At 49.7% G+C, this 108,834-nt stretch overlaps 3 protein-coding genes and 1 long non-coding RNA gene across 4 annotated transcripts; 2 read left to right on the forward strand and 2 right to left on the reverse strand.

Annotated features, from left to right (window-relative positions):
* Positions 1 to 17,643: 17,643 nt before the first annotated feature.
* RPL32 (ribosomal protein L32) lies at positions 17,644 to 22,084 on the reverse strand. Its single transcript, XM_063941275.1, has 4 exons — positions 21,977 to 22,084; positions 19,959 to 20,059; positions 19,370 to 19,551; positions 17,644 to 17,815 (listed from the first exon to the last, which is right to left on the reverse strand). The coding sequence occupies exons 2-4, from the start codon at positions 20,052 to 20,054 to the stop codon at positions 17,686 to 17,688; spliced, it is 408 nt and encodes a 135-aa protein (XP_063797345.1). The 5' UTR covers positions 20,055 to 20,059; positions 21,977 to 22,084; the 3' UTR covers positions 17,644 to 17,685.
* Positions 22,085 to 29,818: 7,734 nt separating this feature from the next.
* Positions 29,819 to 51,709, reverse strand: EFCAB12 (EF-hand calcium binding domain 12). Its single transcript, XM_063941276.1, has 9 exons — positions 51,638 to 51,709; positions 49,433 to 50,052; positions 48,713 to 48,928; positions 41,469 to 41,628; positions 39,589 to 39,851; positions 38,799 to 39,012; positions 35,816 to 36,086; positions 32,333 to 32,458; positions 29,819 to 31,483 (listed from the first exon to the last, which is right to left on the reverse strand). The coding sequence occupies exons 2-9, from the start codon at positions 49,892 to 49,894 to the stop codon at positions 31,324 to 31,326; spliced, it is 1,872 nt and encodes a 623-aa protein (XP_063797346.1). The 5' UTR covers positions 49,895 to 50,052; positions 51,638 to 51,709; the 3' UTR covers positions 29,819 to 31,323.
* On the forward strand, positions 43,185 to 61,398 carry LOC134958579 (uncharacterized). The gene is made up of 3 exons (XR_010187068.1): positions 43,185 to 43,670; positions 60,186 to 60,274; positions 61,318 to 61,398. It is a non-coding gene; the product is annotated as an uncharacterized LOC134958579 (long non-coding RNA).
* A 203-nt stretch (positions 61,399 to 61,601) lies between these two features.
* Positions 61,602 to 80,498, forward strand: LOC134957143 (protein SSUH2 homolog). The gene is made up of 10 exons (XM_063938859.1): positions 61,602 to 61,707; positions 62,861 to 62,949; positions 64,147 to 64,230; positions 71,239 to 71,314; positions 72,855 to 72,984; positions 75,060 to 75,181; positions 76,388 to 76,450; positions 76,983 to 77,065; positions 77,318 to 77,410; positions 80,401 to 80,498. Exons 2-6 carry the CDS (start codon positions 62,931 to 62,933, stop codon positions 75,078 to 75,080), a joined length of 330 nt encoding a protein of 109 aa, XP_063794929.1. The 5' UTR covers positions 61,602 to 61,707; positions 62,861 to 62,930; the 3' UTR covers positions 75,081 to 75,181; positions 76,388 to 76,450; positions 76,983 to 77,065; positions 77,318 to 77,410; positions 80,401 to 80,498.
* The last annotated feature ends 28,336 nt before the right edge of the window (positions 80,499 to 108,834 follow it).

Consider the following 108,834-nt stretch of genomic DNA (forward strand, 5'->3'; position numbering starts at 1 on the left):
CTCTTTCCTGGCTTTAGTAAGCGTAGGAATGACTTCCTCCGGAATGCCCTTTTCCTTCAGGATCCGGCGTTCAACCGCCATGCCGACAAACGCAGCCGCGGTAAGTCTTGGAACAGACAGGGCCCCTGCTGCCGCAGGTCCTGTCTGAGTGGCAGAGGCCATGGGTCCTCTTATATAAATTCTTGAAGTTCTGGGTACCAAGCTCTTCTTGGCCATCCACGAGTATCGTTCTTACTCCTCGCCTTCTTATTATTCTCAGTACCTTTGGTATGAGAGGCAGAGGGGAGAACACATAAACCGACTGGTACACCCACGGTGTTACCAGAGCGTCCATAGCTATCGCCTGAGGGTCCCTTGACCCGGTGGAATATCTTTTATAGCTTTTTGTTGAGCCGGGACGCCATCATGTCCACCTGTGGCCTTTCCCAATGGTGTACAATCCTATTGGAAGACTTCTGGAGGAAGTCCCCATTCTCCCGGGTGGAGGTCGTGTCTGTTGAGAAGATCTGCTTCCCAGTTGTCCACTCCGGGAATGAACACTGCTGACAGTGCTAACACATGATTTTCCGCCTATCGGAGAATCCTTGTGGCTTCTGCCATCGCCATCCTGCTTCTTGTGCCGCCCTGTTGGTTTACATGGGCGACTGCCGTGATGTTGTCTGATTGGATCAGTACCGGCTGGTTTTGAAGCAGAGGCCTTGCCGGCCTCAGGGCATTGTAAATGGCCCTCAGGTCCAGAATATTTATGTGTAGGGAAATAACCTGACTTGACCAAAGTCCCTGGAAATTTCTTCCCTGTGTGACTGCCTCCCAGCCTCAAAGGCTGGAATCCATGGTCACTAGGACCTAGTCCTGTATGCCGAACCTGCAGCCCTCTTGAAGATGGGCACTCTGCAGCCACCACAGTAGAGATACCCTGGTCCTTGGAGACAGGGTTATCAGCCTATGCATCGGAAGATGCGATCCGGACCACTTGTCCAACAGGTCCCTCTGAAAAGTTCTTGTATGGAACCTGCCTAATGGGATTGCTTCGTAGGAAGCTACCATTTTTCCCAGGACTCGCGTGCAATGATGCACCGCTACCTATTTTGGCTTCAGGAGGTCTCTGACTAGAGATGACAACTCCTTGGCTTTCTCCTCCGGGAGAAACACTATTTCTGGTTTATGTCCAGAACCATCCCCAGGAACAGTAGACGTGTCATAGGAACCAGCTGTGACTTTGGACTGTTTAGAATCCAACCATGCTGTTGTAGCACTTTCCAAAATAGTGCTACCCCGACTACCAACTGCTCCTTGGACCTCGCCCTTATAACGAGATTGTCCAAGTACGGGATAATTACAACTCCCTTTTTTTGAAGGAGTATCAACATTTCGGCCATTACCTTGATAAAACACCCTCGGTGCCATGTACAGTCCAAACGGCAGTGTCTGGACTTGGTAATGGTAATCCTGTACCACAAATCTGAGGTACTCCTGGCGAGGATGGTAAATGGGGACATGCAGGTAAGCATCCTTGATGTCCCAGGATACCATGTAATCCCCCTCGTCCAGGCTTGGAATAACCGCCCTGAGCGATTCCATCTTGAACTTGAATTTTTGTGTTCAAGGATTTTAAATATAAAATGGGTCACACCGAACCATGCGGTTTCGGTACCCCAACCCGTGTGGAATAGTAACCCCGTCCTTGTTGAAGTAGGGGCACCTTGAGTATTACCTGCTGGGAATACCGCTTATTAATTGCCTCTAGCACAGCCTCCCTGCCTGAGGGAGTTGTCAGCAAGGCATATTTTAGGAAACGGCTGGGGGGAGACATCTCGAATTCCAGCTTGTACCCCTGAAATACTACTTGAAAGAAACAGGGATCCACCTGTGAGCGAGCCCACTAATTGCTGAAATTTTTGAGACGGCCCCCCACCGTACCTGGCTACACCTGTGGAGCACCCGCGTCATGGTGTGGCCTCACAGGAGGCGGGGGAAGAATCTTGATTCTGGGAACAGGCTGACTGGTGCAGCTTTTTTCCCTCTACCCTTGTCTCTGTACAGAAAGGAAGCGCCATTTGCTTTGTCTGTGAGGAAACCTGAGGTAAAATTATTTCTTCCCAGCAGTTGCTGTGGATACGAGGTCCCAGAGACCATCCCCAAATAATTCCTCACCCTTATAAGGCTCTCTATGCGCTTTTTAAGTCAGCATCACCTGTCCAGTGACAGGTCTCTAATACCCTCCTGACAGAATGGACATTACATTTATTTTGGATGCCAGCCGGCAAAATATCCCTCTGTGCATCCCCCATATATAAGACGACGTCTTTAATATGTTTTTATGTTTGCCAACTAGTATCCCTGTTTGACAGGGTCACCGACCACGCTGCAGCAGCACTATCTGCAGGTCTCAGTCTAGTACCTGAGTGTGTAAATACAGACTTCAGGATAACCTCCTGTTTTTTATCAACAGGTACCTATTAAAGTGGCCGTATCCTAAGACGGCAGTGCCACCTTTTTTGACAAACGTGTGAGCGCCTTATCCACCCTAGGGGATATCTCCCAGCGTAACTTATCCACCTGGCGGGAAAGGGTACGCCATCAGTAACTTTTTATAAATTACCAGTTTCTTAACGGGGGAACCCACGCTTTCACACACTTCATTTATTCATCTGATGGGGGAACAAAACACTGCCTGTTTTTTCTCCCCAAACCTAAAACCCATTTTTAGAGGTGCTTGGGTTAAAGTCAGAAATGTATAACACATTTTTTATTGCCGGGATCACGTCACGGATGTTCCTAGTGGATTGTGTATATGTCTCCACCTTGTCGACACTGGAGTCAGACTCCGTGTCGACATCTGTGTCTGCCATCTGAGAGAGCGGGCGTTTTTGAGCCCCTGATGGCCTTTGAGACGCCTGGGCAGGCGCGGGCTGCGAAGCCGGCTGTCCCACAGCTGTTACGTCATCCACCCTTTTATGTAAGGAGTTGACACTGTCGGTTAATACCTTTCACCTATCCATCCACTCTGGTGTCGGCCCCACAGGGGGCGACATCACATATATCGGCCTCTGTTCTGTGACCATATAAGCCTCCTCATTCAACATGTCGACACAGCCGTACCGACACACCGCAGACACACAGGGAATGCTCTAAACGAGGACAGGACCCACAAAAGCCCTTTGGGGGGACAGAGTAAGAGTATGCCAGCACACACCAGAGCGCTATATATATACAGGGACTAACTGAGTTATGTCCCTAATAGCTGCTTTTTATATAATATACTGTATACAGTGCCAATTTTAATGCCCCCCCTCTCTTTTCCCTCTTACTGTACTGTAGAATTGCAGGGAAGAGCCAGGGAGCTTCCTTCCAGCCGAGCTGTGAGGGAAAAATGGCGCCAGTGTGCTGAGGAGGTAGGCTCCGCCCCTTTTTCGCGGCCTATTCTCCCGTTTTTTATGGAATTCTGGCAGGGGTATTTACCTCATATATAGCCCCTGGGGCCATATATTGAGGTATTTTAGCCAGCCAAGGTGTTTTTATTGCTGCCTCAGGGCGCCCCCCCCAGCGCCCTGCACCCTCAGTGACCGGAGTGTGAAGTGTGTGAGAGGAGCAATGGCGCACAGCTGCAGTGCTGTGCGCTACCTTGGTGAAGACAGAGTCTTCATGCCGCCGATTTTCCGGACCATCTTCTTGCTTCTGGCTCTGTAAGGGGGACGGCGGCGCGGCTCCGGGACCGAACATCAAGGCTGGGCCTGCGGTCGATCCCTCTGGAGCTAATGGTGTCCAGTAGCCTAAGAAGCCCAATCCAGCTGCAAGCAGGCGAGTTCGCTTCTTCTCCCCTTAGTCCCACGCTGCAGTGAGCCTGTTGCCAGCAGGTCTCACTGAAAATAACAAATTCTAAGACTATAACTTTCTAAGAGCTCAGGAGAGCCCCTAGTGTGCATCCAACCTCGGCCGGGCACGAAATCTAACTGCGGCTTGGAGGAGGGTCATAGTGGGAGGAGCCAGTGCACACCAGGTAGTCTAAGATCTTTCTAGAGTGCCCAGCCTCCTTCGGAGCCCGCTATTCCCCATGGTCCTTACAGAGTTCCCAGCATCCACTAGGACGTTAGAGAAATAATAAGAATTTACTTACCGATAATTCTATTTCTCGTAGTCCGTAGTGGATGCTGGGGACTCCGTCAGGACCAGGGGGAATAGCGGCTCCGCAGGAGACAGGGCACAAAAATAAAGCTTTAGGATTAGGTGGTGTGTACTGGCTCCTCCCCCTATGACCCTCCTCCAAGCCTCAGTTAGGATACTGTGCCCGGACGAGCGTACACAATAAGGAAGGATATTGAATCCCGGGTAAGACTCATACCAGCCACACCAATCACACCGTATAACTTGTGATCTGAACCCAGTTAACAGTATGACAAACGTAGGAGCCTCTGAACAGACGGCTCACAACAATAACAACCCGAATTTGTTTGTAACAATAACTATGTACAAGTATTGCAGACAATCCGCACTTGGGATGGGCGCCCAGCATCCACTACGGACTACGAGAAATAGAATTATCGGTAAGTAAATTCTTATTTTCTCTAACGTCCTAAGTGGATGCTGGGGACTCCGTCAGGACCATGGGGATTATACCAAAGCTCCCAAACGGGCGGGAGAGTGCGGATGACTCTGCAGCACCGAATGAGAGAACTCAAGGTCCTCCTCAGCCAGGGTATCAAATTTGTAGAATTTTGCAAATGTGTTTGCCCCTGACCAAGTAGCAGCTCGGCAGAGTTGTAATGCCGAGACCCCCCGGGCAGCCGCCCAGGATGAGCCCACTTTCCTTGTGGAATGGGCCTTGACAGATTTAGGTTGTGGCAAGCCTGCCACAGAATGTGCAAGTTGAATTGTGCTACAAATCCAACGAGCAATCGTCTGCTTAGAAGCAGGAGCACCCATCTTGTTGGGTGCATACAATATAAACAGTGAGTCAGACTTTCTGACTCCCGCCGTTCTTGAAATATATATTTTCAATGCCCGGACCACGTCCAACAACTTGGAATCCTCCAAATCGTTAGTAGCCGCAGGCACCACAATAGGCTGGTTCAGGTGAAACGCTGACACCACCTTAGGCAGAAAATGAGGACGTGTCCGCAGTTCTGCCCTGTCCGTATGGAAAATCAGATATGGGCTCTTATATGATAAAGCCGCCAATTCTGATACTCTCCTGGCTGAAGCCAGGGCCAGTAGCATGGTTACTTTCCATGTAAGATACTTCAACTCCACCGATTTGAGCGGCTCAAACCAATGGGATTTGAGAAAATCCAAGACTACATTAAGATCCCACGGTGCCACTGGGGGCACAACCGGGGGCTGTATATGTAGTACTCCTTTTACAAAAGTCTGGACTTCAGGAACTGAAGCCAATTCTTTCTGGAAGAAAATCGACAGGGCCGAAATTTGAACCTTAATGGACCCCAATTTGAGGCCCATAGACAATCCTGTTTGCAGGAAATGTAGGAATCGACCCAGTTGAAATTCCTCCATGGGGGCCTTCCTGGCCTCACACCACGCAACATATTTTCTCCAAATGCGGTGATAATGTTGTGCAGTCACCTCCTTCCTGGCTTTTACCAGTGTAGGAATGACCTCTTCCGGAATGCCTTTTTCCCTTAGAATTCGGCGTTCAACCGCCATGCCGTCAAACGCAGCAGCGGTAAGTCTTGGAATAGACACGGTCCCTGCTGAAGCAGGTCCGGTCTTAGAGGTAGAGGCCACGGATCCTCCGTGAGCATCTCTTGAAGTTCCGGGTACCAAGTTCTTCTTGGCCAATCCGGAGCCACTAGTATCGTTCTTACTCCCTTTTGCCGTATAATTCTCAGTACCTTTGGTATGAGAGGCAGAGGAGGGAACACATACACTGACTGGAACACCCACGGTGTTACCAGAGCGTCCACAGCTATTGCCTGAGGGTCTCTTGACCTGGCGCAATACCTGTCCAGTTTTTTGTTGAGGCGGGACGCCATCATATCCACCATTGGTTTTTCCCAACGGTTCACAATCATATGGAAGACTTCTGGATGAAGTCCCCACTCTCCCGGGTGTAGATCGTGTCTGCTGAGGAAGTCTGCTTCCCAGTTGTCCACTCCCGGAATGAATACTGCTGACAGTGCTATCACATGATCTTCCGCCCAGCGAAGAATCCTTGCAGCTTCTGCCATTGCTGTCCTGCTTCTTGTGCCGCCCTGTCTGTTTACGTGGGCGACTGCCGTGATGTTGTCCGACTGGATCAACACCGGCTGACCCTGAAGCAGGGGTTTTGCCAGACTTAGAGCATTGTAAATCGCTCTTAGCTCCAGTATATTTATGTGAAGAGACATCTCCAGGCTTGACCATACTCCCTGGAAGTTTCTTCCCTGTGTGACCGCTCCCCAGCCTCTCAGACTGGCATCCGTGGTCACCAGGACCCAGTCCTGTATGCCGAATCTGCGGCCCTCTAACAGATGAGCACTCTGCAACCACCACAGAAGAGACACCCTTGTCCGTGGCGATAAGGTTATCCGCTGATGCATCTGCAGATGCGATCCGGACCATTTGTCCAGCAGATCCCACTGAAAAGTTCGTGCGTGGAATCTGCCGAATGGAATCGCTTCGTAAGAAGCCACCATCTTTCCCATGACTCTTGTGCATTGATGCACAGACACTTTCCCTGGTTTTAGGAGGTTCCTGACAAGTTCGGATAACTCCCTGGCTTTCTCCTCCGGAAGAAACACCTTTTTCTGAACCGTGTCCAGAATCATTCCCAGGAACAGCAGACGTGTCGTCGGGGTCAACTGAGATTTTGGAAAATTCAGAATCCACCCGTGTTGTTGCAGCACTAGTTGGGTTAGTGCTACTCCGTCCTCCAGCTGTTCTCTGGACCTTGCCCTTATCAGGAGATCGTCCAAGTAAGGGATAATTAATACGCCTCTTCTTCGCAGAAGAATCATCATTTCGGCCATTACCTTGGTAAAGACCCGAGGTGCCGTGGACAATCCAAACGGCAGCGTCTGAAACTGATAATGACAGTTTTGCACCACGAACCTGAGGTACCCTTGATGTGAAGGGCAAATTGGGACATGCAGGTAAGCATCCTTTATGTCCAGGGACACCATAAAGTCCCCTTCTTCCAGATTCGCTATCACTGCTCTGAGTGACTCCATCTTGAACTTGAATTTTTGTATGTACAGGTTCAAAGATTTCAGATTTAGAATAGGTCTTACCGAGCCGTCCGGCTTCGGTACCACAAATAGCGTGGAGTAATACCCCTTTCCCTGTTGTAGGAGGGGTACCTTGACTATCACCTGCTGAGAAAACAGCTTGTGAATGGCTTCCAATACCGTCGCCCTGTCTGAGGGAGACGTTGGCAAAGCAGACTTTAGGAACCGGCGAGGGGGAGACTTCTCGAATTCCAACCTGTAACCCTGAGATACTACCTGCAGAATCCAGGGGTCCACCTGTGAGCAAGCCCACTGTGCGCTGAATTTCTTGAGTCGACCCCCCACCGCTCCTGAGTCCGCTTGTAAGGCCCCAGCGTCATGCTGAGGGCTTTGCAGAACCCTGGGAGGGCTTCTGTTCCTGGGCAGGGGCTGCTTGCTGCCCTCTCTTACCCCTTCCTCTGCCCCGAGGCAGATATGACTGTCCTTTTGTTCTTATAGGACCGAAAGGACTGCGGTTGAAAAGACGGTGTCTTTTTCTGTTGGGAGGGGGTCTGAGGTAAAAAGGTGGATTTTCCGGCAGTTGCCGTGGCCACCAGATCCGATAGACCGACGCCAAATAATTCCTCCCCTTTATACGGCAATACTTCCATATGTCGTTTGGAATCCGCATCACCTGACCACTGTCGCGTCCATAAACTCCTTCTGGCAGATATGGACATCGCATTTACTCTCGATGCCAGAGTGCAAATATCTCTCTGAGCATCTCGCATATAAAGGAAAGCATCCTTTAATTGCTCTATAGTCAATAAAATACTGTCCCTATCCAGGGTATCAATATTTTCAGTCAGGGAATCCAACCAGACGACCCCAGCACTGCACATCCAGGCTGAGGCGATGGCTGGTCGCAGTATAACACCAGTATGTGTGTATATACTTTTTAGGGTAGTTTCCATTCTCCTATCAGCTGGATCCCTGAGGGCGGCCGTATCAGGAGACGGTAACGCCACTTGTTTTGATAAGCGTGTGAGCGCCTTATCCACCCTAGGGGGTGTTTCCCAGCGCGCCCTAACCTCTGGCGGGAAAGGGTATAATGCTAATAACTTTTTTGAAATTAGCATTTTTCTATCTGGGTTAACCCACGCTTCATCACATACATCATTTAATTCCTCTGATTCAGGAAAAAATAAGAATTTACTTACCGATAATTCTATTTCTCGGAGTCCGTAGTGGATGCTGGGGTTCCTGAAAGGACCATGGGGAATAGCGGCTCCGCAGGAGACAGGGCACAAAAAGTAAAGCTTTTCCAGATCAGGTGGTGTACACTGGCTCCTCCCCCTATGACCCTCCTCCAGACTCCAGTTAGGTACTGTGCCCGGACGAGCGTACACAATAAGGGAGGATTTTGAATCCCGGGTAAGACTCATACCAGCCACACCAATCACACCGTACAACTTGTGATCTAAACCCAGTTAACAGTATGATAACAGAGGAGCCTCTGAAAGATGGCTCCCTAAACAATAACCCGAATTAGTTAACAATAACTATGTACAAGTATTGCAGATAATCCGCACTTGGGATGGGCGCCCAGCATCCACTACGGACTCCGAGAAATAGAATTATCGGTAAGTAAATTCTTATTTTCTCTATCGTCCTAGTGGATGCTGGGGTTCCTGAAAGGACCATGGAGATTATACCAAAGCTCCCAAATGGGCGGGAGAGTGCGGATGACTCTGCAGCACCGAATGAGAGAACTCCAGGTCCTCCTTTGCCAGGGTATCAAATTTGTAGAATTTTACAAACGTGTTCTCCCCTGACCACGTAGCTGCTCGGCAGAGTTGTAATGCCGAGACCCCTCGGGCAGCCGCCCAAGATGAGCCCACCTTCCTTGTGGAATGGGCCTTAACAGATTTAGGCTGTGGCAGGCCTGCCACAGAATGTGCAAGTTGAATTGTGTTACAAATCCAACGAGCAATCGACTGCTTAGAAGCAGGCGCACCCAACTTGTTGGGTGCATACAGTATAAACAGCGAGTCAGATTTTCTGACTCCAGCCGTCCTTGAAATGTATATTTTTAAAGCTCTGACAACGTCCAACAACTTGGAGTCCTCCAAGTCGCTTGTAGCCGCAGGCACTACAATAGGCTGGTTCAGGTGAAACGCTAATACCACCTTAGGGAGAAAATGCGGACGCGTCCGCAGCTCTGCCCTATCCGAATGGAAAATTAAATAAGGGCTTTTATAAGATAAAGCCGCCAGTTCAGATACTCTCCTGGCGGACGCCAGGGCCAGTAACATAGTCACTTTCCATGTGAGATATTTCAAATCCACATCTTTTAGTGGTTCAAACCAATGGGATTTGAGGAAATCTAAAATTACATTTAGATCCCACGGTGCCACCGGAGGCACCACAGGAGGCTGTATATGCAGTACTCCCTTTACAAAAGTCTGGACCTCAGGAACTGAGGCCAATTCTTTTTGGAAGAATATTGACAGGGCCGAAATTTGAACCTTAATAGATCCCAATTTGAGACCCATAGACAATCCTGATTGCAGGAAAATGTAGGAAACGACCCAGTTGAAATTCCTCCGTCGGAGCACTCCGATCCTCGCACCACGCAACATATTTCCGCCAAATGCGGTGATAATGCTTCGCGGTGACTTCCTTTCTTGCCTTAATCAAGGTAGGAATGACTTCTTCTGGAATGCCTTTCCCTTTTAGGATCTGGCGTTCAACCGCCATGCCGTCAAACGCAGCCGCGGTAAGTCTTGGAATAGACACGGTCCCTGCTGAAGCAGGTCCTGTCTTAGAGGTAGAGGCCACGGATCGTCCGTGACCATCTCTTGAAGTTCCGGGTACCAAGACCTTCTTGGCCAATCCGGAGCCACTAGTATCGTTCTTACTCCGCTTTGCCTTATGATTCTCAATACCTTTGGTATGAGAGGCAGAGGAGGAAACACATACACCGACTGGTACACCCAAGGTGTTACCAGCGCGTCCACAGCTATTGCCTGCGGATCTCGTGACCTGGCGCAATACCTGTCCAGTTTTTTGTTGAGGCGAGACGCCATCATGTCCACCATTGGTCTTTCCCAACGGTTTATTAGCATGTGGAAAACTTCTGGATGAAGTCCCCACTCTCCCGGGTGAAGATCGTGTCTGCTGAGGAAGTCTGCTTCCCAGTTGTCCACTCCCGGGATGAACACTGCTGACAGTGCTATCACGTGATTCTCCGCCCAGCGAAGGATCCTGGCAGCTTCTGCCATTGCACTCCTGCTTCTTGTGCCGCCCTGTCTGTTTACATGGGCGACTGCCGTGATGTTGTCCGACTGGATCAACACCGGTCTTCCTTGAAGCAGAGGTTCCGCCTGGCTTAGAGCATTGTAGATTGCTCTTAGTTCCAGAATGTTTATGTGAAGAGACTTTTCCAGGCTCGACCACACTCCCTGGAAGTTTCTTCCTTGTGTGACTGCTCCCCAGCCTCTCAGGCTGGCGTCCATGGTCACCAGGATCCAATCCTGTATGCCGAATCTGCGGCCCTCCAATAGATGAGCCCTCTGCAACCACCACAGAAGAGATACCCTTGTCCTTGGAGACAGGGTTATCCGCAGGTGCATCTGAAGATGCGACCCTGACCATTTGTCCAACAGATCCCTTTGGAAAATTCTTGCATGGAATCTGCCGAATGGAATTGCTTCGTAAGAAGCCACCATTTTTCCCAGGACTCTTGTGCATTGATGTACAGACACCTTTCCTGGTTTTAGGAGATTCCTGACCAGGTCGGATAACTCCTTGGCTTTTTCCTCGGGAAGAAAAACCTTTTTCTGAACCGTGTCCAGAATCATCCCTAGGAACAGCAGACGAGTTGTCGGCATTAATTGGGATTTTGGAATATTCAGAATCCATCCGTGCTGCTTTAGCACCTCTTGAGATATTGCTAATCCCATCTCTAGCTGTTCTCTGGACCTTGCCCTTATTAGGAGATCGTCCAAGTATGGGATAATTAATACGCCTTTTCTTCGAAGAAGAATCATCATCTCGGCCATTACCTTTGTAAAGATCCGAGGTGCCGTGGACAAACCAAACGGCAGCGTCTGAAACTGATAGTGACAGTTTTGTACAACGAACCTGAGGTACCCCTGGTGTGAGGGGTAAATTGGAACGTGGAGATACGCATCCTTGATGTCCAAGGATACCATAAAGTCCCCTTCTTCCAGGTTCGCTATCACTGCTCTGAGTGACTCCATCTTGAACTTGAACTTCTTTATGTACAGGTTCAAGGACTTCAGATTTAGAATAGGCCTTACCGAGCCATCCGGCTTCGGTACCACAAATAGAGTGGAATAATACCCCTTCCCTTGTTGTAGAAGAGGTACCTTGACTATCACCTGCTGAGAGTACAGCTTGTGAATGGCTTCCAAAACCGTCTCCCTTTCGGAAGGGGACGTTGGTAAAGCAGACTTCAGGAAACGGCGAGGTGGATCTGTCTCTAATTCCAACCTGTACCCCTGAGATATTATCTGCAGGATCCAGGGATCTACCTGCGAGTGAGCCCACTGCGCGCTGTAATTTTTGAGACGACCTCCCACCGTCCCCGAGTCCGCTTGAGAAGCCCCAGCGTCATGCTGAGGCTTTTGTAGAAGCCGGGGAGGGCTTCTGTTCCTGGGAAGGAGCTGCCTGTTGCTGTTTCTTCCCTCGACCTCTGCCTCGTGGCAGATATGAATAGCCCTTTGCTCTCTTATTTTTAAAGGAACGAAAGGGCTGCGGTTGAAAAGTCGGTGCCTTTTTCTGTTGGGGAGTGACTTGAGGTAGAAAGGTGGATTTCCCGGCTGTAGCCGTGGCCACCAAATCTGATAGACCGACTCCAAATAACTCCTCCCCTTTATACGGCAAAACTTCCATATGCCGTTTTGAATCCGCATCGCCTGTCCACTGTCGCGTCCATAAAGCTCTTCTGGCCGAAATGGACATAGCACTTACCCGTGATGCCAGTGTGCAGATATCCCTCTGTGCATCACGCATATAAAGAAATGCATCCTTTATTTGTTCTAACGACAGTAAAATATTGTCCCTGTCCAGGGTATCAATATTTTCAATCAGGGACTCTGACCAAACTACCCCAGCACTGCACATCCAGGCAGACGCTATAGCTGGTCGTAGTATAACACCTGCATGTGTGTATATACTTTTTTGGATATTTTCCATCCTCCTATCTGATGGATCTTTAAGTGCGGCCGTCTCAGGAGAAGGTAACGCCACTTGTTTTGATAAGCGTGTTAGCGCCTTGTCCACCCTAGGAGGTGTTTCCCAGCGCTCCCTAACCTCTGGCGGGAAAGGGTATAATGCCAATAATTTCTTTGAAATTATCAGCTTTTTATCAGGGGCAACCCACGCTTCATCACACACGTCATTTAATTCTTCTGATTCAGGAAAAACTATAGGTAGTTTTTTCACACCCCACATAATACCCTGTTTAGTGGTACCTGTAGTATCAGCTAAATGTAACGCCTCCTTCATTGCCAAAATCATATAACGTGTGGCCCTACTGGAAAATACGGTTGATTGGTCACCGTCACCACTGGAATCAGTGCCCGTGTCTGGGTCTGTGTCGACCGACTGAGGCAAAGGGCGTTTTACAGCCCCTGACGGTGTTTGAGGCGCATGGACAGGCACTAATTGATTGTCCGGCCGCCTCATGTCGTCAAACGACTGCTTAAGCGAGTTGACGCTATCCCGTAATTCCACAAATAAAGGCATCCATTCTGGTGTCGACCCCCTAGGAGGTGACATCCCCATATTTGGCAATTGCTCCGCCTCCACACCAATATCGTCCTCATACATGTCGACACACACGTACCGACACACAGCAGACACACAGGGAATGCTCTAAACGAAGACAGGACCCACTAGCCCTTTGGGGAGACAGAGGGAGAGTCTGCCAGCACACACCAAAAAGCGCTATATATGACAGGGATAGCCTTATAATAAGTGCTCCCTTATAGCTGCTTTATATATATCAAGATATTGCCATTAAATTTGCCCCCCCTCTCTGTTTTACCCTGTTTCTGTAGTGCAGTGCAGGGGAGAGACCTGGGAGCCGTCCTGACCAGCGGAACTGTGAGAGGAAATGGCGCCGTGTGCTGAGGAGATAGGCCCCGCCCCTTTTTCGGCGGGCTCGTCTCCCGCTATTTTGTGAATACAGGCAGGGGTTAAATATCTCCATATAGCCTCTGGGGGCTATATGTGAGGTATTTTTAGCCTTTTAATAGGTTTTCATTTGCCTCCCAGGGCGCCCCCCCCCCAGCGCCCTGCACCCTCAGTGACTGCGTGTGAAGTGTGCTGAGAGGAAAATGGCGCACAGCTGCAGTGCTGTGCGCTACCTTTAGAAGACTGCAGGAGTCTTCAGCCGCCGATTCTGGACCTCTTCTAACTTCAGCATCTGCAAGGGGGCCGGCGGCGCGGCTCCGGTGACCATCCAGGCTGTACCTGTGATCGTCCCTCTGGAGCTGATGTCCAGTAGCCAAGAAGCCAATCCATCCTGCACGCAGGTGAGTTCACTTCTTCTCCCCTCTGTCCCTCGTTGCAGTGATCCTGTTGCCAGCAGGAATCACTGTAAAATAAAAAACCTAAGCTAAACTTTCTCTAAGCAGCTCTTTATGAGAGCCACCTAGAATTGCACCCTTCTCGGCCGGGCACAAAAATCTAACTGGAGTCTGGAGGAGGGTCATAGGGGGAGGAGCCAGTGCACACCACCTGATCTGGAAAAGCTTTACTTTTTGTGCCCTGTCTCCTGCGGAGCCGCTATTCCCCATGGTCCTTTCAGGAACCCCAGCATCCACTAGGACGATAGAGAAACTACAGGTAGTTTTTTCACCCCCCACATAATACCCCTTTTTGTGGTACTTGCAGTATCAGAGATATGCAAAGCCTCCTTCATTGCCGTGATCATATAACGTGTGGCCCTACTTGAAAATACGTTTGTTTCATCACCGTCGACACTAGATTCAGTGTCTGTGTCTGGGTCTGTGTCGACCGACTGAGGTAAAGGGCGCTTTACAGCCCCTGACGGTGTCTGAGACGCCTGGGCAGGTACTAACTGGTTTGCCGGCCGTCTCATGTCGTCAACTGATTTTTGTAATGTGCTGACATTATCACGTAATTCCATAAACAAAGCCATCCATTCCGGTGTCGACTCCCTGGGGGGTGACATCACCATTATCGGCAATTGCTCTGCCTCCACACCAACATCGTCCTCATACATGTCGACACACAGCAGACACACAGGGAATGCTCTTATCGAAGACAGGACCCCACTAGCCCTTTGGGGAGACAGAGGGAGAGTTTGCCAGCACACACCCAAGCGCTATAATATATATGGGAACAACCTTATATAAGTGTTGTTCTTTATAGCAGCTTCAATATATCAAAATATCGCCAAAAAAATGCCCCCCCCCTCTCTGTTTTACCCTGTTTCTGTAGTGCAGTGCAGGGGAGAGTCCTGGGAGCCTTCCTCACAGCGGAGCTGAGCAGGAAAATGGCGCTGTGTGCTGAGGAGAATAAGCTCCGCCCCCTATTTCGGCGGGCTTTTCTCCCGTAGTTTTAGATAACTGGCATGGGTTAAATACATACATATAGCCTCAATGGCTATATGTGATGTATTCTTTTGCCATAAAGGTAATAAATATTGCTGCCCAGGGCGCCCCCAGCAGCGCCCTGCACCCTCCGTGACCGCTTGGTGTGAAGTGTGTGACAACAATGGCACACAGCTGCAGTGCTGTGCGCTACCTTCATGAAGACTGAAGAGCCTTCTGCAGCCTGTTTCCGGACCTTCAATCTTCAGCATCTGTAAGGGGGGTCGGCGGCGCGGCTCCGGGACGAACCCCAGGGTGAGACCTGTGTTCCGACTCCCTCTGGAGCTAATGGTGTCCAGTAGCCTAAGAATCCAATCCATCCTGCACGCAGGTGAGTTGAAATTCTCTCCCCTAAGTCCCTCGATGCAGTGAGCCTGTTGCCAGCAGGACTCACTGAAGATAAAAAAAACTAAAAACTTTTTCTAAGCAGCTCTTTAGGAGAGCCACCTAGATTGCACCCTGCTCGGACGGGCACAAAAACCTAACTGAGGCTTGGAGGAGGGTCATAGGGGGAGGAGCCAGTACACACCACCTAATCCTAAAGCTTTATTTTTGTGCCCTGTCTCCTGCGGAGCCGCTATTCCCCCTGGTCCTGACGGAGTCCCCAGCATCCACTTAGGACGTTAGAGAAATTACATTAAGTAGATCGCATTTATATGTCATCCGTAGGGTCAGTTGTGTGGTGAGGGACAAGTTTTGCTTCTGTTTGGCCACATATTTTATGACTAGCAGCCACCAGCACTGGTTTTGCCTATTATATTGACCATGAATATTTTGAATTGATCCTGGACCACCAACCCAGGGCACCCCTGCATGTGTCCCGAGGCACCCCAGGGAGCCACGGCACACAGTTTGGGAATCTCTGGTGTAGGATATATCTTTATAGTCATGTGAAGCCATACTGTGCTTCAATCAAGAGACGTGTATGTTAATCATTACCTCTACTGCACCTATAGATTATACGGCACTTTACACTGAATAGTTATGCCTTCACATCCATTTCTGCCCCCGCTGGAGATATGGGGCAGATGTATTAAGCCTGGAGACGGCCTAAGGAAGTGTTAAACCAGTGATAAGTGCACCAGCCAATCAGCTCCTGTTAATTTACATATAGGAGCTGATTGGCTGGGACATTTATCACCTTGCACTTATCAGTGGTTTATCATTTCCTTATGCCATCTCCAGGTTAATACATCTGCCCCTATGTACCCAACTACACAGTAAGACACGCACTACTGGCAAAGAACCTGCAGATCAAGCTCGGATCGGAACCAAACCCATGAGCTCTGCGAGACTGTAGTGCAGACTGTGGCACTACCAGCATCCCTACACCACATGCTCTGGAGGGGTGGTATTCATGTGGCCGTCTGTCAGCCATACCACACCAGCTCTGGAGGGGTAGGATCAACACTACCGTTAAATCGAGATTCTCTTCACAGATGGCTTAAGGCATTTTCCCAAACTCCATTACAATCCAGGATTTAAGGATATCCATGTTTCAGCACAGGTGACTTAGTCTCAGTCGATTTGATTTAACCATATGTACTCAAACATGGATATTCTTAAAACCTGGACTGTAATTGCAAAGCTTGGGAAACAGTGTCTTGGAGGCAGATTCAATTAAGCTTGGGTTCCGGCGACTGCAGACAGCAACTCCTAGCTGGGGTCTGCTCACAGCCTATGGAAGTGCAGGCAGAAATGCGCTACTGCAAAGCTTCCCAGCATCCGCCATTACAGATAACCATTGGGGGTTCAAGTAAGGATCAGTCACATGGAATGAGGTACTGAAGTCACCTGGGCTGGTGGTGTGCGTTAGTAGATTTACTTTGCTCTTCCTCCAGTAGCCGCACGAAGTCTCCTGTATAGATGTAATCAAATGTATAGATGTAGTAGTAAGAGGGTACGGACACCCGTTAACAAGCAGCACATCCCTAACAGTACAGATTAATCACAACAGTGCGCAGATTACCCCTGATATTATACTTGTAATCAAAGAACAGGCTGCAGCATAAACCACAGCGAGACACCCTGAAGCAGAGAAGATAGGACCTGAGGCCACGCAAGAGCCCCCTTCCCTGACTGAGGAGACATCAGTGTTACATACAGGAGCTTCTAAGGTGGAACGTTCCAGCATGGTCTGGCAGAATGCTTTGAAGATAAACCCCAGTGGACCACTGGCCCCATAAGCCTATTATCATAGAAAACTAGAATCAGATTGACTGGTCAGTGGAGTTTTCTAAGTTGGTGCTTGTAGCAGTCAGATTGCAATAAAATTCTATAAGGAAAGATACAAAGTGTTTATAATGGAATAGTGTTACAGATGTGCCCCATGGGACGTGATATTTAATCCAGTCTTACACCTTTTTTAACCAAGTGTTCACTAATAGAACTGCTTGGGCCGCACGCTGAGCACGAGTCAGATTGGTACACAAACCAATGGTTTACGTACAAATCCAGTGTTTGGGCGCCTGCACATACGCAAGACCTGTTTACACATGTGAAGGGGTCCTGCGATATCACTTGCAGCAGGGTCTGTGTCAGAACGCCAGTGTAAGATTCAGCAGACTGACCAAGCGCTGCACCCATCGCAAGTCACAGACGGTGATCGGATACAGTGTCCTCAGACACATGCAGGGAGGGGTCTGCAATGACATTACACCTGTACGGTATTGCACAGCCACTTCCATGTGACTGTGCAACACCTAACAGATCAGAATCTGGCTCACGCTGCTGCACAGTGACTGCCAGGGACTCACTCCACACATTAGGTAATACTGCGCACTAGTATCACACTCACTCAGCATATTACACGCAGGGACTGCAGGCACTCACACAGAACCACAAGTCTCAGCTTTAGTTTAACTTTTATTTTACACAAGTAGCAGGAAAGATGTTTATTCGTTCTCCTCACTGCGCAGTCTGGCGTTGGGATTTGTGACTTTGATGGCGAGCTGTGCCGCTCTTTCCACAATGGTCTTTCGGTTCTTGGAGGAGACGTTGTGAGCAATTTCCGCACAGAAGGACCTGGGGATAGAGACCAGCATCAGTGATAAGTCACCTATAAGATGGATATGACTGGAAGTCTAGTCTCTGCACACTGAGGAGTCTCCCCTCTGACCGAGATGCCCAGCTAGTTCTATATACTGGCAGTCAATACATAGGTGATTACAGCAGCTGCTGGTCACTGATGGAACAGATTCTCCATTGTACAGAGCGATTACAGCCAAGTATCACTGCATTTGTGCTGTCCACACAAAACTGGAGTCATGTAAGTGCAATAGTCACCTGCATAGTACAGGCAGCCATTGTAATCCACAAAGCAATACCTCCGCCCAGCAGACACCAGGTAACGTTCTTTAATTTAATCTCTGCTATAGTCTATAAACAGGGGACCAGTAGCAGGATTATGTTGGGCCATAGAACACATTGCAGCCTACACTAACCTGTGACAATATGGCATCTATGTACCGTTAGGGGTAGGCAATATGTGGCACTCCGGCTGCTGTTGAACTACACATCTCAGCATGCCCTGCCGCAATGATGCTGTTGGGACTGTGATAAGACATGAACTGTGATAAGGCATGCTGGAATGACTAACTCCACACACTGCAATAACATTGTGTGCTTACCCACTGGTAACATACAACTATACACCTAGTATTAGCCCTTTCACATGCCAACAGCATGTAAGCAAACAAAAAAACCCCAGCGGTGCCTTAAAGCCGTGGAAGTCCCCGGGCAAGCCAGCGAGAGTATGCAGCGCCGGTGCGGGAGGGATGATGGAATCAACCTGACTTAAAGCCCTGCAGGCTCTAATAAAAGTAAATTTCAAGTTAAAAATAAAAAGCTTTTAGGGCTGCATGAGAAGTCCCCCTGTTCAGTGGCCAACTCAAAAACTAAGCTCACAGTGCCTGGAGGCGGGGTTATAGAGGTACCCATCGCAGCCTGGGACAGCTAAAGCTTTACCTGCTGGTGCCTGGATCCAGATCTACACCCCGCTGTTTCCCTGTGGAAACCTGTGTACTCTGCTGCAGACGTCAATTGTTTGTGCATTATCTGCATAAAATTGATAACTACAACTCATTTTAAAAGACAACTCCAAACATATCACCCACCATCAGAGAGTAGCTCCCTCAGAATGCGCTTACTCCCCGGCTGCAATGCTGCAGTGAAGCTCTCATAAGCAGCCAGCGCTGAAGCCGACCCTCCAGCACAGACGTCAGCATTGTCAGGGGACTCTGCTGCGCTTTCACAAGCTTCTATTTACCCTTCACGTGTACTTATTAGGGAGGCAGTTGATATGCTGGCATACCAACAACTATTCTCCCTCTTGGGGTGTCCACAACACCCCTGGAGGGAGAATAAATAGCGCAGTGTGCTAACAAGGGGCTATTTCGCGAATTCCAGCGGTTGGGATCCCGGCGCCGGTACGCTGGGATCCAGATGGTTGGTAGTACGTAGTACACTCCTTACATTATGCATCTTGCAAGTGGTATATCACTACGCACAAGCCCAACAGACAGGAAACCAGACTTTATAAGAGTCGCCCCAATTGCTGACAGTGTCTCCGCTACTCACTTGTTGCTCATCATCAGAACCTCGAGTTCCTTGACGTTGTGCACCAGGAATTTCCGGAAGCCGCTGGGTAGCATGTGTTTGGTTTTCTTGTTGCTACCGTAACCAATGTTGGGCATCAGAATCTGTCCCTTGAACTTCCTGCGAGCTCTGTTGTCAATACCTCTGGGCTTGCGCCAGTTACGCTGCAGGAAACAGAAATAGGGTATTGTTTGGTACAGGAAGGGCCCAGCACCCAAGGGGCGAGAGGAGCGACCCATGGCCCACTAGCATAATTATAAGAACACACTATACCAGACCTGGGCAACCTTTGGCTTCTCCAGCTGTTCTGGAACACTACATCCCAACATGCCCTGCCAGTTTCTGCATTCCCTAATAGCAAGTCTGTGGCAGGGCATGCTGGGAATTGCAGTTTCACAACAGCTAAAGAGCCACAGGTGGGCCAGACCTATACGGTAGTGTCCAATATATAATACTTTGTATCCACTACATGGGCACCTACTCCTCATGTTCTGTGCATCGTGTTTCAGAAGGAATCAAACCATCCGTGCATGACAAGAAGAGTTCTGATAACAATACTCTTCGTACTCACCTTAATCTTAACATAACGGTCTGACTGGTGGCGGATGAACTTCTTTGTCCGCTTCTTGACGATCTTGGGTTTGATGAGAGGTCTAAGGGCCGCCATGATGCCTTAACAGAAACCGCCATAAGTACAGTCTTACAACATGCGAGATATATACTGCAACGGTTATGCCACCAGTTCCTAATTACCTATAGATTCATCCCAGCACATCACTCCCCCCACCGACATCTCTAGGTCCATGTAGAAAAGGGGTGTAACTCCAGCTGCTGAACTACATATACCAGCATGCCCTGCTACAGTTTTGCTATTTGGCCATGCTAAAACTGTTGCAGGGCATTCTGGGATATGTAGTTCAACAGCTGGAGGGCTGCAGGTTCCCCACCCCTGATGTTGAATACAGCACAATGATACAGTACTATTTTATGTGCAGAACATTGCTCCACCCACTGTCATCTCTGAGTCTATATAGGATATGGCATAATGACACCATATTATTTTATGTACAGAACAATGCAACTGATCGGCGCTTGTAGCAGAGTCTCTTCCGTCAACTAGTATGGAGACCAGCCACGGAATGGGTTATTGCTCTGCAATCATCTGCCTCCTATAGACCGAGCTGCAGGAGCACAGAACGCTCTGCAGAATGGGGTCTGGAGGAAAGGTCTTCATACTGTAACCAGGCGGTACTCCCATTACAGCAAGTACACATTACAGCATGGGTTTTCAACCTGCAGCCCTCCAGCTGCTGTGGAACTACACATTCCAGCATGCCCTGCCAGTTTTGCTATTAAGGCATGCTAAAAACAAGGCAGGGCATGCTGGGATGTGTAGTTCCACATCAGCTGGAGGGTCACAGGTTGAAGACCCATGCATAACCACTTTACACAGCACACACAGGAAAGGGCATATAGGCTGGCTATACCACGAGGTCACCGGAGGACAGGGCACGGGCCAGATTTAAGATTCACCTACTCTGAAATAAAACCGGACAGCCTGTGCCTCCATGTGCCCGAGTCACAGCATTTTACTGTATAACAACGTGTTATGAGCAACTCAGAATCTGCTCCCTTTGGCTCCAGCCTCCCCTGTACAATCCCTCCCCGGAGTATCCCCATTGTAACGCGGCGCATACCGCAGGGGAGCGTACAGAGACTCCCACCAATCACGTGCCCAACGCCGGGAACAAGTAGCCCATCCGTGAACACATCAATTCTGCTGACTGGTGTTCTGTATACACACACACGTTATCACGGATCCCCCCCCCATACATGCCAGAGATTCCTCACAATCTGTATATCGCCGCGACAGTCCAGGAACGTTGCGGTTAGAGAGAAAATAAATAAATTATTTATATATATATATATATATATATATATATATATATACATATATATATATATATACACACACACACACACATATATACACACCCATGCAGGGAGTCTAGACAGTATGGTGACTATATACATCTACCACTATATGGTACACATATCCCATGCAGGGAGCCTATAGACAACTCAACGACCATATGCATCTACTGCTATAGGCTACACTGTATAACATGCAGGGAGATATATATATATTTGCTGGGCAACCACGGCAGACCTAGTCCAGTGCTGCAGTTCTCCCGCATACATACAGATGTATAGTAAGGACCTCGGGCAAAGCACATCCAGTTTACAGAGCATTGGCTGGCAGGACATGCTGCCACTTGTAGTCCCCCGGCAGCTGCACAGACAGGGAGCCTAGGCCAGGACACAGATGGGCTATTATACACGGTAACCCCCACCCCACATACACACATACACAGCACGGCCGGCTATAGCAGCAGCTAGAGCGCGGCCCCGGGACCCGTGCAGGCCGCCATGTTCCCCGCAGGCCTGAGAGCCTGGAACCCCCCGAATATCAGCTAACCCCCCGGCAATAGCGGCGTGCAGAGAGCGGGCGAGACTGCTAGAGGCGGATGGCAGCCGCCGGTACCGGTATACGGTGACAGGGAGGAGGATTGCGGCAGATTCACTCACCGGTCCCAAGCGTCCGCCTTCTCCGCAGACAGACCGAGGAAGAGAGAGAGCGAGCGGCGCCGGCCGAGGTATAGAGGAGATCGGCACTTCCGGGAGAGCACAACACCGCCACCCAGCGGCACTTATCGGTACTGCAGCCCTGAGCTCAGCTGTGGCTGTTATCCTATTACCTGCTCCACAGGTGCTGCATGCAAGGTGTGAGTGTGAGGCTTACCTGCAGCACTGATACCTTGGTATGCTCTCCTAGGGGTATAATTACTGAAGTGTGGGTATTACAGAAGTGGAGGTGTTGCCCATAGCAACCAAGCAGTCAGATTCTCTTATCTTCTAGAAGGTGCTAGATAAATGATAAGTAGTATCTGGTTGCTATGGGAGACATCACCACTTCTGTAAGCCCGCACTTTAGTAAATACTGTATGCCCCTGTAAATAACTCTACACTGTCCATACTATAGCAGGGCTGGCCAAACCGGTCCTCGAGATCTACCAACAGTTCATGTTTTCCAGGACTCCTGGAGATCTGTAGATTTGTCAGTTAGGAATGAATGCAGCACATCTTAATTAGTAATGACTACACCTGTGCAGCATCTAGGTGGTCTGGAAAATGTGAACTGTTGGTAGATCTCGAGGACTGGTTTGGCCAGCTCTGCTCTATAGGGTGATTCTCCATTACGTCCCTGAATATAAAGCTCCCCTAGGTCTAAGGAGATGATTAGTAAGACCCGTTCATCTATACCTCATCCAAGGTGGCGTTGGGGAAAAATAAGCCCCTCACATCACTACAGGTGAGAGGTGAACATCAATCCGCTGAACGGGTGAAAGTTCCGGCCTTCAGTAGATCGCACTATAACTCAGGGACGTGCGGTGAGCTAAATAGCTCTATAACTATATAACTAGTGATCAGAACACACATAAAGCCGCGGTACAGCCACATATATAATAACATAGCCTAATAACCAGTACATGCGATTGGATATTATTGGGGCTGTTGCTGTTACACATACTGATGGGCATTTATGGAATATGACGCACAGATAACTAGGTAGAACGTGTCTATAACCTGAAAAAGAACAAAATAAGGAAAGACTCTGCACTATGGGGGTAATTCAGACCTGATCATAGATGTGTTAAATTTATCACACAGACGTGCGGGGGGACGCCCAGCACACAGCTAGTCCGCCCCGCATATCAGACCCTTCCCACCCCCGCACAGGTACAAAAGCATCGCACAGCGGCGATGCTTTTGTACTTTAGGCGTAGCTTCCTACCAGCGCAGCTCCTGCGTGCTGCCAGAGAGCTACTCGTCGCTGTGAGGGTCGCAGCAGCTGCGTGTTACGTCACGCAGCCGCCGCGGCCCCCCCCCCCCACCACACACAGTCCGGGCACGCCTGTGTTGCCCGGACCGCGCCCCCTAAATGGCGGCCAAATGATGCCAGCCCGCCCCCTCCTGCCCAGCGACCACCTCTGCCTGTCAATCAGGCAGAGGCGATCGCAGGGCAGAGACGGCCGTCGGCTGTCTGGCATGCGCAGGTGCAGTGCAGCGCCGGCGCATGCGCAGTTCAGACCTGATCGGCTGCTGTGTGAAAACGCACCGCACCGATCAGGTCTGAATTAGGCCCTATGATCCAATAATAGACCGCACGTTCACTGGCAGCTGTTAAATAATAATAATAATAATAATAATAATAAGAATTTACTTACCGATAATTCTATTTCTCGGAGTCCGTAGTGGATGCTGGGGTTCCTGAAAGGACCATGGGGAATAGCGGCTCCGCAGGAGACAGGGCACAAAAAAGTAAAGCTTTACTAGGTCAGGTGGTGTGCACTGGCTCCTCCCCCTATGACCCTCCTCCAGACTCCAGTTAGGTACTGTGCCCGGACGAGCATACACAATAAGGGAGGCATTTTGAATCCCGGGTAAGACTCATACCAGCCACACCAATCACACCGTACAACTTGTGATCTAAACCCAGTTAACAGTATGACAACAGAAAGGGCCTCTTAAAGATGGCTCCTTAACAATAACCCGAATTAGTTAACAATAACTATGTACAAGTATTGCAGATAATCCGCACTTGGGATGGGCGCCCAGCATCCACTACGGACTCCGAGAAATAGAATTATCGGTAAGTAAATTCTTATTTTCTCTATCGTCCTAAGTGGATGCTGGGGTTCCTGAAAGGACCATGGGGATTATACCAAAGCTCCCAAACGGGCGGGAGAGTGCGGATGACTCTGCAGCACCGAATGAGAGAACTCCAGGTCCTCCTTTGCCAGGGTATCAAATTTGTAAAATTTTACAAACGTGTTCTCCCCCGACCACGTAGCTGCTCGGCAGAGTTGTAATGCCGAGACCCCTCGGGCAGCCGCCCAAGATGAGCCCACCTTCCTTGTGGAGTGGGCTTTTACAGTTTTAGGCTGTGGCAGGCCTGCCACAGAATGTGCAAGTTGAATTGTGTTACAAATCCAACGAGCAATCGACTGCTTAGAAGCAGGTGCGCCCAACTTGTTGGGTGCATACAATATAAACAGCGAGTCAGATTTTCTGACTCCAGCCGTCCTTGCAATGTATATTTTTAAGGCTCTGACAACGTCCAACAACTTGGAGTCCTCCAAGTCGCTAGTGGCCGCAGGCACCACAATAGGTTGGTTCAGATGAAATGCTGATACCACTTTAGGGAGAAAATGCGGACGAGTCCGCAGTTCTGCCCTATCCGAATGGAAGATTAGATAAGGACTTTTATAAGATAAAGCCGCCAATTCAGATACTCTCCTGGCAGAGGCCAGGGCTAGTAACATAGTCACTTTCAATGTGAGATATTTCAAATCCACCTTTTTCAATGGTTCAAACCAATGGGATTTGAGGAAATCTAAAACTACATTTAGATCCCACGGTGCCACCGGAGGCACCACAGGAGGCTGTATATGCAGTACTCCCTTGACAAAAGTCTGGACCTCAGGGACAGAGGCCAATTCTTTTTGGAAGAATATTGACAGGGCCGAAATTTGAACCTTAATGGATCCCAATTTGAGACCCATAGATAATCCTGATTGCAGGAAATGTAGGAAACGACCCAGTTGGAATTCCTCCGTCGGAACCCTCCGATCCTCGCACCACGCTACATATTTTCGCCAAATGCGGTGATAATGTTTCACGGTGACTTCCTTCCGTGCCTTAATCAAGGTAGGAATGACTTCTTCTGGAATGCCTTTCCCTTTTAGGATCTGGCGTTCAACCGCCATGCCGTCAAACGCAGCCGCGGTAAGTCTTGAAAAAGACAGGGACCCTGCTGTAGCAGGTCCCTTCTCAGAGGTAGAGGCCACGGTTCGTCCGTGAGCATCTCTTGAAGTTCCGGATACCAAGTCCTTCTCGGCCAATCCGGAACCACTAGTATTGTTCTTACTCTTCTTTGCCGTATGATCTTCAATACCTTTGGTATGAGCGGCAGAGGAGGAAACACATACACTGACTGGTACACCCAAGGAGTTACCAGTGCGTCCACAGCTATTGCCTGTGGATCTCTTGACCTGGCGCAATATTTGTCCAGTTTCTTGTTGAGGCGAGACGCCATCATGTCTACAATTGGTCTTTCCCAACGGTCTATTAACATGTTGAAGACTTCTGGATGTAGACCCCACTCTCCCGGATGAAGATCGTGTCTGCTGAGAAAGTCTGCTTCCCAGTTGTCCACGCCCGGGATGAACACTGCTGACAGTGCTATCACGTGATTCTCCGCCCAGCGAAGAATCTTGGCAGCTTCTGCCATTGCACTCCTGCTTCTTGTGCCGCCCTGCCTGTTTACATGGGCGACCGCCGTGATGTTGTCCGACTGAATCAACACCGGCTTTCCTTGCAGGAGAAGTTCCGCCTGGCTTAGAGCATTGTAGATTGCTCTTAGTTCCAGAATGTTTATGTGAAGAGACTTTTCCAGACTCGTCCATACTCCCTGGAAGTTTCTTCCTTGTGTGACTGCTCCCCAGCCTCTCAGGCTGGCGTCCGTGGTCACCAGGATCCAATCCTGAATGCCGAATCTGCGGCCTTCTAATAGGTGAGCCTTCTGCAACCACCACAGAAGTGACACCCTTGTCTTTGGTGACAGGGTTATTCGCAGGTGCATCTGCAGATGCGACCCTGACCATTTGTCCAACAGATCCCTTTGGAATATTCTTGCATGGAATCTGCCGAATGGAATTGCTTCGTAAGAAGCCACCATTTTTCCCAGGACTCTTGTGCATTGATGTACTGACACTTTTCCTGGTTTTAGGAGGTTCCTGACCAGATCGGATAACTCCTTGGCTTTTTCCTCTGGAAGGAAAACCTTTTTCTGAACCGTGTCCAGAATCATTCCTAGGAACAGCAGACGAGTTGTCGGGATTAAATGGGATTTTGGAATATTCAGAATCCACCCGTGTTGTCTTAGCACCTCTTGAGATAGTGCTAAAGCTGTCTCCAGCTGTTCTCTGGACCTTGCCCTTATTAGGAGATCGTCCAAGTATGGGATAACTAATACGCCTTTTCTTCGAAGAAGAATCATCATCTCGGCCATTACCTTGGTAAAGACCCGAGGCGCCGTGGACAATCCGAACGGCAGCGTCTGAAACTGATAGTGACAGTTTTGAACAATGAACCTGAGGTACCCCTGGTGTGCGGGGTAAATCGGAACGTGTAGATACGCATCCTTGATGTCCAAGGATACCATAAAGTCCCCTTCTTCCAGGTTCGCTATCACTGCTCTGAGTGACTCCATCTTGAACTTGAACTTTTTTATGTAGAGGTTCAAGGACTTCAGATTTAGAATAGGCCTTACCGAGCCATCCGGCTTCGGTACCACAAATAGAGTGGAATAATACCCCTTTCCTTGTTGTAATAGGGGTACTTTGACTATCACCTGCTGAGCGTACAGCTTGTGAATGGCTTCCAACACCCTCTCCCTTTCGGAAGAGACGGTTGGTAAGGCAGACTTCAGGAAACGATGAGGAGGATCCGTCTCTAATTCCAACCTGTACCCCTGAGATATTATCTGCAGGATCCAGGGGTCTACCTGCGAGTGAGCCCACTGCGCGCTGTAATTTTTGAGACGGCCCCCCACTGTCCCCGAGTCCGCTTGAGAGGCCCCAGCGTCATGCTGAGGTTTTTGCAGGAGCCGGGGAGGGCTTCTGTTCCTGGGAAGGAGCTGCCTGTTGGTGTCTCTTCCCTCTTCCTCTGCCTCGTGGCAGGTACGACAAGCCCTTTGCTCTCTTATTTTTGTAGGAGCGAAAAGGCTGCGGTTGAAAGGTCGGTGCCTTTCTCTGTTGGGGAGTGACTTGAGGTAAAAAAGTGGATTTCCCGGCAGTAGCCGTGGCCACCAAGTCTGATAGACCAACTCCAAATAACTCCTCCCCTTTATACGGCAAAACCTCCATGTGACGTTTTGAATCCGCATCGCCTGTCCACTGTCGTGTCCATAAGGCTCTTCTGGCTGAAATGGACATAGCACTCACCCGAGATGCCAGTGTGCAAATATCCCTCTGTGCATCACGCATATAGATAAATGCATCCTTTATTTGTTCTAACGACAGTAAAACATTGTCCCTATCTAGGGTATCAATATTTTCAATCAGGGATTCTGACCAAACTACTCCAGCACTGCACATCCAGGCAGTTGCTATAGCTGGTCGTAGTATAACACCTGCATGTGTGTATATATTCTTTTGAATAACTTCCATCTTTCTATCTGATGGATCCTTAAGTGCGGCCGTCTCAGGAGAGGGTAACGCCACTTGTTTGGATAAGCGTGTGAGCGCCTTGTCCACCTTAGGGGGTGTTTCCCAGCGCGCCCTAACCTCTGGCGGGAAAGGGTATAATGCCAATAACTTTTTTGAAATTATCAACTTTTTATCAGGAGCAACCCACGCTTCATCACACACGTCATTTAATTCTTCTGATTCAGGAAAAACTGTTTGTAGTTTTTTCACACCATACATAATACCCTGTTTTACGGTATCTGTAGTATCAGCTAAATGTAACGTCTCCTTCATTGCCAAAATCATATAACGTGTGGCCCTACTGGAAAATACGTTTGAATTTCTACCGTCGTCACTGGAATCAGTGCCCGTGTCTGGGTCTGTGTCGACCGACTGAGGCAAAGGGCGTTTTACAGCCCCTGACGGTGTTTGAGGCGCCTGGACAGGCATTAATTGATTGTCCGGCCGCCTCATGTCCTCAACTGACTGTTTAAGGGAAGATAAACCATCACGTAATTCCACAAATAAAGGCATCCATTCTGGTGTCGACCCCCTGGGGGGTGACATCTGCATATTTGGCAATTGCTCCGCCTCCACACCAATATCGTCCTCATACATGTCGACACCACGTACCGACACACACCGCAAACTCACAGGGAATGCTCTAATGAAGACAGGACCCACTAGCCCTTTTGGGGAGACAGAGGGAGAGTCTGCCAGCACACACCACAAAGCGCTATATATACAAGGGATATCCTTATATTAAGTGCTCCCTTATAGCTGCTTTAATATATATATATATATAGCCATTAATGTGCCCCCCCTCTCTGTTTTACCCTGTTTCTGTAGTGCAGTGCAGGGGAGAGACCTGGGAGCCGTTCTGACCAGCGGAGCTGTGACAGAAAATGGCGCCGTGTGCTGAGGAGATAGGCCCCGCCCCTTTTTCGGCGGGTTCTTCTCCCGCTATTTTTCCAGTCAGGCAGGGGTTAAATATCTCCATATAGCCCCTATGGGCTATATGTGAGGTATTTTTAGCCTTGTATAAGGTTTATATTTGCCTCTCAGAGCGCCCCCCCCCAGCGCTCTGCACCCTCAGTGACTGCCCAGTGAAGTGTGCTGAGAGGAAAATGGCGCACAGCTGCAGTGCTGTGCGCTACCTTATGAAGACTGAGGAGTCTTCAGCCGCCGGTTTCCGGACCTCTTCACGCTTCAGCATCTGCAAGGGGGTCGGCGGCGCGGCTCCGGGACCGGACTCCACGGCTGGGCCTGTGTTCGATCCCTCTGGAGCTAATGGTGTCCAGTAGCCAAGCAGCAAATCCACTCTGCATGCAGGTGAGTTTACTACTTTCCCCCTAAGTCCCACGTTGCAGTGATCCTGTTGCCAGCAGGACTCACTGTAAAGAAAAAAAAAACCTAAACTAAACTTTCTCTAAGCAGCTCTTTAGGAGAGCCACCTAGATTGCACCCTTCTCGTTCGGGCACAAAATCTAACTGGAGTCTGGAGGAGGGTCATAGGGGGAGGAGCCAGTGCACACCACCTGACCTAGTAAAGCTTTACTTTTTTGTGCCCTGTCTCCTGCGGAGCCGCTATTCCCCATGGTCCTTTCAGGAACCCCAGCATCCACTTAGGACGATAGAGAAATATATTTTTTTTTTATATAGCGCTCTTTCTCCAATAGGAGTCAATGCACTTAACAGAATTAACATAGTACAGTACAGAACAATGAAGTACAGATGAGCTTTCCATAAAATACAGAGAGCATGGATATATTAAAGGGGCATTAGCAAAACGCGTTAGTAAACAGGAAAGTCTTGAGTCTACTTTTGAAGGATTCTATAGTTGGGGCGTCTCGCACTGTGCGGGGAAGTGAGTTCCATAGAGTCGGAGCCGCATGCCTATAAGCTCGACCCCCAGATGAATTACGGGAGATTCTAGGTACTGCTAATAGTCCTTCATCTACAGATCGCAGTAATCGAGTGGGGCAGTATGGGGTCAGAAGCTGCTTCAGGTACCTTGGGCCCTGGTCATGTAGTGCTTTGAAAGTCAGTAATCCAATCTATAATGGTGTACTCAGCCCATACAACTGAATCCAAAATAATATACACAAAAAGACAGCGCTGGTGAATATGTGGTATTTAATTATACAAGTAAAAATGAAAAAACTACAATAATAGTATACAGACCAATAATATTATAAATAACACCGGCTGGTAATATTACACATACAAATTTATTCACATATAAAAAAACATTACAATATTATTATTAACACTCCTGCAAGGAACTGAATTTTCAGACGTATGTGTGCACACTATCAAAGCTAATTACCCCAATCCCGCAGACAGGGGCACGAGTCCAGATGTCACTGGGCCTAATTCTGAGTTGATCGCAGCATCAAATTTGTTAGCAGTTGGGCAAAACCATGTGCACTGCAGGAGGGGCAGATATAACATGTGCAGAGAGAGTAAGATTTGGGTGGGGCGTGTTCAAACTGAAATCTAAATTGCAGTGTAAAAATAAAGCAGCCAGTATTTACTCTGCACAGAAACAAAATCACCCACCCAAATCTAACTCTCTCTGCAAATGTGGTTTTGCCCAATTGCTAACAAACTTGCTGCTGCGATCAACTCAGAATTACCCCCAATGTTTGTTAGTAGTCACGCAGAAAGTATTTGTTTTATTCTGAAGCCAAGCGGCCAAGTTTTAACGCTAAGATAGCAGCAATCCAGTGACGCAATATGGATAGTAGAAAAAAAAGCTTCCTTCTATAAAGTAGCATCATTCACAGGTGTTAAACCACATTGCCATTATTAGGTGCAAAAGACCAGCATATGTTACCTGCTTCAGTTGTTTATCTTGACCAGGAAAATGATTTTTTTTGTGGGCCAAAATGCCTTTTTGAGTATACTTGCATACCCTCCCGGAGCGGCCTAGAGGCTCCCGAAAATCGGGTGGCGCTTCCGCCCCCCGGATAGGTGGGCAAGTATCCCGCTTTCCCTGTCAACCCCCCAAACCCCTACTCGGCAGTCCAAGGGGGACCCGAAGACGCAATTCTCGCTGATGTGCATCATCGTTGACCCCCTGCTTTTTTGGAACTGTATAGCAGGAGGTGAAGTCACGATGACAGAATCATGATGCCACGCCTCCCGGACAAGCCACCAGCCACACACCCCGGAAGAGAGGGTAGCAAAGTAGGAAAGTATGCTTTTAGAGGCAGGTATATTGCCCTATATGCTCCTAGAGACACTCACATATAAAGCAGCAGTCTTCTCTCCTGGCTGTTAGTACATTCCAACAGTTACAGCCTTATTGGGAGTGTCAGTGCTGTAGGCCTTAGTCAGAATTCCAAACGTAAAGTGGCAAACACCAGCTGGAGCAATGTATAATGAAGTGCTTACGCGTTTCTCCACCTGTATACCGATCGGCGGCTTCCTCACAGGTGACCTCATCACATCTGTTATTTAATAACTAATACCCAACCTGCACTATAAACAATTGTGCAATTTGCATTTCGTTGTCAAAATTGTTTGATGTTGACAATAAACTCGTATCGTATGATGCAGGTAACAAATGTAACTTCAGATTTGATTACATTTAGACAACACCAACGTTTCAGAGAGGTCTTAGCCTCTGCGATTGGTTTGGCTCCTTGTCAGTAACGGGTTTGTGTCTTTCTCAGCAGCTTTCGGCAGATAGATGCGAAGCTTCTCCGCAAGGTGTCCTGGCCAGAACGCGTTGTCATCCGATGTAAAGAAACTGTGAGGGAACCGCCGCTTCAGGTTTCTAAAAATGATAAAGAAAAATAGGGGGATAATATCATTATATACTTCACGTATTCAGCTGTTTTGAGAACAGTGTTTAGTAAATAAACCGCAGTGGAATGTGGAACGAGGCCTAGCTGGTAACGGACGGGGCCTCTTTCTTTAGTACATAAAGGCTCAGGGTGATAGGGAGGCTTGCATAGGGAGGCTCACTTGATGCTAATTATAGTCTATAAATTATTTACAAATTTACATCCAGTTGCTTTTTGGAATCCAAGTAATTGTTCCCTTCCACGAATGACACAGTAACTGTGTCCACTGACATATTTATTGGAAAGACCACCCCACGTCTCTAGTCGCTGACCAAATGCCTCAGTGATGTCACCAGTTCCCAGAGAAGCTATAGGGCGACTGACTGACATGGGTTCCCGTCAGCAACAGGACAAATGAACATTCCGCACTTGTTATGTCAGAGCTCTATAAACCCTTCACTCCCGTTTCATGATCTGCTGCGTGTTATCGATCTCGTGTATGGTGTCCATGCAATGCAAAACATCTGGTGTCTATATGAAAAGTAAATTCATTCTGTCCCTATTTGAGGGTAAGGTCCCCCTCTGTTCCACGGGTGGACCCGTTTTGCCTTAGCTTACAGGAAGTTGGGAGGTATGACATCACCATGGTGACTCAGTTACCAGGAGCAACAGAAGGGACCCAGAAGGGTGTTTGCTTCAGTCTACTATTTACGAAGTACTGGACGCGCTCCCTTTTTTAATGGCGCAAAGCTGGTATATCTTGGCTAGTGGCTTTGCTGAATGACAGTAACGGATCAGACTTTGTACAAAGATTCCGGACTCCTTTGTCTTCAACTCACCCAATCATTCCCTGAAACTGCTCATACGTGGTCCAGCATCTCAGAGTTTCTCTCTTGACTCTTTTCTTGCCCCTCACTTTGGTCCTGACCCATCTGACGTAGGTTTCTGGGGGATACGGGCCGTCGCTAAGAAATAAAAAAACAATATGGAGGAAGTATTGATTGACAAGGAGATGCGTAACATAAAACCTTTAAGCAAAACTTCCATGCAAGGACGTCTGACATGCTGCTGCCATTTGGGGGCAGAAAAGGGGCGGGCACGGCCAGCGTTCCAGAACACGGGGGAGTGCCGAGGCCCTCGGCTGTGTGAAGACACCGGACATCTTGAGTGACCCGAGGGTTACTGAGATGACTGATGTTCACGCACAGTGATCTGATGCTGCATCACACAAGACTCCTCCTGCTGCATTAGCATATTTTAGCGCAGCTGCTGCGTACAAAGACTCAGCAGCTAGGTGTACTGCATCCATCTCTGAACCTGACCCATATATCACTCAGGGTACCTGTCCCTCCCAGAGCCTATGGGCTTACGGTTACCTGAGCTGGGAGCATGCCCGGAGCCCCGAAAGGGCTTCATTGCGCTCGCCCCTCTGCCGGCATTCTAGCGTCCGGGATCCTGGCGTCGGTATGCTGACCGCCGGGATCCCTGCCGCTGGCATCACATACCCAACGCGCTCTACCGATAACTTTCAAATTGCAAATACATTGGGGAATTCCTGGGGACACTTTGTATGAAACCAGGATATAATTGGAGGATCATCTGGTTGTCATCAAAGAGAACACGCATGCCGACATTAGAAAATGAATCTAATGTCTGCCCTTCTGTTCGCCTTTAGGTCGCTATACTCCGACCATTTCCATATTGACCTTTTGAATCTGTCGACCTTAATCACTATCGACCATTCATCTGTCGACCTTCTGGCCCTGTCTATCTTCTGCGTATTGACCATGCCGTGTTGACCTATTTGTTGTCGACCTAAACATCTATTAATCCACCCCCTGTATAGTTTGTTCACGCTTGGGTTGCACACGGGGCCCTTACAGAATGTTGCTATGGGGACCACAAATGTCTAGTTACACCCCTGATAACTAGTGATGTGCACCGGACATTTTTCGGGTTTTGTGTTTTGGTTTTAGGTTCGGTTCCGTGGCCGTGTTTTGGATTCGGACGCGTTTTGGCAAAACCTCACCGAAATTGTTTTTGTCGGATTCGGGTGTGTTTTGGATTCGGGTGTTTTTTTCAAAAAACCCTAAAAAACAGCTTAAATCATAGAATTTGGGGGTCATTTTGATCCCATAGTATTATCAACTAGCCATGAACATAGGCCAGGGCCTCAGCCGTTCCTTGCCACTCCGTGTCGTAAATGGCATATTGGCAAGTTTACGCTTCTCATCAGACGCTTTCAATTTTGATTTTTGGGTCATTTTACTGAACTTTTGTTTTTTGGATTTTACATGCTCTCTACTATGACATTGGGCATCGGCCTTGGCAGACGACGTTGATGGCATTTCATCGTCTCGGCCATGACTAGTGGCAGCAGCTTCAGCACGAGGTGGAAGTGGATCTTGATCTTTCCCTATTTTAACCTCCACATTTTTGTTCTCCATTTTTTAATGTGTGGAATTATATGCCAGTATCAATAGCAATGGCCTACTACTATATATACTGCGCACAACTAAAATGCACCACAGGTATAGAATGTAGATGGATAGTATACTTAATGACGACACAGAGGTAGGTACAGCAGTGGCCTTCCGTACCGTACTGCTATATATACTGGTGGTCACTGTGTCAGCAAACTGCAAAACTAAAATGCACCACAGGTATAGAATGTAGATTTATAGTATACTTAATGACGACACAGAGGTAGGTACAGCAGTGGCCTTCCGTACCGTACTGCTATATATACTGGTGGTCACTGTGTCAGCAAACTGCAAAACTAAAATGCACCACAGGTATAGAATGTAGATGGATAGTATACTTAATGACGACACAGAGGTAGGTACAGGAGTGGCCTTCCGTAACGTACTGCTATATATACTGGTGGTCACTGTGTCAGCAAACTGCAAAACTAAAATGCACCACAGGTATAGAATTATAATGTAGATGGATAGTATACTTAATGGCGACACAGAGGTAGGTACAGCAGTGGCCTTCCGTACCGTACTGCTATATGTACTGGTGGTCACTGTGTCAGCAAACTGCAAAACTAAAATGCACCACAGGTATAGAATGTAGATGGATAGTATACTTAATGACGACACAGAGGTAGGTACAGCAGTGGCCTTCCGTACCGTACTGCTATATATACTGGTGGTCACTGTGTCAGCAAACTGCACAACTGAAATGCACCACAGGTATAGAATGTAGATGGATAGTATACTTAATGACGAGACAGAGGTAGGTACAGCAGTGGCCTTCCGTACCGTACTGATATATATACTGGTGGTCACTGTGTCAGCAAACTGCAAAACTAAAATGCACCACAGGTATAGAATGTAGATGGATAGTATACTTAATGACGACACAGAGGTAGGTAGAGCAGTGGCCTTCCGTACCGTACTGCTATATATACTGGTGGTCACTGTCAGCAAACTGCAAAACTAAAATGCACCACAGGTATAGAATCTAGATGGATAGTATACTTGACGACACAGAGGTAGGTAGAGCAGTGGCCTTCCGTACCGTACTGCTATATATACTGGTGGTCACTGGTCAGCAAAACTCTGCACTGTACTCCCCCTATATAATATACTGGTGGTCCCCAGTCCCCACAATAAAGCAGTGTGAGCACAGATATATACAGCACACTGAGCACAGATATGGAGCGTTTTTCAGGCAGAGAACGGATAAAACTGGTGGTCACTGGTCAGCAAAACTCTGCACTGTACTCCTCCTATATAATACAGCTGGTCCCCAGTCCCCACAATTAAGCAGTGTGAGCACAGATATATGCAGCACACTGAGCACAGATATGGAGCGTTTTTTTTCAGGCAGAGAACGGATAAAACTGGTGGTCACTGATCAGCAAAACTCTGCACTGTACTCCTCCTATATTAATATAAAGCTGCTCCCCAGTCCCCACAATGATATAAGCAAGCACAAATATTTGCATCAACTCAACAATGAATAAACGGAGAGGACGCCAGCCACGTCCTCTCCCTAACATTTCCAATGCACGAGTGAAAATGGCGGCGACGCGCGGCTGCTTATATAGAATCCGAATCTCGCGAGAATCCGACAGCGGGATGATGACGTTCGGGCTCGGACCCGTGTAAAAAGGGTGAAGTTCGGGGGGGTTCGGTTTCCGAGAAACCGAACCCGCTCATCACTACTGATAACACATAAGATCCCGTAGTGGGAAGAGGTGTAGACTGCTTGCGCCATTTACAGATTATGTTATGGATGTGTGTCCCCTTAGCCATACAGCATAGTGCCGGCACCCTGGGTGTCACATGACCTGATCCAAGATGGCAGCTCACCCAGTCCCAGGAGATCTCTCCACTTGCATCTTCCCTGTCTCCTGGTGACCATTCGCTGATACGTTGCTTTCCCTCATGACTCTATCCTTGGGCCTCATTGCTGTCCCTGGCTGTCCAAGGGTCCATCTCCCGCTCTCCTGGGATTCACTGCCCGACACATGGCTTTTCCTCTTGAATTTATCCTTGGACACGGTCCCCGTTCCTGGCTGTCGCAGCGGCAGCTGCTGTCCTGGTCCACAAGTGATCAGTTTGTCCCCGGGATGTAATAACGCTGTTTATGGAGGCACAGACAATAAGGAGAGATTACAGTTTGTGTTACAGTATAACCCACATATTACCATGCTGACACAATCGTAGCGCCAGTGAGGGGGGGGTTCAGTGTCATTCCTAAAGGGTCTCTGCAGGAAATCAAGCCTGTGGTTACATAACAGGGCAGGTGTATTCAACAAGCAGCGCTCCAGCTTTTGTGGGACTACATATACGAGCATGCCCTGCAACCGTTGTGCTATAAGAGAATGGTAGAACGGTGGCAGGGCATGCTGGGACGTGTAGTTCCACAATAGCTGGGAGGCTGCATGTTGAATAGCCCTGTCAGACACAATATTGGTGCAGTTAAAGACCCCTGAGCCCCCTCCCTGGCATTTATACTACCCGGCTTAGACACCATGCCGATCCCCGACACTGTGCCCACATAGTCTGCCTGTCACCCCTCGTCTCTTGTCTGCGCCCCTTACGCCTGTCTCGCCTTGTCCCTACTAAGTGCTCCCCAACTTGCTGTGGCCCCTCATCTTTCATACGGGTCCCACACCCCCCTCCACTGAGGCAGGATTAGTAGATGCAGAAGAGTTTCTAGTTCTGAATTCTTTAAAAACTAATCTACACTTTTTTTTTTTAAATTAAATAAATTTTTATTGGATTTTATATTGATTTAACATTTAAACAGTGCCAAGGGCAATACAGAACAAAGATAAAAAAATAAAATAACACAAATAAAAAAAGGCAATAAAATCAACAACAGGCTTAGGTTGTACATAAAGAGCATAGCGGGACGTGCGGACACGGATCCCAGTCAAAGTCATATATCAATAGAGCATTGGTGACATAGCATTACTATATATTTTACACAGCGCATCACGTTGCTACGGTATTAACATTCATTTGAACCCGGCTGGCCGCGGGCCACACACCCCACAAACCTCCCACAGAAGGCACTCATAACAGTTAATTAAATAATTCTAGGGCTCAACAGTACTTATCTGTGAAATAGCGAGAACTCATCCACTTTCCCCATATAGCAATAAACTTTTTTTTCGCATTCCTGGCCAGAAATACAAATTTTTCATGTGTAACAGAGGTGTTAACCAGAGAAATCCAGGATTGTGGGGCCGGGGCTTCATTAGCCAACCACAGTCTGGCTATGCAAACCTTGGCCAAAGCACAGAGGTTCACAACATAGCGTCAACCGGGTGGATCCAGAACCTCCTCATCTATAGCCGCTAATACACAAGAGATAGGTGTAAGTACGGAAGAAGGGACACCCGTATCAACTATAGCACGCATAACCTCCTCCCAAAAAACCGACACCATGGGACATAGCCAGAGCATATGCCAAAAGTCTGCTCCCAGACTACCACACTTGGGACATTAACTAATCTACACTTTTAATTAATTTACAAACCTGAAAAGTCCAACTTTAGGTGGTCATTCCGAGTTGTTCGCTCGTTGCCTTTTTTTCGCAACGCAGCGATTAGGTGGAAAATGCGCATGCGCATGGTACGCAGCGCGCATGCGCATAGTAATTTAACACCTAATCGCTGCGTTGCGTTGTGATTGACAGGAAGTGGGTGTTTCTGGGTGGAAACTGGCTATTTTCCGGGAGTGTGCTGAAAAACGCAGGTGTGCCAGGTAAAAACGCAGGAGTGGCTGGAGAAACGGGGGAGTGGCTGGCCGAACGCAGGGCGTGTTTGTGACTTCAAAGCAGGAACTAAACGGACTGAGGTGATCGCAGTCTAGGAGTAGGTCTGGAGCTACTCAGAAACTGCAAGGAATTATTTATTTGCAGTTCTGCTAATCTTTCGTTCGCTATTCTGCTAAGCTAAGATACACCCCCAGAGGGCGGCGGCCTAGCGTGTGCAATGCTGCTAAAAGCAGCTAGCGAGCGAACAACTCGGAATGACCACCTTAGTTCACAGCTAATTGGATCTGTGAAGTTATTTTTGCCTCAATTAAATTACTTCTGTACATATGGCCGGCACCAGAGATGGATGCACTGTTGCACACAATGGAGCGACGTTTTGCTACTGCGCATAAGCTGCATTGGTTGTGACAGCGGTCAGAATAAGATGTGTTCGCAAAGTGACTGACAGGCAGGAGGTGTTTGTGGGCAGTAACAGGGTTTGAAAGCGCAAACCAACCGTTTCGGAGGCGTGTCACAGCTTTCAACCCGGCACGCAGTAAAAATGGCTCTGATGTCTTATTTGCGACGCTCAGGCTGCGCGACCACAGGGTTATTCAAAGTCAATGACTTACCGATGTGCGTCTGAAGTCTGCGTGTTTGCGCACAAGCGGCGGATCGGAGACTAGTCTCAATATAGATTCCAACTGCGACACCGGCGTATTTCCGCACAACCGCTGCGCACGGGATCGCAACTGCTGTGCCACTTGTGACCGTCTCTGAACCAGGATCATAGAGTACAACGAATGATTCCATGGAGACTATAATATTTTAGTGTTTGTTTGGCTTAGAGGGAAACAGTGACGCTCTCCCAGATTTGCGCAATACATTATGCAGCGTTCCCAGTTATACTACAGACTATAGAGTCACTACTCTATACATTTCATCCTCCCCTCAGCTCCAATCAGATAAAGCGTCCCATCCCCCATTTAGCCCCCTCTCAGCCTTCGCTGCCTACAGGTGAATTGATCCCTGGTCCCAGGAAAGTACTCAGTCTCTAGAACGCAGGTAGTAAAAGTGATTCCTCACCTCCTTCTAGCAGCTGCTCGGTGAGCGGAACCTCGTGGGCCTGACACAGCCCCAGGATCTTGTAGTACTGCTGCAGCCCTTGTCTCCGGAACTGTTCCACCAGCTCTGCCGTCTCCCCTCCCAGTGTAGAAGGCAGAGAGTGGGCATCCACGGCAGCATCGCCTGTGCGCACCAAACGGCACTGCTCTAACCAGTCCAGGAGCCGAGTGTTACTCTGCGGGAACGGAAGACAAGGTGAATACCGAACGCTTTCACCATTTCACCTAGTAGAGTGCAGGGGCCAAATGTAATAGAGGGGCAGATTTATTAAACCTGGTGAAGTGATAAAGTGGAAGGTGATAACGCACCAGCCAATCAGCTCATAACTGTCATTTTTCAAACCTAGCCTGTAACATGTAAGTTAGGAGCTGATTGGCTGGTGCGTTATCACCTTCCACTGTATCACTTCACCAGGCTTAATAAATCTGGCCCAGAGTGAGAGTTTCAGAAAGTGAGAGATTTGGAAAGGTTTTGCAGTTTTTTTTTTAAAGTGGCAATCATTTACACAGCAAGATCAACCTGGTTTTGCTGTGTAAATGATTGCCACTTTAAAAAAACCTGAAAAACCTTACCAAATCTCTCACTTTTTGAAACTCTCACTCTATTACATTTGGCTCCAGCTGTAATAGCCCCTGATAGTGATGGTGGTTGCTCTTCTACGAAGTATAAATCTCTGACAAAGGATGCTGAGACTTGTAGTTCAGTGACAATGGGAGTGTCAGCCATGTCTTTCACTCTTTGGTGTCCTCACCTTTACTCTGCGCTTCCTCTCTCTATAGTTCTTCCCGATGTCCTCCATGTCCTCATAGCTGAGGGGTCTCCTCTCCTCCAGACTGACCGGGGGCACCTGCAGATACTGTGACCCGCTCCCCCCGCTTTGCACACTGCGGACCGGGCGAGATTCTGTTTTTGCGCTTCCTAAGCCATCCGGCATCCCAGAGAGCGTGGCCGCGGGCTGAGAATCGTCTCCCTCAGTGTCGTGGTCGCTGGGAGGCTGGAAACACCTTGCTGTGGCTACAAGGACAGGAGAGACATATGATCAACATGGCAATGGTCACCGGGGACACAAATCACGCAGCGTCGCGGCTCACGTTACACCTCAATAGCATTCACCCTCTCTTGTAATGAAGAGGCAATCTGGTCCCAGGGCCTAATTCAGACCTGATCGCTGCTGTACGTTTTTGCAGCGGTCTGCGATCAGATAGTCGCCGCCCATAGAGAGCGAAAACCCGCCCCGTGCAAGTGTGCGAATGCATGCGTACGCCGTGCTAAAACTTCACCAGACAGCGGACATCTGCAAATCCGTTCACACCTCACTCGCCATGGAATGATTTTTCCAGTCTGTGTAGTGTGTGCGTAGCCCAGGACTTTCTCCTACAGTGCCATACAAACAGGCTGATCGGGGCCGGAGCTGACGTCACACACCCGGCCTGAAAACACTTGGGAGCGCCTGCATTTTTTCTGACACCCCCCCAAACGCCTTCTTCCTGTCAATCACCTTGCGTATGCCTGGCGATCATAGGCGTGCGCAGCACATTTTATTAGGGGGTGCACCGTTGGAGGGGCGTATCTAGCACCATCTATTGACGGTCAACGCAATATAAAATATCCACCCTTGTACCAATCCTAATAAAGCAGATACATTGTCAGATGTTGTGGTGTGCACCAATCAAACACCCCTGATGGCACTCACTGCAATTACAGTGCTCCTCCTCAGCCTGGTCTGGCTCCCCCTCTCTTTCCCTTGCAAGCAGCGGCAGCTTACTTACAAGTCAGTCACTCACTGACACTGACAGTCGCAGACTAGTACTGCTGCTGCTGGAAAAACAAGGGACGTGTCAATGCTGCTGCCAGCCCCCTGCCAGTATTGAATTTGTCTTCCTAGGAGGAACGCTGGCTGCGTGCTGATCTTCATCAGTGGCTGGCGTTGGCATAGCATAGAAGGAGGTAGGTGGGCGTGTGGTGGGTGTGACAGGTGGGCGTGCGAGCAGCATGATGTAATCACATCACATTGTGCTGTTTTTATACATGGAGGTGGAGCCGGGAGTTTGAAAGCCGGTGGCAGTGGCACCCTTGATGAACCCAGGCGTCCGGTCAGTAATGCAGTCCTGACACGGTGCAGCGCAGAGGGGACAGTAATCAGCCTGCTCTGCGATCGCTGCATCAGGCATGTGAGATCAGGGTGCCAGACATTAGGGGGTGCCTGTGCGCACCAGGCAAGCCCCTGCGCACACCTATGCTGGCGATCAAAATTTTTGCACCATTCGGACGCTGTTTGGGCTCGCGCCTACGCACTGCGGTGCATACGCATGAGCAGTCATTCCATAATCAGCCGCTGTGCGATTTCGCCCAACAGTGATCAGGTCTGAATTAGGCCCTCTGTACCCAGAAGGCAAGACATTACCATCAGGTATAATGGTCGTTGCCATGGACACTGCAACTATGGCCACCCCATATTATCGCTTTCCACCCACTTCATTGAAGACATATATTACTAAATACCACATACACAGCCATGATGAGTCCTCCTGGACACTGCACAGAAAACCAATATCTGGCCAGATATAAGACCATGGGTAACTATTCCATACAGGAAGTGAGGATGTGTAGGAGATGGCCGTGTAAGTCTACCTGGGCTGACGGCTACTCCATTCCTACGTTCTTCCATGTTCTTCTTCCTCCAGGAACGACGCCCCGCAGACAGCTCCTTGTAGTTGATCTGATTTGGCTGCTTGCCGCTGAGAGAGATGACCAGGTCGTCAAACTGTACGTCACTGATGGGAATATTAGCCTAGGAAAGAGCAGGGTTAGCGTCAGGGGCAAAGCCAGAACTTTGTGGGCCCCATAGCAACATTCTGAAGGGGCCCCCGTCACAATGCCTCTAGAGCAGAGGTTCTCAAACTCGGTCCTCAGGACCCCACACAGTGCATGTTTTGCAGGTAACCCAGCAGGTGCACAGGTGTATTAATTACTCACTGACACATTTTAAAAGGTCCACAGGTGAGCTAATTATTTCACTTGTGATTCTGTGAGGAGACCTGCAAAACATGTACTGTGTGGGGTCCTGAGGACCGAGTTTGAGAACCTCTGCTCTAGAGAGACACTTCTCTGCAGTAGTTGTTAATGTTATGCCCTATAATAGGGCCCTAGTGCATTTTCTGAACCACAATAGAGCCTTATTTAATGTAATGCCCCATAGTAGTGCCCTAGTTTATTTTATGAATCATAGTAGTGCTTAAGGTCACCCTACGTCACATTTCAGAGCTGCCAGTACACATTATGCCGCACAGTACCCCCAAGTCACATTATAATATATAGTGCTCCCCATTCATATTGTGCCTCATTACAGTGCCCAGGTTCATATTATATAACATTATAATGCACTCCAGTTCATTTTATACCACACTACAATGAGCAGGTCCAGGGGCATACCTAGATATATTGCAGGCCCCAAGGAAAAAGTTTGAAAGGACCCCTACGTATCACCCAATGGCGAAAAATGTATATAACATATGTAACTGTGACAGGGAAGGTGGCCCCTCTCAGCTCTGGGCCCCATAACAGCTGCACTCCCTGCACCTATGGTAGCTACACCCTGTATATAACACATGTAACTGTGACAGGGAAGGTGGCCCCTCTCAGCTCTGGGCCCCATAACAGCTGCACTCCCTGCGCCTATGGTAGCTCCACCCTGTATATAACACATGTAACTGTGACAGGGAAGGTGGTCCCTCTCAGCTCTGGGCCCCATAGCAGCTGCACTCCCTGCACCTATGGTAGCTCCACCCTGTATATAACACATGTAACTGTGACAGGGAAGGTGGCCCCTCTCAGCTCTGGACCCCATAGCAGCTGCACTCCCTGCACCTATGGTAGCATCACCCTCTATATAACACATGTAACTGTGACAGGGAAGGTGACCCCTCTCAGCTCTGGCCCCATAGCAGCTGTACTCCCTGCACCTATGGTAGCTACACCCTGTATATAACACATGTAACTGTGACAGGGAAGGTGACCCCTCTCAACTCTGGCCCTATAGCAGCTGCACTTCCTGCACCTATGGTAACTACACCCCTGTATATAACACATGTAACTGTGACAGGGAAGGTGGCCCCTCTCAGCTCTGGGCCCCATAGTAGCTGTACTCCCTGCACCCAGGGCCGGATTAACAATGGGGCGGATGGAGCTGCAGCTCCAGGCCCCCCATTGAAAATAGGCCCACAGGGTCTCTTCAATGCAGCCAGCCAGTGCTGACAGGAGAAAATACTTTTCTCCTGTCATCACACTGATCACTCAGCAACAGGAAAATGCCTTCATCCCGGCCAAAGCTCCCCCTATCACCTCCGAACCTCCCGCGCCCCGCAGCTGTGCACAGCCAGTCCCCTCCCCTGGGTTGCCTAACAAACTTGCCTGAAGCCCTGCACTGAAAGCAAGGCAGATCAGATTCAGACCCCGCGACGTGATAAGCTCCGCCCACAACGGCAATAAGCTCCGCCTCCTGGGTAGCCTGCAGCCGTGTTTTCTCACATTGCCTGAAGCTCTGTCCCCATGCTATCTAAACACTCTGCCCCTCGGCTGCTCCACTCCTTTTACATTGAGGCTGGAGCCACCCCTGCCTTCCCCTGGGAAGCCAGAAGCCCCGCCCAATGCCTGATTAGCTCCGCCCCCTGGAAGTTAGCAATGTGTCCCCTTGAGTATATCAGAACTACAACTTAGTGCTGCTCCTTCAGCTGTTGTCAGTCCTGGTCCTTCTACTTCTCTGTTGCTGCATACAGTTGTGTGGACTTGGAGAAGTATTCTGCAGCTGTTATCTGTCACTGGCTACAGAGCGAGGTACCTAATTACAATATTTAGTACTGGGCACTATAGAGGCATGGTTAGAGGCAGAGGCATAACAAGGGCAGGGCGAGCAGGGCCCGTGACAGACTCAGCAGAGGGAGGGCAGCACCGCCGGCCAGAGCAGTGTATATATGGCGGAGTGGAATGCTGCAGGCTGTTTGTTTACATAATGTATTACTGTGTGTACTCCGCCACCCAGTGCTCACGAGCATCCGGGGTTGCCTGTGGGGTATGGATAGATGCCACTGAACTAATGGGAGTAGGGCTTTTCATAAGGAGGCAGGATGTAGCCCCCTCCCGGCCAGTAGAAGCCAGGTGGGGCTGAATTCAAGTAGCGGAACTTCGGAGACAGCGTATTGGGTGGGCACTCAGACACCAGGGAAGTTGCATACTAGTGTCTGCATAGTGGACGTGGGCTGGTGCCAGATTGGGGTTTAATGGGTAGTGGCTTGACATACGCTCCATACTTGCACAGTACAGTGGTGCAGGAAGGTAGCGCAGTACGGTCGTGCAGGAAGGTAGTGCAGTGCCAGCGGCCGGGCTCCCGGCGACCAGCATACCGGCGCCGGAAGCCCGACCGCCGGCATACCGACAGCGTGGCAAGCGCAAATGAGCCCCTTGCGGGCTCGCTGCGCTCGCCACGCTGCGGGCACGGTGGCTATCTATTCTCCCTCCAGGGGGCTCGTGGACCCCCACGAGGGAGAAAAAGTGTCAGTATGCCAGCTGTCGGGATTCCGGCGCCGGTATACTGTGTGCCGGGATCCCAACAGTCGGCAACCTGAAGACCACCCGCGCAGTACGGTGGTGCAGGAAGGTAGCGCAGTACGGTGGTGCAGGAAGGTAGCGCAGTACGGTGGTGCAGGAAGGTAGCGCAGTACGGTGGTGCAGGAAGGTAGCGCAGTACTTTGGTGCAGGAAGGTAGAGCAGCACGGTGGTGCAGGAAGGTAGCGCAGTACTTTGGTGCAGGAAGGTAGCGCAGTACAGTGGTGCAGGAAGGTAGCGCAGTACGGTGGTGCAGGAAGGTAGCGCAGTACGGTAGTGCAGGAAGGTAGCGCAGTACGGTGGTGCAGGAAGGTAGCGCAGTACGGTGGTGCAGGAAGGTAGCGCAGTACGGTGGTGCAGGAAGGTAGCGCAGTACGGTAGTGCAGGAAGGTAGCGCAGTACGGTGGTGCAGGAAGGTAGCGCAGTACGGTGGTGCAGGAAGGTAGCGCAGTACGGTGGTGCAGGAAGGTAGCGCAGTACGGTGGTGCAGGAAGGTAGCGCAGTATGTTGGTGCAGGAAGGTAGCGCAGTACGGTGGTGCAGGAAGGTAGAGCAGCACGGTGGTGCAGGAAGGTAGCGCAGTGTGGTGGTGTGGGATGGTAGCGCAGTAATGTGATGTGGGAAGGTAGTGCAGTAATGTGGTGTGGAAAGGTAGTGCAGTGTGGTGGTGTGGGAAGGTAGCGCAGTAATGTGGTGTGGGAAGATAACGCAGTGTGGTGGTGTGGGAAGGTAGCGCAGTGTGGTGGTGTGGGAAGGTAGCGCAGTGTGGTGGTGTGGGAAGGTAGCGCAGTGTGGTGGTGTGGGAAGGTAATGCAGTGTGGTGGTGTGGGAAGGTAGCGCAGTGTGGTGGTGTGGGAAGGTAGCGCAGTGTGGTGGTGTGGGAAGGTAGCGCAGTGTGGTGGTGTGGGAAGGTAGCGCAGTGTGGTGGTGTGGGAAGGTAGCGCAGTGTGGTGGTGTGGGAAGGTAGCGCAAAGTGGTGGTGTGGGAAGGTAGCGCAGTAATGTGATGTGGGAAGATAACGCAGTGTGGTGGTGTGGGAAGGTAGTGCAGTGTGGTGGTGTGGGAAGGTAATGCAGTGTGGTGGTGTGGGAAGGTAATGCAGTGTGGTGGTGTGGGAAGGTAGCGCAGTGTGGTGGTGTGGGAAGGTAGCGCAGTGTGGTGGTGTGGGAAGGTAGTGCAGTAATGTGGTGTGGGAAGGTAGAGCAGTACGGTGGTGTGGGAAGGTAGCGCAGGTTTGGTGGTAAGGTAGAGTAGTACGGTGGTGTAGGAAGATAGCGCAGTACGGTGGGATGGTAAGGTTGCGCAGTAATCTGGAGTGGGGAGGTAGTGCAATACGGTGGTGTGGGAAGATTCTTAAATAGTGCAGCAAATTCCGTTGCGCTTTACAATTGTAGCGCAGTACGGTGGTTTAGGAAGGTAGGGCAGTATGGTGGTGTGGGAAAGTAGTGCAGTAATCTGGTGAGGGAAGGTAGCACAGTAATGGTGGGAATGTAGCGCAGTAATGTGGTGTGGGAAGGTAGTGCAGTGTGGTGGTGTGGGAAGGTAATGCAGTGTGGTGGTGTGGGAAGGTAATGCAGTGTGGTGGTGTGGGAAGGTAGCGCAGTGTGGTGGTGTGGGAAGGTAGCGCAGTGTGGTGGTGTGGGAAGGTAATGCAGTGTGGTGGTGTGGGAAGGTAATGCAGTGTGGTGGTGTGGGAAGGTAGCGCAGTGTGGTGGTGTGGGAAGGTAGCGCAGTGTGGTGGTGTGGGAAGGTAGTGCAGTAATGTGGTGTGGGAAGGTAGAGCAGTACGGTGGTGTGGGAAGGTAGCGCAGGTTTGGTGGTAAGGTAGAGTAGTACGGTGGTGTAGGAAGATAGCGCAGTACGGTGGGATGGTAAGGTTGCGCAGTAATCTGGAGTGGGGAGGTAGTGCAATACGGTGGTGTGGGAAGATTCTTAAATAGTGCAGCAAATTCCGTTGCGCTTTACAATTGTAGCGCAGTACGGTGGTTTAGGAAGGTAGCGCAGTATGGTGGTGTGGGAAAGTAGTGCAGTAATCTGGTGAGGGAAGGTAGCACGGTAATGGTGGGAATGTAGCGCAGTAATGTGGTGTGGGAAAGTAGTGCAGTAACTGCTGAGGGAAGGTAGCACAGTAATGGTGGGAATGTAGCGCAGTAATGTGGTGTGGGAAAGTAGTGCAGTAATCTGGTGAGGGAAGGTAGCACAGTAATGGTGGGAATGTAGCGCAGTAATGTGGTGTGGGAAAGTAGTGCAGTAACTGCTGAGGGAAGGTAGCATAGTAATGGTGGGAAGGTAGCGCAGTAATGTGGTGTGGGAAAGTAGTGCAGTAATCTGGTGAGGGAAGGTAGCACAGTAATGGTGGGAATGTAGCGCAGTAATGTGGTGTGGGAAAGTAGTGCGGTAACTGCTGAGGGAAGGTAGCACAGTAATGGTGGGAAGGTAGCGCAGTAATGTGGTGTGGGAAAGTAGTGCAGTAACTGCTGAGGGAAGGTAGCACAGTAATGGTGGGAAGGTAGCGCAGTAATGTGGTGTGGGAAAGTAGTGCAGTAATCTGGTGAGGGAAGGTAGCACAGTAATGGTGGGAAGGATGCGCAGTAATGTGGTGTGGGAAAGTGGTGCAGTAATCTGGTGAGGGAAGGTAGCGCAGTAATGTGGTGTGGGAAAGTAGTGCAGTAACTGCTGAGGGAAGGTAGCACAGTAATGGTGGGAAGGTAGCGCAGTAATGTGGTGTGGGAAAGTAGTGCAGTAATCTGGTGAGGGAAGGTAGCACAGTAATGGTGGGAAGGTTGCGCAGTAATGTGGTGTGGGAAAGTAGTGCAGTAATCTGGTGAGGGAAGGTAGCACAGTAATGGTGGGAAGGTTGCGCAGTAATGTGGTGTTAGAAGGTAAAGGAGAGGTCTCCCAATTCCAACCCATCATAGTGAAATAGGGGGTCATTCCGAGTTGATCGCTAGCAGATTTCGGTCGCAGCACAGCGATCAGGCAAAAAATCGGCACATCTGCGCATGCGTATGCGGCGCAATGCGCACGCGCGTCGCACTATTACAACGAACGATGTAGTATCACACAAGGACTAGCGAAGCTTTTCAGTCGCACTGCTGGCCGCAGAGTGATTGACAGGAAGGGGGCGTTTCTGGGTGTCAACTGACCGTTTTCAGGGAGTGTGCGGAAAAACGCAGGCGTGCCAGGAAAAACGCAGGTGTGGCTGGGGAAACGGAGGCGTGGCTGGGCGAACGCAGGGCGTGTTTGTGACGTCAAAACAGGAACTGAATAGTCTGAAGTGATCGCAAGCGCTGAGTAGGTCTGGAGCTACTCTGAAACTGCACAAAATTATTTTGTAGCCGCTCTGCGATCCTTTCGTTCGCACTTCTGCTAAGCTAAGATACACTCCCAGTGGGCGGCGGCTTAGCATTTGCACGGCTGCTAAAAGCAGCTAGCGAGCGAACAACTCGGAATGACCCCTATAGTGTGGGGATGTAGTGCAGTGCGGGGATGTAGTGTAGGGAAGTAGCACAGTAATGTAATGTGGGGAGGTATTGCAGTGATACAGTATATCATCACACTCCCATATCCACGTGGGAAAACTTCTCTACGGCGCTGATCACACTACCTGCGACAGCACATAATAGGCCCTTTCTAAATCTCAGCTCCAGGCCTATGTAGACCTTAATCTGGCACTGCCTGCACCTATGGTAGCTACGCCCTGTATATAACACATGTAACTGTGACAGGGAAGGTGGCCCCTCTCAGCTCTGGGCCCCATAGTAGCTGCACTCCCTGCACCTATGGTAGCTACACCCTGTATATAACACATGTAACTGTGACAGGGAAGGTGGCCCCTCTCAGCTACAGGCCCCATAGCAGCCGCACTACCTGCACCTATGGTAGCTATACCCTGTATATAACACATGTAACTGTGACAGGGAAGGTGGCCCCTCTCAGCTCTGGGCCCCATAGCAGCTGCACTCCCTGCACCTATGGTAGCTACGCCCTTGGTTAGCGTTACACCCCAGCGGGCGGCGCAATAAGCACCACTACTCTCCAGGGCTGAATTCCAGAACTAAGAAGCCTATTACATGGGATGTACTGTATATCAATTCATTTATATATATATCATTTTATAATACAGCACCAGTGACACTGAATGCACTTTTCTATATGATAGGTGTATTGGAGTTTTTATAAGTACAGTATATATTTATCTACAAGTAATACATAAGAGAAAATAAGAACTTAGGAGACCACAGTACATCCCAGCCACCATTCCTAGAACGTCACCTCTTTTCTCACGGTCTTCAGGTCGTGGCTGGAGATTTGCTTCCTCTTGCTCTTGTCCGTCTGATTATAGATGTCCACTAGGCGCAGCCGGCGCTGATTCAGGTAACCTTCCAGGATAGCCAGGGCTCCCGGGCTAGGCTGCTGGATGGTGGGGGTGATTCCACGGGACTGTGTGCTCCTCGTCAAGGTGCGACCGCCTTCCTTAGGTTTATACACCTGGAAGCACAATACCTTAGTGATCTGGTAACAGGGAACATCTGGCTGAGGGATAGAATATATCACAAGTGTCTGGGAATAGTGGAGAGATGCTCTAGACTCTCTGTGTGTGTGTGTGTGTGTGCGCGTGCGTGCGCGCGTGTGTGTTTTCAGAAGTTGCTTGCTGGCCTTTACCATACTGAGTGTATCTGCCCCACATTCTTAATGACTGATCCGGGTAAATAACTAGACCAACCTGTGCTTTGCCATCCCCTGCCTGTTTATACCTCCCGATAATAAATAAGAATACAGCTCTTGTATAACAATAACTTGTTCTTAGCTCTCAGTATGTAATTAGGCTTTGCAAAACCAACATGGCAGCTCCCATTGAATAGTGGAGAAGATTGATTATAAAATACCCATATAACACTATTCAGGAGCTGAATGGACCGTTGTGTTTTGACATATAGGTAAAGTTCCACCTTAAGGAGCACTTTGGCTGGAGAATATGTTTGGAGAACCCACCGTTTCTTGAGTAGTTTGTAGAGACATTCGGCTTTTCAGATTCCTCTCCTCCATCCTATCCTGTACCCGTGTTTCTAGGTCTGTCAGGTCCGGTTTTCCACGCAGCCATTTTTCTACATCCCCCATACCGTCCACCTGGGTCCTGAACTTCTGTCTTTCCCGTATCCAGTCTGAAATGCTCTGACCGGTGTTACTGGCCTCTCCGATCTCTGCCACCGTATCTGATCCCCACTTAATGATGCTGCCGGAATCCACAAATGATGGTTCCGTGACCTCTGCTGTCCCGGATTGCAGTTTCTCCATGGGGGGAGCAATGATGCGCCGTGTCCGTGACTTTGGAGGTCCAAACGTCCTGCAGGCCGCCTTGAAGAAACGCGTCTGGGACAGATCTCGCTGCTTGTACCCCTTCAAGCGATTATCCATTGCTGGATGCAATTCCTGAAATGCGACTTCTGCAGCCATTATCACATTCAGTATAGTTCTACAAAGGCAAAGATCACTGGGCCAGCCCCCATGCGTTATATGCGCTGCGGCACAAAGGCAGTGGCGGCACAATATCTGCTACTTATTCCGCTGTTCCCATGGACGGTAGATCTCCAGAGCTCACAATACGGCTGATCCTGGAATAAAGACACATGTCAGAGGCTGTAAGTGTCCACAATCATTGATTCAGTAGCTTTGAGACACAAAATTACTGCAAAATTACTCTTATTTGATTCCCACGCACCAAGGATTTCACAGCTGCCATGAATAGGTACACACTGAATACTGACGTGAATTCAGGTCGGAAAATGGAGGCCTCCATGGTACATAGGCGATGGATACACTTAAAACCTCCTAAATATTGGGATTATGTTTATGATGCTGTGACAGACAGACACACTGGCCTGGTGTAGAGTTGTACACAACTGTGCCGCAAATCGCAAGCGCAAATTAGATTCACTAAAGAAACAGCAATTGCAACCATATGCAAAGCAGAGACTGTCTTAAGTGCGGGTCGGGTACAGTAGCAATATGCGCCTTGTGTACGCCAAGCACCCGTCGCAGGCAGTTACGTCCCAGTGCCCATGTCGTATACCACTTTTATATGTGTAACAACCGCATTTGCTATGGGGCATCAAACTTAAACAAGATCCACTGTGCAAACTGGCGCAGTACTCTCGCCGCATAGGGCCCACGTCTTAGGATATTTAAAAAATATAAACCAAAATCAAAGCATAAATAGACAGTGTCGGACTGGGGCATGAAGGGCCCACCGCGGGAATGCAGTGATAGGGGCCCATACTAGGGGGTGTGGCCAGCCTACAAAGGGGGTGTGGCCAGCTTCCACAGAGGCTTGAAATACACAATAGCCTTGTGCAGTGTAATGCAACGTATCTACCATGTATAATACAAGTGCACAGTCTGGAACCTGATCCCTAGAGGAAGGAGTGGGCCCCCAGGCAGTAGGGCCCACCGGTGGTTTCCCTTGTACCCCTGTGGGCCAGTCCGACCCTGTACATAGACAATGAATACATTGTTATAAAGTGACTTTAAAGATCCTCATTATGGAGAGCAACAAGAATCAGAGAGGAATTGTGTAACTGGAAGGTCATGCTGAAAATTGTAGTTCCACAACTGGCTGAGCCTGGTCTAGATACCGCTGCGCTCGGCACAGGTTACTATTCCCAATTGTCGTGCACGTGGATCGGAAAGTATGAAAAAGTAAAAAAAAATGAAAGAAAAAAATGTGAAAAACTCATGTCAATCTTTGCATGTGTCGACCTTTGCCATGTCGACCTAGCGACCATGCTGACATAATGACCACGTTGACCTAGTGCTTGTCGAACAATAGTGGTCGACCTATTGCGTGTTGACCGAAGTGTTGTCGACCCCAAGACCGGATACCAGTGTGTGACCCCTCTGCATTACTGATAACTGGCTGTCTATCACATTACTGCAGCGCTGGGCAATGTGTGGCACACCTGCTGCTGTCGAACTACATATCCCAGCATGCCCTGCCACAGCATTACACGGCATAACAGCAAAACTGCAACTGAGCATGCTGGGATGTGTAGTTCCACACATTGCATAGCCCTGCTGTGACAGATGAAACAACAGCTGTGTATAATAAAGTCTCCCTGCCTGACCATGTAGGAGCAGCTCCCCAGTATTGCTGTACAGGTACCGGGGGGCGCAGGAGCTCCCAGCCCCTCTCATACATACCTGTGCTCTCACATCCCTCCCTCCAGACTTGTTGTTACCAAGGTACCATGGCAACAGCCCGGCCCCAGGCTCTGATTGGTTTAGATGAACTGTAACTAAAACATGTCCCCGAGTGTCTGACAGTGAACTGACTCTGTCTCCATTTTCTAGTAGACCAAACCTGATTGAAAATAACTTATTGGGCTCAGGGAAAATGTCTCCTGTACTGGAGCCAGGTTGTTTACATACACAAGTACAGCATAAATGTCCCATGTCAGAATGTACAATGCAGATAGATATGACATGAGAGAGACATAGATCATACTTGCCTACCTGACCCTCTCCATGAGGGAGAAAATGCTCTGTTCCTGGACTTTCCTGGTAATGTATGATTGCCATCACCTGTGGTGAGCTAGGTAATTGATAAGAAAGGTGTTTCACCACAGGTGATGGCAATCATACATTACCAGGAAAGTCCAGGAACAGAGCATTTTCTCCCTCATGGAGAGGGTCAGGTAGGCAAGTATGACATACATATGAGAGAGAGAGATATGACAGATATGAGAGAGAGAGAGACATAGGGCCTAATTCAGACCTGATTGCTGCTGTGCGTTTTCGCACAGCAGCCGATCAGGTCTGGACCGTGCATGCGCCGGCGCCGCAGACAGCCGATGGCCATCTCAGCCCAGCGATCGCCTCTGCCTGATTGACAGGCAGAGGTGGTCGCTGGGCGGGAGGGGAGGGGACGGCCCGCCGCTTTGGGGGCGTGGTCCGGGCAATGCAGGCGTGCCCGGACCATGCGGCGGTTGACGTCACATGCAGCCACTGTGACCTGGACAACGACGGGTAGCTCCCTGCCAGCGCGCAGGAACTGCGCTGGCAGGGAGCTGCTCTTCAAGTACAAAAGCATCACCGCCATGCGATGCTTCTGTACCTGTGTGTGTGTGTGTGTGTGTGGGGGGGGGGGGGGGGGGTAGGGCCGACATTCGGGGCGGAGTAGCTCTGTGCTGGTTGTCCCCCCCGCATGTCAGCTACGATCAGATCTGAATTAAGCCCATAAATATGAGAGAGAGAGAGACAAAGAGAGAGAGACATTGGCCCTCATTCCGAGTTGTTCGCTCGCTAGCTGCTTTTAGCAGCATTGCACACGCTAAGCCTCCACCTACTGGGAGTGAATCTTAGCTTTGCAGAATTGTGAACGAAAGATTAGAAGAATTGCAAATAGAAATTTCATTGCAGTTTCTGAGTTCCTCGAGACTAAAGGGCCCTACACACTCGGCGATGCGCCGCCGAGGTGCCCGACGGCCGATACGGCCGACGAGCAACCCGGCGGCGGGGGGGCAGTGACGGGGGGAGTGAAGTTTCTTCACTCCCCCCGTCACCCGGCTGCATTGAAGTGCAGGCAAATATGGACGAGATCGTCCGTATTGGCCTGCATGCACAGCCGACGGGAGATCAGCGATGAATGAGCGCGGGGCTGCGCATCGTTCATCGCTGGAGTCTCCACACTGAAAGATATGAACGAGTTCTCGTTCATTTATGAACGAGATCGTTCATATCTTTCAGAATATCGGCATGTGTGTAGGGCCTATTACTCTGCCACTACGATCAGTTCAGTCAGTTTCGTTCCCGGTTTGACGTCACAAACACACCCAGCGTTTCGCCCAGACACTCCCCCGTTTCTTCAGACACTCCCGCGTTTTTCCCAGAAACGCCAGCGTTTTTTCGCACACTCCCAGAAAACGGTCAGTTTCCGCCCAGAAACACCCACTTCCTGTCAATCTCACTCCGATCACCAGAACGAAGAAATTTAATTGTTAAGCCGTGAGTAAAATACCAAACTTTTTTGCAAATTTACTTGGCGCAGACGCACTGCAAACATTGCGCATGCGCAGTTTGCGACTAATCGCTCCGTTGCGAAAAAAACTAACGCGCGAACAACTCGACATGAGAGCCATTGGGGGTAATTCTGAGTTGATATCAGCAGGAACTGTTAGCAGTTGGGCAAAACATGTGCACTGCCGGTGGGTTAGATATAACATGTGCAGGGAGAGTTAGATTTGGGTGGGTTATTTTGTTTGTGACACCCCCACCGCATTCCACCTGGCTGTGGATTCCCTATGTATGGTTATCAGACTCTTTGTGAAATAATAATTGTATATATATATAAATATAATAACCCAGATGCTGTGTGCAGTATACATTGGTGACAGTGGAAAAATGGGTGCCTGTGGCCACATATAATGCATACTGCTGGCAGTAGTTGGACAGGTGCAGGGAGCCAGCGCGTGGTTAAAAGACTGTTGGATTAAACCCACGCGCCGGCTACACCGAGACTCGTGCCCTCGGACAGCCGTTAAGAAAGAGAGCTGCGCACTTACCCCGGAGGTCCCGAGGAAGAGAAGCAGGACTGCGTCGCTCCGGTCGCTGGATCGTCAGCGTGGAATAGAGAGAGAGATTCCTCGCATCACCCGACAGGCAGCCCAGAGAGAGAGAGTCTGATCCTGGCAGCATACAACTAACCAGGCAGCGGTGCAGAGTGGATGTGCGGCTGACGGCCTGCAGACACGCCGGGAGGAGGTGCGGAGGCGGGCTGAAAGGCGGAGCGGCGGCTGACTGACAGCCGGGAAGAAGAGTAGCGGAGGTGCGGCTGACGGCCTTCAGACACGCCGGGAGGAGGTGCGGAGGCGGGCTGAAAGGCGGAGCGGCGGCTGACTGACAGCCGGGAAGAAGAGTAGCGGAGGTGCGGCTGACGGCCTTCAGACACGCCGGGAGGAGGTGCGGAGGCGGGCTGAAAGGCGGAGCGGCGGCTGACTGACAGCCGGGAAGAAGAGTAGCGGAGGTGCGGCTGACGGCCTTCAGACACGCCGGAAGGAGGTGCGGAGGCGGGCTGAAAGGCGGAGCGGTGGCTGACTGACAGCCGGGAAGAAGAGTAGCGGAGGTGCGGCTGACGGCCTTCAGACACGCCGGGAGGAGGTGCGGAGGCGGGCTGAAAGGCGGAGCGGCGGCTGACTGACAGCCGGGAAGAAGAGTAGCGGAGGTGCGGCTGACGGCCTGCAGACACGCCGGGAGGAGGTGCGGAGGCGGGCTGAAAGGCGGAGCGGCGGCTGACTGACAGCCGGGAAGAAGAGTAGCGGAGGTGCGGCTGATGGCCTTCAGACACGCCGGAAGGAGGTGCGGAGGCGGGCTGAAAGGCGGAGCGGCGGCTGACTGACAGCCGGGAAGAAGAGTAGCGGAGGTGCTGCTGACGGCCTTCAGACACGCTGGAAGGAGGTGCGGAGGCGGGCTGAAAGGCGGAGCGGCGGCTGACTGACAGCCGGGAAGAAGAGTAGCGGAGGTGCGGCTGATGGCCTTCAGACACGCCGGGAGGAGGTGCGGAGGCGGGCTGAAAGGCGGAGCGGCGGCTGACTGACAGCCGGGAAGAAGAGTAGCGGAGGTGCGGCTGACGGCCTTCAGACACGCCGGAAGGAGGTGCGGAGGCAGGCTGAAAGGCGGAGCGGCGGCTGACTGACAGCCGGGAAGAAGAGTAGCGGAGGTGCGGCTGACGGCCTTCAGACACGCCGGGAGGAGGTGCGGAGGCGGGCTGAAAGGCGGAGCGGCGGCTGACTGACAGCCGGGAAGAAGAGTAGCGGAGGTGCGGCTGACGGCCTTCAGACACGCCGGAAGGAGGTGCGGAGGCGGGCTGAAAGGCGGAGCGGCGGCTGACTGACAGCCGGGAAGAAGAGTAGCGGAGGTGCGGCTGACGGCCTTCAGACACGCCGGGAGGAGGTGCGGAGGCGGGCTGAAAGGCGGAGCGGCGGCTGACTGACAGCCGGGAAGAAGAGTAGCGGAGGTGCGGCTGACGGCCTTCAGACACGCCGGGAGGAGGTGCGGAGGCGGGCTGAAAGGCGGAGCGGCGGCTGACTGACAGCCGGGAAGAAGAGTAGCGGAGGTGCGGCTGACGGCCTTCAGACATGCCGGAAGGAGGTGCGGAGGCGGGCTGGAAGGCGGAGCAGCTGCTGACGGCCAGAGCCGATCAAAGAGAGAGAGCAGCGGTGGGCGGCCCTGTTATCAGAACAGGCGGAGCAGGAACAGCAGCTGGAGTCCCTATTAAGGTACTTCACACGAACTTGCTCAGCATCCCCATCAGCCACTCAGTCCCCCAATCTCAGATGTTTCTACACCATCACCCTGGCTAGATATTAGGAGAGACATTATGAAGACCTTGGCCATATACATGTTATAGATGTTCCACAGCGTTAATCCAGCCCAGGAAATATAAGGATCCCTAAACTCCTACCCAAACTAAGAGATACAGACCTATGTGTAAAACTCTATACTAGGGAATTTTCCTGAAGGATGACGAGTGCTGTATGACACTGACCTTATACTGCTTCACATATATATATATATATACAGACCATATACGATGGATCATAGAGGAAAGGTCCTACAAAAGAGTTTAGAATAATAGAGTATCTGCTACAGCGTTCTCAACCTCTGGGTATTCGTCTCAGCAGTAGCTAGGAATATTCTTCAGCAAGAATCTAATAGTGATCGTCACCAGCCGAGGAGTCATTAGAAATTGTTACCTGTCCTGAGGTTACCACTGACGCCATAGTCAGCTAAGAAGTGACGCTTTATGTAGTTGTTTGTGGCTACAGCAGAGTACCGATTGAGCCAGAGCAGGATTACAACAGAAAGCCTACATTATCATAGACGATTTGTCCAGCTAACGTTGCAAAACGCACAGAACCGATCAGATCTGAATTACCCCCATAGATGGATGGATGGATATGAGGGAGAGAGATATGAGATAAGATGGCCGTACACTAGGTCGATATAGTGTACGAATGTACGATTTCCTCATATGCCGCATTATGTGCACATCGTGCATTTTTTGGGTACGATTACGGTGCGATGCACGGTCCCGCGGGTCGAATGTTGCATCCTCTGATCATGCGTGCAGCCTATATTATCTGTCATAATCGTATGCACATCGTACCATGGCGTCATTCTGACCTGATCGCACGCTGCCGTCATCATAGCAGAGCAATCAAGTCAGAAGTGCGCATGGCGCATGCCAGACAGCCGACGGCTGTCGTAGCCCAGTGATCGCATCTGCGTGATTGACAGGCAGAGGCGTTTGCTGGGTGGGAGGGGTCGGCACGGCGGCGTTTGGCCGCCGGTTTGTGGGCGTGGTCCGGACAACGCAGGTGTGGCCAGATCGTGCGGAGGGGCAGGCGCTGCGACCCGGGCAGCATCGAGTATCTCCTGGCCAGCGTGCAGGAACTGCGCTGGCCGGGAGCTACTCCTGAAGTACAGAAGCATCGCCGCGGTGCAATGCATTTGTACTTCTGCGGGGGGGGGGGGGGGGCCTGACATGCGGGGCGGACTAACCCTGTGCTGGGCGTCCCCCCGCATCTCTGTGTGCCTTATCGTAGTCCTGCAAAAATTTTCAGGGCTACGATCAGGTCTGAATTAGGCCCCATGTTTTATGCATGTACGATGCATTGTATGATTTTGAGTGGCATTTCCCTGGACTTTTCTTTTGTGCGGCACATGATCGGTCGTTTAACGACGGGTTGTTAGCAAATTGTGTGTCACTCGTGTTGTCTGGGACTGCCAGGGAGCTGACGGGGCAAGGGAAATCGCATCGGAGACGGGTCGTACTGATGTATGGCCAGCAATAGAGAAATAGATAGACAGACAGACAGATAGATAGATAGATAGATAGATAGATAGATAGATAGATAGATAGATAGATAGATACAGATATGAGAGAGGGGTAGGGTACATACACACTATGCAACACGCTCCAGGAGAGATATCACATAGTGCTTCTCCTCCCCTCCTACTGCCGACATAGTGCATACACACTATGTCGTACAAGCGATGTCGTACACAGAAGTTAGGCCGCGGCTGGCCCGTACATGCCGTTTTGGACGATAAGTCCAAATTGAGCTGCATATACAGCCAACAATGGGGGATGACAACGATGCGTGTGACTGCACATCGTTCATCGTCCTTAGAACTCACGCTGGCTGATATCACACACATTTTCGCTCAGATGGGTGAAAATGAGCAATATCGCGTGTAATCTTGCACAGTGTGTAGTATGCACCTATAGACAGATAGATGAGTGGGCCGCTGTGATGTAGTTCTCCCAGTCATTGCCTCGGGGGGAGGGGGGGTATACGATACATGGGGGTCACACACACACGCAATCATGCCCTCAACACGCACATACTTACCGATGCTGCAGGAGTCCGCTTCCTGGCACTGGAGGCGAAGACACTGTCTTGAAAGGGGAGTAATTACACACTAATTAAGATACCTCCAAATCCTTAATTAAGCCTGAAGGCGGGGGGGTTGGGTTGGGTGCTGCCGGGGCCCCAGAGCAGGTCACGGTGATTTATACCTAAAATGAACAATTTGAGGAAAAATCAGACATGCTCTGGGGTTGCGAGGAAGAAAAACTGCAGTGATTTCTAGATAAATCAACACATCCCATTTTCAGTCCTGAAATTGAATAGCAACACCCCGCCGCTGCAGGGACAGCCCCCCCCCCTCCCCCCCACGCCACAGTTTTTTTTTAATTCTTCCCCAAGAGTGCCCCCAGCAAATGTCTTCTTTCCTTTCTTTTTGTTTGCAGTACTGTAATTTGACCACTAGGGAGCACCACCAGCCAGATATGTTACCCCAATTGATGGGATTTATGTCTATATGTTCATTTCCTAAATGCTAACTACGTGCAAAGTTTCTGTGCCCAGTCTTCTTTTGTGTTTTTAGTGCAAACTATCAATCTTGCAGGGTCCTTCCCAAAAAAATGACACCGTATCCCTAAGGGTGTGGTATGGAAAGTAGATAGTAACTAGTCGACCTAGAACATGTCGACCTATAAACCCTGTCGACCAATAGTGGTTGACTTAGATAGTGTCGACCTAGTTACTGTCGACCTAGAGACCGGATCCCATCCCTAAATGTCAGTAAATGGCATAAAAGTTCCAGCTGTTTTCACCATGTTCGCGTTTGTGGCAAAAGCACCAATTACATTGCGCTCCTTGCAAAATCTAGTTTTGCAACAATGTAACACCTACAGGATGTGTTCTCGGTACACTGCATCTCAGCCACTCACAGAAGAGATTCACAAATGTACAGTATTTGCATGTTGATGAAACAGGAATCAGTTCCTTAAATACTCTGTGGCCTGTGTAATGAAGATTATGAAATCTGCTGCCCGAGGAACTGACAGAATCACTGGGAGGTTTCAGTTCTCAGAAGACTGGAACCATTAGAGAAGATAACACCGACCACACAACCCACAGACGAGGTGAGAACCGAACCAGCGGAGAATGGAGATATATAAATCACGTCAGGCTGAACCTTTAATAGGATAGAGAGAAATAGAGATGACAGGAGAAATGATAAATAATCATGGGGGTCATTCCGAGTTGTTCGTTCGTTATATTTTTCTCGCAACGGAGCGATTAGTCGCTAATGCGCATACGCAATGTCCGCAGTGCGACTGCGCCAAGTAAATTTGCTATGCAGTTAGGAATTTTACTCACGGCATTACGAGGTTTTTTCTTCGTTCTGGTGATCGTAATGTGATTGACAGGAAGTGGGTGTTTCTGGGCGGAAACTGGGCGTTTTATGGTTGTGTGCGAAAAAACGCTACCGTTTCTGGGAAAAACGCGGGAGTGGCTGGAGAAACGGAGGAGTGGCTGGGCGAACGCTGGGTGTGTTTGTGACGTCAAACCAGGAACGAAACTGACTGAACTGATCGCAGATGCCGAGTAAGTCTGGAGCTACTCAGAAACTGCTAAGTGTCTATTCGCAATTTTGCTAATCTTTCGTTCGCTATTTTGATAAGCTAAGATTCACTCCCAGTAGGCGGCGGCTTAGCGTGTGCAAAGCTGCTAAAAGCAGCTTGCGAGCGAACAACTCGGAATGAGGGCCCATATCGCTCAGATTGCTAACACCCAACTAATTATGGTGGACATTCCGAGTTGATCGCTTGCTAGCAGTTTTTAGCAGCCGTGCAAACGCTATGCCGCCTCCCACTGGGAGTGTATTTTAGCTTAGCAGAAGTGCGAACGAAAGGATCGCAGAGCGGCTACAATTTTGTTTTGTGCAGTTTTTAGAGTAGCTCAAAACCTACTCAGCGCTTGCGATCACTTCAGACTATTCAGTTCCTGTTTTGACGTCACAAACCCGCCCTGCGTTCACCCAGCCACGCCTGCGTTTTTCCTGGCACGCCTGCGTTTTTTCGTACACTCCCTGAAAACGGTCAGTTGACACCCAGAAACGCCCACTTCATGTCAATCACTCTGCGGCAGCCAGTGCGACAGAAAAGCTTCGCTAGACCCTGTGCAAAACTGCATCGTTCGTTGTAATAGTACGTCGCGCGTGCGCATTGCGCTGCATATGCATGCGCAGAAGTGCCGTTTTTTTGCCTCATCGCTACACAGCGACCGAATGCAGCTAGCGATCAACACGGAATGACCACTTATGTGCCACCGATTTCTCAGGAATATATTGTATCCTAAAATGGAATTAATATTTGAACATTACTTTTCTTCGTCAGACAGAGAATTATGGGAAGGCGTAAAGGGAAAGCTCCGCAGGTGGAATTTAGGGAACAGGACGCACAAGATCTCGTCATTGGTTCACCATGTGAGTAATCTGACAGCCCAGCCCTAGTGTACCGCGGCTCAGGCCTGGAGCGCAAAGGGTGCAAGTATTAAATAATATTAATGTGACATTCTGTTATAGTCAGAGTAATTCATACATAACCAGACTTTAACATTCATTATCAATTTGCTGATAAGCAGTCATATAAATGTTACTTTAACATGTTACCATCACATTAAGGGGGTCTATGTACTAAGCTTTGGAGAGAGATAAAGTGGACCGAGATAAAGTACCAGCCAATCAGCACCTAGCTTCCATGTTACAGGCTGGGTTTAAAAAAATGACAGCTAAGAGGTGATTGGTTGGTACTTTATCTCTGTCCACTTGAGCTCTTTCCAAGGCTTAGTACATAGGGAGTCATTCCGACTCGATCGCACGTTGCACTTCTTCGCAGCCGTGCGATCGGGTGGGAACTGCGCATGCACGGCGGCCGCATTGTGCAGGTGCGTCGTTGTTGGCAGCGACACCGCGAACGAAGAAAGCGGTAGCAGCGGCGACCGCTAGAAGATTGACAGGAGGAAGGCGTTCCGGGGCGTCAACTGACCGTTTTCTGGGAGTGGAGCGGTGAACGCAGGCATGTCCAGGCGTTTGGAGGGCGGATGTCTGACGTCAATTCCGGGTCCTGCATCGCTGGATCGATCGCACAGGGTAAGTAACTTGTTGTTACCCTGGTCTGCTTCTACGCAAAACTTTTTTTGCAAAGCAGGGCTGCACAAGTGTTCACAGCCCCGATATGCAAAAAAATCCCTCCCCCGTAGGCGGCGTCTAGTTGGTCGCACGGGCAGCAAAAAGTTGCTATGTGCGATCAACTCGGAATGACCACCATAGACCCCTAAATGCTAGCATTACCATTACTGCAAAATGACCAGCACTCTGCATTGATTGTAGTCACTGTACTACTGTCTTATTTCAAGAATAATTCCATCTACAATTATCAAAAATTGTGGAGCTAACTAAACAAAAACTACAAAGTTCTACTTAACTATTCAGTCACTATTAATGCACTTGCACTGTTTCACCTGCAGATGGCGTAGTCTCGCTGGCTGGTCCTTCCCCACTAGATGCATTGCCAGGATTTAATCAGGAAGCCCCAGATGCTGGTATTAGTAAGTGTAGTGCAGGCATGTCCAAACTGCGGCCCTCCAGCTGTTGTGAAACTACATATCCCAGCATGCCCTGACACCGTTTTGCTGTCAGAGAATGCTAAAGCTGTGTCAGGGCATGCTGGGATGTGTAGTTTCTCAACAGCTTGAGGGCCGCAGTTTGGACATGCCTGGTGTAGTGGCAGGATACATGTGTATGATGGAAAACGTGTGTGTCCCTCCTGCCGCATGCTCTATAAGATGACATCTGCTGTCATTTACAGATGGAGAAGTTGTGTCCTCTGCTGCAGATTCTGCTCCTGAACATGGCGGGTAAGACACAATCACTTGTTGTCACCACAATGGCGGTGTGGGGGCTCAGTACACTTGTGAACTGATACTGAGATGTGTATATCACTGTGTGTGCTCCGGAACCAAGGTTAAAGTGCCGTTGTAGGCAGTGCGGAGGAGACGATGGTATACAGTAAGTGAGGGGGGAAAAATACAGGAGGGAAGAGGGCCCTGCTCGTCAGAGCTTACAGTGTAAATTTACCGCGTTAGTAAATTGACCCCATTATTTTGTATCCTCATTATTCTTAAGGCTGATCTTGCCACATGGATTTGTTGGGTTGGAGAGAACCAATATTAACAAATAAATTGTTTCCTTTTGTAAACTGAATATTGATCCTTTACAACTGCTGTTTATTCCTGGAATAGAAAATGTTGCAACATTCAGCTTTGAGCTGGATAAAGTGTTAATAATCGCCAGAGGCATAGGCGTGCGCAGGACATTTTATTAGGGGCTGCACGATTAGAAGGGCGTGTTTAGCACCGCCTATTGGGCATGTCTAACACCACCTAATGGGCATGTCTAGCACCACCTATCAGGCGTGTCTACCACCACATATTGGCACTCAATGCCAACTAAATAATATAGAGAATTGATGCACAGATATATATATAGATATATATATATATATATATATATATATATATAATCTGTTAAATTTGTATATTTTATTACCATAGATTATATCCTAATCTCTCGAAATATATATTGTTAATGAATTTGAACTTGTCCTCCTCCAAGAGGAACGCTGTATTCTGTGGCGTTGGCACATGATGAGGAGAGAGAGAGCGTGGGTGGGAGCATGTGCGGGCATGCACGCGGCATGACATCATCACGACACATCCCACAGGTTAGAGGAACTGGGAGTAGGAGTACGTCAGTGATGTTGCACCATACACATGAATGACGGCCAGAGTAAGCGGAGGGGGTGGCGGGCGCAATGGGCGGGAGGACAGAAATGAGCACACTCTGCGATCGCCGATACTGTAGCAGCAGCAGGTGTGTGAGGGGGTTACAGACAGTAGGGGGTGCCTGTGCGCACCAGGAACCCCCCCTGCGCACGCCTGTGGCCAGAGGTCTTTCATCTTTTGTTGGGTATTACGGCTTTATAACTACGTTTTATTATTTCCTCCTGAGGAACCTCAATGTGAGAAAACATGGGTGGACGGATCAACCACTGGAGTCAGCCAGCCAGGACCCCCAGGATATGGTCATCGGTTCCCCCTGTGAGTTCTTATTCAGTACAAAACAACTTGAAGAGATATGGGGGTAATTCAGACCTGATCGTAGCAGCAAATTTGTTAGCAGTTGGGCAAAACCATATGCACTGCAGGTGGGGCAGATATAACATGTGCAGAGAGAGTTTGATTTGGGTGGGTTATATTGTTTCTGTGCAGGGTAAATACTGGCTGCTTTATTTTTACACTGCAATTTAGATTTCAGTATGAACACACCCCACCCAAATCTAACTCTCTCTGCACATGTTACATCTGCCCCACCTGCAGTGCACATAGTTTTGCCCATTAGCTAACAAATTTGCTGCTGCGATCAGGTCTGAATTACCCCCACCATGCGTACAAGGAAGAACATGAAGGGATAATGATTCCAAATGACTTGAAGGTTTGGGACCACTCTGGTGGTATTCAGTATACCGGTTGTTGGAATCCCGACAGCCGGCATACCGACACCTTTGCTCCCTCTTGGGTGTCCACGACCCCCTGGAGGGAGAATAGATAGCGTGGCGCACGTAGCAAGCCCGCAAGGGGCTCATTTGCGCTCGCCCCACTGTCGGCAAGCCAGCGGTCCGGATCCCGGCGGCGGTATGCTGGCCGCCGGGGACCCGGCCGCAGGCAACTCATACACCCGGGACACCCCCCACCACCACTTCCAATGAAAAAAACACCTAAAAAATCCTAGTATAACCATCGATGTTTCTTCTCCCAGTCTTTGCGTAGTTATAACTGAGTTACCACGCGTGCCGAGGGTGGCAGATGGGTGCAGAGACCCCTGGCCCAGACTAGCTGGGGAGTTGCTATCGCTGCTGCCTCTTGGTACATTACTGATGCAAGCTGCTTCCTAGCATTGGATCATCGGAGACACCATCGACCAGTCGCTTGACTCACAAGGTTGCGCCAGCCGGCCACTGCAGATCCAACAAAGAGGCCAGGAAATGTCCGGCCTCGGATGTAGATCCTGGCCCGTCCTTCTCCCACAATGGTGGTGACGTGCCTCCGTTTTGGGAAACAAAGGCCGTCAAATCACTGACAGTCTCATGCTGATTGTTTTCTGCATATCCCCCCATGCCTCCTCTTTATACAGATGCTTACATTTACATACATGCAATCAGCGGCAAACACCATCGTGCTACCACTCCTTGTCTCCATTATATCTTCTCCTTAATATATCTTTCCTCCACCCTACAGATAACGCTGTCTGTCTTACCGCCCTCGCCCCTGAACCGTCAGGCCACGTGGCTGGGTATGAGGACACGGCTATAGGAGACGGCAGTAAGATCATTAACTTCATGCTTTGGTTTGGGGGGTGTTGGGGTTTTGTACAGCGGGGAATATAGCAGGTTCCTTATATAAGGAGCATAATAATATAAGTAACAGTTACTCTATATAGCAATGTTGTGCTTTGTGTACTGTGATAGATGAGCCATGGGGTTCAGAGTTGCTACTCTAACATTTGCGATAATAAATGATGTCCCCATTAGTAAAATGCCCCCGGTGTACTTGGAATGGATGGTAGACCACTGAAGTAGTGCCACCACCCAGTACAGGGTCTTAAAAAATGTCCCCTACCTATATACAATGTACTTCTTAATATTGGGGGTCATTCCGAGTTGTTTGCTCGCTAGCTGCTTTTAGCAGCATTGCACACGCTAAGCCGCCGCCCTCTGGGAGTGTATCTTAGCTTAGCAGAATAGCGAACGAAAGATTCGCAGAATTGCGAATAGAAAATTCTTAGCAGTTTCTGAGTAGCTCCAGACCTACTCACAGATTGCGATCAGCTCAGGCCGTTTAGTTCCTGGTTTGACGTCACAAACATGCCCTGCGTTCGGCCAGCCACTCCCCCGTTTCTCCAGACACTCCTGCGTTTTTCCCTGACACGCCTGCGTTTTTCCGCACACTCCCAGAAAACGGCCAGTTTCCACCCAGAAACACCCACTTCCTGTCAATCACACTCCGATCACTTCAACGATGAAAATTCTTCATTCGGACGTGAGTAAATCTACTAAGTTTTGTGCTAAAATACTAACCGCATGCGCACTGCGAACCATGCGCATTTTTGCCTTAATCGCTCCGTTGCGAAAATTGGCAACGAGCGAACAACTCGGAATGACCACCATTATACAGTAACACTGTAATATAGAGCCTCAGAGTACCTATGCTAGTATCAGTGATGCTGCAGAGCCCTGTTATCTGGATTGCCTTGTTTTATATTTTTCCCTAAATGCAATGCACTGATTTATGCATTTCTTGTATGGTTCCATCGAAATACCTGTTATATTTCTCTAACGTCCTAGTGGATGCTGGGAACTCCGTGAGGACCATGGGGAATAGCGGGCTCCGAAGGAGGCTGGGCACTCCAGAAAGATCTTAGACTACCTGGTGTGCACTGGCTCCTCCCACCATGACCCTCCTCCAAGCCTCAGTTAGATTTCGTGCCCGGCCGAGGTTGGATGCACACTAGGGGCTCTCCTGAGCTCTTAGAAAGTTATAGTCTTAGAATTTGTTATTTTCAGTGAGACCTGCTGGCAACAGGCTCACTGCAGCGAGGGACTAAGGGGAGAAGAAGCGAACTCGCCTGCTTGCAGCCGGATTGGGCTTCTTAGGCTACTGGACACCATTAGCTCCAGAGGGATCGACCGCAGGCCCAGCCTTGATGTTCGGTCCCGGAGCTGCGCCGCCGTCCCCCTTACAGAGCCAGAAGCAAGAAGATGGTCCGGAAAATCGGCGGCATGAAGACTCTGTCTTCACCAAGGTAGCGCACAGCACTGCAGCTGTGCGCCATTGCTCCTCTCACACACTTCACACTCCGGTCACTGAGGGTGCAGGGCGCTGGGGGGGGCGCCCTGAGGCAGCAATAAAAACACCTTGGCTGGCTAAAATACCTCAATATATGGCCCCAGGGGCTATATATGAGGTAAATACCCCTGCCAGAATTCCATAAAAAACGGGAGAATAGGCCGCGAAAAAGGGGCGGAGCCTATCTCCTCAGCACACTGGCGCCATTTTTCCCTCACAGCTCGGCTGGAGGGAAGCTCCCTGGCTCTTCCCTGCAATTCTACAGTACAGTAAGAGGGAAAAGAGAGGGGGGGCATTAAAATTGGCACTGTATACAGTATATTATATAAAAGCTATTAGGGACATAACTCAGTTAGTCCCTGTATATATATATAGCGCTCTGGTGTGTGCTGGCATACTCTTACTCTGTCCCCCCAAAGGGCTTTTGTGGGTCCTGTCCTCGTTTAGAGCATTCCCTGTGTGTCTGCGGTGTGTCGGTACGGCTGTGTCGACATGTTGAATGAGGAGGCTTATATGGTGACAGAACAGAGGCCGATATATGTGATGTCGCCCCCTGTGGGGCCGACACCAGAGTGGATGGATAGGTGAAAGGTATTAACCGACAGTGTCAACTCCTTACATAAAAGGGTGGATGACGTAACAGCTGTGGGACAGCCGGCTTCGCAGCCCGCGCCTGCCCAGGCGTCTCAAAGGCCATCAGGGGCTCAAAAACGCCCGCTCTCTCAGATGGCAGACACAGATGTCGACACGGAGTCTGACTCCAGTGTCGACAAGGTGGAGACATATACACAATCCACTAGGAACATCCGTGACGTGATCCCGGCAATAAAAAATGTGTTATACATTTCTGACTTTAACCCAAGCACCTCTAAAAATGGGTTTTAGGTTTGGGGAGAAAAAACAGGCAGTGTTTTGTTCCCCCATCAGATGAATAAATGAAGTGTGTGAAAGCGTGGGTTCCCCCGTTAAGAAACTGGTAATTTATAAAAAGTTACTGATGGCGTACCCTTTCCCGCCAGGTGGATAAGTTACGCTGGGAGATATCCCCTAGGGTGGATAAGGCGCTCACACGTTTGTCAAAAAAGGTGGCACTGCCGTCTTAGGATACGGCCACTTTAATAGGTACCTGTTGATAAAAAACAGGAGGTTATCCTGAAGTCTGTATTTACACACTCAGGTACTAGACTGAGACCTGCAGATAGTGCTGCTGCAGCGTGGTCTGTGACCCTGTCAAACAGGGATACTAGTTGGCAAACATAAAAACATATTAAAGACGTCGTCTTATATATGGGGGATGCACAGAGGGATATTTTGCCGACTGGCATCCAAAATAAATGTAATGTCCATTCTGTCAGGAGGGTATTAGAGACCTGTCACTGGACAGGTGATGCTGACTTAAAAAGCGCATAGAGAGCCTTATAAGGGTGAGGAATTATTTGGGGATGGTCTCTGGGACCTCGTATCCACAGCAACTGCTGGGAAGAAATAATTTTACCTCAGGTTTCCTCACAGACAAAGGTACAGTCCTTTCGGCTTCAGAAAAGCAAGCGGGTCAAATGGCGCTTCCTTTCTGTACAGAGACAAGGGTAGAGGGAAAAAAGCTGCACCAGTCAGCCTGTTCCCAGAATCAAGATTCTTCCCCCGCCTCCTGTGAGGCCACACCATGACGCGGGTGCTCCACAGGTGTAGCCAGGTACGGTGGGGGGCCGTCTCAAAAATTTCAGCAATTAGTGGGCTCGCTCACAGGTGGATCCCTGTTTCTTTCAAGTAGTATTTCAGGGGTACAAGCTGGAATTCGAGATGTCTCCCCCCAGCCGTTTCCTAAAATATGCCTTGCTGACAACTCCCTCAGGCAGGGAGGCTGTGCTAGAGGCAATTAATAAGCGGTATTCCCAGCAGGTAATACTCAAGGTGCCCCTACTTCAACAAGGACGGGGTTACTATTCCACACGGGTTGGGGTACCGAAACCGCATGGTTCGGTGTGACCCATTTTATATTTAAAATCCTTGAACACAAAAATTCAAGTTCAAGATGGAATCGCTCAGGGCGGTTATTCCAAGCCTGGACAAGGGGGATTACATGGTATCCTGGGACATCAAGGATGCTTACCTGCATGTCCCCATTTACCATCCTCGCCAGGAGTACCTCAGATTTGTGGTACAGGATTACCATTACCAAGTCCAGACACTGCCGTTTGGACTGTACATGGCACCGAGGGTGTTTTATCAAGGTAATGGCCGAAATGTTGATACTCCTTCAAAAAAAGGGAGTTGTAATTATCCCGTACTTGGACAATCTCGTTATAAGGGCGAGGTCCAAGGAGCAGTTGGTAGTCGGGGTAGCACTATTTTGGAAAGTGCTACAACAGCATGGTTGGATTCTAAACAGTCCAAAGTCACAGCTGGTTCCTATGACACGTCTACTGTTCCTGGGGATGGTTCTGGACATAAACCAGAAATAGTGTTTCTCCCGGAGGAGAAAGCCAAGGAGTTGTCATCTCTAGTGAGAGACCTCCTGAAGCCAAAATAGGTAGCGGTGCATCATTGCACGCGAGTCCTGGGAAAAATGGTAGCTTCCTACGAAGCAATCCCATTAGGCAGGTTCCATACAAGAACTTTTCAGAGGGACCTGTTGGACAAGTGGTCCGGATCGCATCTTCCGATGCATAGGCTGATAACCCTGTCTCCAAGGACCAGGGTATCTCTACTGTGGTGGCTGCAGAGTGCCCATCTTCAAGAGGGCCGCAGGTTCGGCATACAGGACTAGGTCCTAGTGACCATGGATTCCAGCCTTTGAGGCTGGGAGGCAGTCACACAGGGAAGAAATTTCCAGGGACTTTGGTCAAGTCAGGTTATTTCCCTACACATAAATATTCTGGACCTGAGGGCCATTTACAATGCCCTGAGGCCGGCAAGGCCTCTGCTTCAAAACCAGCCGGTACTGATCCAATCAGACAACATCACGGCAGTCGCCCATGTAAACCAACAGGGCGGCACAAGAAGCAGGATGGCGATGGCAGAAGCCACAAGGATTCTCCGATAGGCGGAAAATCATGTGTTAGCACTGTCAGCAGTGTTCATTCCCGGAGTGGACAACTGGGAAGCAGATCTTCTCAACAGACACAACCTCCACCCGGGAGAATGGGGACTTCCTCCAGAAGTCTTCCAATAGGATTGTACACCATTGGAAAAGGCCACAGGTGGACATGATGGCGTCCCGCCTCAACAAAAAGCTATAAAAGATATTGCACCGGGTCAAGGGACCCTCAGGCGATAGCTATGGACGCTCTGGTAACACCGTGGGTGTACCAGTCGGTTTATGTGTTCTCCCCTCTGCCTCTCATACCAAAGGTACTGAGAATAATAAGAAGGCGAGGAGTAAGAACGATACTCGTGGATGGCCAAGAAGAGCTTGGTACCCAGAACTTCAAGAATTTATATCAGAGGACCCATGGCCTCTGCCACTCAGACAGGACCTGCGGCAGCAGGGGCCCTGTCTGTTCCAAGACTTACCGCGGCTGCGTTTGTCGGCATGGCGGTTGAACGCCGGATCCTGAAGGAAAAGGGCATTCCGGAGGAAGTCATTCCTACGCTTACTAAAGCCAGGAAAGAGGTTACAGCAACTCATTATCACCGCATATGGCGAAAATATGTTGCATGGTGTGAGGCCGAAAGGGCCCCAACAGAGGAATTTCAACTAGGTCGATTTCTGCATTTCCTGCAAGCAGGAGTGACTATGGGCCTTAAATTGGGTTCCATTAAGGTACAGATCTCCGCTCTGTCGATTTTCTTTCAAAAAGAACTAGCTTCAGTACCTGAAGTTCAGACATTTATAAAAGGAGTGCTGCAGAGTCAGCCCCCGTTTGTGCCTCCTGTGGCACCTTGGGATCTCAACGTGGTGTTGAGTTTCTTAAAATCACATTGGTTTGAACCACTAAAAACCGTGGATCTGAAATATCTCACGTGGAAGGTGGTTATGTTATTGGCCTTGGCTTCTGCCAGGCGAGTATCAAAGTTGGCGGCTTTGTCTTGTAAAAGCCCTTATTTGATTTTCCATATGGATAGGGCAGAATTGAGGACTCGTCCCCAGTTTCTCCCAAAGGTGGTGTCAGCGTTTCACCTGAACCAGCCTATTGTGGTGCCTAGGCTACTAGGGACTTGGAGGACTCCAAGTTGCTAGACGTTGTCAGGGCACTGGAAATATATGTTTCCAGAACGGCTAGAGTCAGAAAATCTGACTCGCTGTTTATCCTATATGCACCTAACAAGCTGGGTGCTCCTGCTTCTAAGCAGACTATTGCTCGTTGGATTTGTAGTACAATTCAGCTTGCACATACTGTGGCAGGCCTGCCACAGCCAAAATCTGTCAATGCCCATTCCACAAGGAAGGTGGGCTCATCTTGGGCGGCTGCCCGAGAGGTCTCGGCTTTACAACTTTGCCGAGCAGCTACTTGGTCAGGGGCAAACACGTTTGCAAAATTCTACAAATTTGATACCCTGGCTGAGGAGGACCTGGAGTTCTCTCATTCAGTGCTGCAGTCATCCGCACTCTCCCGCCCGTTTGGGAGCTTTGGTATAATCCCCATGGTCCTTACGGAGTTCCCAGCATCCACTAGGACGTTAGAGAAAATAAGAATTTACTCACCGGTAATTCTATTTCTCGTAGTCCGTAGTGGATGCTGGGCGCCCATCCCAAGTGCGGTTTATCTGCAATACTTGTACATAGTTATTGTTAACTAAATCGGGTTATTGTTGAGCCATCTGTTGAGAGGCTCTATTGTTTCATACTGTTAACTGTGTTTCATATCACGAGTTGTACGGTGTGATTGGTGTGGCTGGTATGAGTCTTACCCGGGATTCAAAATCCTTCCTTATTGTGTACGCTCGTCCGGGCACAGTACCTAACTGAGGCTTGGAGGAGGGTCATGGTGGGAGGAGCCAGTGCACACCAGGTAGTCTAAGATCTTTCTGGAGTGCCCAGCCTCCTTCGGAGCCCGCTATTCCCCATGGTCCTTACGGAGTTCCCAGCATCCACTACGGACTACGAGAAATAGAATTACCGGTGAGTAAATTCTTATTATATATTGCAATATACATTTACCTAAAAGGAAGTTAAGGACCATAGATTAGAAGCATGTTATATATTTAAAAGGCTCATACAGGGTTCTACCTCTTTAATCTGCATAGAGCAGGCACCAGCTACTGTCTAATGAAGAGATAGATAGACGCACTAAAGGTTGATTCAATAAGGAGCAGTGCCAACGATGTAGTCCACACATAACCCCCTATTGGGCTGCAAACTCAAATTTAGGGACAAATCTGTGGATGAAATTGGCCAGTTCAGGGGCCATTGCTGGTGATTCAATTCCTTTGCCCATCGCCCACAATTTGCCCCAGATTCAGTTGACCCCATAGCCGTGGCAGTTGCATTATTTTGTAGCCAGGTCGCTAAATTTCATTTGTCTTTTTTTTTTCTTACATCAGGTGGAAAACATTTACCAGCCCCGGACTGGCCACTGCCTCCGGCCACGGAGCTCTTCCCTGAGGACACTACGTGGGTGTAGGTTGCTGTGCTATAGGGTGGTTGGGAAAAGCTGTGTACAAGCCAGAATTCATTCTAACCTACTGATGTACTATTTAGGGATCAGAATACAACTCAAATAACAACACCTGTCCTGAAGTATATGGACTGAATATGATAAAAATTATAATATCTGTATTTAGTACAAATGGAGTCTATTTACTAAGCTTTGGAGAGAGATAAAGTGGATGGAGATAAAGTACCAGCCAATCAGCTCCTAACTGTCATTTTTTAAACACTTCCTGTAACATGGCTGTTAGGAACTGGTTGGTTGGTACTTTTGCTCTCTCCACTTTGCCTCTCTCCAAGGCTTATTAAATAGACCCCTTAGTTTGAAAAAGTGACAGTTAGGAGCTGATTGGTTGGTACTTTATCTCTCTCCGTGCTTTGACATATCTACCCCCCATGTCACACAGTAATCACCTTCTTGAATGTATGATGCACAATTCTGTCATTTACTTATTCCACCAAGGGCTCTATTTAATAAGCGGCGGCTTTAGCAAGGCGGCGATTCTCTGTCGCTTTGACCCGAAATTTAAAACGGCAATAATGCTACATGCAAAACCAGAAATATTTTTCCATTAATATTATTGGTAGCTTAAATTTCAGGGTCAAACGCGCAGAGACACAGGGCCTAATTCAGACCTGATTGCAGCAGCAACTTTGTTAGGGCAAAACCATGGGGGGGAGGGGGGGTAATTCAGACTTGATCGCTCGCTAGCGTTTTTTGCAGCGCTGCGATCAGGTCAGATCTGCGTATGCACCGCAATGCGCAGGCTCGTCGTACGGGTACAAAGCGGATCGTTGCTGTGCGATGGGTTTTACGAAGAATCCATTCGCACTGCCGATCGCAAGGAGATTGACAGGAAGAAGGCGTTTGTGGGTGGCAACTGACCGTTTTTTGGGAGTAATTGGAAAAACGCAGGCGTGTCCAAGCGTTCGCAGGGCGGATGTCTGACGTCAATTCCGGTCCCGGACAGGCTGATGTGATCGCAGCGGCTGAGTAAGTTCTGGGCTGCGCAGATACTGCACAAGATCTGTTCGTACAGCTCTGCTACACATGCGATCGCACACTTGCAAAGCGGCGGCTATCTGTTCGCAGCAGTGCAAAAAAACCCTAGCGAGCGATCAGGTTTGAATTAGGCCCCATGTGCACTGCAGGTGGGGCAGATGTAACATGTGCAGAGAGAGTTAGATTTGGGTGGGGTGTGTTCAAGCTGAAATCTAAATTGCAGTGTAAAAATAAAGCATCCAGTATTTACCCTGCACAGAAACAATATAACCCACCCAAATCTAACTCTCTCTGCACATGTTACATCTGCCCCACCTGCCGTGCACATGGTTTTGCCCATTAGCTAACAAATTTGCTGCTGCGATCAGGTCTGAATTAGGCCCATAGTACTGTGATTCTATCCCAAGGTGTTTGTATAAGAGATGCTTGTCTAGTCGTGCTGTTATCACTGTATTACTCTTGTTGTGTAAACTCCACCGTTCTGTAGAGATTCTTCTCCTTCCGCAGATTTCCTGCTATCACAGAGGATGAAGCGAGAGAGGCTTTCCTGGATTACGTCAGCAGCAACACCTGCTACAGCCGTGCGCCAGCTAAAGAGATGGTCATCCAGAAAGTCTGCCACGTGAATGCCTTCAAGGTGTGTAGCAGATCTTCAGAGGGACTAGTGGGGTAGATGGGAAGACGACCCTCGGAATGAAGGCAGGGTGACAAGTATTAATTGTCCAGGCAATTAACAGGTTTAACTGATTAAATTCTATAAAGAGCTCAACCACCGAGTGACACGCAACAGAGAAGGTTGTGTAGATTTACTCAAGTTTCTAACACTGAAAAGTGGTGGTGTTGCCCAAAGGAACCAATTAGATTCTTGCTCTCATTTCTCTAGTGCATTCTAAAAATGACAGAATCTGATTGGTTGCTATGGGCAACACTGCCACAAACGTTAGTAAATATCTTCCGTCTCTTGGTACTATTTCCCATTTTGTCACCTTCCTTGGAGTAATGATCTGTGTGGCGCCAATAGTAACGTAATATTTCCCCCATACAGTAAGCAACAAAACCTCCCACAAGCTTAGTACAGCATCTTGAAAGGTTCTTCTGATGCAGTCAGAAAGCTGAGACTGCAGTCATTTGAGCTGCTGTGACATCAATCTCCAAGCACCGCCTCTGCTAGCGTCAGCGGTGACGTCACCAACCTGGCAATATGCCTGGTCGGGCCGCAAGTCTGAAAGGGGTCTCAAGCCATGTTGCATTCTGGGAAGCTCCCGTGTACACATTCCCAGGTGCGACCCGGCTATGTGAATCTGAAAGGGGTATGATTCTGGTATACACATTCCACAATGATTTCCTCTTCTTACAGTACCGCTTGGAAACCTGCACTGAATCGCGGGCATGTGAATGGGTCACGTCACCATATACTGTTTAGTAGTACACAGAGCAAAGTGTATAAAATGTTATAATATACAAGTCAGGGTAATATATGTACCAGTATAAACTGTATATAAACCGTCAGTTCAGAAGTCATTGCTTATGATCAGTGTGTTTTGATGTATGCATCGGGAGAACATGCAAACTCCAAAAGAAATATACCTACGCTTAGGGGGTCATTCCGAGTCGATCGCTAGCTGAATTTGTTCGCAGCGCAGCGATCAGGCAAAAAATCTGCACTTCTGCGCATGCGGCGCAATGTGCACGCGCGAAGTACAGGCACAACAAACGATGTTGTTTTGCACAGGGTCTAGCGATGCATTTCAGTCGCACTGGTTGCCGCAGAGTGATTGACAGGAAGTGGGCATTTCTGGGTGGCAACTGACCGTTTTCAGGGAGTGTGCGGAAAAACGCAGGCATGCCAGGAAAATCGCAGGCGTGGCTGGCCGAACGCTGGCCGGGTTTGTGACGTCAAATCTGGAACTGAACAGTCTGAAGTGATCGCAAGCGCTGAGTAGGTTTTGAGCTACTCTGAAACTGCACAAATTTTTTTTGCAAGTGCTCTGTGATACAACCGTGCGCACTTCTGCTAAGCTAAAATACACTCCCAGTGGGTGGCGGCATAGCGTTTGCACGGCTGCTAAAAACTGCTAGCAAGCGATCAACTCGGAATGACCACCTTGGTTTCATAATGTACATGGCACCATCTGCGTGGCAGTATTAATACCACCCATTCACAGGAATAAATTAAAATAATAATAACTGACCCCTCCTGCAGTCCCGCTGCATCTCTCTGCGTGCTTCCGTACCGTGAATGGCTGTCAGCACTCTGACTGGTGGATAGCTCCATCCATCCACCAATCAGCATGCTGAAAGCCATTCTCGGTCTGGCTGCAGGCTGGGAGGTAGGTAGAGAATGCTGTACTATGATTGGTGGATAGTGCCATCCATCCACCAATTAGCATGCTGACAGCTATTCACTGGCTGGCTGCAGGCTGGGAGGCAGGTAGAGAATTGCTGCCTGGCCGTTCTGCGTAATCCACAATCAGAGCAGCAAGACAGTATTCTCTACCTGCCTCTTAAGAAGCTTCGGAGGCACTGGCTCTGAAAGCGGACTTGCTTGGCCGTCTTGATCACTGCTTATCGTGATCGTCTGTCCTGACATTGTCAAAAGCGGTGCACCAAACCTGTTTCCATGACATGACATTATCACCGTGCACCGCTGCAAGCTGGCGATAGATTTCAGGTCAGAGTCTGAATTATCCCTTGTTTTCTGTGCTCTGGCAGGTGGAACTGTGGACTCGGTAGACCATGGAGCTGCTCCACAGCCCTGGGAGATCCCAGTATCCAAGTGTCTGTTTATAGATCACGAGAGCCGGCTCCCAGTGCCGCACACATCCTCTGTGAAGGTAACACATGGTGTCAGCAACTGTTTAGGAGAACTGTGCCCCCATAATACACATTTCATGATAAATCCCCCTTCCCACTGCCTGGAATGGTTTTAAGATTCTAAGAAAATCAGTGGCGTCACAAGGGGGGGGGGGGGGGGGGGTTTGCGGCCTGCGCCCGGGTTTCACCCACCGAGGGTTGATATCAAAATGCCGGTACCTGCTCAATGACAGTAACATCAATGACAATGTAACATTATGTGCAGCGCTCGGCTCCTGTCACTGAGTGGCAGCCCGCATCTACCAGACCCATGGAGTGACGAAAAATGGGGGTCGGGACGTGAAGCCACACCCCTTTCCTGCAAACCCCTACCCCCTTTTCGTGGTGCCGCACTGGGTGTCACTGAGGCAAGTGAGGGGGGAGGTGTAGTGAAAATGTATTGGGCCTTTCTGGGCAATGACAGGGAGGCGTCTTAGCGCATGCACGGAGATGGTCCGCCAATAGCTCCAGCCCTGGCCGCATCTGCATCACCTCTGAATCAGGCGCAATGTGTCCTAGATGGAGACAGATCTAGACTACACCTAGTTGGGAGTCTTTCAACATTTAAACGCTATTCGTAGACATCCTGGTACTTCTGATAAGAGACAGAATAAATTAGGCCAAGTTGATATCATGTATTTTATTCTTCTTGATCTTATCCTTAATTCTGTAAATAGAAATATATCTTATTTTCCGAACCACTGCAGCACAATGGCTTCTACTGTAGGCAAAGTCTGAGACATAAACTGTATTCATTAATTATTGTGCTGCAAATTTAGGAGGAAATCCAGGTACATTTGCACTTGGAAAAAAACATTTTGTCTTTCTGGGGGGATTACAAATACACAACGAGACATAGACTAATGAGGGGGTGCTCCTTGTTCAACCCTAAATGCAGAATAAAATAAGGCTATCCAGGATCTGTGGGTGCAGGATTCAGGAGTGTGCAGTATTTGCATTTGTGTCCCTTGCAGTACAACATGGGTTCAATGCGTTTGCTTGGCTGCAAATTCTACAAGTGAGTAACATTTGTCCCTAGCTGTGTATCCGCCGCCATGCGGGCATCTAACCTACCTGCTGTCCTTGGGTGTCACATGATCAGCGTCCACTCAACACTGGCAACCCAGTTCTGAACTATCATAAATGACAGAAATGCTGATAACAATGGCTGTTTCCCTCTGTTGCAGACCTGCGTGCAGTGCTCAGGAAGGAGCAGCATCAGCTGTACACAGTGTTCTATAATAGGATTGGTAAGTAGGTGTTGTGCGAAGCCTAAAAAATGACATTTTACCTTGTTTATTGCATACCCAGGGCCTGAATATAAGTTGCACGTAATGGCACTGTTCACGTAGTCACAAGACTTTTCGCTACTGTGTATGCACAAAATCCCTAACAAATCATATGGCACACGCGTTTCGCTGTTTGTGTACACAGATGCGCAGTTCCGACTGCAATGCACAGCGTCTGAAATGTATTAGGCGTCTCAGTCCCGGCACAATCAGACCCAAGGATGTACACCAGGGGAAGGGCTTATGCTAGCGTTAGCATAAAGTCGCGGTTGCGAATACGACAGTCGCATTAGTGTGCAACTCAGAATGCAGCCTTGTGTGTATCTGACACTTGCGACTATAGACTAAGCAAACTATGCACAGTGGTGGTAATCTGGACACGAAACACAGGGGATAACAGCGGCTCCTAAGCGGCATTTGCAGGGCAGTCAGAATTTACTTCCACAGCTATATGTGTAAGTACTAACTCTCCCTTGTTCCCCACTGTACACAGGTTCAGTGTCCGGCCTGTCATGGAATTGGCCAACTGCACCCAGATATTCTGTGCTACAAATGTAGTGGAAGGAGACAAATAACGTGAGTCACTTTCTGTACTTTCTGTAGCATATTAATTCAAATGGATGTTTATGTATTTTCTTCCATTTGGGTGCTCACCACCTTCGTCTTCCGCGCGTTTCTTCTACAAGGTTTTGCACTGTGCACCAGCCAATAACGGTGCAATGGTTACCGTCCCTAGCCCAAGTAACTGTTGTTGAGTAGATATGTTCAACCTTTTAAAGGAACTTCTCATCCCATTAAATTTAATTGTTGATGCCCCTCAATCCACAGATGTGAAACATGTGACGGCTCCCGTGTGAAAACATGCCCAAAGTGCTCTGGAAAGCATCAGATTGAGAACTACATTCAACTAAGGATCAAATGGTGAGATGAAAACCTACTACCAAGTAACTGGCATGGTCAGATCACATGCAACTGCTCCGACCCCACTGTGTCCTCCAGGTTTTGACGAGGAGAGCCGTTCTGCAGATGCGCATTATAGAATATTTAAAAAAATAGTTTTTAAACTATAGCAAAAATTTATGATTTGGTTTGGAAGGGAAAACTAGTCAGTTAAGTGGTTAATGGCATATTATTCTATATGAATGCCCATCTGAATGAGACACACAGACATATCCAATTGGTCACATCATTTTGTTTGAAAAAATTACAGTGGACCTCGGTGGTCATTCCGAGTTGATCGCAGCCAGCAACTTTTTGCTGCTGCTGCGATCAATAGTCCACGCCTATGGGGGAGTGTATTTTAGCTTAGAGGGATGCGATCGCTTGTGCAGCCCTGCCACGCTAAAAAAAATTCATGCAAAAGAAAACTAGGCCTGGACATATTACTTACCCTGTGCGATGGATCCAGCGATGATGGGCCCGGCTTTGACGTCACTCCTCCGCCCTCCGTTGTCCTGGACACGCCTGCGTTTTACTCACCACTCCCCGAAAACAGCTCCAAACAGTCTGTATCCACCCTGGAACGCCTTCTTCCTGTCAATCTTCTTTGCGGTCGGCTCTGCGACCACTTCCATCGCCGGGCAACATCGCACACGTGCACTGCAGCCGCCGTGCATGCTCATTCTGCACCCGTTCGCACCGCAGCGGAAAAAACGCTGCGTGCAAACGGGTCGGAATGACCCCCCTCATGCCCTATATTAAATTACAGCAGTTTTGCATGCTCCCGATTCCCGCAGTATTCAATTGAAAAAAATTGGGCACAATTTCTTTACGGCCAAAACCCTGCAGGAAACTGGAAAAATTATTTGGAAAAAAATGAAAATGTGAAAAAAAGGAAATTAATTTTGTTTTATTAAACATGCAAAAAAGTAGAAAATACAGTAATTTGGGGGTAATTTGCAGAGATTTTTTTTTTTTTTTAGCCCTGCTGTGGGAATGTGAGAAAAAAGACACAGTAATTCCTATAGCAATGACTACAACTGATTTTCTAGCTTGCAATTGAATAGGGAAAACCTTGCAGCTTCCTTGCACCAAGTATTTTTTTCCAAATTTTGCCAGCAATTGGATATGCCTAACAGAATTCTGTAACAACAGGGAAATTCACATTATGGCCCTCATTCCGAGTTGATCGGTCGCAAGGCGAATTTAGCAGAGTTACACACGCTAAGCCGCCGCCTACTGGGAGTGAATCTTAGCTTCTTAAAATTGCGACCGATGTATGCGCAATATTGCGATTACTAACTACTTAGCAGTTTCAGAGTAGCTCCAGACTTACTCTGCCTGTGCGATCAGTTCAGTGCTTGTCGTTCCTGGTTGACGTCACAAACACACCCAGCGTTCGCCCAGGCACTCCCACCGTTTCTCCGGCCACTCCTGCGTTTTTTCCGGAAACGGTAGCGTTTTCAGCCACACGCCCCTGAAACGCCGTGTTTCCGCCCAGTAACACCCATTTCCTGTCAATCACATTACGATAGCCGGAGCGAAGAAAAAGCCGTGAGTAAAAATACTTTCTTCATAGTAAAGTTACTTGGCGCAGTCGCAGTGCGAACTTTGCGCATGCGTACTAAGCGGATTTTCACTGCGATGCGATGAAAAATACCGAGCGAACAACTCGGAATGAGGGCCTATGTTTGTTCAGTCTGTAGGTGGCTCCCCATACATTTTTTTCAGTTTTTTTTTAAATGCAATGATTAGTTGGTGGCAAAAAGTGGTAACAGAGCAGAGTGGTGAGGGCAGGAAGAGTGGAAGAGTGGTGGCAGAAAGTGTTGGCAGAATAAGGTGACGGGGAGAAGTGTAGCAGGATTGAGTGACAGCGGGATATAGTGGTGACAGGACATAGTAGCAGGATAGACTGATAGCAGGAAGCGGTAGCGGGAAAAGGTGGGTGGGAAGTGGCAGCAGGCTAGGGCAGTGGAAGGACATGGTAGCAGGAGAGTTGGTGGCAGGAAGTGGAAGCAGGACAGGGTGGTGGGATGAAGTGGAAGCAGGATAGGGTGGTTGAATGAAGTGGTAGCAGGTAACGGTGGTGGGAGGAGGTGGGAGCAGGTTAGGGTGGTGGCAGGAGGTGGTAGCAGGAAAGTTGGAGGCAGGAAGTGGAAGCAGGATAGGGGGGTGAGATGAAGTTGTAGCAGGTAATGGTGGTGGGAGGAGGCGGTAGCAGGTTAGGGTGGTGGCAGGAAGTGGTAGCAGGATAGGGCGGTGGAAGGACATGGTAGCAGGATAGGGTGGCGGCAGGAAGTGATAGCAGGATAGGGTGGTGTGAGGAAGTGATAGCAGGATAGGGTGGTGGAGGGAAGTTTTTCCAGAATAGGGCAGTGGCAGGACATGGTAGCAGGATATGGTGGTTGCAGGAAGTGATAACAGAATAGGCCGGTTGGCAGGAAGTAGTAGCAGGATAGGGTGGTGGCAGGAAGTGGTAGCAGGATAGGGTGGTGGCAGGAAGTGGTAGCAGGATAGGGCAGTGGCAGGAAGTGGTAGCAGGATAGGGCAGCGGCAGGAAGTGGTAGCAGGATAGGGTGTTGGCAGGAAATGGTAGGAGGATAGGGTGGTGGCAGGAAATGGTAGCGGAATAGGCTGGTGTCAGAAAGTGGTAGCAGGATAGGGTGGTGGCAAGAAGTAGTAGTGGTATAGGGCAGTGGCAGAAAGTGGTAGCAGATTAGGGTGGTGGTAGGAAATGGTAGGAGGGTAGGGTGGTGGCAAGAAGTAGTAGTGGGATAGGGCAGTGGCAGAAAGTGGTAGCAGGATAGGGTGGTGGCAGGAAATGGTAGGAGGATAAGGTGGTGGCAAGAAATAGTAGTGGGATAGGGCAGTGGCAGAAAGTGGTAGCAGGATAGGGTGTTAGTAGGAAATGGTATCAGAATATTCAGATAATTAGAATAGTCTTCTAAATCTCCCTTTTTTTTTTTCCTCAGGAAGAATCACATTTTAGAATTTGTAAATATTAATGATTCTAATTTTCCCGCTGTACTTCTCAATAAAGTGACAGGAGAGATAGTCTTCATTGCTGAGAATTTTTTGGTGAGAGAATTTGATCAACTGTCCTTATCCCTTAGTCAAATGTTGGTTATTCACCTTCACCAAACTTCCAGTCCACCAGGTGGAGGGAGCAGGAGATTGGGATGACATGTTATAAACTCCAGCAGTTATTAATGCACTTTTATACACAGGTCGCTCACATACGTGTATATTGGCAGGAACTGGACTGGTGAATGTAACCCTTCCCGCTCTGGGCCAGATAACTTTTTGAGATTTTTTTTTCTTTTTTTAATAAATCGCAGCGGTGAGATTTATATATATTTTTTCTTATACGTCTTAGAGGATGCTGGGGACTCCGTAAGGACCATGGGGTATAGACGGGATCCGCAGGAGACATGGGCACACTATAAGACTTTGAATGGGTGTGAACTGGCTCCTCCCTCTATGCCCCTCCTCCAGACCTCAGTTAGACTTTGTGCCCAGGAGTGACTGGATGCACACTAGGGGAGCTCTACTGAGTTTCTCTAGAAAAGACTTTTGTTAGGTTTTTTATTTTCAGGGAGACCTGCTGGCTACAGGCTCCCTGCGTCGTGGGACTGAGGGGAGAGAAGTCAGACCTACTTCTTCTTAGATCAAAGGCTCTGCTTCTTAGGCTACTGGACACCATTAGCTCCAGAGGGTTCGATCACTTGGTGCGCCTAGCTGCTTGTTCCCGGAGCCGCGCCGTCACCCCCCTCACAGAAGCCAGAAGAAAGAAGCCGGGTGAGTATTAGAAGAACAGAAGACTTTAGTGACGGCAGAAGACTTCAGTAACGGAGGTACAGTGCAGCGGTCGCGCTGCGCTCCATGCTCCCACACACCAACGGCACTCACAAGGTGCAGGGTGCTGGGGGGGGAGCGCCCTGGGCAGCAAAGTTACTGATAGTCTTAACGCTGGCATAAGTTAGTTATTCGGGGCCTGGGCACCGTTTCCAATACCCCCGCCAGTATGAGGCAGCGGTCACGCTGCGCACCATTGCTCCCACACGCCAACGGTTTTTACAAGGGTGCAGGGCACTGGGGGGGGGGGGGGGGCGCCCTGGGCAGCAATGTATATACCTTTTGGAGGGTGACAACACATTATACAGTGTGTAGACACTGTATAGGGACCCCCGATAGCATAAAAAGAGCTATATTATTAGCGGGCTGAAGCGCGCCGAGAAGGGTCGGGGCTTAGCCCTCATTGCAGAAGTCAGCGCCATTTTCTCCTTGACCCGCCAAAACAATGTAAAACAGTGCATATGTGAGGTAGCACAGTGTTTAGTGCTATATAGAGGACAATATAGCACTATTTGAGATAAATGGGCAGGTACTCTGTGTGTTGTGCTTATATATCTGTGTGTTCCCTGTTGGATACCCACTATAGCTTAGTCGACGTGTGTCGACAGGTGTGAGTGCTCTCTCACTTGTGGGGATCACTGTCGGCATCGCCGACACCTGTTGGTGCTTGATTCTGTAAATGCAGTGTCAGCAGGTCGGTTGTTGTATACTTGTTAAAAGTAAACACTATAGGGGAGACACAGTAGTATGTGGGTGACCCTGTCGGCACCAACTGTTTTTACTGGGTGTAAATTAACGTGCTGTAACTGCCTTATACCTGTATATATATTTATATCTATATGTATGGTATGGTTCAATGGGCCTGTAGCTCAAGCACAGACATGGTAGTTTGTGGGGGGGAGTGTTATTGAAATTATATATGTATACTTCCCTCGGACCCCTCGGGGTCGCAAGAATGTTACTTTGCCTGGTTACTACTTCCTGCTGTCGACGAATTCTAGGTTTTCTGTCGACCATAAGGTTTCCTGTTAGATCCACAACTGGGGCATACAGTACATGGTCATACACATTCCGAACACGTTAATGTCACTAAGGACCCGACGGTTCCGGACAATCCGCTTCTATGTATGTTATGTATATATATATATATATATATATATATATATATATATATATTACGTGTGTAATGGTGTATTACATTATGTATATTCATATTATGAATTATATTGAATGCTGAAGTAAAAGTATTCCTTCTAATGTGCTGGTCGCTCTGTTGATAAAGCTCTAGGTCGGCCGTGACGAGTTGGTCTCAGATCCCCTCAAGGAGTCCGAAGGTTTATTCGTTTCCCGCCGTGGGTAGAATACGGTGAGGGTCAACTCCTGGTCGACACGGGACCCTGTCACAAAGGATCGTATACAGGAAGCTAAGTGATATTTTATTTCTATGCTTTGGGCTTATTTGCATTACATGCACATGTGGGAGTGTTTATATTCGGAAAGGCATCCGATAGAATTACACTAAAGAGAGAGGGGATGTTCCATAGGTTGGTTCTTCTCTATAACATTGCGGCAGGCTACCGTACGTATACAGGAGGTGTGGCCGGGGGAATGCTGAGGCTGACTCCGAGAGATACTGGAGTTTTTCCCTGTGACAGTGTTCCGCTGTTTGGGGATGCCTCAGTTCAGTCACTCTCGGCGGATTCTGCTGGTAAATCTAACTTCGTGAGTTAGTCTCCTTCACAACGGTTGGTGACGCATTCTTTTGTGGGATGCAGTCGTTTTAACCGGTTCGATACCGTTCTTTTTTCCTTTTCTGTGCAGACAGTAGAAGGTGAAAAGGTAAGAGTTCTGCAGCCTCGTTTTCTGTTTCTACCACATCCACCACATGGCGCTGAGTCTATCTGGCTGGAGCCCACTCCAGAGGGAACTCGTCTACTACTTTTCAGTTAGTCCGGGAATAGACTAGGACCTGTGAGTTAATTATAGAATCCAAAGGGGGTCATTCTGGCGTTACAGATGTTTCCCCTCACTGATTTTTCTAATAGATCTGGCCGTTTCCCCTCTGGAAGGGGAGGTAGTACGCGATGCCATACCAGAGGTGCGTCAGGTCAGTGCCAGATTAAGGTCCTCATGGGCCTGGAGCTGTAATTTATGAAGGGCCTAGTGTGCGCCGCTGCAAGGGGTGTGACCAGCATGGTGGGGGTGTGACTACCGATATAGGGGTGTGGTGTGGCTAGCACCATGGAGGGCATAGCTACCCACCTACCTAACTATGGTTTATTTTTGTGCTGCGAGCTAATGTACCGGTATATATGGTATTTGGATTGTGGGAGGAAACCCACGCAAGTATGGAGAGAATGGGGGTAATTCCGAGTTGCTCGCTCGTTATTTTATTTTTTTCGCTACGGAGCGATTAGACGCAAACTGCGCATGCGCAATGTACGCAGCGCGCCTGCGCCAAGTAAATTAGCTCAAAAGTTTGGTATTTTACTCACGGCGTTACAAAGTTTTTTCATCGTTCTGCTGATCGTAGTGTGATTGACAGGAAGTGGGTGTTTCAGGGCGGAAACTGACCGTTTTCTGGGAGTGTGCGGAAAAACGCAGGAGTGTCTGAAGAAACGGGGGAGTGTCTGGGTGAACGCTGGGTGTGTTTGTGACGTCAAACCAGGAACGAAACTGACTGAACTGATCGCAGTGTAGGAGTAATGTCACGATCCGGGTATCTGGACGCCATTTCTTACCCATCAGATGCCTCCTAAGGCTGGCTCAGCGCTCCAGGACCGGATCCCATCTGTTATCCTAATGTTCACATTCCTGCATCCTCTCCTGTCTCTCTGAGACGCTGTCACAGTAACGCCTTATTACATCTGGCATGGCGTTTCCCGCGGCCTCCGCCGCCGTCCCTGAGCTTCTGCATGCAGAGTGTCAGAGTGGCGATTACGTCAGCCGCGGCCTCCGCTGTGTCCGCGTGGTTGGATGTGCACTTGTCAGCCTGGCGTCTCCTGTCTCCAGTGGCCGGCGCCGCCATTACTGTTTTCATTACCACATGGATTACAAACCAAACTTCCCTCCAAGTGTCTGCATGGGCGCAGCCATCTTGGATTCTGTCAGCTGATCATTTCCTCCAATCTGTTGTCAGTATTGTTAATCTGCATAATTGCCTAGCCAATCCCTTCCTTGCTGCAGGTATAAATACACTGTGCCTGAGCAAGGAAGGCGTCAGTGCTTTGGTTGTCAAACCTAGTTCCTGTTTGTCTCTCTCCTGTGATTGTCTTCCAGGTTCCAGCTCCTGTCTCAAGACTTCCACCATAGAGACCCGCACCAGCATTCCACCTGCGGTGTAGCCTGACTCTCCAATCCATTGTGGATTCATCTGTTTCCAGCTACAACATTACCTGCTTCCAGCAGAGTACAGCTTCCCTTAAAGGGCCGGTGTCCTTTCTACACTTTACCACTCTCCACCGGTATTATTATTTCTCCGCTCTCAAGTTCTACATTTCAGTTCATATTTCATCGCTCCCAAGTTCATTTATTATTTAACTGGTTCCAGCCAGTATCCACTCCGTGCTAACAACAGTCTGGTTCCAGCCAGTATCCACAGCAGCTGTTTTACCTTCAGCAACCCAGCTTTTCCTGGAACACCAGCTGGCACAATCCTGGGTTATCTCCATTGCTACAGTCGGGCCTGGTAAGGACTTTCCATCTAGAAGATCATAAGAACTATCTCACACTACCAGTGCCCTGTGGCTCCTGCCATCCTGTAGTACCCAGGAACTGTATTTATTATTTGCTGACTTTTACGTTTTCTTTTACTGCTGCTGTGTTGCGGAGTTGTCATAATAAACATCATTGACTTTTATCCAAGTTGTCGTGGTCACGCCTTCGGGCAGTTATTATTCATGTTACTTACATGTCCAGGGGTCTGATACAACCTCCCAGGTTCCGGTACATCTCAGCCCCTACAACTGAGGCTGCCTCCCGTCAGCTCAGGCCCTCAGTTGTGACAGTAAGCACTGACCTAATGAATCCAGCCGGAGACCAGGATCAAGCGGCCAGGCCGATGCAAGAACTGGCAGCCCGACTAGAACATCAGGAGGCTGCACAGGGCCACATCATCCGCTGTCTCCAGGATCTCTCTACTCGGCTGGATGGGATTCAGACAACTCTCCGTGGATCAGGCGCATCTGGTGCGTCAACCACAGTGACTCCAGCTATAACCCCACCCACCTTACCCATTTCTGCTCCACGTCTTCATCTTCCAACGCCAGCAAAATTTGACGGATCTCCAAGATTCTGCAGGGGATTTCTCAACCAGTGTGAGATTCAGTTTGAGCTACAACCTGGCAATTTTCCCAGTGACCGTACAAAAATTGCCTACATCATCTCTCTTCTCAGTGGCTCCGCCCTTGACTGGGCATCACCGTTATGGGAGAGGTCCGACACCCTGCTATCTTCTTACACTGCATTCGTGTCAACATTCAGGCGCATCTTCGACGAGCCAGGCCGGGTAACCTCAGCTTCATCCGAGATTCTCCGTTTACGCCAGGGGTCACGTACTGTAGGACAATATCTGATACAGTTCCAGATCCTGGCATCCGAACTGGCATGGAACGACGAGGCCCTGTATGCTGCATTCTGGCATGGCTTATCTGAGCTTATTAAAGATGAGTTAGCTACCAGAGACTTACCTTCTAAGTTAGATGAGCTAATCTCACTCTGCACGAAAGTTGATTTACGTTTCAGAGAGAGAGCAACTGAGCGTGGAAGATCATCTGCTCCAAAATCTTCTGCTCCTCATCCTCGTCAACTGTCACCATCTAAAGATGAGCCCATGCAAATTGGCCGTTCCCGTTTAACTCCTGCTGAGCGCCGAAGACGTCTCTCTGAGTCTCTTTGTCTTTACTGTGCAGCTCCGTCTCACACCATCAATGCCTGTCCCGAACGTCCGGGAAAACTCCAAACCCTAGCTCGCCCAGGAGAGGGCCGGCTAGGAGTAATGATCTCCTCTCCATCTCCTCATGATTGTAATCTCCCAGTCTCGCTTCAAGTTGCTCAACGTTATCGGAACGTCATTGCTCTCCTTGATTCCGGAGCAGCTGGGAACTTTATTACTGAAGCCTATGTTAAACGGTGGTCCCTACCCACCGAGAGACTTCCTTCCTCCTTTTCCTTAACTGCCGTGGATGGCAGTAAAAATTTTGATACTGTTATTGCTCTAAGGACTCTACCAGTTCGTCTGAGAGTGGGAGTTCTTCATTCCGAACTTATTTCACTTTTAGTGATTCCAAGAGCCACACATCCTGTGGTCCTGGGCCTTCCATGGCTCCGTCTTCACAATCCTACAATTGATTGGACGACTACGCAAATCCTGGCATGGGGTTCCTCCTGTGCAGAGACATGTTTGTTTAAAGTATTGCCTGTCTGTTCTTCCTCCCCCAGGTCGTCTGATGTTCCACCTCCTCCATATCAAGATTTCACGGATGTGTTCAGTAAAGCTTCTGCTGATATCCTTCCTCCTCATAGAGAATGGGACTGCCCGATTGATCTCGTTCCAGGGAAGGTTCCACCTCGAGGCCGAACTTATCCGTTGTCTCTGCCTGAGACGCATTCTATGGAGGAATACATTAAAGAGAACCTAGCAAAGGGGTTCATTCGACCTTCTTCTTCCCCAGCCGGCGCAGGCTTCTTTTTTGTAAAAAAGAAAGATGGTGGTCTGCGGCCGTGCATCGACTACAGAGGTTTGAACGACATTACCATCAAGAACCGTTATCCTTTACCCCTGATTACTGAGCTCTTTGACAGAGTTAGCGGAGCTACCATCTTTACAAAGCTGGACTTGCGAGGTGCATACAATCTCATCCGGATCCGTGAGGGTGACGAGTGGAAGACCGCCTTTAACACCCGTGACGGACATTATGAGTACCTCGTCATGCCCTTCGGATTGAGCAATGCTCCAGCTGTCTTCCAGCATTTTGTCAATGAGATTTTCAGAGACATTCTATACCGTCATGTCGTGGTCTATCTAGACGATATCCTCATTTTTGCCAACGATTTAGAGGAACATCGTTTTTGGGTTAAAGAGGTTCTGTCCCGTCTCCGTGTCAATCATCTCTATTGCAAATTAGAAAAATGCGTCTTTGAAGTCAAGTCCATTCCGTTTCTAGGGTACATTGTGTCCGGTTCCGGACTAGAGATGGATCCTGAGAAACTACAAGCAATTCAGAATTGGCCGGTACCCTTAACCCTCAAAGGGGTCCAGAGGTTCTTAGGGTTCGCCAATTATTACCGAAAGTTTATACGAGACTTTTCCACCATTGTGGCGCCTATTACTGCTTTCACCAAGAAGGGTGCTAACCCGTCCAAGTGGTCTGAAGAAGCCATGCAAGCTTTTCATCTTTTAAAACAGAGGTTCATCTCTGCGCCTGTCCTGAAACAGCCTGACATCGACTCTCCTTTCATCCTAGAGGTGGATGCCTCCTCCGTTGGAGTAGGAGCGGTGTTATCTCAGAGGGCTAAAGATGGCCATTTACATCCTTGCAGTTTCTTCTCCCGGAAGTTCTCCCCAGCTGAGCGCAACTATGCCATTGGCGACCAGGAGTTGCTAGCCATCAAGCTCGCTCTAGAAGAGTGGAGGTATCTGTTGGAGGGAGCTTCTCATTTAATCACCATACTTACAGACCACAAGAACCTTTTATACCTGAAGGGCGCACAATGTCTCAACCCTCGTCAGGCCAGATGGGCACTTTTCTTTTCCAGGTTCGACTTTAAACTCCAGTTCTGTCCGGGCTCTCAGAATCGCAAGGCCGATGCCCTTTCCCGCTCATGGGAGCAAGAAAATGAGTCAGAGTCTTCAGACAAGCATCCTATTATAAATCCGTTGGCATTCTCCACGGTAGGGATGGACTCTACGCCCCCATCAGGGAAAAGTTTTGTGAAGCCGATGCTAAGGAAGAAGCTCATGCATTGGGCCCATGCTTCCCGTTTTGCCGGACATACAGGTATCCAAAAAACCCTGGAGTTTATCTCTAGGTCCTATTGGTGGCCAACTCTGAAAAAGGACGTCTTGGAGTTTATTGCATCTTGCCCAAAGTGTGCCCAACATAAAGTATCCCGCCAGTCGCCTGCGGGGCAACTGGTTCCACTATCCGTTCCCCGTCGACCATGGACCCACTTGTCGATGGATTTCATTACAGACTTACCCATGTGCAACAAGTTCAATACCATCTGGGTGGTAGTTGACCGGTTCACCAAGATGGCACACTTCATTCCTCTCACCGGTCTTCCGTCAGCTTCCAAGTTGGCTCAAGTATTCATACAAGAGATCTTCCGACTCCACGGTCTTCCTGAAGAAATTATCTCAGATCGAGGAGTTCAATTCACAGCCAAATTCTGGCGAAGTTTATGTCAAGTCCTCCAAGTCAAGCTAAAGTTTTCCACGGCTTACCATCCTCAGACCAATGGTCAAACCGAGAGGGTGAATCAGGACTTGGAGGCCTTCCTCCGCATCTATGTGTCCTCCTCTCAAGATGACTGGGTTCAATTACTTCCCTGGGCCGAGTTCTGTCATAACAACCAGTATCATTCTTCATCTGCTTCAACACCATTCTTCACTAACTTTGGATTCCACCCTAAAGTTCCTGAGTTCCAACCGCTTCCAGCAACTTCTGTTCCCGCAGTGGATATCACCTTGCATCAGTTTGCCAATATCTGGAAGAGCGTACGATCAGCTCTGCTCAAGGCATCGTTCAGGTACAAGAAGTTTGCGGATAAGAAGCGTCGAGCAGTTCCTGCTCTCAAGGTGGATGATCGGGTATGGTTATCCACGAAGAATTTGAGGTTAAGAGTTCCCAGTATGAAGTTTGCACCTCGCTATATCGGTCCTTTCAAGATTGAACAAGTCATCAATCCTGTTGCTTACAGACTCCAGTTGCCTCCCTTCTTAAAAATACCCAGGACATTCCATGTTTCCCTGTTGAAACCGCTGATCTTGAATCGGTTTCATTCCTCACTTCCTCCAACTCCGAAAGTCCAAACTCAACGAGGCGTTGAGTATGAAGTGGCCAAGATCCTGGACTCACGTCACCGTTACGGTCAACTACAATATCTTATTGACTGGAAGGGTTATGGTCCTGAGGAACGTTCATGGACCAATGCTTCTGATGTCCATGCTCCTGCCTTGGTCCGGAGATTCCATTCCAAGTTTCCTCAAAAGCCAAAGAAGTGTCCTGGGGCCACTCCTAAAGGGGGGGGTGCTGTCACGATCCGGGTATCTGGACGCCATTTCTTACCCATCAGATGCCTCCTAAGGCTGGCTCAGCGCTCCAGGACCGGATCCCATCTGTTATCCTAATGTTCACATTCCTGCATCCTCTCCTGTCTCTCTGAGACGCTGTCACAGTAACGCCTTATTACATCTGGCATGGCGTCTCCCGCGGCCTCCGCCGCCGTCCCTGAGCTTCTGCATGCAGAGTGTCAGAGTGGCGATTACGTCAGCCGCGGCCTCCGCTGTGTCCGCGTGGTTGGATGTGCACTTGTCAGCCTGGCGTCTCCTGTCTCCAGTGGCCGGCGCCGCCATTACTGTTTTCATTACCACATGGATTACAAACCAAACTTCCCTCCAAGTGTCTGCATGGGCGCAGCCATCTTGGATTCTGTCAGCTGATCATTTCCTCCAATCTGTTGTCAGTATTGTTAATCTGCATAATTGCCTAGCCAATCCCTTCCTTGCTGCAGGTATAAATACACTGTGCCTGAGCAAGGAAGGCGTCAGTGCTTTGGTTGTCAAACCTAGTTCCTGTTTGTCTCTCTCCTGTGATTGTCTTCCAGGTTCCAGCTCCTGTCTCAAGACTTCCACCATTGAGACCCGCACCAGCATTCCACCTGCGGTGTAGCCTGACTCTCCAATCCATTGTGGATTCATCTGTTTCCAGCTACAACATTACCTGCTTCCAGCTCAGCTTCCAGCAGAGTACAGCTTCCCTTAAAGGGCCGGTGTCCTTTCTACACTTTACCACTCTCCACCGGTATTATTATTTCTCCGCTCTCAAGTTCTACATTTCAGTTCATATTTCATCGCTCCCAAGTTCATTTATTATTTAACTGGTTCCAGCCAGTATCCACTCCGTGCTAACAACAGTCTGGTTCCAGCCAGTATCCACAGCAGCTGTTTTACCTTCAGCAACCCAGCTTTTCCTGGAACACCAGCTGGCACAATCCTGGGTTATCTCCATTGCTACAGTCGGGCCTGGTAAGGACTTTCCATCTAGAAGATCATAAGAACTATCTCACACTACCAGTGCCCTGTGGCTCCTGCCATCCTGTAGTACCCAGGAACTGTATTTATTCTTTGCTGACTTTTTACGTTTTCTTTTACTGCTGCTGTGTTGCGGAGTTGTCATAATAAACATCATTGACTTTTATCTAAGTTGTCGTGGTCACGCCTTCGGGCAGTTATTATTCATGTTACTTACATGTCCAGGGGTCTGATACAACCTCCCAGGTTCCGGTACATCTCAGCCCCTACAACTGAGGCTGCCTCCCGTCAGCTCAGGCCCTCAGTTGTGACAAGTAAGTCTCGAGCTACTCAGAAACTGCTAAGAAATTTCTATTCACAATTCTGCTAATCTTTCGTTCGCAATTTTACTATGCTAAGATTCACTCCCAGTAGGCGGCGGCTTAGCGTGTGCAAAGCTGCTAAAAGCAGCTAGCGAGCGAACAACTCGGAATCACCCCCAACATACAAACTCCACGCAGTTAGGGCCATGGAGGGACTCAAACCCATGACCTTAGTGCTGTAAGGCAGTAAAGCTAACCATCACACCATCCGTAGACCTGTTAGTGGTGGCAGTCCAATCCACATGGGAAGTTTTTCCCCAGAACATTTACAAAATGCTATCCTATGACTAAACTCATTAATGAGCATCTACTGCTGTTATTTTTTATAATATGCATTTTCAGTTTCTTTTAACATGCCACTACCATGTAAAAAAAAAAAAAGAAATATGCATTAAAGAAACCAGGATACAAAAAACAAAACAAAACAACAGACAGAATATAATTTGAAGTTTCCAATTAGCTTCATTAGTACTTAATTAGTCACACCCGCTCCCCGCACACACTAAACTACCCCTAACCCTGCACCTGCTCCCCGTACACACTACACTACCCCTAATTCTGCACCTGCTCCCCGTACACACTACACTACCCCTAACTCTGCACCTGCTCCCCGTACACACTACACTACACACTGCTTCTAACCTTGCACCCGCTCCCCGCACACTATACTACCGCTAACTCTGCACCCGCTCCCCGTACACACTGTACCACCGCCCAGCACCCGCTCCCCGCACACAATATACTACCGCTAACCCTGCACCTGCTCCCCGCACACACTATACTACCGCTAACCCTGCACCCGCTCCCCGCACACACTATACTACCGCTAACCCTACACCCGCTCCCCGCACACACTATACTACCCCTAACCCTGCACCTGCTGCCCACACACACTATACTACCGCTAACCCTACACCCGCTCCCCGCACACACTATACTACCCCTAACCCTGCACCTGCTGCCCGCACACACTATACTACCCCTAACCCTGCACCCGCTCCCCGCACACACTATACTACCGCTAACCCTACACGCGCACACACTATAATACTACCGCTAACCCTGCACCCGCTCCCCGTACACACTGTACTACCGCCCAGCACCCGCTCCCTGCACACACTGTACTACCGCTAACTCTGCACCCGCTCTCCGTACACACTGTACCACCGCCCAGCACCCGCTCCCCGCACACACTATACTACCGCTAACTCTGCACCCGCTCCCCGTACACACTGTACCACCACCCAGCACCCGCTCCCCGCACACAATATACTACCGCTAACCCTGCACCTGCTCCCCGCACACACTATACTACCGCTAACCCTGCACCCGCTCCCCGCACACACTATACTACCGCTAACCCTACACCCGCTCACACTATACTACCCCTAACCCTGCACCTGCTGCCCGCACACACTATACTACCCCTAACCCTGCACCCGCTCCCCGCACACACTATACTACCGCTAACCCTACACGCGCACACTATAATACTACCGCTAACCCTGCACCCGCTCCCCATACACACTGTACTACCGCCCAGCACCCGCTCCCTGCACACAATATACTACCGCTAACCCTGCACCTGCTCCCCGCACACACTATACTACCGCTAACCCTGCACCCGCTCCCCGCACACACTATACTACCGCTAACCCTGCACCTGCTGCCCACACACACTATACTACCGCTAACCCTGCACCTGCTCCCCGCACACACTATATTAACGCTAACCCTGCACCCGCTCCCCGCACACACTATACTACCCCTAACCCTGCACCTGCTGCCCACACACACTATACTACCGCTAACCCTACACCCGCTCCCCGCACACACTATACTACCCCTAACCCTGCACCTGCTGCCCGCACACACTATACTACCGCTAACCCTGCACCCGCTCCCCGCACACACTATACTACCCCTAACCCTACACACGCACACACTATAATACTACCGCTAACCCTGCACCCGCTCCCCGTACACACTGTACTACCGCCCAGCACCCGCTCCCCGGAACACAATATACTACCGCTAACCCTGCACCTGCTCCCCGCACACACTATACTACCGCTAACCCTGCACCCGCTCCCCGCACACACTATACTACCGCTAACCCTACACCCGCTCCCCGCACACACTATACTACCCCTAACCCTGCACCTGCTGCCCGCACACACTATACTACCGCTAACCCTACACCCGCTCCCCGCACACACTATACTACCCCTAACCCTGCACCTGCTGCCCGCACACACTATACTACCGCTAACCCTGCACCCGCTCCCCGCACACACTATATTACCCCTAACCCTGCACCCGCTCCCCGCAAACACTATACTACCCCTAACCCTGCACCCACTATACTACCGCTAACCCTACACCCGCACACAATATACTACCGCTAACCCTGCACCCGCTCCCCGTACACACTACACTACACTACACTACACTACCTCTAACCCTGCACCTGCTCCCCGTACACAATATACTACCCCTATCCCTGCACCCGCTCCCCGTACACACTATACTACCCCTAACCCTGCACCCGCTCCCCGCACACACTATACTACCCCTAACCCTGCACCCGCTCCCCGCACACACTATACTACCCCTAACCTTGCTCCCCGTACACACTATACTACCCATAACTATGCACCTGCTCCCCGCACACACTATACTACCCCTAACCCTGCACCCGCTCCCCGTACACACTATACTACCCCTAACCCTGCTCCCCGTACACACTATACTACCCATAACCATGCACCTGCTCCCCGCACACACTATACTACCCCTAACCCTGCACCCGCTCCCCGCACACACTATACTACCCCTAACCCTGCTCCCCGTACACACTATACTACCCCTAACCATGCACCTGCTCCCCGCACACACTACACTACCGCTAACCCTAGCGCTGCACCTCGCGCACACTATAGTACCCTTAACCCTACACCCGCACACACTAGGTTGCGTCCCGTGGCGATAGCACAGCCCAGGGGGCACCTGGCACTCTGCCCCCCTGGCCAGCCCGCCACTGGACTGGACTGAGGGTTCTAGGTGGGAGGGCACTGGGATGGGTGCAGTGGGCTGTTTGGGGAGGGAAGGCAGGGAGACACTGGGATGAGGATCAGTAATGGTGGGGACACTGAGCTGGAGAAGGGGCAGACACTGTATGGGAACACTGACCTGCTGCACCTGTGCACTCACATTCACAGCAGCATCTTGAGCAGCTCTTCCTGCATCATCTGCCTTCCTCCATTACCTCTGGGATTTGTTTGCTGGCAGTGGTCCACTGCCCACTCCAACTTTTTGTGACTGTGCCAGGACGCATCTTAAATGGGTTGACAGCATGGACATTTTGCTGTGAGAGGGTCCAACAACTTGCCCTCTTGAATACAAACAGCGGCTTCTTTACAGTGTGATGCGATCAGTGGGGGGGGGACACCCCTCTTGTATATACATAGGGGCAATTTGTAGGGGAGCCCTGGACTTACAGGGCTTTTCCCCTTTAACCTGCTAGGGTCCTCGTGGCAATGGCACGCACCCCAAGCCGCCCCCCCCCCTCACATTCCTCCTCCCGTCCCAGCTACAAAAATAAAAGCAACTCCCTTACACTTGGACGCCGGGTACCTGAATAGGTCCCAACATCGTGGGTGGCAGCCGCGGACAGCATGTGCCGCTAGGCCCCTCCCCCGCCCTTGTCATAGACCGCTTTCCTCTGCCCTCCCAGTGACTGACAGATGACATCACCGGGAGGCGGAGCTTAAACGCACATCACAAAGAGGTGTGGCTTAAGTACAGGGGGCGGGGCTATATCCCGGAATTTACAACAGTGCACTATACGTGCTTTGGTGCCCCCCCCAAATCCGAACTAGGAGCGGGTGTTGATGCTGGAGGGGACGGTCCGGCGCTGCAGGCTGCAGTAGAAGGAAATTTGTTTTTCCTATCTACAGCAGCATAATCATCTGTGGATGCTGTGGGCCTATTTTAGAGTGTGGGCCTGGAGCTGCAGCTCCATCAGCCCCATTGTTAATCCGGCCCTGCGTCAGGTTCAGGGCATTGTCCTGCTGTCCCTGTTGTAAAAAAAAACAAAAACTAAGAGGTTAAATGCGTTGTCTCCGCATTCAGTTACCTGGGTGGATATCCAGGATTGTCTTTGCCATTTCACCGGAGTGATGGCAGTGGGATGGTTTTCTTTCAATAGTAAGAGCCATTGTTCTGTACTGGGACACGCTCCTGATTAAGGCGAGGTCAAAACACAAGTGGTGCAAATTGTTGTTTTTCTCTGACTGTTCTTCAACACAGGGGAAGGCTGTTATTCCCAACGACGCAGGCGTCGGAGGTGGGTATCAGAGTAGATGCGGAACGGTTGAAGTTCTGTGTGTTCCTGTGGAAAGAGATCTGAGGATCCGGAGTCGGGATCAGATTTGCAGTGACAATCCATCAGTATGTTCCGTTGATGAAGAAGATCGGTGCGGCCTAAGAGGCCTTTTCGGTGAGCAGGTCAAATGCCAGAGTGGTTTTCACGGGGCCAGTTGGAAATGTGGTCCGGGTCTCACCTGCGCATGCGCCGGAATATAATCCTAATGGCCAGGTTTTCGCTCCTGTGGTGTCGGATCAGTTCTCACCTCCTAGAGGGACGAAGGTTCGGAATACAGGATGAGATCCTGGTGTCCATGCATACAGATCTCCGAGACTGGGGAGCAGTCCGTGCAAGGGAAGTATTTCCAGAGGAAAAGGTCAAGCTGGGAAGCTTGTCTGAAATAAGCTTTCTTGAATTAAGAGCTATTTTCAATGAACATATGCTTCGTGATCTGCTGTGTTAATTCTGTCGGACGACTTGACAACAGTGGTGTAAGTAGGCCGATAGGGCAGAACTAGGAGTAAAGCGGCAATGGCAGATGCCGAAAAAGTTTTCCGCTGGGTGGAAAGACTGGTAAACGCTATATTAGCAGTCTTCATTCCGGATGTGAATGACGGAGAATTAGATTCCTCTGCAGACGCGATCTCCATCCGGGAGAAATACGGTCGTCATCGAGAAGTTTTCACTGAAGCGACAAGTCTTTGAGGAGTGCCTCAATTGGACATGTTGGCGTCTCTTCTCAACGAGAGATCTCAGTGATATTGTTCCAGGTCAGTGGACACTCAAGCTATAGCAGTGGACGTCCTCGGGACACCTTGGGTGTTTTCAGTTGGTCTATGTGTCCCCTCCGTTTTCACTCTTCTGAAGGTGATAAACGTAAGAAGAACAAAGGTTCAGGTGATCCTCATTGTTCTGGTCTAAACGAGGAGGGCTTGGTATCCAGTTCTTCAGGATTTACTCATAGAAGATCCCTGGCCTCTTCCTCTACGTGAGGAACTGTTACAACAAGATCCGGGCGTGTATCAAAACTTACCGCGGCTGCGTTTGACGGCGTGGCGGTTGAACGCCATATCCTAACCAGAAAGGATATTCCCAGTGAAGTCGTTTCCACACTTCTTCGGGCTAGAAAAGAAGAAACGGCAAAACCTTACCACCGTGTTTGGAGAAAATGTGTGTCTTTGTGTGAATCCAAGAAGGCTACTACGGAAGATTTCAGCTATGTCGTTCTTCTCCATTCTTTGCAAGCCGGTGTGGGTGCAGGCCTAAAGTTAGGCTCCATTTCAGTGCGGTTTTGGCCTTATAAATTTTCTTTCGAGAAGGAATTGGCAACCTTTCCGGAAGTTCGGTCCTTCGTGGAAGGTGTACTGCACATCCAACCTCCATTTGTGCCCCCATTGGCACCGTGGGACCTTGACGTGGTGTTGCGTTTTCTTGTGTCAAAATGTTTGGAACCTTTATGAAAGGTTGTGTTAAAATTTCTCTCTTGGAGAGTGGTCATGCTTTTGGCTTTGGCGTCCGCAGGGCGGATGTCGGAAGTAGCGGCTGGGTCTCACAAGAGCCCCTGTTTGATCTTCCAGGTGGATAGAGCGGAATTGAGAACTCGGATAATAGTTCTGCCAAAAGCGGTTTTGGTGTTCGCAGAAACCTGCCTATTTGATGCCTGTGGTTGCTTAAGCATTGACTGATTCAAGGTCTCTCGATGTAGTCAGGGCTTTGAATATTTATGTCGCCAATTTGGCTCGGATTTGGGAATCAGAGGCTCTGTTTGTCCGGTATGCCCCAGCCTGATTGAGGCGCCTGCGTCTCTGTAGTCTGTTACACGCTAGATCTGTGGTATGATTCGGCGTGCTTGTTCTACGGCTGGATTGCCGTGACCGAAGTCGGTGGTGACCCATTCTACTAGGTAGATGGGCTCTTCTTGGGCGGATGCCCGAGGAGTTTCGCCGGTTCAACGTTGCCGAGCGGATACTTGGTCGGGTTCAAACACTTTGGCTAAGCTATACAAGTTTGATATCCTGGCTGATGGTGACCTCCTGTTTGCTCAATCGGTGCTGCAGAGTCGGCCGCACTCTCCCGCCCGGTCTGGAGTTTTGGTATAAACCCCATGGTCCTTACGGAGTCCCCAGCATCCTCTAGGACGTATGAGAAAATAGGATTTTAATACCTACCGGTAAATCCTTTTCTCTTAGTCCGTAGAGGATGCTGGGCGCCCGTCCCAGTGCGTACTGTTTCTGCAGCTCTTGGTTATGGTTACACCCTTGTGGTGTTTCTTTTCTGTCAGGTATTGCTGACGTTGTTCATGCCACGGCATGCGGTGTTCTATTAGTGGTTGTGTTGACACACTGGTTGTGTTACATATTCTCTCAGCATGTGGCTGTGTATTGTTCATGCCGTTGGCTGGTATTCTACTGAATGCCTTGTTATGCGGTATGTTCGTGGTGTGAGCTGGTGTGACACTCACCGTGTTTAAACAATAAATTATTTCCTCGAAATGTCCGTCTCTCCTGGGCACAGTTCCTATAACTGAGGTCTGGAGGAGGGGTATAAAGTCTTATAGTGTGCCCATGTCTCCTGCGGATCCCGTCTATACCCCATGGTCCTTACGGAGTCCCCAGCATCCTCTACGGACTAAGAGAAAAGGATTTACCGGTAGGTATTAAAATCCTATTTTTGTATACTATAGCCTGCAGGGGTCACTGTTTCCATCGCTCTCAATCTGAAAACAACCAATCAACCAATCTATAAAAAAATGAATATTTATCAATTATAACAAAATAAATCAAACTGAACATAGATGTATGCAAACTTATTCCATCAAAAAGGACAAAGGTGGTCATTCCGAGTTGATCGTAGCAGCAATTTTGTTAGCAGTTGGGCAAAACCATGTGCACTGCAGGATGGGCTGATATAACATGTGCAGAGAGAGTTAGATTTGGGTGTGGGGTGTTCAAACTGGAATCTAGATTGCAGTGTAAGAATAAAGCAGCCAGTATTTAGCCTGCACAGAAACAAAATAACCCACCCAAATCTAACTCTCTCTGCAAATGTTATATCTGCCCCCCCCCCTGCAGATGGTTTTGCCCAATTGCTAACAAACTCGCTGCTGCGATCAACTCAGAATTACCCCCAAAACTCACAAAATCTATGGGATCTGAAAAAGAGAAATGAAAAGACCCTTAGACTATATGTACACCACCCACTTGAGGGGAAGGGAGGGGGAGGGAGGGGTTTCAGATGGCCCCACCGAGACACCCAACAGCATCTATCCTCTCCTTATCCAGAACCATCGTCCTTTTCACCTCATGCAGAATCAAACCCACCACCACCTCACAGGGGGAGAACTTCATTTCTTATGGACACCTGACACTGTGCACTCCATGTGTGATATCCAACTGCTTAACTGACTAAAAAGCCAACTCTGGGCAAATAAGCCTCAAAAGGCACAGAATGCATAAAGCTCTTGAAACTCTTGTAATTTTTTTTGTTAAAGGGGCACCTGATCATGTAATGGTCCATCATCTCCACCTCCCCTAAATGTTCCTCCCAGGACAACGATGATCATTGGCATTTCTCCACATCATGTTCCCATTCATATAAAGATTCCTGTGGTAAGAAAGCCAAGCAATATCTCTTAACTTCAACGGTATTCTCTCAGAATTAATCAAAGCCAACCCTGCCGAGACAATAAAGGGTTCCCAAAATCCACTCCCTCAACTCCTTCCTGGAAAGGTTTTTGACTTCCCCCGTTTCCAGTCCCCAATGCTTTATCACTTTCAAGCACTGGATAACATAGATTGGAAGATACCCATGTCTAATTCGGAGACCTCTCACCTGGCCTCCCTCTAACCAGAAACTGGAGAAGGAGGACACCTAGACCTCAAAGCCACTTACCCATCGAGGGGGGAGTCTCTACCAGTAGACTCCCAAGATTGAGTTTTAAAAAAGCCACTACAAAAAAGATGACGGGGTTGACCATACTTAAACCCCCACCTTTCCTCGATTTATAAGTGATACCCCTCTTCACTAAGGGGGTCATTCTGAGTTGATCGCACAAAGCTACTCTTTCCTGCTCGTGCGATCAACTAGACGCCGCCTATGGGGAGGGTTTTTTTGCATAGCAAGGCTGCGAACGCTTGTGCAGCCCTGCAATGCAAAAAAAGTTTTGAGCAAAAGAAGACCAGGGTCAGACTTACTTACCCTGTGCCACGGATCCAGCGACAAAGGTCCCGGAATTGACGTCAGACATCTGCCCTCCAAACACCTGGACACGCCTGCGTTCGCCTCACCACACCTTGAAAACGGTCAGTTGACGCCCCGGAACGCCTCCTGCCTGTCAGTCTTCTTGCGATCACCGCTGCAATCACTTTTTCCGCTGGCGGTGGCGCTGTCCAGTAACAGCAGTCGCCGGGCAACGATGCGCATGTGCAATGCGGCCGCCGCGCATTCGCAATTCCGACCCGTTCGCACCGCTGCGACAAACTGCAGCGTGCCAACGGGTCGGAATGACCCCCTAAATTCATTCTGTTCCCCTATAACACAAAGAACAGGTAAAGTACCACCATTGGTAGACTCTCAGCAGAAGAAGAGCTTCCATTGGTAGAATGTAGACAAGGAAGGATTACTGTTGGTGGAATCACTGAGAGAATATGCTGCCACCATGGTCCATAACCACGAATATGCCGCCACCATGCTTCATAACCCCGAATATGCTGCCACCATGCTCCATAACCCCGCGGCCTTTGGCAGAAATCGTGTTGTCTGGAGTAACCAAAGTTAGACTGCTCAGTGCACTCTTTGTGCTTTGTAAATGACCCCCTGAGTTCCCTGACCCTGTAGATCCGGTGTGTTTAGGCACAGGACACTGGATACCGGGCAGTGCCGGGTATAATATGTGTGGGCACAGCTGGGCATTAATGATGTTTGCCATGCTGGGTATTATACAATGTGCACATTTGAATATAATAGGCACTGACGAGTATAGTATGTTAAGCCTTACATGTTATAATATACTGTGCATTGAACAGTACAATGGGGGTCATTCCGAGTTGTTCGCTCGTTGCCGATTTTCGCTATACTGCGATTTGTTGCAAACTGCGCATGCGCATGGCACGCAGGGCGCATGCGCTTAGTTGTTTAACTAAAAATTTATCAGATTTGCTGAGGATTCTGCAGCGCTTTTCAGTCGCACTGCTGATTGGTAAATGATTGACAGGAAAGGGGTGTTTCTGGGTGGTAACTGAGCGTTTTCCCAGCGTTTGCTAAAAAACGCAGGCGTGTCAGGGAAAAACGTGGGAGTGTCTGGAGAAATGGGGGAGTGGCTGGCCGAACGCAGGGCGTGTTTGTGACGTCAAACCAGGAACTAAACGGACTGAGGTGATCGCAGTCTAGGAGTAGGTCTGGAGCTACTCAGAAACTGCAAGGAGTTATTTAGTAGCAATTCTGCTAATCTTTCGTGCGCAATTCTGCTAAGCTAAGATACACTCCCAGAGGGCGGCGGCCTAGCGTGTGCAATGCTGCTAAAAGCAGCTAGCGAGCGAACAACTCGGAGTGAGGGCCAAAGTTCTGTAATTAAACATAACTAAGTTTATTAAACACTAGGTGCTTCATCGCGCCCTACGGGCGCTCTTCACACCGTCGGAAGGGGCTGCGCCCCTTTAACCACTGCAGAGACGCGGGGCGCCAGGGAGGGGATGCAGAGACGCGGGGCATCAGGGAGGGGACGTAGAGACGCGGAGCACCACGGAGGGAACGCAGAGATGCGGGGCACCAGGGAAGGAACGCAGAGATGCGGGGCGGCAGGGAGGGGACGCAGAGACGCGGCGCGGCAGGGAAGGGACGCAGAGATGCGGGGTGGCAGAGAGGGGACGCAGAGACGCGGGTGGTAGGGAGGGGACACGGTGGCAGGGAGGGGACACAGAAATGTGGGCGGCAGGGAGGGGACGCAGAGACGCGGGGCGGCAGGGAAGGGACGCAGAGATGCGGGCGGCAGGGAGGGGATGCAGAGGCAGGGAGTGGACGTGGGGCGGCACAGAGGAGACACGGTGGCAGGGAGGGGACGCAGAGATGCAGGCGGCAGGGAGGGGACACAGAGACGCAGGGCGGCAGGGAGGGGACAGAGGCAGGTCGGGGACACGGTGGCAGGGAGGGGATGCAGAGATGCGGGGCGGCAGGGATGGAACGCAGAGACGCTGGGTTGCAGGGAGGGGACACAGAGAGGCGGGCGGCAGGGAGGGGACGCAGAGACGCGGGGCATCAGGGAGGGGACGTAGAGACGCGGAGCACCACGGAGGGAACGCAGAGATGCGGGGCACCAGGGAAGGAACGCAGAGATGCGGGGCGGCAGGGAGGGGACGCAGAGACGCGGCGCGGCAGGGAAGGGACGCAGAGATGCGGGGTGGCAGAGAGGGGACGCAGAGACGCGGGTGGTAGGGAGGGGACACGGTGGCAGGGAGGGGACACAGAAATGTGGGCGGCAGGGAGGGGACGCAGAGACGCGGGGCGGCAGGGAAGGGACGCAGAGATGCGGGCGGCAGGGAGGGGATGCAGAGGCAGGGAGTGGACGTGGGGTGGCACAGAGGAGACACGGTGGCAGGGAGGGGACGCAGAGATGCAGGCGGCAGGGAGGGGACACAGAGACGCAGGGCGGCAGGGAGGGGACAGAGGCAGGTCGGGGACACGGTGGCAGGGAGGGGATGCAGAGATGCGGGGCGGCAGGGATGGAACGCAGAGACGCTGGGTTGCAGGGAGGGGACACAGAGAGGCGGGCAGCAGGGAGGGGACGCAGAGGCAGGGAGGGGATGCAGAGCGGCAGGGAGGGCACGCAGAGGGGCACGCAGAGAGGCGGGCAGCAGGGAGGGGACGCGGAGGCAGGGAGGGGATGCGGAGCGGCAGGGAGGGGGCGCGGAGCGGCAGGGAGAGGACGCAGAGACGCGGTGCTGCCTGTGCAGTTTCTCTTACCTGTGAGGTTGGTGCAGGGTCCGCAGTAGCAGGCGCGCTGTCCCCCGTCTCTGGCCTGTGGAGCCGGCAGCCCAGGGGCCCTGTGACGTGTAGTCCGGGTCTCTGGGGATGGTGGGAGGCAGTGTTGTATTAGGTGTGCGGAGGAGGCGGCGGGTGTCTGTACGTGGCGCAGGGAGGGCTATGAAGCCTTCTGCTGCGCCACCCGTCCCTCCTGATGCGTATGGCGGCGGCAATCAGGCGCGGGTGATGCTGACCTGTAACCTCACTGTCTTCGTCCGTTGTGTGGACGGCGTCTGGCGGGACAGTGCGTCCCAGCCGCGGCTGCAGTGCGGGAGCTGGCTCTGGTGGTGTGTGGAGGGCGGGAGGGGTGGTGCGGACTGCGGCAGTCTGGTCGGCCGTAGTGCGGGCAGCGGGGCCCGGCTACCGCGTCCGTGCCGCAGATGGCTGGGGGAGATGCTGGGCTTGTGCGGAGGGTGGGATCGTTATGCGTGGGGTGTCTGGGCCATCAGTGGCTGCATGTGGGAGATGGTGGAGGGTGGGTTTGGGGGTGTCTGGTGCGGGTGGCATTGGGGTGTCCATGGTTACCTGGCACTGTGGTGTCCCCTGGCGGCTTCTGTGTGGGGATGTTGGGTGGATTATGTGGCTGCTGCTCAGTTCTGCTAGTGGTGTGCTAGGACAGGGCAGGAGCTGCTAACTCCACCCAGGCCTGTAACTCCACCCACCACTGTGACTCCGCCCAGCGTTAGAGGGCCAGGCACAGACTTATAATAAGGCAAATATATAGGAGATGTTTAACAATATTTCCACATAGTTGTTTGTTGTGTTTTTACATTTAGAAACAGGGAATGTTATTGGTTTACATTTCAGGGCACAGTGCAGGGTATGAGTACAGCACTGTGCCATTATTTGTATAGTACAATATATCACAATTAAAGTAAAGCTCTGTCTGCTGTGCTCGTCCCAACCTTAACTAACATCTGTAATCTCTCTCTGTCTACTGGTATCTTTCCTTCTCTATACAAGCATGCAGTGATTACTCCCATTCTGAAAAAAAACAAAACTCTGACCCGAACTCTCTCTCTAACTACCGTCCCACCTCTAAGCTCCCATGCCCCTCCAAGCTACTGGAGAGACTTGCCTACACTCGCCTCACACACTTTCTTAACTCACACAGCCTACTGGACCCACTTCAGTCAGGATTTCGCTCCCAACACTCCACAGAGACAGCACTGACTAAGGTAGTGAATGATTTGGTCACTGCGAAGTCTAAAGGCCATTACACACTACTTATGCTTCTAGATCTCTCTGCTGCATGTGACACTGTTGACCACTCTCTTCTCATACAGACACTACAATCCCTAGGCCTTCAGGACGCGGCCCTCTCTTGGTTCTCATCCTACCTATCTAATCGATCTTTCAGTGTTCACATCTCTGATTCTACCTCCTCTTCTCTACCTCTATCAGTTGGAGTACCACAAGGCTCAGTCTTAGGTCCTCTGCTTTTCTCTATCTATACCTCCTCTCTTGGGAAACTAATCAGCTCTTTTAGATTTCAGTATCATCTGAATGCAGATGATACTCAGATCTACCTATCCTCCCCTGATTTGTCACCATCTGTATTGGGCCGTGTCACTGAATGCCTTTCTGCCATTTCATCTTGGATGACATCTCGCCGCCTCAAACTTAATATTTCCAAAACAGAATTAATAATATTTCCACCGGCCAATAGTAGTTACCAACCTGATATCTCTGTCACTGTTGATAACTAAATCATCCCTACCCCACAAGCTCGCTGCCTAGGTGTCATTCTTTACTCTGATCTGTCCTTTGTTCCCCACATTCAATCTGTCTCTAAATCATGTTACATACATCTAAGAAAAATATCCAGAATACGACCTTACCTTACACAAGACACTGCAAAAACTCTAATCCATGCTCTCATTATCTCCCGCATTGATTATTCTAATAGTCTCCTAACTGGTCTTCCCAAACATAGGCTCTCACCACTACAATCCATTCTGAATGCAGCTGCGAGGCTAATCTTCCTCGCTAGACGTTCATCGTCTGCAGATCTGCTCTGTCAGTCCCTCCATTGGTTACCGGTATTCTACCGTATTCAATATAAAATACTTTTACTTACATACAAGGCAATTAACAAAACTACACCAACGTACATCACTTCACTCATCTCAAAATATCTCCCTACCCTACCTCTCCGCTCTGCACAAGATCTACGTCTCTCATCCACACTCATTACTTGTTCACACTCAAAATTACAGGACTGTGGGGGTCATTCCGAGTTGATCGCTCGCTGCAGTTTTGCGCAGCTCAGCGATCAGGTCTCTACTGCACATGCGTATGCATGTTGTACGGGTACACAGCGGATCGTTGCTAAGCTGTGGATTTAATGAAGAATCCATTCACAGGGGCGATCGCAAGGAGAATGACAGGAAGAAGGCGTTTGTGGGTGGCAAGTGACCATTTTCTGGGAGTGTTTGCAGGGCAGGTGTCTGACGTCAATTCCGGCACCAAAAAGACTGAAGTGATCACAAGGCTGAGTAAGTCCAGAGCTACTCAGAAACTGCACAAAATGTTTTTGCACAGCTCGGCTGCACAGGCGTTCGCACACTTGCAAAGCAAAAATACACTCCCCTGTGGGCGGCGACTATGCGTTTGCACGGCTGCTAAAAGTAGCTAGTGAGTGATGAACTCGGAATGAGGGCCCTTATCCGGGCTTCACCCACTCTGTAGAATGCCCTCCCACGCACAATAAGACTCTCCTCTAGTCTCCAAACCTTTAAACGTTCCCTGAAAACTCACCTCTTCAGACAAGCCTACCAAATTCCAGGTAGTACCCAAAAACCCCTCTTGACGGATTCATTATTTATTTTTCATAGACGGAGACAGCCTTGGTGCCAGCCGCAAATGGATCTGCCTGGCGATAGCCGGTTATAGCTATCAGCGCTTCCACGTCAGGTTGATTTAATGTCCACACCACCTGACGCGGAGCACCCACAACTTAACATGCAGCGGCCGGGCAGCTACAGCGCGCTGCAATTACAGCTCCCAGCTTGTAGAGAGAGAGGGGGGGAGGATTGTGCAACCCGGTAGGGTCACAGAGGATGGAAACTGTGTGTATATGTATGCTGTGTGTCTGTGTGTGTGTGTGTATATGTAAGTATATGTAAGTAAGCTGTGTGTAAGTATGCTATGTGTATGCATGCTGTGTGTGTGTGTGTATGTATGTAAGTAAGCTGTGTGTAAGTATGCTATGTGTATGCATGCTGTGTGTGTGTGTGTGTGTGTATATAAGTAAGCTGTGTGTAAGTATGCTATGTGTATGCATGCTGTGTGTATGTATGTAAGTAAGCTGTGTGTAAGTTTGCTATGTGTATGCATGATGTGTGTGTATGTGAGTGTTTTTGTAAGCAGTGCCGTTTCTAGCGGCAGGCGAGCCGTGCGATTGCATGGGACTTTGTGGATCTTTTCCTGCTCCCCCTCCTCCCTCCCATAGCACTCCGCTCGGGGGGCGGAGTTTCATGGAATGACATGGTTGTGTCATGACATCATGAGCAGAGTACCATCGGCAGGAGGAGGGGGAGCAGTAGGATATATGGAAACCCTGAAAATCCTGCGTTTGCCCCTGCTAGCGTCTTACTTCCTGCAGCGTGACTATAAGGCTACACACAACTTCCAACACTGACTCATTTGCCACGGAAGCTGCGTCTCTGTGAGCAGCCGCTGAGACTCACAAAGCTGCCAGAGGGCGTCTCAATACAAATCCAGGCAGCAGCCACATTTGCATATTTTGGCACAGCTGCTGCGTACAGATTCGTACAGATTGGCAGCTGTGAATGCAACAGCGTACATCTCAGAATCGCAGATTCCAGCTCAGTTACATTCTGCATTTGGTAGCACCCAGGAGACAAAAGCTATGGGTCGTTCTTTGCTATTCAGCAACATTACCAGGGCCACTGAGTGAGCTATGGGGCACGGGTACAGAAGGGGGCGTGTCCAAATCCAGGAGGCGTGGCTGCACCCAGGGGCTGCTTTAAGTGTGAGAACGCTCCTAGGCACAACACTAACAGTATTAATTGGATATAAGCCCTCGTTTGATGGTAGCCAATTTAATAGAATAAGAAAAAAAGGCACTATGACATTTTTAATTATGTATACATATTTACTAAGTAGGACAGCTGACGGGGCAGTATGTGCATGTCCTACCCATTTACTCTCCATTCATGATGGCATATGGTGCAGTACAGTGTAAATATTTTGAAGTCACTAATACTTTTTGGGCTGACAGCATCAGCACCAGCATCCATGTGCCGCCCCTAAACAAGTGCTGCCCCTAGGCACGTGCCTCACCTGCCCAATGGGAAATTCGCCACTGGCTATACCCCCTCCAGCAAATACTGTGCGGCGTGCGCAGATCAGGGAAGCGGTGCCATGCACTGCAAAGGGGGACATTTGTCCTCAGCAGCTGGCCTGGGCCCATCTAACAGGCCAGGCTAACTAATACCCGCCCCAACCCCCCCTCTAAGAGCCCCTAAACGTTACACCTCTAATTCAGTACTCTGAAACGTGTACCGGGTCTGACCCGAGATTTGGAACACAGTTCCAAACCGGGTCAGAACCAGAACAGCCCCATTTCCACCACGGCTCCGACCCAGAGCCGTTTACACTGCACACGGGTGCAGCAGCCGCCGGGAATCTCAGCTGCAGTGAGACTATGGCTCATCCCCCTGATGCCACTAGCCCCACCCCAGATAGTTTAATCGCTGCAAGAAGCAGCGTCGCCGTTTCCCCCTTGCTGTAAATGGGGCGACCCGGCTTACGTGTTTACACTGCCCCTTAACTAGGGTCCTTTCTGGGACCAACTCTGCAAACTAGCCGGGTCAGAGTCCCAGGTCACACGACCCGGAAGAACTCTTTTCCACTAAGCCGCGACCCGGGTTGTCACGGCAATAACCTGGGTTTTAGCGGCAGGGAAAAGGGGTATTAGTGACAGATGATTGGAACAATTTGCATTTCTCTGGTTTGTTTTGTAGCCCATACTGCTCTAGCCGATGTAATCCTGTAGTGCGTTTTGGAGGAGTTCCAATCAGACGCCCGCGTTACTATTATGTCATCCAGGAAACATGGAGTGCTGGGGAATCCTTGTAAAACTTGCTTTGTGGCTCGGTGCCAGGGGCTGGCACCAAAGGAAGAGATACCAAACACCAGACGGATATGTCAGTACAGGCCGTGTGTCTAGTGATAGTAAGTAGGTGGTATCTGCGACGCCAATGGCATCCGGATGATAGGTCGACAGATAAAAGGTCGACACCATATGGTCGACATGGGCAAAATTATTACCGGTTATTTATATAGCACACATATATTCCGCAGCGCTGTACAGAGAATATTTGGCCATTCACATCAGTCCCTGCCCCAGTGGAGCTTACAATCTATATTCCCTATCACACGTACACATTCACACTAGGGTTAATTTTATTTTTGTTGGAAGCCAATTAACCTACCAGTATATTTTTGGATTGTGGGAGGAAACTGGAGTACCCGGAGGAAACCCACGCAGGTACGGGGAGAATATACAAACTCCACACAGTTAGGGCCATGGTGGGAATCGAACCCATGATGTCAGTGCTGTGAGGCAGTAATGCTAACCATTACACCGTCTGTACTGCCCAAAAGGTTGACAGTTTAAAATCGGTCACCATGACAATGGTCGACACAGATTTTTTTGCATTTTTTAAACTTATTTATTGTTTACCATCCATGTGGACTGCAACTGGGAACGGTAACCAGTGCCTGACGCATGGTGAGCGAGGCGAGGGGACGCCGTGCAATAAATGGGGTTTCATGTACTGAACATTTTTACACCCATAAAAAACACAGAAAACTTGTGTTGGCCTTTTTGTCTACAATTTTCACTTGTTGACCTTTTTACTGTTGACCTTTTCAACCACACCCAAAGCTTTTTGTTGCCATCTAATGCAATTGCAGTGGGCCAGCACAGGACAGGGGTTCAGCCCCACTCAATCTGACAACAAGTTGTATTGCTGAGTGTATGTAACGTGTGCCTGAAACGTACACTGATGGGATTGTTGCTTTGGAAATGAGAGGCAGCTGTCACGCCAAGCAGCCCCTGTCGGCACGCCAGGTCACAGGCGAGTCGGCCACGTTGAGCATTTTTTTCACTCAAAATTTGCAGGGAGCGACAAGGCTAATTTGCTAGAGTGCCCTGACCAATCTGACCTGCATAAGTTGTTCATCTGTGAATGCACTGGCGTACCTATAGTGGGTGCAGTGTACCCATATTTAATTATTTAGCTTTCCGGAGTCCCGCATCGGCAGTAGGTGGAATCATTATTAGCGTCAGGAGAATGCAGCCCCTGCACAGCTGTGTGATCCTACATTCTTCCTATAGAACCAGCCATACCTAGGTATCGCCAGATCCGGAGCTACGGGCCAGGAGCGGAGTATACACCCTTATTTACTCTGCAGCCCAGCATCCTGTTCTGCCTGACTGTAACCACCATCACTGGGTATGGAGGGGTTAACGGGGTGTGTCCGCCTCAGCATTCCAGCAGGGGATGGAATCCTCTCC

The sequence above is a fragment of the Pseudophryne corroboree genome, chromosome 9 (genome assembly GCF_028390025.1).
Source record: "Pseudophryne corroboree isolate aPseCor3 chromosome 9, aPseCor3.hap2, whole genome shotgun sequence".
In the NCBI taxonomy this organism is placed as follows: domain Eukaryota; kingdom Metazoa; phylum Chordata; class Amphibia; order Anura; family Myobatrachidae; genus Pseudophryne; species Pseudophryne corroboree.

What these genes read in the sequence shown, in the direction of transcription:
- RPL32 (XM_063941275.1), bottom strand. Translation starts at nt 20,054, where the DNA reads ATGGCGGCCCTTAGACCTCTCATCAAACCCAAGATCGTCAAGAAGCGG. An exon ending in ACCGTTATGTTAAGATTAAG is followed by an intron (nt 19,552 to 19,958) that starts GTGAGTACGAAG and finishes TGTTTCCTGCAG; the next exon opens with CGTAACTGGCGCAAGCCCAG. An exon ending in GTTCTGATGATGAGCAACAA is followed by an intron (nt 17,816 to 19,369) that starts GTGAGTAGCGGA and finishes CTCTATCCCCAG; the next exon opens with GTCCTTCTGTGCGGAAATTG.
- EFCAB12 (XM_063941276.1), bottom strand. Translation starts at nt 49,894, where the DNA reads ATGGCTGCAGAAGTCGCATTTCAGGAATTGCATCCAGCAATGGATAAT. An exon ending in TACAAACTACTCAAGAAACG is followed by an intron (nt 48,929 to 49,432) that starts GTGGGTTCTCCA and finishes TTGTGCTTCCAG; the next exon opens with GTGTATAAACCTAAGGAAGG. An exon ending in CGAGCAGCTGCTAGAAGGAG is followed by an intron (nt 36,087 to 38,798) that starts GTGAGGAATCAC and finishes CTCCATAAACAG; the next exon opens with CGTTATTACATCCCGGGGAC.
- LOC134957143 (XM_063938859.1), top strand. An exon ending in CACGGCTATAGGAGACGGCA is followed by an intron (nt 64,231 to 71,238) that starts GTAAGATCATTA and finishes TTCTTACATCAG; the next exon opens with GTGGAAAACATTTACCAGCC. An exon ending in CCTGAGGACACTACGTGGGT is followed by an intron (nt 71,315 to 72,854) that starts GTAGGTTGCTGT and finishes CTCCTTCCGCAG; the next exon opens with ATTTCCTGCTATCACAGAGG.